Source organism: Peromyscus leucopus, chromosome 10 (genome assembly GCF_004664715.2).
Source record: "Peromyscus leucopus breed LL Stock chromosome 10, UCI_PerLeu_2.1, whole genome shotgun sequence".
Taxonomy (NCBI): Eukaryota; Metazoa; Chordata; class Mammalia; order Rodentia; family Cricetidae; genus Peromyscus; species Peromyscus leucopus.
In genome coordinates this window covers 22,372,647-22,486,253 of record NC_051071.1, presented here as the reverse complement: position 1 = coordinate 22,486,253, position 113,607 = coordinate 22,372,647, and the positions used below count along the sequence as shown (strand labels likewise).

The 113,607-nt window shown below is 44.3% G+C and overlaps 2 protein-coding genes and 1 pseudogene across 4 annotated transcripts; all 3 read right to left on the bottom strand.

Annotated features, from left to right (window-relative positions):
• Positions 1-9,415: 9,415 nt before the first annotated feature.
• On the bottom strand, positions 9,416-18,025 carry Fignl1 (fidgetin like 1). 2 transcript variants are annotated; one of them, XM_028882967.2, is made up of 4 exons: positions 17,664-18,025; positions 17,043-17,132; positions 14,851-14,970; positions 9,416-12,171 (listed from the first exon to the last, which is right to left on the bottom strand). In XM_028882967.2, exon 4 carries the CDS (start codon positions 12,159-12,161, stop codon positions 10,128-10,130), a length of 2,034 nt encoding a protein of 677 aa, XP_028738800.1. In that variant the 5' UTR covers positions 12,162-12,171; positions 14,851-14,970; positions 17,043-17,132; positions 17,664-18,025; the 3' UTR covers positions 9,416-10,127. The 2 variants fall into 2 exon arrangements, with proteins under 2 accessions (XP_028738800.1, XP_028738801.1); XM_028882968.2 differs by lacking the exons at positions 17,043-17,132; positions 17,664-18,025 and having other exon boundaries at positions 14,851-15,131.
• Positions 18,026-24,415: 6,390 nt separating this feature from the next.
• Ddc (dopa decarboxylase) lies at positions 24,416-111,687 on the bottom strand. Of its 2 annotated transcripts, none has more exons than XM_037208972.1 (15): positions 111,593-111,687; positions 91,367-91,575; positions 86,638-86,751; positions 83,435-83,554; positions 76,079-76,213; positions 74,832-74,975; positions 56,299-56,365; positions 48,950-49,044; positions 45,178-45,245; positions 38,965-39,041; positions 34,792-34,811; positions 31,896-31,994; positions 29,340-29,441; positions 25,626-25,843; positions 24,416-24,826 (listed from the first exon to the last, which is right to left on the bottom strand). In XM_037208972.1, exons 2-14 carry the CDS (start codon positions 91,565-91,567, stop codon positions 25,643-25,645), a joined length of 1,443 nt encoding a protein of 480 aa, XP_037064867.1. In that variant the 5' UTR covers positions 91,568-91,575; positions 111,593-111,687; the 3' UTR covers positions 24,416-24,826; positions 25,626-25,642. The 2 variants fall into 2 exon arrangements, with proteins under 2 accessions (XP_037064867.1, XP_028738798.1); XM_028882965.2 differs by lacking the exon at positions 111,593-111,687 and adding an exon at positions 102,086-102,240.
• Positions 107,469-108,274, bottom strand: LOC114702507 (annotated as a pseudogene).
• Positions 111,688-113,607: the final 1,920 nt, after the last annotated feature.

Here is a 113,607-nt window from a genome sequence, read left to right as displayed (position 1 = left end):
TGGAACTTAGCTCAGTCCTTCTCAGAGCTCATCACACTGCTGCCACTGGCAAGCTCCACCAACCCGTGAATGAGAATGACAGGAGATGACAAGATGTTAACAGATCTGGGCTCCAATTCCAAGCGAGCACATCTTAGCTCAGGTGAGCTGTCAGAGGACTCCATCGCTCCTCTGTGACGGCAGACTAGCCTCTCTAGTCTCCAGGGTGGCCTTAGGGGAAGGTGAAGTGCAATGGTGTAGGAAATCACAGCCTGGTGCACAGAATGCCTTCCGAAGAGGTAGCTCCCTTCCAGAAATCCTTCAAATGCATCCTCCCCGACACTCTCAGCACTGTTTAGAGTCTGCCAGACAGTTATGAAAATTAACTTCACCGTGCACAGACTCAGAGAGTTATGAGGAAGACAAACTTCCACTCGGAGTATCTGGTACAAACCCATCTGCTGTAAGCATTTCTTTGTGTCTCGATGAAACAAAGTGCTACCCCACGAGGAAGCTTCATTTATTCATGATGGCTCTTGTGCATTTTTGAACAGGCACCTAAATTTACACTAATTATTCAACTCTGTTCTTACCAGTTATGTTTGTAAGCTAGAAAACCCCAAACATCCATTAAAATAAAAATGGATTAAAAAAAAACTGTGATATACCCCTATCATGGATACTATTCATGAGAAAAATGAACAAACTACTATACATGCACCAACATAGTGAGTAATTACATTCCCTTCCCTTGATGAAATCAGTTAAGAGTAGCCAGGCAGTGGTGGTGCACACATTTAATCCCGGCACTGGGACACAGAGGCAGGCAGATCTCTGTGAGTTCAAGGCCAGCCTGGTCTACAATGTGAGCTCCAGGACAGCCAAAGCTACAGAGAATCCATGTCTTAAAAAATAAAATTTAAAAAAAGAGAGAGAGAGAGTGTAGTGTGAGACTCTATTTATGAGAATTTTAGCAGATGCAAACTAGTATTATGTTAAAAAGCAGTTCGGTAGTTACCTGGCGTTGCCTTGGGGTCGGGAGCAGTGGGTAGAAGGAATTACAAAAGAACACAAAGGCACATTCAGAGTTAAGATGCGTACTGTGGTGATGTAATTGTTAGCTTGACTAGATTGAGAATCATTGAGGAGATTAATGATTGCACCTCTTGGTGCATCTGTGAGGACATGTCAGGAATATAACAAAGAGGGGTCAGCCTTCCCTCAGTGGTGGATAGATAGGCTGGGCCAGGCTGGAATAAACGGGGGAAAGAGAAGTCCACTACTTCTCATTCTTTCTCTCTGCTTCCTGGCCATCACAGGACAACCTGCTCTTTCCACCGTGGCCTCATTCCCACAATAGACCTCTGAAACTTTTATCAAAATAAATCTTTCCTGCTCAGGTATCCGGTCACAGTGACAGATAATCTGATTATTATGTATGTGAATGAGAATTAAAAAAAAAAAAAAAAAAAAAAAACTGTGTCTGCAAAGGCTAGTGACTGGTTAACACATAAATGGTATGAAGACGTTGAACTGTTGCTGTTTAAAGAACCCAGTGACAATTTTCTCTAGGGGATCTTTAGCCTGCTAAATAGCCATTCCCTGCTCTCCTCTGTGTTGGACCAAACATCCTGACAGACTTTTTTTTTTTTTTGGTTTTTCGAGACAGGGTTTCTCTGTGTAGCTTTGCGCCTTTCCTGGGACTCACTTGGTAGCCCAGGCTGGCCTCGAACTCACAGAGATCCACCTGGCTCTGCCTCCCGAGTGCTGGGATTAAAGGCGTGTGCCACCACCGCCCAGCCAGACTTTTTTATTTTTTTTTTTTTATTTTATTTTATTTTATTTTTTTTTTTTTTTTTTTTTTTTTTTTTTTTTTTTTTGGTTTTTCGAGACAGGGTTTCTCTGTGTAGCTTTGCGCCTTTCCTGGAACTCACTTGGTAGTCCAGGCTGGCCTCAAACTCACAGAGATCCGCCGGGCTCTGCCTCCCGAGTGCTGGGATTAAAGGCATGCGCCACCACTGCCCGGCCAGACTTTTTTTATTTGTTTTTTTAGACTGTATTAACAGAACCATAGATTCCCAGCATTCAAATGGTTAAGAGTATTGTCAGTTAGTGTTCATGGTCTATAACAGAGTTCTCCCCACCTTACTATAAGCCCCCTACCTGATATACCCATTAACGTATTGAAAAGTGTTTTGATATGTGGCTTTCTTTGTTCCATTATTATAAAAAGTTCATGAAGTTGCTGCCTCGTTAGAAAATGGTATTTGGGGGATCTAACTCTTTGTTCTCAGGCCATGGTCACTCATATTTGCCTCCAGAATAAACCCTATCTTTTATTCATTTAAGGTAAGACTATTTCTTTCCTTGACTGTGTATACATCTATTAAAGGTAATTTAATTGTACATTCTATTTTATCTTAATAAAGCTGTTTTAAGAAGTCTGGGGTTAAATTATTTTGAAACTTTCATTTAGGAAGTAAGAATACTGGATTCCTTGGCAGCCATCATGAGTGATTCACACAATACCGTTGTGCTATGGCCTGAAGGACTCATACTTTAATTTTTCACAATTTATGTGGATGTATCTGTAAGAATTTATGCCATACACTGCAGGTGCCCAGAGACCACCCAACACAGGGGCTAGGAACCAAACCCAGATCCTTCCAAAGGGCAGCAAGCACACTTACCATGAAACCATCACTCCACCCTCTTGTTGGCTTTGTAAAGTGGTACAGTTTTCTCTATAGCCCTTATAAACTACATACAGTAAGGGACAGCATTCCATAAAAGAAGCATATCAGAGAAGTGCTATCTATGGCTAGATTACCAAACTTGGGAGAGTTCCAGCAAATCTTTGAGTAATATACTTTAACTTCGACCTCTTCTTAATCTATCTGCTGTACAGGTTGCAATAAGTACACATGTCTTAATATTACTGCTCAATAAACCACAAATCATCAAGTTGGCAAGTATCATGGCCTTGTAAGGGAATCTGGGTTAGGCTCATCACCATTGCTCTTTTGACTGGGCAACAATTTCAGACATATGTTTAGACTAACGTATTTTTTTTTAAATGAAATTACTGACTCTACTATGAAGAGACTCATTCATTCAAAAGAGAATTGTGAACTCCATCCAGTGGTGAGCACTGGATCGCCTAGGCAACGCCTGACAAGAATGGTGCAGAGGAGATTATGTGGTACAACTGAAGGAATACAACAGAGCCTTTGAAATCAATTATACACTAGGATTAAGTTTTTCCAAGGTACTAGCGTGGCTAGGAAAACAGTTTTCCATTTCTTTGTATACAGTGCTAGGGTAGACAGTGTGCATTTTTCCACTCTAATTTAGACAAGTTGAGAGGAATAAATAATGAAGCACTGGCATACTTTTTTTGCATCAACTATGCTTATCCATTAAAATAGATTTATCTGCATCATTTCCCTTAAATTGTAATAATGCCCTCGTTTTACAGCAATTTTTGATATTCTGTGAAATTATGTTCACAGATGCTTATCATGCATTGGGGGTTGTGTTTTTGCTCTGGGTCAGAAGCATGCACACAGCCAAGACATTTCTCACAGGCGTAAGAGCTCACAGAAATCTGTACCCAAACTTGGAGGAAATAGAATTTATCCACTTCTGTAGTCACAGATGTAATGTTATGCATATATGTTGCTTGCTCAAATATCCCTTTGTAAAATGGGTTTCTGAACATTCAATTTCTTAAAATGCAGATGAAATCCATATTTGCATCACAGCTACTTTTTAAAGCAGGTTTGATTGCTTTACTCAATTTGGAGTTGGATGAATGACTCTTTGCTATGGATTCTGATTCTGAGGTTTACTTGAAATACAATATTATCTATGTGCAAAACATGGAGACTTTTAACCTGTTTTTAAAAAAGATTCATCTTCAATTTGGTCAACCTTTTTCAGCCCTGTTTTCTAAGAGGAATTTCCAATAGGGACTCTCACTTCCAACCCCCACTTCTCCCTTAGGTATCAACATCCAGTGCCTCTAATTTTAAAAATTAATTATTCATGCCAGTAGTTTAAAAATAGCCGTGTGTTATTTTCTTTTTAAATTACATGAAGCACATTACCATCGTGAACAATAACTACACTGTGTGTAAACCCAACACTGCTTCCCTAGTGCTAGGATTCAAGGCCTGCAGCCAGCCCCACTCCTGCCGGCTGCCTCATGATCTTAGACTAGGATAAAATGCACCTAGGCTGCAGCACGCTGTTTAGTGGTGGCTGAGTTTTAAATGTCAGTGCCCAACTCTGTAGAAACTAGGATAACAAGACTGGTGTAAGGCTGCTCAGGAGAAGCCAGCCTGCTCCCATGAAGCTCTCAAGTCTACAGAGCAAATCCAAACTTGCACTTCAAAGGTCTACAAATGATTTCCTGGTTGAATGTAACAGGATAGGGTGATACAGATCCCCAAATTCACTTTCTTAGATAGACAAACAACTGGATGAATGAATGTCTGGTAAAGACAGGAGACTGAACACTGGAGAAAGCCAAAGCTTTTTCCCTTCCAGGAAGGTGGGGTTGTAAGACTGCAAGTTCTAATTCAGCAAACTTATTCTGGGTTGGGTGCTTTTTTTGGGGGGTGTTGTTTGGTTTTGTTTTTTTGTTGTTTGATTTTGTTTATGTTTTCTTACTTTTATTTATTTATTTATTTTAAGACAGGGTTTCTCTATGTTAACAGCCCTGGCCTCAAACTCAGAAATCTGCCTGCCTGCTGCCTCTGGAATTAAAAGTGTATACGACCATGTTCAGCTTGGTTGGATGTTTTATAGAACCCTTGGATCCTTCCCTTTCCCCTACTGGTCCTGTTTTGATCACCAATGCCAGCCCATGCCTTCCTACCATTTTTCCTTGCAGTGTCCTCTGGGAACAAGCAATGACCATCTCACTTTCTTTGTCAACCTATGTCCCTCAAACTCTTCCTCAAAAAGTTTGTCATGGTATAAATGGACCAAAAGGAAGACATTAGAAATAATGTTTTATTGTTGGGTTGGTTTTTTTTTTTTTTTTTTTGGGGGGGGGTATGTGTATGGGTATTTTGCCTTCATGTATGTTTGTATACCATTTGCCTGCCTAGTATCCTCAGAGGCCAGGAACCCTGTGGAATTGTAATTATAGATGGTTATTAGCTGTCATGTGGGTGCTGGAGATCAAACCTGAACCCTCTGAACTAGAAGCCAGTGCTCTTACCAACTGAGTCACCTCTCCAGCTCCTGCTGTTAAATTTTTGGCCAGCCCTGACCAATATAAAAATGAAGGAATGCTTGAAACAGGTGAGTTAGGACGAGGATGCTCTGGAAATGTAAACACATTGTGCTTCTAAAACTCAGATTTGAAAAATTGCATAAGTGGTTTTTATTCACTACCTGCTGAAATCATTGGCATATTAATTTTACCTTGTTCTTTTTACTTTTTAATATAGGTCCTACAAAATTTCAAATTACATATATATTTCTAACTGTGTATATTAAACAAATGTCTTCTCAATGGCCCTGGATCACTCATGAAATGAAAGGCAGTGAAGTGCTAACTACAAAGACAGTTTCCATGATCTGCTAACAGAGTTTGTGGGAAAGATGACCATTCTTGGTAGAACTCTCAATGGACATTCACAACAGGCACTTTATAAGCACCTCCGACCCTCCATTGAGTTTACTGTGTTCAGAGCTGGGGTCTGTTGGTTGTCATTTTCTTACAGTTGCAATGATTCTATTATTGTGGTTTATATTACTTTTTTGTTGCTGTGATAAAAAAGGATGACCAAGGCAAATGAAGGAAGAGCTTATTTTAGCTTACGGTTCCAAAGGGATAAGAGTGCATGATGGCAGAGTGGAAGCAAGGAAGATTATAGAGCAGTAAGCGGAAAACTCACATCTACAACTTACAAGCACAAACCAAAAAGAAATGAATACAATATGGAGTTGTTAAACTCCCAAGCCAACCTTTGAAGACAAAATTCCTTCAATTAGGCAGTATCTCCTAAACCTCCCCCAAACACCACCAACTGGGAACTAAGAGTTCAAACATCTGACCCTATGGGGGGCATTTTCATTCAAACCACTACACTGTTTTAACAAATTACCACAAGTCTAGTAGATCAGACAGTGCGATGTTCTCTCAATTCTGTAACGCCCAAGTCTGGTAGGCTCTACTGGCTTCTCTGCTACAAACCAGTCTACAGTCACTGGGGGTGGCTTGCAGGCTCCTTTAAGTTGCTAGAATTGCCTTATGCATCAAATTGTAGACCTGATTTTTTTTTTTAATTGTAGGAGCTGTGTTCTGTGGTAATATTTTATTTGTGCTCTAATAAATAAAGCTTACGTTGAGATCAGAGGAAAAAAAACAACCACTATATTAAACACAGAAGTCAGGTAGTAGTAGCACACACCCTTGATCCTAGCATTAGGGAGGCAGATTCATCCAAATCTCCGTGAGTTCAAAGCCACACTGGGAACAAAGCCAGGAGTGGCATATGCCTTTAATTCCCAGTACTAGTTAACCATAGAGGCCTGGAGCTCTGTACAGACACACAGGAAGTGATAGAGCTGGGCAGAAAGAGGAAAGTGACGTAGCTGGGCAGAGAAAAGAAGTAAGATACCAGGGACTGAAAGGATAGAGGTGTGGATATACAGGAAGCAGGTCTCTCTAGAGGCTGAGGAGTTAGTAAGGTGAGGTTGGCTGTGGCTTGTCTTCCTCTGATCTCTCAGTTTTCACCTCAATTTAAAAACCTGGGTTTTTTATTAATAAGACTGTTTAGCAATTTATCTTACAGTGGTCAACTTTGAAAGGCCTTCCTCAAGCCCTGCTTTACATCTTGGTGTGAGCTTAGAATCTGACTACTTCTTTTCCACCAGCCAGAAAACATTTTCTGCTTTAAGGATTCGTGCAATTAGGCTGGGTTTATAAAAATAATTCACAGTAAAGCAGAACTAAACTCTTTAAGTACCCTGAAACTCATTGCTTCAAGTACTATGTAAGGTGGCAGCATGAACCCACTTTTCAGGTCACAAGGCTCACAAAAGCCAGACTGCTGTAAATCACTCTGATGTAGAGAGCTCCACATCAGAGTGAGTCCTGGTAGGAAGCAAACTCTGCAAGACCAGTCTCCAATTCCTTCACAGAAAAACTGCTGCTGGCCCACAGCCTGCTTGGCTGCCTAAGCAACAGTTCAAGATTGGGTCTATGAAGACCAATCTCAGCTGGCCTTTCCACAGGACCACTACAAGTTCAGCCTGGGAACTCTAACCCAATACATAAGTACCCAAGATGTGCTATTTAGAAGGACCAATCTTCCTTCCCTTTTCCAGTAGTGCAACGACTTGCACTCATCTTTCCATTCTGTGGACTGCCAACTCAGTTTCCTCTACTGCACCAAAGCTTTTGTGTCACTGAATTCCATGTATTGGTTGTTAGTCTTAGTTCCTGTGCTACTGGAAATCTCATTTAAAAAATCCTTCCCTGTGCTTATAAATTGAAGCATATACCTATTTTTTCTTAGCAGTTTCAGGGTCTCAGGTCTTACATTGTCCTTGATCCATTTAGAGTTGTGTACAGAGTGAAAAAAAAAGGATCCTCTACACGTGGCTATCAGCTTACCTCACATCAGTTGTTGAAATGCTGTTTTTTTCTCCAGTGTATATTGTTGGCATCTTTGAATAATATTTTTCTCAGACACAAACTAAACTAAGCTCCACAGAGGGAAATGGCCTCTAGTTGGTGACTAATAGGAGTTAAAAGTCAGTATTGATAGGTGTTTTTAATGGGGAAGGAGAATAAAAAAATGACAAGATTAAGTCATGGAGTTAAATGCTATCAAAACATATCAATAAGCAGTTGGTAATAGTCTACAATACTATGGTTAATTTTTAAGATCCAAGAGTGTAGAAGTGATCTGCAAATAGAATTAATAAACTCTGGATAAGAAAAACTACATTTAACTCCTTGGTATTAATAACTAAGGATCCAAGGTTCGTGTCTTTACGTGGAAATCATAAAGGGCAGGCTGGAGAGGTGGCTCAGGGGTTAAGAGCCCTGGCTACTCTTCCAGAAGTCCTGAGTTCAATTCCTAACAACCACATAGTAGCTCAAAACCATCTGTAATAAGATTTGACTCCCTCTCCTGGCCTGCAAGCATACATGCAGACAGAACACTGTATACATAAATAAATAAATAGACAGATAAATAAAAAGAAATCCTAAAGGACTGAGTTATCTTTCACTGTAACCAATTCAGACAGACTCTCCAGAGAGGAAAGATTAATTTTGGTTGCTTCAGAAGGTTCTGTTCAAGGTGATTTGGCAGCAGAGCCGGTGACAAGGGAGTCTTCACAGAAAGAAACCAAGAGCCTGGCACAAGACTTAGCCCCTATGGATATAACCCCAATGACTTACTTCTTATAAATAAGGCTTACCTCTTGAAGTTTCTAGAACCTTCTGAAAGTACACCACTATATGGGAGCCAATGACTGGACATATGAGCCTGTGAGAGACATTTCATTCTCAAATCCTACCAACGATAAAGTACTGGATATTAGGAGACATTTTAAGGTGTTAGGAAATAAAAACTGCTGGGTGGTGGTAGCGCACGACTTTAATCCCAGCACTTAATAGGCAGAGGCAGGTAGACTGAGTTCAAGGCCAGCCTGGTCTACAAAGCTAGTTCCAGGACAACCAGGGTTACACAAAGAAACCCTCTCTCAAAAAAATAAAATTAAAAAAAAAAAGGAAAAGAAAATAAAAATTGAAAACAGTAACTTAAGTTCTAATGAGACAATCACACATTTCAAAGAGGAAATTTGCAAAAGTTTTTAAAGCAGCAATGTATAAATAGAAGGTAGATGAAAAATGATATATACTACTTCAAAGTACAAACTTTTTTTTTAATTTAGATTTTACATGTAAATAAAATTATTACATTTCTTTGCCTGCATGGTACCAGCTGAAGTCAAAAGAGGGCACTGTATCCCCCAGGAACTGGAGTGAGCCAGCATGAAGTACAAACTTTCTAAACTCACTCATTAAAAGTGTTTCAAATTCCATTTCAACTTGCCACATCCACAAGAGAAAAATATCAACTCCTGGGTTAACTAGTTGCCCATTTATACCACGACCTCCCAAACTGTGTAAAGGAAGATTACGTAGATATGTATAATAGCACTCAAAATGATGACATTCTTTAAGAAAAGGAACTGGCTAACTAGGCATGGTGGCACAGGCCTGTAATCACTGCAGTTGGAAGAATGAGGCAGGGGATGATTTCATGCCAACATGGCTGCATACCAGTTGGAGGGAAAAACCAAACAGACTACAAAAGAAGACTCATAGTAAACTCACAGCCCTGTATAAAACAAAATAATCTGAAAGAAGTTATAACAAAATAAGGTATGCTCCTCAAAGTGGTAATAAACTAACAATAATTTTTATTCTTTTTGCTTCTGTCTTCTGAAGTTTCAACAATAACCATGTTTTACAAGACAAAACAATACAACAATTTAAAAACATTTAGTTTTGAAAGAGGGTGAAATAATAGGCTTTGAAGTGGTATCAGATAAAATATTAATGGAAAACAGTCCAGACCCCTAGGGAAAAAAACACTTAACATCTTCTGTTTGGAGTGAGGGTGCTACATCCCTGATACCAGATTACATTTTGCTATTTCTAAACATGTTTTTATCAGTTAATTTTGATAGGGGAGAAAAAAAAAAAACACAAAACAGGTTACAAACCAGCACAGGTTAATGTGGCTTAGTTTTTGGTACCTTTGGTAAGATCTTAACTCTATCTAAGCCAAGTAAGCAATACTGTTTCAAATGAAACCAGACTACACTTAGCAAAGTTTATTATTACCAAACTCAAGTTCTAATCTGAACTCATTTAGAAATAAAGGTCATTCTATTTAAATAAGCTTATACATCACATAATAATTGGAAGGTAAACACAACATACTAATGTAAGATTTATCAATCAGTAGTTAAGCTGTTATCATTCTAATCTGAGGCATAAAATTCAGGATATACTCCACAAAACAAGTAGCACGCTCCAAGCTTCCTATGCTAAAGGCAAAAGGACTGAACTATTAGATGTCGGCTTCTCCTTTCAATTGCTGTGTTCACATTCCACAACCAAACATTCCATTCCAGTTTTCATAAAGCTCTAAGTCTTTTGGAGACACGCTAGGTCGCACAGTTCTAAAAGCATTTTCAAAATCAATATAAGCTATTGGTCGAACTTGATCTGGGCTTATGGTAGCAATGTCAGCAGCGTGCAAACTGCGAATAGGACCAAGAGAAGCCTCTCTGCAAAGCTGTGTCATATCTGCGCCAGAAAACCCATCAGACTGCTGCACCACCAGTTCAATTTCTTCATCACTGAGGTAACACTGCTCCTTGGACATGAGATTAACTACTATCTGTTTCCTGGCTGAAGGTTCTGGGAGGGGAATATAAAGTCTTTTCACCAACCTTCTCCGGGCAGCCTCATCAATCTCTTGGGGCCGATTTGTGGCTCCCACCACGAGAATACGGTCTTCAGAAGATGTGGTCGCTCCATCTAACTGAACTAAAAATTCTGTTTTTATCCTTCTAGAAGATTCATGTTCACCATCTCCTCTTTGAGACAATAAAGAATCAATTTCATCAATAAATATCACAGCTGGCTGCTGACACTGTGCAACAGCAAATAATGCACGGACCATTTTCTCCCCCTCACCCACCCACTTAGAAGTCAAAGACGAAGCAGAGATGCTGAAGAATGTTGCTCCAGACTGACTAGCTATGCACTTGCCAATCAGAGTTTTACCAGTCCCTGGAGGGCCAAAGAGTAGAATTCCTTTAGGAGGCCCTCGTAATCCAGTAAAGATATCTGGCCTCATCATAGGCCACACAACGATTTCCTTTATTGTGGCTTTGGCAAATTCTACTCCAGCAATATCGTCCCAATGTACTGGAGGCCCATGGTCCATAATTTCATTCATAATCAGTTCAATCATCTTTGGCTCCACGTTCTTCAGACGGTCATCAATGGGGTGTTCTAGTTCTGCAGACTCGGCTTTAGTAGGCTTGCACTTCACTCTTTCATTCTGCTCATCTTCATCTTGCTTAGATACAGGAGGAACGAACTTTGCAAATATTCCTCTCGATTTCCCTGTTCCCAAAGACTTTTTCACACTACCATATGAAGATTTTGATGCATGCTGGGATTGGTGGCACTTTTTTTTTTGATCTGCCCATAATTGTTCTTTTGCAGTTTTAAAGGTCGGCAAGCTATTATCTTCCCTTTGGTCACTGTCTTCTGTTTTACTAGAAGCCTTATTCGGTATTGAATCAGAAAGCATGTCAATGTTGCCAGAACCATAAAAAGCCTTCCTTTCTCGTGGATTTTCACAGCCAGAAGGAAAACAAGACAGACTGGATAAGAACATATTTGGTCCTGTGTTGGTTTTAGGAAAGCTGTGAGTTTCCTTTTTAGTACTTCCATATAATGGTGTAGTGTGAAATTTTGCAGTGGCTGACTCACCTGAAGGTGTTGAGGAGGTGGGACAAGTCTTAGTGCTATTAGCTGCCACAGGCAGCAGAGCACTCTGAAACCGCGAATGTCCCAGACTGCTGCCTGGGATAGCTTGGGTCCTATCTGTGTCATGAATTGAACTGGCTAAGAAGTCACCTTCTCCAGAACCTCCACAAACACTAAATTTAGAAAGCTCAAAGACAGTGGGCTCTTTACAGATGACTACTGATGCATCAGCAGGTTTCAGCATGGACTCTTTCCATTTCTTTCCAGCTTGCATCATCTCCTGTATATTATTCATTTTGAAAACATTATTTATTGACAATCTAGATTGCCACTTGTCACTGTCAGCCTGTTGAGATCCTGCCAAAGCTAAAACGCTCTCTGCATAGTTATTCAAGCTAGTTTCAACATTGTCAGAATCAATAACTGCAGAATATTTCTCTGTATACCTTTTGAACAGTTTGGTAGCACAGACCTGAGAGATCTCGGAGTTGGCCCATGCATATTGAATGCTTTGTATCTGTGCACGGTATGCATCTGCCTTCTGTCCTGGTGTACATGTGCTGGATGTAACTACAAAGTAATTCTTCTGCCATTCGCCCAGGTGCACAGACCTAGAGCTGGAAGTCTCCATGTCAGAAGTTCTATAACACAAAACAAAATAGAAGACAAATCAGTATGAAGAAAATAAGAGTATAAAACTCTCTGCTAAAAAAGATATACTAGATTTATTTATAAGGTTCATTTATACAGACATTTATTTGTAAAAGCAGTATCTAGTTAATCATATATTTCAAGTACTCATGACACAAAGATACATTAGTACAGTTTTCAAGATTAAGGACAACCAAATAATGACTTCTTAGATGCTAAACTGTCTTGTTTATAAGAAAATTTTCCTACAAAGAAAATATTCATGGATTTAAGCAAAAAGGATTTAAAGGTAACCAAAGAAAGGGGTGGGGAAATGTGACTCAGGTTGTAGAGTGCTTACTAATATGCCCGAATCCTTGTGTTTGATCCCCAGTACAAATATACTGGGTATAACTATGCATTCCTATACTCTTAGCATTTGAACGATGGGTTCAGCAGGATAAGTTCAAGGTCACCACCCTCAGCTACACAGTAAGTTTAAAGCCAATCTGGGATACATGAGACTCTGTCCCAAAAGTTTTTGTAAACAACTTAAAGAAAGGAAGGATTTATTAAGTGATGAGTGACAGAAGAAAATACCCAATATTGTCCTCTGGCCTACATAGACACATATGCATATACAAGAATATGCATAGAAAAACTTAAAATCAATCAATACCTCAATATCCCACTATCATGAGATAGGTCATCCAAAATCATCAAAGAAACTTCAGAGTTAATCTACACCAGAGATGAAATAGACTCAACAGATATTTACAGGCTGCATCCAAGAGGAAAAAAAAAGAAAAATCTTCTCAGCAGCCAATGAAATGTTCTTTAAAATAGATCACATTTTGGGATAAATATCAAGGCTTACTAAATACAAAGGAATCAAAATAATCTCTTGTGGGGCTGAAGAGACAGTTCCTCAAGCACTGTTCAATTTGTTTTTTGAGACAAGGTTTCTTACTGAATGGAAGCTCACCAAGTAGGTTACGGGCTGACTGGACAGTAAGCCCCAATGACCAGCCTGTCTCTGCCACCTGCCCACCAAGCCCAGCTTTCTTATGGAGGCTCTGGGGAATCAATCTTTAAGGTTGATGCTTATACAGAACATATTTCATTGAGACTGAGCTTTTACCCCAGACCAGAATTATAAGATTCCATGAAAACTTGAAGGAGGCTGGAGAGATGGCTCGGCAGTTAAGAGCACTTGCTGCTCTTGTAGAGGACCCTGCCCATATGGTGGCTGCTCACAACCACCTGCAACTCCAGCTCCAGGGGTTCTGACACCCTTTTCTGGCCACAACACATACATACGTACATACACACACACCCCTTCCTAATATATGAAGAACTGAAAAAAAACCCAATCTTAAACACACACACACACACACACACACACACACCCCTTCTGAATATAAAAAAACTGAAAAAAACTAACCCCCAATCTTCCAGTCAAACAAATGTGCTAATGAACTGAACAGTTCTCAAAAAGAAATACAAACAACCAATAAATACTTGCACAAGTGTTCAACATTCTTAGTCATCAGGGAAAAGCAAATTAAAACTGTCTTGAGATTCTATCTCCCAGTCAGAATAGTTGTCATCAACAAAACAAATGAAAACAAAAGCTGTCAAGGATGTAGGGAAAGAGAAACTCTTATTCCCTGGTGGTGGGAATGCTAATTTGTGCAGTCACTATAAAAATCAACACAAATGCTTCTCAAAAGAACTGAATACTATATTCTTGGGTATATACTCCAAGAATTCTAAGTCCACACACCACAGAGATGCCAGTGCACCCATGTTTATAGCTACACTACTTAGAGCAGCCAGGAAACTGAACAGCCTAGATGTCTACCAACATATGAATAGATGTATAAATACACAATGGAGTTTTATGCAGCCATAAAGAAAAATTAAATCCTAACCTTTGAAGGAAATTGGAATCAAAAATCATATGCTACACAAAATAAGCCAAACTTAGCAAATACCTCATTTTCTCTCATATGCACAATCTAGATTTAGAAATTGTATGTGCACATGTGTATTTGTAGATCAGAACTAGAAGGAGAGCATGAGAAGTTGTGATCTTTAGGGAGGTGAGAAATAGGGCAATGAAACATGGAATAGAAAGCAGAAAGAGTTAGAAATTGTGTATATATGTGTGCACAGAAGTGTGCATGCATTTTACATTTATGTTTGTAGACGATGGATTAGAAGATGATCATGAAAGGAGGTGGTGATCTTTAGGGAGGTGGAAAATGGGGCAATGGAACATGGAATAGGAAAGCAGAAAGGATCTAATGAGAAGGGAACCCGGGAAGGGTGGGTTGGGTAGGAGGTAGCACTGAGGGGAACAAATCAGAACAAAGTTTAATGATATATATATATATATATATATATATATATATATATAGTATGTATGTATGTATGTATGTATGTACGTACGTACGTACGTACGTACGTACGTACGTACCTCTTAAGACATCCTGAGGAAGTTTTAAATCTTAAGCATGTTTTCTAAGAAAAATACTAAGCAAATCATTTGCAATTTCTGGGTCTTCAGACTATATCTGAAGGAACCACTGTGAGAATCAAATCAGGTAAATATGAAAATAATTTGAAAACTGTTTCCCCAGCTGCACAAATGTAGATAGTGAGGTTGAAAGAGTTAAAGAACTTACTAGAAAGAACTCTGCTGATTAGGAGTAATGCCAGAAGTCAAGTTCAAAGTTCCACGTGAGATACTGTGTACTTCACCACGTACAGACTATGCTATCTTGATGCTATCAGTGCAGATGGAGCTGCATGAAACATAAATATGAATGACATATTTAATATTTTAATGGTTTATCATGTATATACATTTGAAACATGATGCCACAAATCTTCTAAACTTCCCCCATTTCTCACAGTGTTAAAATTTAAAACTTATGCTGGGTGGTGGTGGCACACAACTTTAATCCCGGCACTCAACAGGCAGAAGCAGGTGGATCTCTATGAGTTAGAGGCCAGCCTGGTCTACAGAGTGAGTTCTAGGACAGCCAGGGCAACAGAGAAACTGTCTTAAAAAATAATAATAATAATTAAAACTTGTGAAAGATTAACTGCAAGAACAAGCCAAATGATCTATAGTAAAGGAGTTTTATGTCAGATTTTCCTCAAGATATTCTCATAAACCTTTCATTTTATACAAGAATCTCAGGGAAATAAACAGATGGGCCAGAGAAATGGCTTAGCATAAGAAGGCACCTGCTCTCACGTCTGCCAACATAAGTTCTCGAGACCTACATGACTCCTGAAAGTAGTGCCCGCCATCCACATGCACAGCTTAGCACAAATGTGCCCCACTCACCACTAAATCATGTAAAAACTATTTTTATTTTTGTAAATTTTGCCTGCACACTAGCAAGGGAAAAGTTTAAGAAAAATTTTTGATTTCCTAAGAAGTATGACGATAAAGTAAAAAGATCGTCTACATTTTAATTAAATTTACTTCAAATTTATCTGGAAGTATAGCTTAATAACCAATACTTTTTATGTATGTGAGCTATATTTAATATAGCTTTCTGGGAGTGATGGGGGGCAGTTTGAGAAAGGGTTTCTCTGTGTAGCCCTGGCTGTCCTGGAACTCAAAGACTTGCCTATCTCTGTCTCCCAAGTGCTGAAACTAAAGGCACACACCTGCTACCACCACCTGGCTTAATATATATATATATATATATATATATATATATATATATATATATATATATATATATATATATTTATGTCCCACAATGCAGTAGAAAGAATTTACCACATTATAGGTAGGCGAACAGAAGTCTCTACTTACAATAATAGGAAATCTAACATCTAGTAAAGCTATAACTTAAATCTAAACTAGTATCAAACTAAATCAACAGTTCTGGGGCAAGCTGCCCTGCTTTCATCTGCTTTAACCATATTCTAATCTCCATTACACAACATCTGAGATAGGAAACTTAAGAGAGGTGACTTGAAGCCGGGCGGTGGTGGCGCACACCTTTAATCCCAGCACCCGGAAGGCAGAGGCAGGCGGATCTCTGTGAGTTCGAGGCCAGCCTGGTCTACCAAGTGAGTTCCAGGCGGATCTCTGTGAGTTCGAGGCCAGCCTGGTCTACCAAGTGAGTTCCAGGAAAGGCGCAAAGTTACACAAAGAAACCCTGTCTCGGAAAAAAAAAAAAAAAGAGAGGTGACTTGGAAAATATCGCTACTAAAATCACCAATTCTAGTCATTCTCAAAATTATCCCTCTTCCACCACCATCTTTTTAATCAATATTCGTCTCTTCCACTCAGTTGCGTCCTATAACCAGATATAGACAACCAAAAACTGTTTGTCACCACTGCTCAGCGACACAGATACTGAATTGTCTACCACTTCCAAGTTATTTCAACCTGTCTGGTCTTGATAAAACCTATAAATTATGGTTAATGAGTATGGACATCAGAGCTACATTTCAATCTTAATTCTGTTAATCTTCTGACTAGGCAAGTCACTTGTCATTCGAATTGGACAGTTGGCTTCTGCAAGCAAGAGCTATTTCTTATTGCATTTAGATTTTCTTCAGTACCTAGACTATGGTATCCACTAATATAAAAATGATTAAAGACTGGAGTGCCTACTATATACCAGACATCATTTTCGACCTTTACTACACTGTTAATTCCTTAGTGGGAAAGTAGCAGAGGAATTTGGAGCACAGGACCTGAAGCCAGATCCTGGACATAAAAGCTTTACTTTTTTTAATTAATTGTATCTACTGGGGAGGGATCGGGGTCTAGGTCTGAAGGCAGCTTGCAGGAATTGGGTTTTCTCTTTTCACCACATGGGTCCCCAAGCTCAAAAGCTTTTACCGGCTAAACCATTTCCCAGGCCTGGGATTGTGGATGATCTGTTCTTTCAGCAATGACTTGGAGTATATCTTTTAAGCTATGTGTTTCCACCTAAAAAGGAAAAAAAAAAAAAGCAGCGTGAAACTTCGGCTGAATTTTTTTTTTTTTTTTTTTTTTTTTTTTTGTAATTACTGGAAGCATTAAAAGTCCCCAGAACTTAGAAATATCGGGTAAGAGATCGTGAATTACATTATTCCTTCCCTTTGGAAGTTTCCCTCCGACCACAGTGACTGTGCACGGCCGGGAAACAGCTACCTAATCGCAACTGACAAAATATCCCCATCCCATAGGCTTGGGGTCAGAAGTGTGTCTGATTTCCAGATAATTAACGCATATATTAGGTAGGGGACGCCATCCTAAACACAAGACTCACATATACTTAATATATGCCTTAGCCACGTAACCAAAAGGCTAACTGTATATATTTTAAATAATAAATAATTCTGAGCAGGACCGAATGGAGTGGGGCGGGGGTGGGGGTGGGGGTGGGGGAACGGTTTCACGATGTGGATTTTTCCACTTGCGATGTCGGGCATCGATGTTGGGGGGCCTCTCGGATTTTCGGAGGAGGGGAAAATTAACCTGTGAGTACTGGTGAAGGCACGGTCCTGAAAGGGAGTCCCTGCAGGCGGCAGACCTGCTCCGGCCTTCCTTACAGTCGCGGCGGGGAGGGCGCCGCGGCCGGCCGAGCTGACCCCGAGCCCGTCCCGCCCACAGGCACGTCCCTCAACCCCAGGCGCCGCCGCCGCCGCCGCCGCCGGGAGCTAGGGCCTCGCCCTAGGCTTCCCAAGACCACCCTCTCTGACAACCCGGGCCAAAAAAAAAAAAAAAAAAAAAAAAACCGCCGACGTGGCGACCACAGCCTCGGCCCGCGGCCCTCACGGAAACCAGGCGCCTACCAAGGCGCCCGCCCCCTCCCCCAGCGATCCCTGCCGGGTCAGCAACCACCGAAAAGCGCGCCCTTCGCAGGGCGCCTGCGCGGCTGTGACGCGCTCGGCCAGCGCGGCGCCTGCGCGGAGGAAGGGCCGAGGGGCGCGCGCGCGGGCCGCGGGCGGAGGGCGGCGCGAGGGCGGGGCCGCAGAAGGCCTGGCGGGCGGCGCCCCGGCCCGAGCGCGGGAATTCGGACTTCCCGCCCACCGTCTATGTGGCCGTGGTCTTTGTTCCCGCGCCGTGGCCATAGTTTTTTTTTTTTTTTTTTCTTCCCCTAAGCACGCCATGGCCTTCCGATTCACTTCACCTCGGCTTGATGATGATGTCCTTTTTTTGCAGGGCTAAACGCTGCAAAATTAGAGAAGGGCGGTGAGAGAGGAAAGCAAAAGGCGCAGGACTGCAGAGAGCAGGACTCCCCTGGGACTGGAGGCGCCTCCGGGCCGCCAGACCTGAGCCTGCCCGCATCTGCGACTCTCCAACCCTGTCTAGTTCACCAGCAGCTATCAAATAAGTCTCGAATTCAGACAGCTTTGGTCAAGATTACAGCCTGCATTAGACTTAATACCAAAATTACCAAAGCAGTAGCTGGCGGGGTTCCAACATGAACTAAAACGGTTTATGTTTGTGACTAATCATAAAAAACACATATTGACAAGCTTGGCAGTCACTGATGGACCTTCCCCCCTCATAAACAGCTTTGGACCCCTCCTCCCATCTCCCTATTACGAGCTAAAACATCTTGCAATTTGGGTGAGGTCACAAAAGGTTAGGTTCTTAATTGATTGTTTAGGGCATAAGCCACCGGGTCAGGCTCCAAGAAGTCGGGAGCTGATTGTCAGAGTAGGGAGGGGGGGGGTGTGCTTTTTATTTATGTCTCTTTGTCTGCAACCCTCATCGCTAAGCCTGCCTGTTTTTCACTGAGAAAACTTATCTTTCTTTCATTCTACCTCCCTCATTAGAAACTGAACAAAATCCTAACCCTGCTCACCCCAAGGTTCTGGGCTTTTTCACTCACTCTGAAGACCCTCCCTTCCCCCCGCCGCTGTTCACCGAGCTGCATTGCTGAGCACGCCTGCTTTTCTGACCTTTAACTCCCAAAGCATGGCCTTCTCTTTTCCTCTTATCCTCTCCCTCCTCCCAGAGGCTGCTGAGATGTCTAGATTGCCTTGTTTTTCCCCTCAACTCAAAATTGCCTTCCAGTTTCCTGCTGAGTCTGTTTTTAAATTATTCTGTCTGTTAGACCAGGAACCTTGCAAAAGGCAACCTGATTCCCTGGTGCAATTCAAACCCTTATGCTATGTAAAGACTTCCATCTTTTAAAAATTAGCTTTGTTAGAATCACAACCCGATGCAGAGTGTGGACAAGTTTAAGGCTTAAGCTATGCAAGTAGTAAATTTGCTGTCTGAGAACACAAACTGCTTAGCAGACTCTCTCTCTCATGGGTGGAAGTTGCTGGGCAGACAGATCCAGTGCCCTTGGTGGTTCTTCTTGTGTATGTATCTGTGCGTTTGTAAACATAATCTCAGACAGTGCCTGTGTATAGTTCAGTTAGCTAAATTGTTTTGAGCAGAGAGAGAAAATGATCCCAAATAATATGCAACCTTTCTGCCAGGAAATGTGTGGTTGGGGGCTAGCAAAATGTCTCAGGTAAAAGTGCTTACTGTGCAAGCTGGGGGCTTTAGTTTGAGCGCCAGACCCCGTGAGAACATGGAAGGAGAAAACTGACTCCACACAGCTGTCCGTTGACCTCTGGGCACATGTGTCTTTTCAACCACATCATACACAAACACACAATAATAAATGTATTCTAAAATGTGTTTATAGAGGTGTGTGAAGTAGAATGTTGTAGGGATAGGAAAAAAGATGGGACAAAAGTTAAATCTGGCTCTTTCTTTGAGATTTCCTGAGTGTGGTTGGATTTCTGCCAATTGTCACATCTTTCTGCTCCCAGCCACTGTGGTGAAAGAGGCCCAAAGAAGACTGGAGATGTATCCAGCCATTCCTTGGACAGTCTATGGAACACACAGTTCTAATGAAGTTTTAATTAGATGCTGCTCTCCCCTACGACCAGAGGCAGAGTTTTAACAAGTCTAAGTTCTAATTATATTTAATTAGCCTTTATATTCATGAACGGGGCAACCTCCACTCTACAAAATGGAGTGAGAGCTTGTACTGGGCAAAAGCAGAAGGGTGGGTTTCGTAAAGCAGGGAGACAAAACTATTGGATAGGAGCTGGCAGTTCGACAGCAGCTTACTTCAGGTCACTTTTCTTATGAGGTTGAAGCAGGGGGACTTAGTCAAGCTCGGGCAGTTTGGGCTCTGGCTGCTGCGTATTTCCTGTGTTTAGGAGAAACTGGTCCATTTGTGGATCCCTTTGCTTCCTTAAGTATCCATGTGAGCTGGCTATGGGGTACATACCTGTAATCTTCCTGTCCATTGCATGTCTACTACTGGGAACCACGCAAGTTTCTTTAAAATGGTCTTTCCAAATATTCCCATTTTATGCAAGCAACTTACTCTCCTAGTATCCTCTTCATATTTTTCCCATTACTTATTACAAGGGTATGTTATGGCACACACACAGAGAGGTGCCCAGGAAACAGATTTTCAGACCAAGGTAGTGAAAACTGTTAGTAATTGGGAATTTATATGATTTGTATAAAACAATAAAGCTATCCTTAGGCCAAAATGCTATCACTCAAGTACCATGTTTTCTTAAATGTAGACTTTCTGGGTAAAATGCCAGTAAGACCATTTTCCAGTTCATACCATCTATTGGATTCCCTAGTTGAAAGTTCAATCCTGCCTTCCCTTGGGGTCTTGTCCTTTTTCCCTTTCCTGTGTTCCCTTTAAGATGATGAAATGCCACCTGTGACATCTCCCTACCCTTCTACCTTGGGCTTCTCTGCATGCTGACTGGTATGTGGTCAGCCTGACTTGGATCTCTGGTTCCAGGAAGGCTGCTCTTTGCTGCATTCTAGATAAGAGATGTTCCAGGATAAGTCTGCCGTCTGCTGTCTGCTGTGTCCAGATAATTCTAGGGCTTTCCCAACACCTGCAGGAAGTGCCTGTAATCAGCAAACACCTGAGGCCATACAGGCAGCATCTGGTACCAGTACCACCAGAGGTCATTGTGCTCTAATATGGTTCTGCATTGGGCACAGATTTAAATAAAGGTGCTACGTGCTGACCACGGACTAATCTCAATCCAGGCATACTGGATTCTTTTTTGTTGGTTTGTTTTTGTTTTTTTGTTTTTTTTTTTCCAAGACAAGAGTTTCTCTTTGCAGCTCTGAGTGGCTTGAACTCATAGATCCGACTACTTCTGCTTCCCAAGTGCTGGGATTAAAGGTGTATGCCACCATCCCGGGCTTTGTTGAACTTAATTCTATGTGGATAATGTATAGGTGGTGTCACGAAAAAGATTTACCCAGGCAGATAAAAATGGAGCTTGTCCTATAAGCACCAAATGTCGCCACTGCCACTTACCCTGAGAAAACTGTGTCCTAGTTTGCTTTCTGATGTCATTAAACACCGTGATCAGAAGCAGCTTGAGGAGGAGAGGGTTTATTTCTTCTTACAACTTACAGTCCATCCTGTAGGAAATTCTAGTTAGGAATTCAAATCAAAGACCTAGAAGCTGAAACTGAAGCAGAGGCCACAGAGGAACACTACTCACTGGCTTACTTTCATGGCTAACCCAGGCTGCTTTTTTATACAACCTAGGACCACCTGCATGGGCATGCTACCACCATAGCTGGCTGGACCCTCCAACATCTATTGTTAATCCAGAATATCCTGCATACCCTTGCCTAAAGGCAATCTGAGGGGGGCATTTTCTCAATCGAGGTTCCCTCCTCCCAGATGGCTCTAGATTGTGTCATCTTGACAAAAAAAAGAAGAAAAACTTAACCAACACAAGGTTAGTCCTGGGTTAGTCCATGGTGGGTTCTAGAGCCCGACTGCCTGGACAGCGTCCATTGCTCAGGTGCCAGTTACCTCTGTGACACTGAAACGTGTTGTCAAACCTCCCAGTGCCTCAGTTTTCTCCTCTGTAAAAGGGAGATAGTAGTACAGCTTACCTCGGGGATTTTTGTTTGTTTGCTTTTGATTTTTTGGAGACAGGATTACTCTGTGTAGCTTTGGAGCCTGTCCTGGAACTGGATCTATAGACCAGGCTGGACTCGAACTCATAGAGATCTGCCTACCTCTGCCACCACCACCTGGTCTGCAGGGAATTTAAAGATGAATATTAAATGGATAATTTCAAATATGGGCAACACCACCTGTCATAGAGTAAGTGCTGGTGTATAGTTATGTTAAGTGGAAGGAAACTCTTTTTGTTTCTAGGGCTGAGTGTTCTGGAGTCTGAGCACCAAGCTGAAGACATGCCTGGAGAGGCCAGTAGATGAGGGTGCCAGTATCAACTAGACACAAACTACTGTCATCTGGGAAGAGGAAACTTCAAAAGCCGGACATGGTGGCACACGCCTTTAATCCCAGCACTTGGGAGGCAGAGGCAGGTGGATCTCTATGAGTTCGAGACCAGCCTGGTCTACAGAGCAAGATCCAGGACAGCCAGGGCTGTTACACAGAGAAAACGTGTCTTGAAAAACCAAAAGAAAGAAAACACACTGAGCAAAGCCCTAAGCAACATTACTCCCTCTGCATCAATTCGTGCTTTGAGTTACTTCCTTCATTTCTTTCAATGGGCTGTGATGTGGAAGTGTAAGCCAAACCAACTCTTTCCTCCTTAAGGTGCTTCTGGTCACGGTGTTTCATCACAGCAATAGAAACTCTAACAGGACAGTGAATAAGCTAAACATGAGCCATAATTAGGCAAGATTGCATCCCTCCTGGGTCTGAACATAAACTGGGGTCTTAGACTATTCCCTCAAGATTCAGATAGTTCTAGAAAGAAATACCCCAGCCTTTCAGATAACCCCTGCCTCCCATTTGTGCCACGTGTCCTGTGCCACATGCCACTTAACCACTTGCCCAGACTGAGGTCTCAACCGTCTTGCTAGAGTTAAAGACCATGCTGAATGGAGCTCTTTCTGCAGCAGAAGAGGGGGATCATGTCAATGGCAGCAGTGGCTCTTCTTGGAGCCTTACAGCATACACAAGGGCACACTGAAAAGTGAAAACCAATCATGGTAACACATAGGCACGTCAACCTCAACTCAGTAATTTGAGTGTTTCATACTCTACTGGTCCTACCACAGATAGTTTTGGTGGCCTCAGTATACCATCCCTTGCCTCCACATCAGGACAAAAGCCAAATCTGGTTCATCTATAAATAATGTTCTGACCAAATAAGATAGAGAGCATGCATGATAAGCATCAAGATTTCTGAAGAACAGATCATATCATTCTCTTATGGTTACACAAATGGCAGAAGCATCCGAAATTCAAAATATACCTGCTGTCTTTCTTTTTCCTGTCACTGTGATAAAATACCCTGACAAAAAGCAACCTAAGGGAAAACACGTGTATTTGGCCTGAGAGTCTGAAGATGTAGTCCATCATGGAAGGGAAGTAAGCCCTCGTTACAGGAGTTGACCATGTTGCATCCAGTATGGAAGCAGAGTCCTATGAATACTGTGCTCAGCTAGCAGTCTCCTGTTTGTGCAGTCTGGGATTCAAGCTCAGGAAATGATGCCATCCACGTTGGAGGCAGGTCTTATCACCTCAAGTAACCTAATCAAAATAATCCCTCCCGGGCATGGCCTCAGGCAATCTAATCTAGAAATCCCCTCCCGGACATACACAGAGGCTTATCTTCCAGATGACTCTAGGTCCTACCAAGTGGACACTCAATATAAACCACCACAGCTGCTAATAACGCAAGGATGCTTTTTGAATGCCACTGGCATTTCTAAAGGCTCCAAAGGACAATCCTTAATCTTGGAATAAAAACACATAGGTTGGGATTGGAGAGAAAGCCAAGCAGCTAAGAGTGCACACTGCTCTTGGGGAAGACCCAAGTTTGATATCTAGTACCCACAATTAGGCAGGTCACAACTACGGTAACTCTAGCTCTAGAGGATTCAGTGGCCTCTTCTGACCTCCTTGAGCACTGCGCGCGCACACACACACACACACACACACACACACACACACACACACACTTATAAATCTAAAAAAAAAGTGTTTTCTAAAATCAGAGTGAGTCCATATAAAGATCAGAGATTATTTGAGTAAATACCTAGAAGTTGAACTCATTTCTAAGCAGACCTTGAGTGTTGTTAATGAATCTGAACAGTGACTGACATACACCAGGCTTTCATTAAACACATGATGACTAAATGAACATCAACAAGGGCGCCATGGTTGAAAGGGCAAGTGACATTTATGAGAATGAGTCTGAAACATTGTAAAACAAGATGCTTACTCAACACAGTTAGTATTGCACATCAATTGTTTATTAAGCATTGAGCCACATAGGACAAGCTAACTGCCATATAGTCGGAAGGTAAGAGCAAAGACTTTCCTGGAAAATGAAGTAAGCCTTTCCTGCCACCAAAGGCTTTATGAACACAAAGACATGTTATTATCAACAAAAATCACAGCCAAATAAAAAAACAAGGGCTAGAGCCACTGGCATCAGCTCTGCGCACAGAAAACATATCTCCCTGCATAATACAGAAACTACTTCTTTACTGACAAGTCACTAAAAAGTCAGTCACAGGTTTCTGGTTAGTTTTGGAGACAGACACGAAGCCACATACAACCGTGATTTCACGAAGACGGGGTGGTGATTAGTTTTCTCTCATTCCACTTTGCGGGTCTACTTCTTTTCAACTTTTGATCTCTACAGGAAAAAAAAAAGGCACAAACTTAGGGGCTAGCTTAGAAAACACAAAGAGTGGCAGTGTGGCCCAGTGGTGGTGCGCCTGTCTAGAAGGCACAAGATCCACAAATATGAAAATAAAATAATAAAAGTAAGAATTCTGTATACTTTTAAATTGAGTACAGAGAAGGATTATTCTATGTTTGCAGTTACAATACAATAAGTAGTTTTAACTGAAGAGTTTAGGCGAGGCGGCGGTGGCGCCGCATGCACGCCTTTGATCCCAGCACTCGGGAGGCAGAGGCAGGCGGGTCTCTGAGTTCGAGGCCAGCCTGGTCTACAAAGCGAGTTCCAAGACAGCTAAGGACACACAGAGAAACTGTGTCTCAAAAACCAAACAATGTGGTTATGTTGCCAATCTGATATTTCTAATGATAAGTATCACTGTAACTGTAAGCAGCCTGGAGGCTTTGCCCTTCTTTACCATCACAATTTTGATCGTCGCTGCCAAAGTAAATCAGTCACATGAAAGTCCCATTCATTGTTTTCTTGGTCAATGCTGCTTGGGGAAATCTGGAGGGGGACGTAGAGAGCAAGATCTCTACGTTATTATGTCTCATCTCACAGAAGTGAATACAAATTCACTCTGTAACATCATTACACGTAGCGTTCTTTCTGCTTCTCCCGAATGGACATGCTACGGTTTTCTCTGCCTCATGTTACAATGGAGCCCAGCCCCACAGCACTGAGTGGCCAAGCTGGGACGGAGCGGGACTCCTGAGGCCAGGAGGACAGCATGTTCCTGGCAGAGCCAGCTTACCTGAAGCAGCTCTGCTTTCACTCCTTCTCAGCTCTCAGCACGCTGCTTGCCAGCTCTCGGATGTGCTCCCAGGCCAGCTGCACGTGGATAGACTCCACAGTGCGGGAGCACACAGCAAAGCGGAGCACAAACTTGTCTCGGAGATGACAGGGAACCAAGTGGATTTTCTTGGCGCTGTTTATCCTTTGTAAAAGAGTTTCGTTCAGCTGGTTGGAGCCCTGGGGTAATTAGAAAGCGGATCCATCATGGAACACAAAGTCTGGGTATCACCCAGAAATGGTAGACAACCAAGAAATCATCTTTACTTTTCATTTTGTGTGTAAGATGTCAGAAAGCTTGATGAAATAACACAGGCTAACAGAACTTATGGGATTGCTTCTCCCTGTGACACTACTTCTCCATGATCTGTGCTATCAGGAGGTGACCTTCCCATCCTCCCACTTTGTTTAAGAACGATAAAGGTTGGTAGGGGCAATGTCAAAAAACAGGTGAGCATAAACAATGGAACTGGGTCTCTGGTGCACTAAAACAGCTTTAGGGACCTTGGGACCCACAGGAGATCTTAACAACATAGATAATGGAACACCACAGCCAGGCTGTTGTGAGAATCTGGAAAGGACATCTGTAAGTGCAGGAACAGGAGATCACGGATGATCTCTATACAGCCTCTCCAGAAAGAGAATAGTCAACCAGCTGGGGACAGAGAGGCCCAAGTCCTCCACTCCCAATGACTGACCAGAGATAAGAAGGCCTTATCAACCAACACACAGAAGCCTTCACTTTCTGTCTGGGCCCCCAAGTTCTTTGCCTATTTTTTCCTTCACTCTCTGTATAAGTTGTCATGAAGTGGCTCCCTGCCTGCCAAGCCTTTCAGTTTAGCAAAATATAGAAGAAGGTGGACACGGGCATCACTCCCTAGTCATAAGACCCTTGCAAGGTTGGACCACTTATTCTGGACTTCAAGGGTCGAGATGTAGGAAGATGCATGGGAAGGAAAGTGTCCTCTTGGTCTGGACAATGGTAGCTGAACACCCGCTGGATACAGAAAACTGCTCTTGGCCTTGGATAGATCCATGTGCCTCTAGACTTTGAGTGTAACTCCCAAGAAAATCTTAAGTGCACAGCAAGGAACTACAGGCTATTCAGAATGTTGGTGCCACGTCTGGATAATGAGGTCCTGTTCAAGGAAGATGGAGACATGAGACGATAACACAGACAACAAAAACCAAGGATTTAGGAAAAGTTGTTTGCCATTTTCAATTGCTTTGGATCAGACAGGATTTCCATAAAGTAGGAGCAGAAAGCCCACAGAAATGATTAGAACTACAACCATGAAAAAGGCAAAAGTAAGGCAAGTAAGATTAGAGGAGTCTGGCCAGGGAGAAAGGAACAACCATGCCATGGAATGTCACATACTTTAGGCCCAATAAAGGGCCACAGGGCCAGAAATACAGCTTAGTGGCAGAGCACTTGCCTAGCACACGTGAGACTTGGGTTTCAATTCCCAGTGACACAAAAATGAATTTTATGTGGCGAGTGCTGTTTTTAGCCAGCAGAGTGGTGTGCACGTGTAACCTCACCTCTTGAGAGCTGAAGATGAGAGAATCAGTTCAAGAGAGTCCTTGGCTACAGTCAGTTTGAGGGTAGGTAGCCTGGGCTATACAAGATCCTGTCTCAATAAGTCAGTACCATAATATGTGCTTGTTGAAACCATCAAGGATAGAGAAGACTGAAAACTCAGACTGGAGAAAACAAAGATAAGGGGGGAAATTATACTGTGTAGTTATATAGGCAGAAAAAGGAGGACTCGTGTTTAGTTAATGGCTGCCTTAAGAAAAAGGTGTAAGCTGGGCGGTAGTGGTGATTGATGGTGGTGGTGGTAGTGGTGGCGGCGGCGGCGGCGGCGGCACACACCTTTGATCCCAGCACTTGGGAGGCAGAGGCAGGCGGATCTCTGAGTTTGAGGGCAGCCTGGTCTACAGAGTGAGTTCCAGGACAGTCAGGGCTACACAGAGAAACTTTGTCTCAAAAAACCAAGAAAAGGAAAAGGTGTACTCATGGGAAGGAGACAGTAAAAGTTCACAGAAGAAAGGCTTTGGAGGGTTTTGCAAGTGAGGGCTGTACACACTACCAGGCATGTGAGAAGGAGGAGAAACTGAGGCAAAGTGTATTTGGCATAATCTTCAATTATGCAGATCCAGTAATAGTCTTAGCCCTGACAACACCAGGTCAAGAGTGAAGCAGACAATCACAAGGGCGTTATTATACAGAGGTCTTTGGGGAAAACAGACATTCTACATTATATTGAGGAGATGGCCTCCCAGCCCTGTAGCTATAACAAAAAAATCACTCAAATAGACAAGTTACAAGCCAAAGTGAATTACATCTCAATAAAAATCAAAATATAAGCAGCCTACAAAACTGAAAATATCCTGCAGCAACATCCTATGACAATAAAAACAAATACCTCCTTGGGGGACAAAGAAGTCAACACAATGCCAACACCAATGTTGGTAGACCTGCCACATCCCATGGTCCACACACCAGACTCCGGGGACATGGATACCTTGAGGCATCCTACACAGGCTGCATACGGCCTGCACGTCTTCCCAAACATCCCATTTTCTACTTGCAGAAAGCCTAGGGCTCCTCACAACACTAATGCTTACTGCTTTTAGGATTTCCTAGGTTTGGGTTTCATCTCAAACTCTTAAGAATCAAAATGTGGGAAGGAGAGAGAGTAGTGCATGGAGGTGCAGCATCATGAAATTGATGTAGCCCAGATTGCTCCTTCTCATGATTGCTGTCTAGACTCGGACAAAGAGGCCTCCTGGCAAGCCCTAGAACTGATTCAGAAACTTCCAGTCAACTGTCGTGGTATGCATCTGTAGACCCAGATACTTGGGAGGATTGCAAGTTTCAGGTCAGCCTGGGTAACATCATGAGGCCTTTGTCTCTCTCTCTCTCTCTTTTTTTTTTAAAAAAGAGGGGGGGAGGAGGAGAAAAAAGGAGGGAGGGTCTGTGACTGTAGTATAGTGTAGACTTGTCTAGCATGTGTGAAGTTCTGGGTCCCATCCCAGGACTGTAAAAAGAAGAAGAGGAAGGAGAGGAGCAAGAAAACAAAACGTAAAATTGTTGGCCTATTAAAAGCCGTCTCTGTAATGGCCAGAGCATCTGGTTTCATTTATAAGATGGTGATGAGCAGGGGCCTTTTGAGTAACATGGCTGTGTAAGTCTCTGCAAAGATAGCTTACTCCCTTGCCTGTCTGGGCAGGCTTCCCTCACGAAGTGAACACACAGCCCAGGTGCCCCCTTTGGGCAGGAATCTTGCCGAGGTATATATAGCTGGATGACTGGGACAGTGGAGTTTGTTTATCCAACCAGATCCCAGATGTGCTGATGCTGTGTGTCCACAGGTGACCTGGTTCCTGAGGCCACAGACAACTCAGCAGAGGAGTACAGTTCCAGAGGTATTGGATGGACTCTTGGCATGGGGTCAAGAGGAAGGCATCCAATCACATCTGAGGAAACTGGGCAGCAAGTCCATGGAAGAGAGTGTACGAGGCCAGTCAGCTAGCCAGCACCGCCTGCTAAGCACCACGGGTCATGTTCTGTAGCCCTTGGCAACTGGTACACAACTTTGCACGTGGATGTCACGAATAATATTTTATCTCATCAACGAAAACAAAGATGGCTGAAATTGGCATAGCATACCTTAAGCCGGAAGCAGACCAGCCCAAGAACGACTTCTGTGCAGATCTCAAAGCGAGGGTCCTGGCGTACCAGAGACTCAAACTCATGAGACAGTGCCACGTGCTAGAAACAAGAAGGGAAACTCCTGTCTTTCTCATCGCAACTTCAGCCTCCCCCTGGCCACCCCGCACCCTACAGGACTGTACTTCTGTTATATATTTCTATTATATATTCACATGCTCTGAGCAATGTCTGTCTCCCTCACTAGCATCTCCCACACAGGTGGAGAGGGCTCAACTGCCCTATACCACGAGGTATACCACAGTTTCCTCAGAAAAAACACTCATTTTCTTCTGTCCATGGATCTATGGTTTTGTTGTTGTTGTTGTTGTTTGTTTTTGTTTTTTGAGGTAGGGTTTTTCTGTGTTGTTTTAGTGCCTGTCCTGGATCTTGCTTTGTAGACCGGGCTGCTCTTGAACTCACAGAGATCTGCCTGCCCCGGCCTCCCAAGTGCTGGGAGTAAAGGCGTGCGCCACCGCCACCCGGCTGATCTATGTTTTAAACCCCCCTTTCTTTTATAATTTTATAATAAACCTCATAAGGAAGTTATTGAAGATTCTAGAAGAAACAAAGGCTATATCTAGCTGCTTTGCCCTCCTCATGACAGCTTAAAATATTGTGATACAGGGATGTTACTTTGCTAATTTGCAGAGAGTAAAATGAGGCTCAGGGGGAGAGAATAAGTGTCATAACCAAGGCCTTATGGTCATGCCTTGGCTCAGATGGGATTCACAGCAGCTGCCTAAGACTGGAACATCACTTTCTGATTGCAACAGATAGGTAGGAAGCACTCCAACCTGCTGTATTCAAGAACTTTGTGCTCTCTGGCATATTGGTGCATGCCTTTAATCCCAGCACCTAGGAAACTGAGGTAGGCAGACCTCTATGAGTCTGAGGCCAACCTGGTCTACATACTGAGCTGCAGACCAACCAAGGCTACACAGTGAGACCTTATCTCCAAAATAAGAAATAAAATAAAGTTTTGTGCTCATGTTGAACGCTTGAGCTTATTTGATCTCTAGATGTTTACAGAACTCAAAAGTTGATTAAAACCACATATGATCTGCAGAGAACACACTCAATCACTGTCCATGTACACACGTAGCTAATTGAAACCTGCTGGCACCCAGCACTGGCTGCCACAGGGTAGCCGCTTAAGAGGAGCCGAAGGACACAGGCTTGTTGGGACTGAAGCACCGTAGAAGCAATTGCCTCTAGTCAGCCCACCAGGGGGCACCAAAGATTCAGGATGAAAAACTCTCTTCGATGAGCTCAGGCCTAAGAACACGCGCTTTGACCGTTCCTACAGTCTTTTGTTAGGACAGGATTGAGGCCTTTCCAGAAAGAGGTGTGGTGTGTTTTTAACCTGGCACAGCCTAATCTCAGTGAGTTGTCCTGAACTGAAAGTCATCATCACCTTCGACTGATAAACCACTCTGGGATCTTTTCTTATTACACCAAGTTGACTCACCCTCATTTTTTTTTTTCCTTTTGCAATTGGATCAGGGACTATCCTAGAAATCTACACACACCCCTCGGTTTCTAGCTCTTTCTCCTGTGTAGCTTCTCACAATGCTTGATGTCTGCATACATGTCCTTACAACAGGTCTGTGATCAGGACAGATGCCAGCGTGCTGCGCGTGACACGTGACAGATACTCTGGAAACAAACGCTTTTGCTTTTCTGCATCCTTGTCACAGAAGAGGAGCCTGGAGACATTCAGGCCCTGCCTTTGGCTGCACATCTGGTGATGCAGTGGGTACTGGGACTTAAGGGGAAAGCTGTCACCACCACAGGCTGGAAACCACAGGCATGCTTGCCTCATCAAGATGGTGCTGTGGCTTAGAAAGGGCTCGGCTGAAGTCAGCGGGCCCTCGGCATCTGGCTAAATGGGTGGACAAGTCCTGGCTCATGGTCAGGCCTCAGCTTCCCTGGCTGTTGAAAAAAAAAGTAGGGTAGTAGGACTTGGAACCAATCAGTGGTTCCACAAAGTAGTTGAGTGCACATTGCAGTGATCTGCATGGCTTGTTGAAACAGAAGTTACATACAGCCCAGTAAGCCTCCTAGAGACAGAGGGGACTAAATGGTATCTATGCCAACCAACTCAAAGGTTCTCTTACTGTGGCTTTTTGTGTTTTTTGTTTGTTTGTTTTGTCTTTTTTTTTTGTTGTTGTTTTGTTTTGTTTTGGTGGGGCAGGGGGAGAAAAACCAATATGTTCTCACTATTGGTGTTGCTCACTACACCCTGATTCCAAAATTATGCTCAAGATGCTGTTACAGACAACAGCAGACCATATATTCCTCTATCCCCAAAGGCCTGTGCCTGCTAGGAAACTGTCTATCTCAGCTTGTATATAAAAATTCTGATGTCCTCGTGTTTATGGAAGGGCCTCATGATGTATTTCTCAGAACGTCCCCATTGTGAGGACGGTGTTTGCTCACTAAGACACTTGAATTCATTTCTGAGTCTGCTAAGACTATTACAGTTTTACTCAGATAAACAAAGAAGGCAGTCACCTTGCGGATGTACGCCTGCAGGCCCCTGACTCCATACATTCTGAAAACAAACCACATTTTCAAAGAGCGAAATCTCCGCCCCAGGGGAATCTGCCAGTGCTGAAAGAAAATATAAAGAATACGTCAGTGAGAAGCATGTTAACAGCCAGGCTCCTTCCTTTTCAACTTCTCAGCTGACCAGTTTCTTCTGGAAGCAGCCATTTTCCTACAGAACGCTTATTTTCCAGCCGGGGAGAGCAAAGAACTTGTGTGTGAGTTGGGGAGAGGAGAGCCAGAAGCTGTCTTCACATCCTGTGGAGAAGAGGACAGAAGAGGCACTGATTGGGAGGCACAGATGTTTATGAGTTTCCCAGGACAGGCTGAGCACACAGCACACAGAGGAGGGACTAGAGTAAGAAATAAGAAAAGATGTGGTCCTTCCCGAGGGAGCTTCCACGGGGCCAGGGGGTCATCCGGGCAGAGCGCGAGGGTGCTGAGCCCCTTGTGTGCCTGCCTTTCTCCGCCTGGATGCACTGAAAGTGTGCTCTGAAACAGTATCAGCTCCTTTGTCTCGCTGACCTCCGGGGTGACCCCCATACCCTTTCACCAAAGAAGCCTTCCCCTGCTTCTCCTCACTCTCCCAGACGGTCAGCTGACTAGCTGTTCACACTGGCTCCTCACATTCTTCTTGATGGTGATGGATGATGGTTGGAAAAGCAATAAAAGCACGTAGGACAGGACAGGGATGAGACGCAGGCCAGTCGGGAGGACTGGCCTTGCACTACTTCCTGGCTTTCTTTGAAATTCTCTACTTGAGCTTATAAAGGGCAGGCTGGGGGAGGGGAGCCCTTCGCTTCTTGTGGAGTCCCTGGGCTCCTTTCCTTCCCTGGGCATGAGACGGTGTTCCACAGTTGGGAAGAGCACCCTAAACTCCACTGCTGTCTGCCACCAGAGACAGAAATAATAAGAGTTAGCCTGAGTTAGTAAGAATTAGTTTCTCGGAAAATAAAGATTATTTTTTAAATGCAATTGTGCCTCCCTTAACCAGGAGGTGAGTAACAAAATCTCTCCCCTGTGGATGGATGAAATTTGGGACAACACCAAACTTAACATATGCCGTTTTTTTTTTCCTACACATGTATGCCTATGATATAATTCCTTTTGTTTGGTTTTTTTTTTTTTTTTTTTTTTTTTTTGACAGTTTCATGTAGCCCCAACTGGCATGAACTCACTTGGTAGGCTAAATTGGCCTCAAACTCACAGAGATCTTCTCACCCCTGCCTCCTCAGTGCTGGGATTAAAGTATGCACCCCCCTATCTGATTTTATTCTGTATTTTAATTTCTTACTATTGAATTTTTTTTCTTTCTTTTTTGGGTTTTCTCTTTGTTTTGTTTTTGTTTTTCCAGACCGGATTTCTCTGTGTAGCTTCTGACTGCCCTGGAACTCACTCTGTGGACCAGGCTGGCTGAGAGCTCACAGAGATCTGCCTGCTTCTGCCTCCCAAGTGCTGGGATGAAAGCGTGAAGCGCCACCGCTTCTCTACGAAGGCTTCTGGCTTTCCTGACTTGCTGTGCAGTAGGCATACAATTACCATGTGCATAAGATAAAAAACGGGACAATGAGGCCACAGGATGTGCGAAATTTGTGGGTTTTATTCTCCTTTAAATTTTGCCTCTGCACAGTGTAAGCATCATTTGTGGGGAAAGGGAGATCTGACCCCATGCCAAGGTCACTTATGTTAATGGAGGCCCTACTGACAATGGCTTACAGACAGACTCGCCAACCTCTGGTTAACGAAGATTGTGAACGCTTTCTCAAACATCTAGCATCGGACCACAATGAAGGCAATACAAATCCAAAGCTTACAGCAGCAATGTCAGGATGAGGAGACTGTGAGTGATCTTATCCTCAAGCTATTTTTTAATATTATTCTCACATGATCCCTGTAAGTGGTGCTTTCTAAAAGGTAAGTTGGATCCTAAATAGAAATGGTGTATACAAAGTTAAATGAGATGAGGAATTGTTCTCCTGGCTGTACCCATGTCTATACATGTCCTGGCTTTTCCCCGTGGTACAAGCTTCCCTGGAACTCTGCCCTGGGGGAGCTGTAATGAAGAGTCCCTGGTGACAGCCTGCAGCTGTCGCCAGAAACAGGAAGGGTACTCTATGTCTGAGAGGTAATCCTGCTACCTTATTATCAGCGGCTGACATACTGCCCCAAGAATTTAGACACACTACTTCGGACAAGACTCTTTGATAATGTCCTGGGCTCACCATGCACACCCGCCTCCTCCCCACCCAGCAAATGAGCCGGGTCATTTCTTGAGTCAAAGCGGCAGCAGATGCAGTGGGCCCCTTCATGTTCCCGGCCCGCTTGGCTTCTATTCTTGGAAGAAGCCTCCCAGCATTACTTGCGGTTCCAAATTCCTTTCCAGAGTAAAGCTGGGACAACCTGGTGTTTTCAAAATCCAGAAAACATTTGTGGCAAATAAAAAAAAAAGGAGAAAGAAGTAAAGCGAGTCGAGGAAAGGCTGCCAAGACGACAATCTCCTGTCCAAGAATCCAGCTCTTCTCTGCCTTTGCTCTAGCACTCCTTAGGATGCTGCCCTCAAAACCCCATAGAAGGCAAAAAGGAGGGACACAGGCCCTGGGGAGACAGACCCTTGCAGGAGCTGGTCTCAAATCTCCTTCCACCTGTCCTAGAAGGCAGCTGGGGCTGTGTCTTCTAAACTGGGACCTCTGAGGGACGTGGCAGGGCAGTTGTCTGCCAAGCCACCTAATATGTCTCCTAGAGCACATTCAGAATGTGCCTCTTGTGGACGCCTGCTCCGGAGGTGGGGGCAGCAGCTAGTCCAGTAGGAAGGCCCTGGTACTTTGTTCACTTAGGATTACAATGGACAAAACCACCTACTTACCCTGTAGTCAGTGATGAGTCCTGGAGAAAAAAAAAAAAAAACAGACAAAGAAAGGCCATTAGAGAGAGAGATGTTATAAATGATGTCTTCCGGGGCAGACATGAAACTACCCAAGGACTGGCTAGGGCTATGCTTTTTTTGTGGCTCATTCAAGGTAACAGATTCAAGGCAAGTCCCTGAGAGCAGGATGCCCAGGACACATTTGGAAGGCTGAATTATTAATGGCGCTGGTGATACCGAGAATGATTCAAATAATAAGCACTGTGTGTGTGTGTGTTTGTGCGCGCACGCGTGCACACACACGGGGTTGGGGGGGATTGGAGGGCGCAGTTTTCATCCCCATGTTCAAGGATGTTGGCTGGCATCTGGCACAGAACAGCGGCTCTATGAATACACTCTGAGTCAAGCTCCTCATCCTGGACTCAGTGTCCCCACAGTGGTTATGAAAAGGCTGTTTTGCATTCTGGTGCCTAGAGCCCTAGTTCCCAGGACAGTGTGAAGAAGAAGGCCAAGTGAGGAGTCACAAACCAGTTTCTAGAGTGTCCTGGACAAAGAGACTAGGGGAGAGTGCTGAGATGCTGTGCAGTTGGGCACAAACAGGGAGTCAGGCACCTTAGAAATCTCTTCCATGAACACAAGCCAGGCAAAGCATGCTACAGCTTGTAAGGATCCCTGAAGCAACAGCCACAGCAGCATGGTCATTTCTAATATACCCAACATGCACTGCCCAGGAGGGTACACATTCTATTTACAGGGCATCTAAAGTCGTTACTTGACTTCCATCTGGCCTCAGGAAAGTCTAGGTCTTTTTTCAACTAGGATCAAAGTGGCAGTGTTGGGGATATGCGTAACAGTCTCGGCCTATCTTTTGAATAACTCTGAGACAGAGCTTGCAGTTTATACAGGGTCCTCAACTCCCATCCCACACTCTGACCTTTTCTTTGGAACCCCTTGCCAGCAACGGAGCTCTTCAACAAACCCGATGGCAGTGGCGTGGTGTCAAAAATAACCTGATAGTGACTCACAAAGGCCCAAGGTACCTGGTAATAACTACATGACTCATAAGTGAAAATGAATGGATGACATTTCCTCCTTTGAGTGTGTATGTCTGAGCCATCTGATAGAGCAGCACCGGCTGCATTCAGCCACTTTAATAAGTTGTTGTGTGAAACCAGAGGAAATTGAAAAGGTAGTTCTGCCAGATGAGTCATCCATCAAGTGTCATCCACCCGCCGTGGGTTAGTGGCTGCCGTGTGGACTGCACAGAATTAGAACATTTCCCCCTTGCAGGAGACACGGCGAGAGGGTACAACCGGGGGCTTGGAGGAGAAGGATTTAGACATGGTCACTTCTGGAGCTAGAGGAGAACAGGAGTGGAAATCTGCCTCGTTGTGAGTCTGTTTCACTGGGGATGAGTGAGGACTGGCCTCAACACCTGAGCTCCTTGTACAGTCGCTTAGTGCTAGCAGAAGCAACGGCCCACTACGGCTGTATACACATTGTGGACTAATTAATGTGTCTTACATATCTACTACATCTTTAAACCCTCATAATTTAATTTGGTGTGGGCAGTTTTTAAATGGAACATTAAAGCAATAAAATTAGGCAATGCTTATAACTGTGAGAAATACAATATATTGACATTTGTAGTTTAAATGGCAAATGCCTCCCATGGGCTCATATATTTGAACACTTGGTCCCCATCTGGTGGTGGCGTTTGGAGGGATTATAGAACTTCTGGGCCACTGTGATGGCACACGCCTTTAATCCCAGTACTCGGGAGGCAGAGCCAGGTGGATCTCTGTGAGTTCAAGGCCAGCCTGGTCTATAGAGCAAGATCCAGGACAGGCACCAAAACTACACTGAGAAACCCTGTTTCAAAAAAAATCTTTGGAGGTAGAGCTTTCCTTGCTGGAGGGAGTAACATCACTGGGGGGTGGGCTTTGAGGGTTTATAGCTTTGCCCCACTTCCTGCTCTCACTCTCTCTGCTTCCTGTATGGATGAAAATGTGACCAGCTAGCTTCCAGTTTCTGTTGAGCCTTGCCTGTGATCATGCCTTTTTCTCACCATCATAGACTCTAATCCCACTGGAACTGTAAGCCAAAATTAAACCTTTTCTCTTCTAGTTTCTTTTGTCTGTGATATTTTATTTTATCACTAACAAAAAAGTGATTAATACAGACATATTTGCATTAGGAAGGTTGAGTTAGGAAATCTAGTTCAGCATCGGCTTTTTTCCACTTTGCAAAATAGGTCTTTATCAACACAGATTATATCTGAAAAGCCTTCTTCATTAGAGCCATCATCCCCACCCCACCCCCTTTTATCAGCAGAAGTAGGCATTTTCTGTTACATAAAAATCTCAGGCTACAGATACAGGCTCAGTTGGTAGAGCGTTTACCTAGCATGCAGGAAAGCCTGGATTTGATCCCCAAAATCATAAACTGGGTGTGGTGGCACATTTCTGTAATCCAAACTCTAGGGGGCGTAGAGGCAAGACAATCAGACATATGAGGTCATCGTCCATGGCAACACAGTCGAGTAGAACTACTTGTCAGGGAAATCTGGAATTCCACTCTCTTGGTGCCCCTCAGACCCAAGCCTACACTGACTCATGATTTTGTATCGGGTGCTGTGGCCTACAAAGGATAATAGGCACATAGAATGTAGTACTTTATGTTTTGTAAAAATTCAACTGCATATACCAGGGCTTGATGAAGCACTGGCAGAATCCACCACCCCACCACCACCACCCCCGTCCCTGCCCCCCATCTCTTTGTCCCAGAGAAAGCTCTGTCAGTACTATAGGCCCTGCTGTAATTCCAGTAGATCCTGGTCTGCAGTGGTGCCTTTGGGAGATAATTTGGAGCCTTAAGAGATGGGGCCTATTGGGATGCTCTTAGATCACTGGGGATGTGCATTCAAAATAAATTATGATGGCCCACCAGTTTTCTCTTCCCTTTCTCCCCCTCTCCTCCCCACCTCTGCCTTATGAATATGCCACAATGTGAGTACTTGTTTTACTATATGATGTGTTTATCTGATTACTCTTTAATAATAAAAACTCAAGAGTTAGATATTGGGGTAAGAAACTGAATAATCAGAGAAGCTGTGGAGAAGTGATCAGATCTCTCTCTCTCTCTCTCTCTCTCTCTCTCTCTCTCTCTCTCTCTCGTTCTTCCATCCAAAAGGCCCCAGGCTCTCTCTAAGCCCCACCGTACTACTTTCGGTGTCTCTCTTTCTGTCCTCAGTCCTCCAAAATCCATATGGTTAATTTTGGTCAGCTAGTTGCTAGCTCTGCCCTCTGATTCAAAGCAGATTTGATCGGGCAGTCTGGAGAGCGTCAGAATGTGATCAAAATATCACACAACAACTACGCGCTCCTGCCATGATCTGCTTCTCTCAACAAAGGCCCAAATCTATGGGGCTGCCCCACCTCGGATTGAGCCTCTAGAAATACGAGTTAAGTGCCTCAGGCATCTCATGGTCCTAACAGGAGGCTCACTTATACAGTCATCGTGGCTCAAACACCTCATTGTGTCTGCTTTCTGCCGTGGTCTCTGGAAAGGACGTGGATAAATTAGAGGCCACCCCTGGAACTGTGGGCTTCCTGCTATGGCTTCTGAGAGACGTCTGTGTGCAGGCTCACACTACGGGTCTCACTGCATACTTGTCCTCTTCCTCATCAGTCTGTGCAGACACTGAGTCTCCTTAACTATCATTCCATCAGCGCCAGGCACAGAACACAGATCGACCACCGAACGCAGAAGTGTGCATTAGTGCAGCAGCCCTACCTAAGTTTTTCTTTGTGTTTTCCTTCTCTACCCAGCTTTCTTTCTTCCTTTTTTTTTCCCTTCTTCATGGTATTGATGGACGTTGTGGAAACCCTTTTCAGAAAGACATCAGCAGGGTCAGTATTATAAGTGTTTTCAGTCTTGGAAAATGTGCCTGGACCTGTCCTGAGCTTCTGCCCTTGTTCCCACCTTGTGTAACTCAGGCTCTTGAAGCTTCGGGGGTAAAAAGGAGCCTCTGCTAGAGAAATCCAGCCACTGCCCTCCACTCAGCCAGCACAGCACAGGAGGGTAATTGGTAATTGGTAAAACTGCCGATGCAGCCCTCAAAAAAAAAAACAAAACCCTGGGCAAACAGCAGAAGTGGATAGGCCTGCTCACCTGAGTCCTGGTGACTGTGCTTCAGATAAACAGGGTCCATTTTAAAAGCTCCTGTTAAGTCGGTTCTTTTTTTCACCCTGATAGGAGAGAACAAAAGATAAGGCTTCTAAATCCCAGGGGGAATAAAGATAGCCTAAAGAGACATTTGCACCCTCCCTTTGGCTATCAGACTATTAAGAAAACCCGATTGGAATTTCCCCAGGAATCTCATGCTGGGGAAAAGGAAAAGGCTGGAAGCCAGGGCCAGCCAGAGGGTAACTTGTCTCCCAGAAACAGGTTTTACCCAGTTCTGAGGACTTGTCAGGCCACTTTTGCAGGAGACAGTGGAGCCAGGGTAATGATGGGCTAGACCACACATTGACCAGGACTGCTTAGTTATGCATATCCCTTGCTCTTTAGTTAAATCTGATTTCCATGTCCGCACCCAGTTTAAAATGTGGATGAAAGTGTCGCTCGCTGGGCCTCTTCATTTGTTTCCCTTCCCACTGTGGCCGCACTGAAGAAGTCTTCTTTCTTTTCTTTTTCTTTTTTTCTATTTATCATTATTATGCCTCTTAATTGGTACATTGAGAGGAGGTAGGCAAATCTAGCTTGTAAGAGCTGCCAGGGCTCAGACCCTGACAACTTAGGGAGCACACCTTGCTGGACAGTCAGCACTCACACTGGGCCCTACACTCTACGGGCTTCCGTGGTTTCACATTTTGTATGGAACCTTTGACTTCCAACCATCGGTAGCTTTTCACTGTGGCTTTCTGTGTGTTAATTTCAGCTCTTGGTTTTTTTTTTTTTTTTGTTGTTGTTGTTGTTTTTTTTGCATTTCTGCTACTGGTGATCCACTGCAGGGCCTCGTTCATTCTGAGCAAGAGCTCTAACACAGATCGCCACACTACTAGCTCATCACCGTGATCTTTATTTGCATTTGTGATAATTGATGGGGCTGGTTACTTTCTACTAAGAGGCCTTGTGCTGGACACACACACCAAATAAATAAATAAAATAAATAAATAAATAAGCGAAAAATAAATTAGTCTTTTAAAAAAAAAAAAAAAAAACAAAACTTAGAGCCGGGCATAGTGGCACATGACTTTGGTTTTGTCCTGCAGAAGTATTATATTTTACCTAATGTGTTTTCTGAACCTGATAGAAAAAACTCCGTTTCTCGTTTTTTTCTTGAACATGAAAAACGACATTTTTAAACCTTCTAGCGTTCTAACACACACATATCTGGAATACACACATTCTGGTCCACTAAACTATTTTGTTAAGCATCACTGTGTTTTACGGTGTCTGACGTAGAATTCAAACTTTTGAGTCTGTGGGGTTATCCTGTGTTTTTCTTTCTGGGCTTCTCACCTGTTTTTGGAATGAAGCTGAAACTAACTTGATGGCATAAGAGAAGCCTGCTGTTCCCTATGAACCACATTTGTGCTTGGACTGACACCTCCCCCGACAGACTGCAGAAGGAACGGATTTGACTGTTTTACAGACATAATGTACGAGTTTTCTATTTATATTTAAGTCCGTTTTGGGGGGAAAAAAGTTTTTGTGGGAGCGTATGTGGAGTTGAGGACGCTCTCGACATGACCTGATCATATTCCTCTCTCTCAGTTTTTAACATCTCTGAAGTATTTGCAACTATTTTACTGTCTACCACCACTGATCGGCAGGGCTTTCTTTACTTCCTCATTTATAGCGCTGGGGAATGAATCCAGGCCCTCCAGCAAACTGACGGGAGGAGCTGACACTGAGCTACGTTCCAGCCCTTCTTTAATTTTTATTCTTCTTTCCAAGATCCCTTCTCTAACGAGACAGAATAGTGACCAAATATCTGACTTTGCTGGTCCTCTCTGCAGCTGTGATCTGAAAGGGATGTTAAAGTCTGAACAGATCATCTCATACTTTCTTCCATATGAAGGAGTCAAAGTACCCAGTGAACTGGTAAAAAGCATACGAACAAAATAATGAATTCATTAAGAAACGTGTTTACTGTGCCTGTGATGAGGCCTCCATTTTCCTGTCCATTTCAATATTTAAAGACGTCAACCAGAGTGTTTATGTTACCTTCTGGGCAAGCTGTTGGCGAAATCTCATTAAACAAAAGAGAGACACTCCTGTTTTAAAGACTGCAAACAGAGCACAAAGAAGAAAAAAAAAACCCACCCCAAACTGAACTACATTTGTTTCTTGTTTTAGTCAAATCTTAAAACATATCTATAAAAAATGATTAACTTGGGACTGCTGACCTGTGTCACATTTTGCAGGGTCTGAGGGTCAGCCACCTCAGAACTCTGGTGTGTGTTTACAGGTCTCCTGACCGCCTGTGCTCTATTTTGACAGGGCAGATCACATTACTGCCATGATATTGGGGCTAGCAAAAGATTTCTTTCTATTTAGCAGATAGATGTTCAGGACAGTGCAAAAGACCATTGAAAAAGTTCTCGGATTTCATCATCCGAGTAGCTCTCTGTCACCACCTTACAAGGCGCCATCTTCCCCTGGAGCCCTCTGCAAACACTCAGAGGGACCCCCCACCCCCAGCATGCTCCACAGAACCCCTCGGTGAAGGCAGCTGGGCAGAGAAAGACAGGATGGGGATGTTATGTCTAGCTAGTGACCTTTTGCCTTTAGGCTGTACTTTCTGGGCTAAAACTCAGGGCCTTTTGTAGTGCCCGGAGAGAAAACACAGTCAATAACTGTTTGAACGAAAGTTGAAACAGAATGGATGCCTAAGTCTGGCCCCCCTTCACCAAAACACAGCCCCTTTCTTCAGCTTCTTCTGTGCACATGATGAATGGCCCCACTCGGCTCCCCGTGCACATCTCCGCCTGGGTCTGTGAAATACGTGCTGTTTCCTGTGTCTGCTCTTAGAGGGCATGCCACGAAGTGCAGGATTCTGCCTTACTCTTGACTGGGCCCTGCGTTTGAAGACACCAGTCCCCCCAGCCCTGATACAGATCACTATGTGCCCTTTCACAAGAGAAAAACAACCCCCTCCCCACCGCCCCCAGCTCTCGCTACCTATCTCTCTATCTCCCTTTCTGAAGGAATCTGGTTTGTTGCACAAGCTGGTTTCAAACTCCAGGCCTAAAGTAAATCTCTTATCTCAACTTCCTGAGGAGGAGCTGAGACCGTAGGTGCATGCCTCCACGTATTTCTGGATTAAGCCTTAAGCTCTGGCTTCCTTGCCTGTAAAACAGGGAGGCAATTCCTAACCCGCAGAGCTATTGAGAGGCCCACATAAGCTGTGAAGTGCTGCAGAAATAAGCTCCCATGCTCAGAAGGTAAAATTCTTATTCAAAGCACCCTTATTTGCAGTGAACGTCTGGCATGGGGGTGTTTGTGGCCAGCCCTTTGTCACTTGCCGCAAGGGCCAGAGAAGAGGAGAGAAATTCTGTCCGTGCAGCCTGAGAACGCAGATGTGTGCTGCTTCTCGGCAAAAATCTGTCGTCGGCACCTAACTTGTCACGGCCCTTCCTCGAGACAAGGTCTGCTGTGAGCAACTGTGAATCTTGCTTTTCTGGGAGCCTCATGCTTGACGGGGGTCGCTGGCTAGTAGGGCTGTGTGGAACCTGGAAGCTTGTGCCCTGCCCAGGGCACCTCAGCTCTCACCCACCCTAACTGTGAGAATGACATTTTGAAAAGAAACACATGTCGTCTATCCAACCACCCGTTTTTAAAAATGTAGTAGCTTATTTGAAACAAACGCAAAGCCATCTCCCCACAAGATAACCCAGCCAAATCTGAGCTAGGCATTGTGCGTCCTACCTCAGGGCCTTTGCACACACTCTTTCACTCTGCCTGTTCTTTCCCTATTCAGAGGTCTGGTCAAATGTCACTTCCCCAAAGGGCCTTCTCCTGACCTCCCTATCATAAATAATCTATCAGTGAATGAAAGAGCCAATTCATGGGGTCCTGGGCACTTTTTCCTGCTCTTGTCAGCTCCCAGGCCCTCTGGACACTCCCCACCCAAATGTCTTTCCCCAAGCATTTCCCTGACAGCCTCTTAATCACAGACACTGAAGCCGCCGCCATTACCCACATTTTATGTACGGTCACCGGCTACTTGATCTAGTTTTTTTTTTTTTTTAAACTTACACCAGTTATTATTTTATTTCCTGGCACTCCGTGGCTAAGAGCACTAGAGTATAAAATAATTTTGTTCTTGTTTTAATTTCATAATGCACAGATTAAAATGCAGCTGTATTTAAACTATGAATTTTCCTTTAGCGGCTATCTGAATGTTGAATCTGAATCTTGAGGTAATTAGGAGTCGTCAAGAGACTTCAAGGTTATTAGGTCACAGTGGTGTAATTTTAATTAATGGAATTACTGAATACCTCTTATAAAAGATCCTAGACAACTCTCTCACCCCTTCCATGTGGACATATTAAGAAGGAATCATTTGTGAGGAAATGCACCCTAATCTGACATACTGAGTCTACCACGGGTGGCCTTAATCTTAGACTTTCAACCTCCACAATTGTGCGGAATAAATTTCTGTTAGTAATCTAGTGAGCCTGAGGTATTTCATTAGAGCACACCTGTGATGGTTTGGATAAACGGACCTCCAAAGGCCCAGAAGAGCCTGGTCCCCAACCTGTGGCAATATTTGGAGTTGATAGAGCCTCCCAGAGAGGAGGCCTAGTTGGAAATCTTCCAATGTCAAGCTGTGCTCTTTAAAGAAATCATAGGAACCTGGTCCTTCCCATCTCTTGGGTGTCTTGGCTGGTTGTGGAGCAAGCAGTTTCTGCACCCATGTGTTTTCTCCATGATATGCTGTCTCACCACAAGCCACAAATACTGGAACCTGTTGACCATAGACTGAAATCTCTGAAACCGTAAACCCAAATGTTTGTCTTCTTTTTAAGTTGATTCTCTTCAGTATTTTGTTGTAGTGACAGAAAGCAGGATAGCTCAATGGGTAAAGGTGCTCCCATACAGGCCTGGCAACCTGAGTTCGACCCTCAGATCCCACAAGATGGCAGGAAATGGGCCAACTCCGAGTGTTGCCCTCTGACTTCTACACACATTCCAAGGCTTGTGCGTGCCTGTACACACACACACACACACACACATACACACACACACACACACACACTCACACACACACACACACACACACACACCCTATACACACACACCACACACACACACTCACACACACCCACACACACACACCACACACACACACCCTACACACACACACCACACACCACACCACACACACACACACACACACACACACACACCCCACAGAGACATACCATACACTAAAATTAATAAATAAAATTTGTAGAATATTATTAAAATTTTAGGTGAAGAGACTGTGACAAAATGAATTTAATTTTTATAGCAGTTAAAGGACTACAGATATGCTAGAAAGACGATTATTGCTAGATATGCTAGAAAAAACTGATTATTTGGTGAACTGGGGGAATCTGACACTACTTAAAAAAAGTGAGAGGTGTGTTCCTTCCTGTTTTAAGGAACTTTGCAAAGCAAGCATATTGAAAACATTAACCTTACCTACTACACAAAATTCAAACAAAGGCTTCCCTTTGGTTCTGAGTAATTAATCAATTTCTCACTCTGATTTAAAAAAAAAAAAAAAAAAAAAAACAAGTTTCTAGTGTCCCTGCGTCACCCCGAGACATTATTTCTTAAAACGTCATTATGTGCTATGATATTATTTGATTTTTAAACTTATTTTTCTTACTTAAATATAGCCAACGTGATTACTGCACTGTTACTAAGACTTTTCAGAGCGTTTTTAAAGACACAGTTCTTTTATTTGTTTTTAGCAAGTACTTTAAAGCATTTAGATTGTTTAAACTTAGAGTTAGTCTGAGAGACTGATGATAGAGCTAAGGATAAATACACAGAAGCAAAATAATTACATATAAGTGCTGAAGTCCCCTTAGATTTGTTGTCTGCTCAGGAGCGATAAGTCAAAAGGCAGGTCGGCTGTCTCCACTCTTCCCTCAAGCTAATCTGTTGCAACAATACATTCTAGATAAAAGTTTACAGCCGGAGTGCGATTGAGCAAGAATTCCAGCAGTGGTTCTGAAATGGAAGTGACTGATGAGCTGAGTGATTAGATTTGTTTTTTCTGCTCTCACCCGGGCCCTGGATGTGTTCTGGCAGGTAGGCCTCGATCTCTGCAGAGCAAGGGTCACCGCGGGCAGCTAGTATCTGAACAACAAAGAAACTTACCACATGGCAGAGCAGTCAAAATTCACCAAAAGCCACTTGTGGGGATTAAAGTTAAAGGAATCTGCAAACTGCAGAGGAATAAGAATAACAAAAAGAAAACAGTTTAGTCACAGCTCCTTAGGGATAAAGCAAGAGCCTGTGCATTCTAAAAGTTCACATTCTACATTACACACACTAATAGCACACAAGATTCCCCATGGGAGAGTTCGAAACACTGGAAATCCAGAATGTTTAATTTATAAGTACTATGTCCAGAAAATACAAACAGGGCCCGCAAATACTTTACGAACGTCGATCCTTCAACTTCCCCAACTAGCAAAGTTCTCAGAATATATGTAAAAATCATGAGGACAAGAAAGAGAAAAATCTCATAACTCATCGGCGGTGATTAGAAATTCCCTCTTTTATTTAACTGAAGGTTCTTTTGCCAGCATGGCAACAACATCGTACTTTCCATGTACCTAAGGGTTTTCTTTTTCAGTTTTAAAGATGATGTGTAAGTTCACTGAATTCCCGACAGTTACAGCTTTCTTGGCTGGAGGATCGGATAACAGCTGCAGCTTTACCAACCATGTTTTCGGGGAGAAAATAGGTTTCAACTACCCACAGCAGCTGAAGGCTCCTGGGTTTCAGCTCTGCACTCACAAATCCAAGAGCCTCACAAAGCCTGCTTTCTGCCTTTTTCCAAACGCAGGCCCTGGCTTCCCATGTGACTGATGAGTGGCAACGAGTCCGTCTGAATGTCAGGGATTTGGCCTCAGAGCTCAATTTAGATCGAAGCGAGACTCAGTCTAGCCCGATTTCCTAAAGGGACATTTTTCAAACTTCCCAAGGCTTTGGGGTTACTCCTCTTTATTTAATTCCAGGGACCCTCACTGAGGAGGGAGCAAAGAAAGCCCTAAGGGGCCTGATTGGTGTGAGTGATAGACATGGGGCCAGCCAAGCAGGCTTCCATATGGACCCAAGCTGGAGGTGCCGATTCATTTCCTCCCAGGTTTCAGAAAAAGTAATTTTGAGAAGGAGACAGGAAATTACAGCAAGTTTCATTTGTTGATAAAAGGAAACAAAAGGTTAAAGAGGAGCATTGTTTGCTGGGGATTTTATTAGTTCCCTCCGCTGGGGCTGATCTGTTTAAACTTCTTTCATTACGGTACAGTGATATTTTCCTCCCGCTGACAGAGAGGACGGCCCTTATCTGCAAGGGTCGGGCCACAGCAGGATATTGCGGCCGCTTATCTGACCACGGAGCAGCCAAGCCCTTAGCCAGGCAAGGAGAGAGCTGTACCACTAATGGAGGAAAAATTGCAGCGACTCCTTGTCCCTGTGAGTGCCGTGAATGCTGTCTGCTGTTGATAGGATCTGGCTGCGGTGCCCATCACTGTGGTAGTCTGTCTGTCCCGCACCTCTCTGTGAAAGGTGAAACTTTTGAGTTGTCAGTTCAGGCCAGAGAAGAGCACTGGTAGATGAGGAAACCCTAAACCGGATACCTGGACTCAGCAGCCTCCAGCCTAGGCCTGACTACGGTGGAAGGAGACCGTGGCCCTTCTTCCCTCCACTAGCTGAAGGACTAAGCTGGTGGAGAGTCCCTTGTCTAAAAACGTTTCTTTATGTTTAAAAGTATTTGCACACGCAGAGTGAAATAAATTAGCCGTTGGACCCAAATCTAAACATGAAATATAAATGTTCAAAGATTACAGCGTGGAGGTAATTTTACTCAGTGTTTTTTTTTTAAATTTCTATGTATGAAATAAAGCTTCATGATATGGAATTTGCCACTTTGGCATAATATAAGTGCTTGGAAAGTGGAAAGTTTCTGATTTTGGACGTTGGAGTTTGGATTAGAAATGTCCACACACCATTGAGATTGGTGTTCATTTCTGAGGCCCAAATACCCACAAAACTAGCTATGGAACATTAAGGGGTTTGGCATCAGAATCGTAGTATCAGAACTTTCCACATGTTAACGCAAACCCTCAGTACTCAGTAATTTTGACCTCTTTCTACTTCCTAGAATGGACCTAAGTTTAGCATGTAAGAAACACTCCATAAGGAATTACTGACTGCATAAGAGAGTGAATAAACGCAGCTGAGACAATAAGGAATTAGTGAGTGCATATGCAAATGAATAATGCCGCACAGATAGAAACCACAGGGCTATTTCGTTCATTAGCAAGAAGGGGAGATTGTTCTCTTCAAAGATGGGACAATTTGTATTCCATACCTTTGACATTCGCTTTTCTGTTACTACAGTCTTATGAGAATTCAAAATAGTAATTAGAAAATTGATTGGCGAGCCTGACATGCAAGCAGAAAGAGGTGGAGAGGGAGTTTCTTCAAGCGCTGGTGGAAAATAATGAAAGCATCTAATGCGTTCTCAGTCTCCTATGCAGCACACTCTTCTTAAATCCTTTAAGTGCGATTAACACAGCCACTCCTTAGGATCACCTCACAAAGGATTCATCTCAAGGAAAGCCATTTTATGATGTGAGGAGAGGATACCTGAACTGCCCAAGGGCACATGGTGAGTCCAATCTGGGAGTGTAATGCTAAAGCCTGCTGCCTGGTCCTGCTTCCCTTAGAAGGTAAGGTCTCAAGAAACCACTTTTTCCAAGAAGAAAGCAATTCTTTCCTGGTTAAGGCACTGACCCCCCTATTTTGGGATCTCCTTCCTTGGTCACACTTCTACAAAAGGCCTCTCTCGGGGCTCTTTAGTTCATTAATCTGCTAGTTGCCAGGTAGAATAGCTTCCTAGCCTATGGAATTCTGCATGAGTCTGGAAAGCTGTTGGTGAAATCTGCGTTAAGTCTGAGTTGACTTATGTTCCATAATTCTATGGAGAGAAGACTCCTGGCTAACTGTTTTGATAGCTACTTCTCAAGGAAGAGTTTCATTTGGCATGACAGGATACATTTTGCAGTTTTCAGAAGAGTCCATGGGACACGTAAATTCACTGGTTACTTTCTATGGGATACTGACTAATGTGACCAACTTGCTCAGGTATACGAAAAGAATGTGAACAACACATTAAACCAGATTGGAGGGAAATATGGGTTGACATTTTGAATTATTGTTTGACTGGGATGCATAGAAATTTCATTTTTGCTCAGAAATATTTTTCCATAGCTTTCTGTGAACACGTCTAACCTACGCTGCACAGCTCTGTCTAGGATTTGTAGGAACTGGGAACTAGCTGTCAGTTTCAGGAACGCTTCAAAAGACAGACTGCATGACTGGAGTCCTCAGCCCCTGTCCTAAGGAAGTGTCATGTTTTTTATTAAGCTAGTTTTCATTTAAAAAAAAATTATGTATGGGGGGCATGGGATGTATACATGTGAATGCAGGTGTGCAAGGCTAGAGTCATCAAATCTCCTAGAGTTGCAGTGATGGGAGTAAATACTGGAACTCAAACTCAAGGCCTCTGCAAGAACAGCACGTACTCGTAATCACTGATTCATTTCTCCAGCTCCCCGAGGAGATGTAATTTCTAATAACCATTGCAATTGGCTAGAAAGTAGTTTGCTGAAAGAAACCCAAGCAGTACGAGTTGGGGTGTCCAGTTCTTACAAAAGGAGACTTCACTGATAACACATTGGGTTTGGGTTGGGCTTGGTTTTTTTTTTTTTTTTTTTTTTTTTTTTTAATGTTCTTGGGGTAGCGCTGTTGCTCAGTGGCAGAGTACTTGCCAGATATACAGGAGGCCCCTGGGCTTGGTTCCCAGTGCAAAAAAAAAGTCAAAATAAAGGCCTTATTGAACAGCTTAAGGCATACTCACCTCCACACCATTCAGAAGATGCCTGAACTCAGGACAGATAAAGGCACTGCCAGCATATGCAGCGTCAATGTGTAGCCACACACCCTCCAGGTTGCCTAATGGTCAGAAGCAAATGGTGAGATCACACCTGGGCACACCCCCATCTCATGTGGAGCAAGAAGTGCCTGTCTAGAGTCTAGCATATGTTTCCTCGCTGAATCAGTCACTTTTCCTGTTGCTACGATAAAATACCATAACAAAAGCAATTTAAGGGAGAATGGGCTTCCGTGGTTCACAGTTCAAGGTAGGGTAGTTCATACAGCAGGTTTCTGAAGCAGGTAATCCCGCTGAATCCATAGTCAAGCAGCAGAAAATGACCAATACTTGTTCTCAGCTAGCTTTCTACTTTTTATGCAGTACAGGTCCCTAAACCCAGTGAATTGTGTTACCACTTTTAGGGTGGGTATTTCCACCTCCATCAACCTAATCCAGATAATCCTCCAAAGGTCTGGCCAGAGGCTAACCTAATCTAAATAAAGGTACAGGTGTGCCTGGAGGCTTGTCTCCTAGGGGATTCTAGGTCCCATCTAATTGACAGTCAACACTAACCTTCAGTCCAACCACACATAACTACCTTAAAGATAGCATTCTCACCTTACTTTGTTTGGGAATGAGAGAGCCTTCTCTGCAAGCACATTCCCTCAATATGTACGTATCCTGGCTCACTGCTCTGCTGATATCTGCCTGTATCCACCTGGCCTAAACTTCATTCTTTCATAGGAAAATGAAGCTTTAAGTGTACACTAGATAATACACCTACTTTGCCTATGCTATCACTTAGAAGTCAGTGAAAAAAAAAAAACATTCATTTTTGAGGCTAGGCATAGTACTGCACACCTTTAATCCAAACACTTAGGAGGCAGAGGCAGGTGGATCTCTGTGAGTTCGAGGCCAGCCTAGTCTACAAAGCAAGTTTCAGGACAGCCAGGGCTGTCACACAGAAAAACCAAAAGAAACAAACAGAATGGAAGAGAGAGAGAGAGAGAGAGAGAGAGGGAGAGAGAGGGAGAAGGAAGGAAAGAAAGGAAAAGATAAGAAAAGAAAAATTGATTTTCATTATTGTATAGCAATTTCATATAAATCGAAACATTCTGTCCCAGAGAGAGGCCTCTTAAGACTCAGGAAGTAAACAAATCTTACAGGTCTCAGGAAGTTCCTGAAACTTGGAAGATTTATAAGACCTCCTCCCCCAAGTTATACATATATATTCCATATTTTATATGTGTGTGTGTGTGTGTGTGTGTGTGTGTGTGTGTGTGTGTGTGTGTATGGACACTAGGGAAAGGAGACTGGCCAGCAGTGCTGCCTACAAGTTCTACAAGAAGTTCCAGGATGCAGATTCTTTGAGATATCACCCAGGCTCGTGTGGGCTTTTCAGTGATGTAACTGCCCTTGAGTCATTCCTGTGAGTAACCCCGCACCCAAACTCCTGTAAATAAAGTAAATGGTTCACTAAGTTGGACTTTTGTGGAATTGTTAATTTGGTCTTTCATTGGTTTCCTGTCTGAGATGAGTAATGCTTTGTATCTTTCTAGGAAAACTCATACAACATGAGAAATAGCCCAGTCACCAAATATAGTCATGAGGTGGCTAAGACTTAAAGGTTGAGGCTACAGAGAGGATAACAGGCACCCATCCCTGTACAGGCCAAGATACTGGTGTCTTCTTATATTTGTACAGAAGGGTGGATCCACCACGGATTTTTCATACATGATGGCCATTAATGTGTGTGCTGAGAGGAAAAATGAGTCATTCTGAACTCTGCTGATAAAAATGTAAAAGTCATTCCAAAGCTTTGTTTCAGTTTATTCTTCAAACCAAGATTCTTAGGAAATCAAGGTCAGATGAAACACAAGCTTGTGGATACCACTATGCCAGGATACCACGTTAAAAAACCAAAGTGCAAAGAGAAACTCAAGTCATCGGAAGCAAGAGTGAACATGTCAGTCTCAGCAGCTGCTCACATGACCCCAGTTGGATGAAGCAAGAGACAAAGCCTTATAATAACACAAGACTCTCCCCCAGGGAACAGCAGGATCATGATGGATGGCCATCCAGCCATCACTCGGATTAGCTGTGAGGCCAGAAGAACTCTATACTCCTTTGTAAGACAAGACAAGCTGTAATTTGAATGTTCATTAAATCAAGCTGAGATATTACCTTTGGGAAGTGACCAGATTATCATGGTAGCATTCAGTTAACACCCTTATAAAGGAGACACCAGAAAGACTACTTGTATCTTCTACCATGTGAGCACACATAGAAGGTGCCACCCATTAGCCAGGGTATAAGTTATCTCCAGGAATCAAATCTCCTAGTGCCTTGATCCTGCGTTCTCACACACAAGAAATGTAAATAATGAATTCCTGTTGTTTTATGAGCCTCTGGGGTCTGTGGTGTTTTGTGGAACACCCCAAATGGACTAAAACAAGATGATTCCATGTTTTCTATGGGTGCTGCTTGGGGTCTCACATAGACTTCTATCTATAGAATTTGCTTTTTTAGCTCAAGTCGTCTAACAGAGTTCCACAGATGCCGCTGTTCATGTTCAGTTCAGGATGTTGAATGAAGGAGTAAGACAAAACAAGATCGAAAGTCTGCATGGGCCCACAGTAAGAAACACTCATGCCATGGCTTGGGAAGGTAGGGTCTGGAAGGGCATGTAGGTGCTCTTTCTCTCTCATCCCTCTGTTGCTCCTCCCATATCTTCTACCCTAGGGAGAAAGGCATGCTGGGTAAGTCAATGAAACCTTGAAAAGAAAGTAGGCCATTCAGCTAGACCCCTGAGTATCTCAGAGCCTGTTTCGTAGCACCCAGGTGAGAGACAGTTCAGTCTGAGTCTCAACAGCTAAGTGGGGAACAGCTAAGGCCACTCTAGAATGCTTCAGGTACCTTCACCAACAAACCTGGTTCAGTAGGTAAGAAAAGACCCAATGGAGCACCAAATAATCTCTACTACAGAATCAAGTTTACCTGTAAAAAATCCAGCTTCTGCTCTGGTTCCTAAGAGATGACCTATGGACCTCTTTTTTTTTTTTTTTTTTTTTTTTTTTTTTTTTCTTTTTTTTGCCTGGGGCTTTGGCCCAGACATTCTGATCCTGTAATTTACGATGGAGCCGTTGGGCGATGACACAGCAGTTTTGACTTCTGGAGAAGTTGTTCTTTAAAGGTGGACTTCCAGGAGAGGTTGAGGAGAACTAAGTCCTCACAAAAACAGACAGTAAAGCATCAGAAGAGCTTGCCTGGTTGCACATCATAACTAGAGCAGTTCATACCCTCATGACTCCTCAGAGACCACCAGAAATCCTGTGGGCTCACACTTCATTATATGAGTCTCCTTGGCTGATTTTAATCCCTATCTTCAGCCATCCTTGTGAGCTTGTTCTCAGGAAGTTTTGAGTCTTCTAGCAGGTTATAATATCTAAAGGAGTTTGAGGAGTCCTGAAGCTATAGCAAGTGTCTGAAAAGAGGTTCTCCGATGCAAGAATGCCTTGTGGAGACTGTCTTCTTTGACTTGGATTAGCCCCAAACTCCAACAAAAGATAACTTACAATGCTCCTTAGGAGCTTCTATATGGGGGCTGTTGAGATGGCTCAGTGTTAAGAGCACTGACTGCTCTTCTAGAGGTCTTGAGTTTAATTCCCAGCAGCCCCATGGTGGCTAACAACCATCTGTAGTGGGATCTGATGCCCTCTTCAGGTGTGGAGGAGGAAGAGGAGGAGGAGGAGGAGAAAGAAAGAAAAGGAGGAGGAGGAGGAGAAGGAGGAGGAAGAGGAGGAGGAGGAGAAAGAAAGAAAAGGAGGAGGAGAAGGAGGAGGAGGAGGAGAAGGAGGAGGAGGAGAAGGAGGAGGAGGAGAAGAAGAAGAAGAGGAAGAAGAAGAAGGAGGAGGAGGAGGAGGAGAAGAAGAAGAGGAAGAAGAAGAAGAAGAAGGAGGAGGAGGAGGAGGAGGAGGAGAAGAAGAAGAAGAAGAAGGTTATTGTTGTCATCTCTCTATGGGCTCCTCTTGGACCTATGAGGAAGTGAGATGGGGTTGACACAGCCTGATGTTCTACATCTTCCATATTTAACTGATACCAGCCCCATCATCCATGTCCTCCAGCACATGTAGGAATTATGTGGATGCAGCATGAACACACAACAGTTAGATATAGGGAGTTACACATGCCAGGAACATTACCACTGAGACCACACCACCTTTGATTTCTGCAGCCCTTGGCCTCCTCCTCCTCCAAACAATTTTCTAAGAGACTACCTCAGTATGCAGAAACCAGGCCAGGCTGGCCATGGTGCACAGCCCCTCTGGCCCTCAGGATGAAGCTGTGGCAGGCTATAATACGTTCCTCCCCTCCCTATTCCCTGAGACTGCCTACCTTGCTCAGCCAGACCCCTTCCTCAGTGTCCCCATATGTGTACCCAGCACCTAAGGCTGCCACCTATCCATCTGCCATAACCCAACCTCTTCTTAATTGATGCCTCCTATGGCAATTGATTCATCCAGGTGGACTAATGTCCTCATCCTCTCTGGTGTGCCATTTTCAAAGGGACCAAAAAGAGCCTGAGTTTCTTGAAGCAGAAACTGGAAGAAAATCATCTTCTGAGAGATGGTGAGTGAAGACCTCTGTGTTGTTAGGACTAGGTTATTTTAATCAATAGGATAAGGCCAGCTCAGAACACAGTGCTTGGTGGTGAAGCATGCTAATTGATATAGCTAAATAAAGAGACAGTGGGTTACAAAGGTTTTGACTCTAAGAGGCTACCACTGGTTAGTAATATTGCCCTCAAGTATGAACATTGGCCATGCATGAAAGGGTTTGGTGTTGGCCTGTCAACACCCCCAACATCGTCCCAAGAGCAATCTCTGGGATTGAACCCAAACAGCAAAGCACGTCTCAGGCTCTACCCACAGCACCAGAACTCCCTGATAGAGGGAGCTGCAGGCCAGCAGGGCAGCCTGAGCTGTAATCATCCAGCACTGTGAGCATTAATGGCAGGGGCCACCTGCTGGCTGTCATCTTCCTGCTCCTGTGGGGAGCCAGATTGAGTTCAGGGATAGCAGCCGTGTAGGCTCAAGCTGGCAGAAGACTCCAGTGCTTTAAATCCGATAGCCCTGGGGAATGACATCAGCCGGCTGTTGGCCAGGACATTCAGTCCTTGGCCTGACATCTGAGTCAGAGGACTTCGACTTGCTTGGCTGAGCTTGCGAAGGTCTGCAGCTAACGAGGCCCACAGTACAGCCATAGTTGGGGATGGCCAGCTAGTTCGGTTCTCAGCCTGCTGTGTGTGCCTGTCTTTAGCCAGTAATAATCACAGCTGTGCCATCGCTCACAACAGGTGGGGCCAAATCCTGAGTGAATGGCAACGCTGTGTCCACCCCACTTCTCATGGTTGGTGATTAGCCTCACGGTCCTGGCAGTACAAGCATGTACTACACGTAGTCCATGTCTTTCCGACAGCCCAAATGTCTGCGTGAACTCCCCTGAGCTGCACTGTGAAGGAAATACTGTTTTCTCATTATGAGAGCCGTTTTTCTTTCCAATTTTTAGATAGGGGAAAATGAAGGTCAGATTTAAGACATGCAGCTGTAAGCTATAAGCTCCTCTGCTGCTGAGGACCCTGGCCAGCCCCCCACCACCGCCACGCCAGCACGCCTGAGCACCACCTCCACCGAGTCTCCTGCTAGCCAGGGAACAGTGACCCAGGGGAGAAGAGCTCATTCCCGAGCAGAGGCGGCGAGCAAACCCGGGGTTAGGAGAGGTGGGAAACGTGCTTGGCCCTCACAGATCGACAGCGAAGCCAAATGCCAAGCAGGTGTCGTGATGTCTGGCACAAGTCAAAGGACTGAGGTCAGAGAGCTTGCTAGGGACAGCTCCACCCGAGCCTTCACATCCCTGAGGGACGGGGAAGAGTGAGTTTCATGGGCTGATATATCCTTGGTGCCTTAGAAACAGTTCCAAGGCCTGCTGAGTTCCCAGTGCTCACATTAAAGGTGAAACTTTAGAAAACACAGGCATTTATTCATTTTGCAATGAACACAGAATTCTAGTCTCCATGAGGAAGACAAAAATGTCCTAATTGAGGGACCAAGGGAGAGAGCACAGGGCCTGGAAATGATCTGAAATGGAGCATTCTCTGCACAGGTTTAGCCTGAAAGTATTGATTTGCTAGATCAATACGAACAGCCGCGTGCTGCTTAATGAAGGGCAGTCTGAGAAATGTATCATTCTGTACGGCGGTCATTAGGAAAGCAAGGCAGAGTGTGCTTGTGCACACCCAGGATGTAGCATCGCCATCCTAACTGGTGTTTACCCTCACTGAAAATGTTACTACACTCCACAATCTTGTCTTTTATTTATTCATTTTATTTTATTTTATTTTATTTATTTATTTATTTGGTTTTTCAAGACAGAGTTCCTCTATGTCTCTCTGGCTGTCCTGGAACTCACTCTGTAGACCAGGCTGGCCTCAGACTCAGAGACCTGCCTGCCTCTGCCTTCTTAATGCTGGGATTAAAGGCTGGCGCCAACACCATCTGGTTTATAATACTTTATGTTCTTTAAAAAAAATAAAAATGTGTCAGACAGGGGTGGTACATGCCTTTAATCCCAGCACTCGGGAGGCAGAGGCAGGCGGATCTCTGTGTTCAAGGCCAGCCTGGTCTACAGAGTGAGTTCTAGGATAGTCAAGGCTACACAGAGAAACTCTGTCTTCAAAAATCAAAAACCAAAAAAAAAAAAAAGGTATGACAAAAGACTGGATTCAAACAACACAGGCCATGTGAATGTCATGCACACACAGGACCTTCATGTTGGGGTAATTGCCCCCAAATGTTGATGAGCTTAGTTTCCTTAACAGGGCTACCATATCCTAAATATTATATTCCCATGAAGTACTTGGACATTTTCTCCATTTCCAATAGTATGTTGGTATTATTAAGCTCATCTGTGTGTAATTAGCTCAAACTCTGAGCTTGTGGAATTTAAGTCAATGGGGCTACATTATTGTAAATATAAGACAAGGCGAGCAAATCATGATGATTAGAATTAATGATGAGGCGCAGGGCTCAAAGTGAAATGTTGGCTAAACCCACCCCTCCATGTAAAGAATACTTTTTTTAGGGGGGGTGGTTTCGAGACAGGGTTTCTCTGTGTAGTTTTGGTGCCTGTCCTAGATCTCGCGTTGTAGACCAGGCTGGCCTTGAACTCACAGAGATCCTCCTGGCTCTGCCTCCCAAGTGCTGAAATGAAAGGCATGTGCTACCACCGCCTGGCTAAGAATGCTTTTTAAAAAGAAAATTGAATCAGATACTTACAGATGGGTCCTACTTCTAGGAGATTGTCAAAGGAGCAGCAAGATGTGGTTCCCAGTGTAACAACCACCTAGGAAGTAAAAAATTAACCATTTTATCCCCCGTGCTGCCATTGTTGTAACCCGCCCCTCTTCCACAGCTACCGATAGTAGATAGCATTCACAATGCTAATAAACACGTACATGGAAATGGAAACCCATGAGTATGTGTTTAGTCTCTTGGTTAAAGTGTCGTAGCACATAAAGAGCACAAACCTACGAACAAAAGTCTCCACTGTGGGCTGGGGAGATGGCTCAGTGGGTAAGAATACTTTCTGTGAAAGCAAAAGGACCTGAGTTCAAATCCTTAGCTCCCACATAAAACCTAGGCATGGCCTCACATGCTTGTAACTCCAGCTTTGGGGGACAGACACTGGAGGATGCTGGGAACTTTCTGGTCAGTTGACTTAGCCAAAACAGCCGGCCTCAGGTTCAGTGAGAGACCCTGCCTAAAAGAATAATACAAGAGCTGGAGAGATGGCTCAGCAGTTAAGAGCATTTGCTGCTCTTAGAGACGACCCAGGTTTGGTTCCCAGAACCCACATGGCTGTTCACAATTGTCCATAACTCCAGTTTCAGGGGATCCAATGCTCCCTTCGGACCTCCATGGGCACCAGGCCATACAAGATGCACATACATATATGCAGACAAAACACTCATACTATATATATATATATATATATATATATATATATATATGTGTTGTGTGTGTGTGTTATATAATATATTATATATTTACTGTATTATATTATATATATTTGTTTTATACACACACACACACATACACTTTTATTTTTTGTTTTTTTGAGACAGGGTTTCTCTGTATAGCCCTTGCTGTCTTGGAACTCACTCTGTAGACCAGGCTGGCCTTGAACTCACAGAGATCCACCTGCCTCTTCCTCCCTGGTGCTTGGATTAAAGGTGTGCAACACCACTGCCTGGGGCATTTCCCCGATTTCTAAGAGCTCTCTGGGCAGCTGATATGTTGGAGGCTTTGGTGATACCTTTGAATCATTTCTGTTCCTATATGTAACTCAAATAAAATTAATTGATTCACTCTATTGGACTTTGATGACACTCTTGCTTTGGTCTGTTATGGGTTCCCAATCTGGGATGGGTAGATGTTTGTTCAAGTCTCCCCAGAAATATTTACACACACACATAACCATAAATATAAACAAATCTGAGTTCTGAACTGTGAGGCTAGGAAGTATTGGCTTTAGTGAATGATCACCCACATTTGACCTACAAAAAATTTTCAGGGAATGGAACTTTGAGTAGAAATGAGGGAATTCAATCATTCATATGAATTCCTATATGCTACTCCATCAGCTGAATCTGTTGGAGATAAGAACATAGTTCCCGTAGAATAAAGAATTTAGACATTTTTTCACCTAGTTTGGTGTGTGTGTGTGTGTGTGTGTGTGTGTGTGTGTGTGTACATCACAGAGCAAGCACATCAGAGATGACACACACTGAGGCCAGCTGCGATGTGCGGAGGTGCGAGTAGAGTGGTTCTTGTAGGGTCACAGCTATGATGCTCTCTACAGCTGACTCACTCTAGGGTCAGTTAAGCCACACCAGAATATTGTTCAAGGGTGTGCCTCAATGTCCTTACTCGGTGACTTTTCTTCTCCAGAATGCCATTGCTTCCAAAGATTTGCTTCAACCTTGAAAAGGTCGGTGAGAAAGTTCTGCTGGTGCTGGCAATGGTGCCAAAGGGTGTTCTGAGAAAACATGGAGTGCTGTGGGCCATGCAATGGGAAGTATGACCTAGAATCCATCCTCTTGGTGCCTTGGGATGCTGGTACTCATGTTGTTCATTCACATGACTGTCTCTTTCTCTAGACCCACAATGTTCTTGAATCCAGGTCTTTATGTTGGTGGGAATTTGTACTTTGCTGGGCATGGAATGGATACTAAAATATATTTACTGAACTGACATGCTCCAAATGATAAGAAAAAGTCTTGTTTATGAAAGCCAAGGGCTGATCAGATTCATAGAGGCCATGCTGTTGGGATAGTGGACTTTCTCTTCAGGCTTGATGAAGTTTCATGCACCCTTGTGTCCAATGCATGTCAAATGTCAAGGGTGCATGATTGTTCAAGCCTACCCAAAAATAGTGTCACACAGTGCTATTTGAACAAGGTTTGCACCTTGTGTCAAGTCCGTCGCTCCAATAATATTAAGTACACCACAGGACCCAAGTGTTAACTTGGGCAGGTCAGAAATTCAGACATAGTTATCTGTCAAGGCCTTTCTGGCTCCATTACACAGATGACCACCTATATTTGTCCTGAAAGCCAAACCCACCTCTCAACAAGATCCTATTCTCTTGCCAGGTAACATGACATTTGTGGGTCACTCACCTGGCTGCCTGGGCCCTGATGCTCACATAGAGGCCTGGGTTGGTGGAGGTACCTGGCATTATTTCTCACAGGTAATGCCTTTACCAGGGACCAGAGTTTTTCTGTACCCAGTTGTAGGAGATGGTGGCTATGCAGGTCCTGGCAGAGCTCTGACAGCTTCTTTGTAACACCCATCTATAGCCACAAAGGTCTGCCCCTAACAGGGCTGTCCTCAGTCAGCCTTAGCAAAGGCAAACACTTGAATACAGGCCTTGTGACTGTGGATGGATGGTGATCCAGCAGACCATGAAGTCATCCACTGAAGACTATTGTCCTATTCACAGGTCCCCAGGAGAGGACCATGTCATGCCATGGGGTGCACCATAGGGAACACATGCTGAAACTCTAGGACATGTCAGGTGTGGGGGTGAGAAAGACATGGCCTTTCTCTTGGTGCTCATGGGAAGTTACAGTCAAGGCGGGCAAAGAGGCTGCTTTGACTAATTTTAGAGGCTCAGGCTACCTGTAATGATTTGGTACCTGGCTATTTCAGGGGTATACAGGGAGACAGCACCCTAAAGAGAGAACCTCACTGAGGCTCTTCTTTGGTTAGTGTGCATATGAATATTGAATTTGCCACTCAGTCTTTCATTCAGAAGAGGTAGGCCCTTTAGGGACATCATTGCCAAAGACATCAGAGCATCAGAAAAAGCAATAAAAGCCATCCGCAGTGACACAGGCCTGCCATTGCAGCTTTCAGGAGTGGAGGCAGTAGGATCTCAAGTTTGAGGTCAGTTTGGACTATCTAGGAAGACCATGTCAGGGCAGGCAAGATGACTCATCAGGTAGAGGCTCTTGCCACTGAGCTTGATGGCCTAGGTTTGATTTCCAGAACCCATGTAGTGGAAGGAGAGAATTGTTTCCTACAAGTTGTCCTCTGGCCTCCACATCCACATCTGCTTTAAAAAAGAAGACCCTGTCCCCAAAGAACAAAAACCAAACAAGAGACAGAGAGAGAGAGAGAGAGAGAGAGAGAGAGAGAGAGAGAGAGAGAGAGAGAGAGAGAGAAAGCCCTAGGTGTGAGGCTCAGCTGCCTTGCATTGCTGGGCTGCTTGCCGGGCCCCATCTTTCTCACTCACAAGGTAACACAATGGACACAGGACTTGCCCAGTGTGAGGGTATCAGTGGACTTCCAGGCTCTCCTCTCGCTCTCAATGCAGTTTCTTCTTCCCTCCACACATTCAATCAATGTTCTCCAGACTTGCCTCATTCGTACAAGATGAGTCATGCCGTGGGCCTCGGGGTCACATGCGGTTTTTCTCTGGTGTCTGTAATTTCATCCTGATATTTAACTGAATATTAAAATGCTTTGCTTTAGGTACCTGGCTAACTGGGTCAGCTCATCATAGGACTCTTAAAATGCTTTGTCTGTGTTACTCAGGGTAAGACTGTGTAGTTTCAGTAGAAACAGATTGACTCAAGACGTTAATACTGCGTTATCGCCTCCATTTGTGTCTCTTAGAGATGACATGTTTGCAATGCAGCAGTTATTTCAGCTTCATCTCATTTTCTCATCTAAACACTAATTGGCCTAAGCACAATAATTTCTGCTGTTAAATTCATACATGTTAAACATTTGCTTGTTCAAATCAGCTTTTATCTATTACTGCGTGCACAAAGAGTATAGAGAATGATTCCTGCCAAATATGATTACTGCTTATCGCCTGAGATGAGCTTTTGGTCAACATAAACGCTCGTTCTTAGATTTGCACACAAGTATTGATTTACTTATAATGAGCTTGAGACAACTGAGCACAAACAATAATGTTCTGCCTTCTTCTGGAAGGAGCCTTGATGGGAGAATAAAAAAAAAAAAATGAGTGTCTGTTTTGAGGGTTTTGCTGGTGCAGTCTGGTTGCTCTGAGTGCTTCCTGGGTAGATCATCACAGTGACCTTAGATAGGCTCACCATCCCTGCTTCATGCTTGACTTAAAGAAGGTGCCAGAGTAGGTGCACATGGCCAGGGACAGCTCAATGGTGATACCACTAGCCACACCTTTGGAAGACAGCAGTCCCAAGTGCTCGCCACAGGCCCCAGTCCTTTCTAGCTGCAGAGGAGTTGTGAGCAGGCAGTAAGACCTAAGATGGTGAGGCAGAAGGGGGCTGCATGGACAGTGTCCTAATGACTTGCCCACGTGCCACCGAGCTACAAGTCAGCTTGTCCTAATTCTCAGAAGCCATATTAAAGCTAGCACCTGCTCTGCTCCAGGCTCTGATTACCCCGGCTCAGCATCGCTCAGTGACGCTAACCTGATTTCAGTGTGCTCTGCAGAGCCCTAATCACATTTGTGCAGCAGGAGGGGGCAGGAGCCACAACAAGCCTCTATCTTCAGAGCCTGCGGCCTTCCTGCTAGTGACAGAGCCTGTGTGACCTCCTCCCCTGCTGTCCCTACCCCACCAGCCCTTTCTCCTCACGTACGTGCCTTGCAGGCATTGCCCTTTGCTGATGTTATTAAGTTGGCTTTATTGGAGAAGCAAACTATCATGAAGAAAATCGAAAGAAAGAAGCTTTATTATGGGACTCAAGTCCATGGAAGGACAGAACCAGCTTTCTTGGTCAGACTCAGCCAAATATGCCTTTTATTCTCAGTAGTGGGTATCCAGCTAGAGGGGCCTGCAATTCTTGACATATCCCAGAAGGGTGCATGTGGCTGTTACACATGCATGCATGCAAATACTTATGACCACCAAAGAGCATTAGGGAACTAAGGAAAGGCCTAGCTACTACCCCTTCCCCATCCCAGTTGAATAGCCCCAAGCTGCACCTTCAAATAACAAACCATTTGCACTGTCTCACATATCCTGTGCTCTTTTACACTGATAAATGTTATCAATCCTCATTCCTTTAACAAAAAAATGCAATGCACCATGAATCCCTGCCTGTCCAACCTCAAGGATATAGTTGCTACAGTGTTGCTTAGCAACAGGCATTATTGATCCTCTCTAAAGCTGATTGCATCTTCTACTCTTGTCTGTATATGTAGCTATAAAATGGTGGAAAGACCAGGCATATCTGTATCTTTGGCATGAAAAACCTCTCCAAGAGGAAACAGTGGGTGGCTGGTCAGATATCCTCAGAGTTGGTCAAGGGACATTGAGATACAAGCGTTTGTCGAAAGTGTGAATGCATGAATGCACTGTGAGTGACACTTCCCTTTGTGCCAATGCAAAGGACTGGTGATATCTGTAGCTTCTGCCTGCAAAAGGGCCAGGACATCCTCTAATATTTTCTGAAGTTTGGTTTGTTAAAGCACAATTTAAAATAAATATTGTTTCTCTCTGCCCTTCTGCACGGAAACAAAATTCAGCTCTATTTCAGTGAAGTGTGAAGTCTTCACTTTGGCACTTGTGTTCCTCCTCTCTTGGTTTCTTCAGGTGAGCACATGAATACAGTTGACCCTCTGTATCTGAGGTTTGATTTGAGGTTGGGTTCTAACAACTTGCCACTGCGCAGGTGGCCAAGAGTCTGAGACTAAATAGGCCGAAGACCAAGGGGAAAACCAAATACTACTGTTTTGCTACACGAACATATCAATACAACGACTCATAATGACATTCTGCTATACTCATGGATCCCTGTGCTCAGTCATCATCAGAGGAGCTTCCTCCTGCAGTAGATTGGAATTAACACATAGACCCACCCACCATTGGACAGTGTGAAGAGAGTGAGAGAACTTGGAACACTCAGTTCTAAATGGGAGGTATTCATCAAATCCTTCCCCTTAAAGCTCAGGGAACCATACACAAGAGGAGGCAAAAAGATTGTAAGAGTCAGAGGGGATGAATGATGACCAAGAAACATGTCTTCCAGAAACAATAAGACTGACGTACACATGAACTCACAGAGACTGTCGCAACACATGCAGACGTGCACAGGTCCAAACCAGACAGGGTCCCAGCACTGAGACGGGGAAATAGACAGAAGCCCCCATGCCCAGCTAAGGATCTAGCTCCAGTGAACAACCACTTGCAAAGGAAAAAGTAGTTTCTCCAAGGGAGTCTCACTGGCTGTACAAACCACACTCCAAGGCAGGTCCCATGTGCAGCCGTGGTGGCCAACACAAAATGAACTCAAAAGCATTTTTGGAAGGTTTTTTTTTTTTTTTGTCTCATATTACTTTGTTTGTTTGTTTAAACTTACTGGTCTTTTGCTTGTAAATGACGGTTTCTGATTTTGTGTTTATATGGTGTGTGTGCACATGTGTAAGCATTTCTTGGGATCTTTCTTTGTTTCTCTTTTCCTTCTTTTCATTGTTAGTTTGTTCATTTTATTTTATTCTTGCTTGTTTTCCTTATTTGCCTGTTTGTTTTCTTAAGAGAGAGAAACAATGTGTGGAGTTGGAAGGGTACAGAGGTGGGGGGATCTGGTAGATGAGAGGGAAAGCCATGATTAGAATATATTGTATGAAAATAACTATTTTCAATTAAAAGTGAAATTTAAAAAATATTTGGAAAAAAAAATCCAGAAAGTTCTGAAAGGAACACTTGAATTTGCTGGGCATGAAGTACTATGTGCTAAATCCATGAATAAAAATATGTGTAGGCATTGCTTTAGACATCAGAAGCACTTAAAATATATAGAAAGGTTATATGCAAATACTGTGGGTTTCATAGAAGGCACTTGAGCATCCACAGGCTTCCTGGAAACAATATCCTGTGGATAGTGAGATACAACTCTATGCATAAACCTCTCATTTCTGTACATTTTCCACAAGCCCAATGTATATAGTGAATGTAAACATTTCATTACAAAAAAAATTAAACTGAACACAGTAATGCAGGAAATTTGAGAGTGTGCTGGTTAGTTTTTTGTCAACTTGACACAAGCTAGGGAATAGGGAACCTCAAATGAGAAAATGCTCCCATCAAATTAGCCTGTAAGCAAGTATGTGGGGGCATTTTCTTGATTAATGTGTGATGTGAGAGGGCCAAGCTCACTGTGGGAAATGCTACCTCTAAGCAGATGGTCTGGATTGTATTAGAAAACTGAGCAAGCCATGAGAACAAGCCAGTAAGCAGGATTGCTCCACGACCTCTGCTTTACTTCCTGCCCCCAGGTTTCTGACTTGAGTTCCTGCTCTGATTTCCCTTCAAATGGACTGTGATTGAGTTGTGTAAGTTAAATAAACACTCCCAGCCCCAAGCTGCATTTGGTTAGTGTTGATCACAGCATCAGAAAGCACACAAGGATGGGGGTATTATACACCATATAGAAAGAAACTGGAAAGTAGCAGAAGCTAGTCTTTTCATTTCAATCATCGTTAGGAAGAACAGAATGGCTGGGGAAATTGCTCAGTTGGTCAAGTGTCTGCCATGCAAGCATGAGGATTGGAATTTGATCCCCAGCATTCATGTACAAAGTTGGGGGAGGCAGTATGTGCCTGTAATCCCAGGGCTTGTGCAGGGAGTGAGAACAGGTGGATCCCTGGAGCTCACTCATCAACCAACCTAGTTCCGAGTTCAATGAGAGACCTTGTCTCAAAAATTCAGATGGAGAACAATTGAAGAAGATAACAAACATTGACAGCTGTTAGCCACATGTACACACACAAGGATACATGCACACATACTACTGCATGTACATATGTACACATGCATGCACATGAACATACATATACTACACCACACACAAACAAAGAAAGAAGAGAAACTCTGGTATATGTTACAATATGGAAGAATGCTGAAGACCTTACGCTAAGTGGAAAATACCTTTCATGAAAAGAGGTACCTTAAGGTACTTGGAACAATAAAATTCATAGGCACACAAAATACAAGAGTGATTTTTAGGGGCTTAGGGGAGTGGAAGTTATTATTTAATGGACACAAAATTTGAATCTTGTGAGAAGAAAAGACTTTTGTGCATTGACAAATGGTAATAACTACATATATACTAATCGTTTGAACATAGTTTAGTAAGTTATATATACAGGTGCAGAGTTGCAAAGAAAAGTTGTAACATTAGCTTTTGGAGTAAAACAATAGCAATGATTATTCTGAAAGCTCATATTTCATAACACACACCCAGATGGTCCCTGGCTTACAGTGGTGCAACTTCAGACTTTTCAAACTTATGACAGTGTGGCAGTGATACACAGCAGAAACTTCAGGCTTAATGTACTAAACAGCACTGAAAATCGCATTTGGAAGTGGTTAATGTATTTTATACTATGTGTATTTTCTCCAAATCAAAAACGAAAAAAAAAAAATCACAGAGTGGGGACAACATAGCAATAACAAAATAACTTTTCATGATGCTGAAGAGTCAGTTTGTTCCCTCAAGGAAACAGCAGCCCTTATTGGTATGCATCCCTCAACAAAATACATGAATTAAAAATTGATAGACCTGCAGAAAAAAACAGATGAGCCAACCCTCATAGTTAAAGACTCTTAATACTCTTCTACCAGGAATAGATAGATCCAAGAGACAGAAATTTGATAAAGATGTACTTGAATTGAGGAGTACCATCAATCATTTGATCTAATTAAATCTGTAAAATAGTTCACATAATGATCATAGAATATATCTTCTTTGCATGTTTACGTGGAACATTCACTAACACAAGCCACATCCTGGGCCATAAAACACATCTCAATAAATTTGAAAGAATAGATATTGTACAAGATACGTTTTTAAATTACAGTGGAATTTAAGGAGAAATCACTGACCAAAAGATAGCTAGATTATATCCCAAACTCTGAATAATCATAAAAACCCATTTCTAAATGTCAAAGGAAAATTCTCAAGAAATTCTAAAAAGTACTTTAGCTCTTAGAAAATGACACTACAATTCAAGATAATTTATCAAGATAGTGAAATTGCTTAGAGATTTATAGCATTGAATGCATCTACTAGAATAAAGTAAGTCTAAAATCTATAGCCCAAGTAATCACCTTAGAAAACTAGTAAAAGAAGAAAATTAAGTGCAAAGTGAACATAAGAAAATAAAAAGAAATACCAATAAATCAATGAAATAGGAAATAGTAAAAAGTTGATTCTTTGAAAAGATCAATAAACGTGATAGACTTTTAGCCAGATTAGCTAGGACAAAACAACAAAGACACAAATGATTAACATCAAAATTGAAACTGGAACCATCACTGCTGATCTGATTGGCATTGAAAAGATAATAAAGAATATTATGGGCTCTGATTTCATAGACATTAAAGGGGTAATAAGGAATATCATGGGCTTGGTGTCCACAAATTTAAAGACTCAAATCAAATGCATAAATTTCTTGAGAGATTTAACGTAAATCTTACATAAAGGTAAATAAATACTGTCAGTAGAGCTGTATGCATTGAAATTGTGTCTCTAGTCAGTAACTTGCAAAAAACGACAGCACACCATGCCCAACTGGGCTCCTCAGTTGCTCCACTGAAAATTTCAGAAAGAAACATGAAGAAACCATAGCTCACTCTATAATATTAACATTACCATAATACCCAAACTGTACACAACAACATCAGGAAAGGATGTGATAGTCAAGCATATGTCATAAATATAGATGTATGAATCTTCAATAAAATATTAGCAAAATGAACCCAACAGTAAGAAAAGAATTATATATACTACAACCAAGTGTGCTTTACTTCAGATGTAACGGCTGGTTGAATGTTTGAAAACAAATAAATATCATCTGGCTAAAGAAAAGAAATTATATCATTATATATGAACTGAAGCAATATCATCTTTTAGCATAGTAAGATGATACAAAACTTCCTCAACTTGGTAATATCCACGAGTCTCACAGTTGACACTAATAATTGAATCTAAAGTTTATAATCAAGAGTCAAAAGACTCAAAATGAAAACAGAGTTAATTTTAAATAATAGTATCAGAGTTCTGATCCCACTTTTGCCAACTTACTATAAACCTGCAATAACCAGGACAGTATGGTCTTAGAAAAAGGAAGAAAAAAGCCAGACCAATGGACCAGAAATGGGTCTACACATGTAAGCCAAGCGTTGACAAAGGAGGAAAGGCAGTTTAATGGAGGAAGTACAGTCTTTCAACAGATGACTCTGGAACAATGGCCCACCACAACACACACACACATACGCACACCCTCGAAGGACTCTAAACACATTTTAGACTCCTTTCACAAAAAATCAGCTGAAAACAGATGATAGACTTTTAAAGTAAGAAACTACAAAGCTCCTAGAATGTAACTCTGGAGAAAATCTATCTGGTCATGGTGTGGAATCACTTGGCTGGAGTCCCTTTGTTCTGTTTACACAGAAATAATGTGTAGCCAAGGAGACAACCTTCAAGTCCTGGGCGCCTTTGTTTCCCTTGGTGTTTTGCAGCAGTGAGTGATGGCCGTAAGCAGGTGGGAGCAGCAGCTGGTGGTACCTTCTAGTGTTACAGTCTTCATGCATGCCTCGGATATCAGGACTCTAAGCCCTGTACGTGCTGCAGCTCTTGTGTAAGCCTAGAAAGCTGGGATTTTTCAGCCCTTGGTTGTAATTAGGGTTGAAGTTTGTGGGCAGCAGGAGTATAAGGATTTCTCAGTTCTTGACAGCAACCAGTGTCACAGATCTTGTGTAGGCCAAGGAAGTTGGGATTCCTTAACACACACACCCCTCCCAACCCCGTCCTCCAGTGTTACGTGCTAGCCCTGGGGCATCCGAGACCCTTGGTCCTAAAGATCTGACAGTTCTCTGGAATTCCTCTGGCAAGCAGGGCCTGCAGTTTTTCTTTTCTGACACCCGAGAGTCTTTTATCCTCCTTCAGTCTCAGCTGTCCACCCTCTCTTGTCGCCCCTCTCCTTCGGCCCCTCCTCGGCCCACCCTAGCTGCTCTCAGACTGGTCATCGGATTCTTCTTCAGCTGCCCAGCAGCTGCCTTGCCTCTTTCACAGCCCAGCCTGCCAACTGCTCAGCTGTCCCTGCCCCTGCCCCTCGGCAGCTTTCGCCATCACTGCGCCTCTGCCCTCTCTGTTGCTCAGCCACGCTAACTGAAGGGAAAGAGTGCCGGAGAGAATCCTTTTATTAGGCCTAATGTGGCAACGCCAGAGAAGGCAACACAAGAGACTATAATCCGAGTTGACACACTTAGTGAACCTGGGAAGCCTGGGAGTAGAGCCTGAGAGGAGGCATTTAGGCAGAAACTGCCATTTGTTTTGGACCAACACAGCCCTGTCTCTTAGCACCAATCACACCATTGAGACTTCTGCGGGGATCAGTTACCACCAGTCACAGCGGTTCCTTTGCTAGGCCAGCAGAGCCGTGGTTTCCTTTTGGCCTGGGTGGAAATGGTTGCACGGTTAAAGAGAGCTCATGGAAGCTTGTGATAACAAAGAGGCTGGCACAAATGGTTTCAATCAGTCCTTGCTGAAGCAGTAGTCGGGGCGATCAACTAAGGCTGGCTTGTCGTTTTCCTAGGGTGCCTGTGAAATGTTCGCAATGGCTGGCGCTGGCACAAGGGCAGTTGACTATCTGACTGACAGTTCTGCTGCGGCTGGGGCAGCCAGGGAGCGTCTAATGCTGCTAGTTAGGGAGTCAAATCATGCCATGTGTCTGCATGTTTCATTACTTATGAGAAAATGAACATCACAAGGAGTACTTAAAGACTTTGTCATTTAACACTAACAGTGTTTTGTTGTTACTGTTTTGTGTTTGTTTTTTATAAACAGTATTTAACACTACTCCAGGGAGGAAAAGGGCCCTCTCACCATTTTATGTATAATACCAAAGGCCTGATGGATAAAGGAAAGAATGGATAAATTGCACTTTACTGAAATTAGATATCTGTCTCACCAAAGACAAAAGACACAATTCAGAGTGTAGAATAACAAGCTACAGACTGGGAGCAGACATTTGGAAAACATGCAAGTCGGTATGGAAACTTTCTGTTCTATTTTTCTTCTGGGAAGCTGGGCTATGGCTTGAATGTGGAATGTCCCTCATAGGCTTATGTGTTTCAACACTTGCACAGATGGTGGTACAGCTTTAGAATGCTGTAGAACATTCCGGACATGGGGCCTCGCTATGGGAAGTGGGTCATGGTGGGGCAGGCCTTATGAGTTCTTGGCCAGCTCCCTTCTAGCCTGAGCTCTCTGCTTTTTGATGCTGATATGATTGAACAGCTGTCTCGCATTCCAACAGCCCTGCAAGCGGCTCCTGCTGCCACCTGATAGGCTGTGTTCCCTAAACCTTGAGCCAAAATAATCCCTTCCTTCTTAAATTATTTCTGTTAGGTATTCTGGCAGAGCAGCAACCTAAAACTGCTCTATCAAAATCAATCTGTTACTTAAAAAGAAAAAAAAAAAAAATCAACCCAGGCTTGACATTGGTGGGTTCTCAGGGAGAAAGGATCAGTTTTCTTGAAGGGTGCAGCTTCTGGTATCCCAACTGTGTTCCAGTGGGTGGCCCACACCCATAAATATCTGGGCAACACAAAGTAGACTTGGTGGGTTATTTAAAAAGAAAAAAAAAAGACCTAAGTTTGGGGGTACACAGGGAGATGTGGGTAGTTCAGAAAAGAATTAGGGAGAGAATTGGGGGTTAATATGACCAAAGTGCATTGTACAAAATTCTCAAAGAATTCATCTAAAAATTTATTTAAAAAAGAAAAAATTAAAAATCACCGTAAGGGCTGGAAAGATGGCTCAGCAGCTAAGAGCACATACTGTTTTTGCAGAAGATCCAATTTCAGTTACCCATTATGGGGCAGCTCACAGCTACTTGTAACTAACTGTAGCTCCAAAGGAATCCAACACCTTCTTCTGGATTCTGGGGATACGTGCATATACCCCCCACACATACATATACACATACATATAGCTATACATACCCACATACACATACACATATTTCCACACACAGACACAGACACACACACACACACACACACACACACACACACACACACACACTTAAAGAAATAAATCTTTAAAAATACATCAACTATTTAGAACATGGGCAAAAGAAATGACTTTACATTTTACAAAAAAAAAAAAAAAATGTATGGACGGTGCCTATCCACATGAAGAGATATTTAACACTGTTAGTCACCCGAGAAATGGTTGTTGTGTCCTTAGGAGATATTGCTACACTCCTATCGACAGAACTAAAATAAAAAATAATGACAACACCAAATGCCTGTGAGGAAGCAAAGGAACCTAAACTTTTCAAGCTACATAGTGGATATGTAAAACAAAATAGTCAGTCTAGAGAACATTTTATTGGTTTCTTTAAAAATGTATCCCAAAGAAATGAAAACATTTCTCTATCCAAATATCTGTGCATAACTGTTCACAGATGTTTTATTTGCAGTAGTTGGAAAATGAGAGCAATCAAAGTACTTCTCAGTAGGTGATGGACGAACACAGTTGGATACCAAGTCTGGGGTACAGCAGTAAGAAGGAACACGCGAGAGACACCTGGGTGGATCGCAAAGGCACACGATTGAGTGAAAAGATACTAATCTCAACTTTTCACTTACTTTATGATCCCATTTCTACAACATCCTCAACATCACCGAAATCTAGAACACCAAACAGATTGTGAGGATAATGGGAGACAAGAAAGTGAGAGCAAAGAAAAGAACCACAGGGAATAGATCCTTTTAGAAACAAAACATTTCAGGATTTTAGCTAACAGAATAGTTAGGGGGCTCTATAGCTGTAATGATAGAACTAACACAGTAAACTGTTGTCAATTTCTTGGTTCTAATATTATCTTTTAATTATAGGAATTGTAATACTTGGGGGCAAAAGTGATAGGCATAGAATTGCTTTGTTTTAATTTTTTAAAATTTCTTTTATTATTTTAAATTATGTGTTTGTGTCTGTGTCTAGGTATGCGTATATGAGTGCAAGCACCCACAGAGGCCAATGCCATTCGGTCTTCCTGGAGTTGGAGTTGTAAGCAGTTATGAACCACCTGACATAGATGTTGGGAACCAAAGATGAGACACACAGAAAGGAGCGGAGCCAACATTCAGGGGGGAAAATGTAAGTACATGTAATCATAGTCCAAGAATGAAAAGAGGGAGAAATTGAGAAGAAGTAAACTATGAGAAGACAATGATATCAGAACCCACCTTAGACTCAAGAAATCCCATGAAATGGAAATAGAGTAAGTATCGTGTAAAACTGCCCAACAGTATAGATGAAAAACAAATATTATAAGCCACTGGGAATGCCACTCTCCCCTTTTTCTCAATGCAAACAACAATAATACTGACAAGTGACGTCTCCCCAGACATCACAGAAGGAAGTCAATGAACAGAGACATGCTTTCTCCTTAGCATCCTATGCTCAGCTGAGATGGTTAGTATTGATCCTCACCTTGACAGGATCTAGAGTCACCTGAGAGATAGGCCTCTGGGAAAGCCTGTGGGGGATTACCTTGATTGTGCTAACTGAAATGGGAAGACCTGTCTTAATTGTAGGCAGGACCATTCCCTGGGTGGGAGATCCGGACTGTCAAAAGCGGAAAAAACAATCTGAACACGAGTGTGCTCGCATGCATTGCTTTTGATGTACTGCCCTTGAACTATGAGCTGGAAATACAGAACATGCAGAGGCTCTCGGGAGATGGCTAGGCTGTTTAAGAACACTGGCTACTCTTCCAGGGGACTGTCGTTTGATCCCCAGCACCCACACGGGGGCTCACAACTATCTGTAACTCCAGTTTCAGGGGATCTGATGCCCTTGACCTCCAGGGACACTAGACACAGAGTACATCCACGTGAAACACAAAATAAAATGAAAATCTTAAAAATGGAAACAAAAGCTCCCCCTGTCCTTAGGTTGTTTTTTGTCTGTGTATTTTATCAGTAAAAATATCTTTCAAAAGTAAATGGAAAATAAAGATGTTCTCATGGAAATAAAAGCAGTAGGCCACACTGTCAACTCACTAGAATAAATTCTAAATGTTTTCCACACAGAAGAAAATAAGAAATATAAAATAAATGAATGTTAATGAGACCGATATAGTAGGTTTATCTAACTTTATGTTGCTCTTGTAAAATTGCAGTATCTAGTAGAGTTTAAAAACATGTAGATTTAAATGTATACTAATAATCACACAAAAGGTGATAGGGAGATATAACAAGATAATATATAACCAACAAGATTAAAGTGAAGAGAATGGAACAATATAAAAACACTCAATTTTTTAAAAGTAAAAAAAAAAGTAGAGAAAAAAGTGTAAGAAGTGAACCAAACAGAAAACAAACACCCAGATGGTCCGTAACATCTAAATCCATCAGTAATTAATTTCGGTGTAAATGGAGAAATTGGTGATAGCTGTTATAGAGGAAGAGAGTACTTCCTAACAGCAAGCCGTTCTTCATCAAGAAATGAGACTTCCAGTGTGTTTCCAGCACCATTTGTTGAAGATGCTGTGCCTTTTCTCCAGGTGGGTTTTGTCTTTTTTTTTTTTTTTTTAAAGATGTATTTATTATGTATACAGTCTGTCTATATACCAGAAGAGGGCACCAGATCTCATTACAGATGGCTGTGAGGCACCATGTGGTTGCTGGGAATTGAACTCAGGACCTCTGGAATAGCAGTCAGTGCTCTTAACCTCTGAGCCATCTCTCCAGCCCTAATGGGGTTTATGTCTTTTGAATGTTTGCCAAAAATCAGGTGGCTGTAGGTGCCATGTTACCTAGAAATTTAATCCTTATTTCACACCCTGCAAAAAGATCAATTCTAAATGCACCAAAGACCTTAATGCTGTACCCAAAATATCTAGAGGGGACAATAAGAAACACAGGTCAGGCTATAGACTCAGGTGTGGATTTCTGTACGGGACCCCAGCTGTCCAGGAAATAAGGCCAACTATCAAAAAGCTGGATAGCATGCAATTAAAAAGATTCTACGCTTAACTGGACATTGAGTGAAGGAGCAACATAGAGAAGGACAGAAACCCTTTGCCAGCTGTGCATCTGACAAAGGATCGGTGTCTAGGATGTAGGATAAGGTGCTAAAAACCCTAAACATCAAGAAAACAAACAACTCAATTAAAAATGGGCTAAACACGGAACAGAGAGTTCTCCAATGAAGAAACATTCTTAGCCATCAGGGAAATGCAAATTAAAACTGCTTTGGTATTTCATCTTGCCCCATTCACCAAGGCCAAAATAAATAAATGAGAGCAGATACTTCGGAGAATGTGAGAAAAGGGAAGCACTACTCACTGTCGGTGGGAGTGCAAGCTGCCACAGCCACAGTGGAAATCAGCAAGAGATCTGGACTGTCAAAAGTGAAAAATGGAGCCGTAGAACTGCCTTGTGACCCGGCTATTATCATTCCAGGGCATACGCCCAAAGGACTCTCTCTATCCTACTACAGAGATAATCGCTCGTCCATTTTCATTGCTGCTGTATTCACAACTGCTAGGAAATGTCTCCCATATTTGGGGCCTAGCAGCAACCTTCAGATACGTGTGTTTACCGTGGAGTATTTAGAGAAGAAGCCAGGAAAGTAGACACTGACTGCTGAGGGGGAGAGGGAGAAATAGAGAGCTTAAGGATAAGAGGATAGTAGAATATGGTGGTATGAAGGTGGGTAGGAGAATAATGAGGCAGGAAGAATTACATGGGGAGAGAGATGGGAGTGTAGTGTGAAGCAGGGGCGTGGGGAGGGATAATTTGACACTGAGAGCAGCTTAAAAATTCCACACGGGTGCCGGGCCATGGTGGTGCACGCCTTTGATCCCAGCGCTTGGGAGGCAGAGCCAGGCGGATCTCTGTGAGTTCAAGGCCAGCCTGGTGTACAGAGCAAGATCCAGGACAGACACCAAAACTACACAGAGAAACCCTGTCTCAAAAAACAAAAACAAAACAAAACAAAAAAATCCACTTAGAAGGCTACTATCTCATAAACTTACTAAAAGTAATAATAATAGAAGAGTTTGGGTATAGGCACCCTATGCAAGGGGTTAAGGCTACTCCAAGAAACCCTGGGTTCCATCCCCAGCACCAAAAAATAAAAAGGAAAAAAGGGATTCTCAACAACTTTCTCAAACCCAGATGCACACTAGAATCTTGCTATTAAATATGACCTATTCCTGATTCTACCCATAGACATGCTTCCAAAATTATCCTGGAGTCAACATTCCTAAAGCTCCCTTGATAAAACTGTGTAGCCAGACAGAATACCCATAGAGCCACAGTAATGACACTCCAATTGCTTCAAACATGACATATTAGTCCCAGGCAGAACATACTGCTGTGGCTACGTCAGAAACATGACAAGTCTCAAACTCCAGGTGCATCCCCCATTAGAATGCATATCTAGGCATAAAAGAATCAGCATGCCATTTGGCTAGTTAGTTTTACATGGGAGGGATAATTCATTGTTTGCTCACAACAAAAGAACCTTCTTAGTATCTGCTGAGAGCAACAAACCCAGGCAGTAAAGCCTACAGTGGTTATTTTTTAAATATAATTTCATTAATTTTATTCTTTGCGACTATCACACATGTATATAATACATTCTGTTTACTTTCACACCCCCATTCTCTCCGATCTCCTTTCTTCCCCTGACATTCCCCCTTAGAAGTCTCTTCTTTACATTCGATGTTGTTTTGTTTTGTCTTGTGACCCACACTGATTTTGATGGTGGCTGACTGTGTGACTACAAGCTTTGGAGCATCCTTTGGAGTGTGAGGAGCTCACCTGTGGGTATATGTGTAACTTAGTTTCTTTCTGTTGCTGTAATAGAACACCATGACTAAGGCAGAGAAGGAAGAGTTTATCTGAGCTTACTGTTGCAGAAGCTTAGTGTCCAAAATGGCAGCGTGACAGCATGCAACAGACATAGTAGCAGTGGCAGGAATGTAAGAATTCACATCTTGAGCCTCAAGCATGAGGCAGAGAGAGTGAACTGGAAATACCTAAGACTTTTCTTTTTCTCAAAGCTCACTCCTAGTGAAAGGCACCACCAAAACTCTGTGTCACCAAGTGTTCAAATGCCTGGAGTGAGGAGGTAATTTCTCCTTCAAGTCTACAACAAGTGAAGACAATGACTACCTCTTCCCAGAACATGCACGCACGCACGCACGCACGCATGCCTCAAACTCTACCTAGACCCACATAGAACCCATTGCCATCTCCAACAAGCATTGAACTTACAAAGAATGGAATCAGGCCAGCTGCTTTGTCTTGCTCCAGGGCCTTCTGAAGAGCAGAAGCTCTCATGGAGTAGTTGCCATCTGAAGGGATTGTTTTTAACTTTACTCCACCAATTAATCCTGCTCTTTCCACAGAGGAGTGTGCCTGCAAGGAAAACAGGTAGGGCTGAGTCTGTGAGGGTGTGTTCCCATGGCTCCTGAGGCACTGGCTCTGCAGAGCTCCGGGCCTGGGCTCTTGATGCCCCGTGAAGGGGACAGAGTTGATTTCTTCTCCTCCTTCTTTATGAAGTCACCTCTTTCCTGGACTTGTTTCCATCCGGGAAATTTGCTTTTCAATCTAAGGAATCAAACACTCCCAGAGTGAGGTGTTGGCTCTCTATTGATTAAGGTTTTTATTCGTTTGTGTGACTTTAAATACATATGGAGTTAAATATATGGCAATATGTACACCAAAGGTGACAGGGTTGTATAATAAAAGAATATGTTGGGTAGTGGTGGCCGATGCATTTAATCCCAGCACTTGGGAAGCCGAGTTTGGGTCCAGCTTGAACTATAGAGCGAGTTCCCAGCACTTGGGAAGCTGAGTTTGAGTTGAGACTAAACTACAGAGGGAGTTCCAAAACAGCCAGGGCTGCACAAAGAAACTCTGCTTTGAAAAAGAAAACAAACAACAAAAAAGAATATACAACTAACAGGATTAAAATGAAGAAAAAGGAACAATATAAAATAGTTAATCACAAAGTCAAGTAAATAAAATAAGTGAGCTAAAACTACTCAATTTCTATTTGCAGGGTTTTATGAGCAGTATAATGAACTCCAAGTCAGTCCTTTCAAGCCACAAGCTGGACTGAGTGGTCACAGCAAGCATGGTGCTTTTATCCCTTTTGCTAATAGAAAAAAAAATAGGCTTTGAGAATGTACATGATTTACAAAGCTGGGATTTGGCACCAGGTTGGAGCCTCACTTCCAATTTTTCCACAGTGGAGCTTTAAAGGCAAGCCACAGGGGCACAGTGCAATTCCACACTACAGAAATGGGAAGCAGCCAGTTGTGGGGGCTCTCAGCATGTGTATTTCATTTCTGACTAGATCTCCCAAGCTCCCAGGATAGAATAAGAAGTTTTCCCCCCTCACGATCCCTGGGGAACTGCTTTTGGATTTGAAATGATGCTAACTGTTCTTGGATTCAGCTCTGGGGTGGGTCGGGGGTAAGGGCGTGTTGGGCCGATGCCCACCCCAGCACACTAACCTGATCGGATGTGTAAGCGACCAGCTTTTCCATGATGGCAGCTTGTGTCAACTCTGGGGAGGCTGCCTGCAGCTGGCGGGTCACTTTAGTCCGAGCAGCCAGTAGGGCCACCAAGGTAGCTTCGCTGGCACTCCCCTGAATCCAAGAGAAAAAGGCCAAAGGAAATTTGAAATGCTGCAAAGGAATCCCTGCCCAAACTGTTGGAAGACATAGTAGTGTGTCCATAGTTTCCTTTAAAAGTGGAGCCAGAAGTTGCAAAATTCACTCGTTTTTTTGCAGCTAACATCTGCAGGGGCTGGTTTAGCTCTTGTAATTAGTTTGACATTGCTTTATCCATATTATGTCCCAGTGAGCTAACATTCTGATCCTCTAGCATATACAAGACTCTGCAGGTGTTCTCTCATGGGTTCTTTAGGCCTGGTCTGGGACACACTGTCTCCACTTCCATCAGAGGAAGAGACTGATCCAGGGCACCCTGCCCAATCCCTGTTCTGTGTTCCTATGCATGTGGACAGAACAATTTGTATTTGCTTATAACATAGGAATGCATTTTCCTTGACACACGGAGGTGGACTTGGACGGTTTCGCCCAATCCTTAATGTAACAGGGCTGAATTGTGCTCGCTCGCTCGCTCGCTTCCTGCACTCGACATATTGAAGTCCTAGGCCCCAGCATCTCAGAATGTACTATATTTAGAGAAATAAGACCTTTAAAGCCAGTCATGGTGTACACTACATCATGCGCACACATGTAGTCTTAACACTAAGGAGGTTGAGGCCTGGGGATAACTGTGAGTTCAAGGCTAACCCGGGTCTCTAACAAGTACCAATCCAGCTAGGTCTACAGTGTGAGATTGTCTCAAAATACCTGTAAGGAAAGGGAGGAAGCAAGGAAGGGATAGAGGGGATCTTTAAAGTAATAATTAAATCTTTAGGGTAGACCGTAATCCAGTCTGACTGCTGTCCCGAGAATCAGCAACTGGCCAGCAGACATGACATACACAAAGTTGAGACCAGGAGAATACAGAAGGGAGAAGATAGTACGGAAAAACTCCGAGCTAAACTTCAGAGAAAACCAATCCTGCTGACACCTCAGAGGCAATGAGTGTGCTGTTTCTGCCATCTTTGCCCTGGGCTTTGTTGTGGCAGGCCTAGTGAGCCAGTGCAAGAAATCTCACCCATTTATTTCAGCAAAGTAAAAAGGAATTGTGTGCAATTCATCGTTCGAACTTGAGAGTGAGAGAAATAGCTTTCAGCGCCCACCGTGTTATCCCATTTAATTTGTAAAATAATCCTGTGTTTAAAGTTTTTCATCTTCAGGTGGGCTGCTGTAGCATTCCCTGGATCTGCAGTATGAGTTAGGCATGGTTAAAAGTGAAGCCCCCTTCAGTCTTTACCTCCTGGCATTGGTGCTCAGCTTCCCTGGTAGACAAAACCCAGGAGAAACCCATCAGATTTTGGGCTGATTCTGAAAGTTTATAAAGTGCATGCAATCTTTCAGAGAAATGTACAGTACACTGAATTGTGTAGAATGCAAATTTTTCTTATTGCTACTTTTATCTCCTGCATCAATCCTGATATCCCACTTTGATCTCCCACCCGCTGTTTTTAACCTATTCTTTTGAATCGACTCCTACTCCCTGAGGAATGGGGTGAGCTTTTCAGCTAGACGAGTGTGTTCCTATTCCTGTAGCTGTACTGTATGAGTTCAAATAAACAGACAGACCACGGCCTTCACCCAGCGTCGGAGTGACTCACACATCTCCTTTCAGGCCACACTTTCACAGCCGTTGTTTTGAACAGTTTCAGACCATGTCAAGGAAGCCTGGCTGACCAGACTAGCCGCTATTTCAGGACATTCAAGCCTCTGAGGGCAGACACGGCATCCCGTTTCTCCCGTGCATCCCATTATTTTTTTTCCCCTCCTGGCTTGCTTCTTTCAGTCCTTCTGGCCACATTTTGTTTTTCAGGATCTATTAAAAAGTGGGTAGAAAAACTGGACGTAGTGGTGTACGGCTTGAATCCCAGCGCTTGGGAGGCAGAGGCAGCCGGATCTCTGTGCATTTGAGGCCAAGCTGGTCTACATAGTGAGTTCCAGGACAGCCAGAGCTACATAGAGAGACCCTGTCTCGAAAAAACAAAAAACAAAAATCGGCTAGAAAAAAGTTCCACCCTCTCTTCAGAGACCTGAATTCACTATGAGTTTGGTGGACACTGTCCATATTCTGAGAGAAAATTCTTTACTTTTATCAACAAAAAAATAATTTAAGAAATAGCAAAAAAGTCCAGAGCAAAAAAAAAAAAAAAATCACCATTAAAGCTCTGAGCCTCAGCATGCCATTACAGATCCGGTTTGGGCACACTTGAACATCAAGGTGAGTGGCTCTCTGTCTCTTTCTAGAAGTGGAGTTTGCCGAGGGGAGAAAGAGAGCAATTGTTCTTTGTTAAGAGAGCAAGGACAGAGTGCAAGCTGGCCACTGTGCTTCGTGGCCGACAAGTGGGGAATTGAACAGATCGCGCTGCACCCAGCTAAGCCCACACACTTGCTGCTTCCTTTACCTGGACCCAGTCACCCCCTGCCCACCCCTACCCCCCCACGTCTTTGTGTGGCTCGCCCATGCCTTTGCTTCAGGCAGACAAAGGTTGCCATGGCGAGCCTGCTCTGAGGTGGGAGGGACCTTTGGGGAGAGTCGATGCTCAAGGCTGCTGATGCCCTGAGCCGAAAGGTCCTTTCATCTTCTAGGTTTTACAAATGTCACCTCACACAGGGTAAGAAATTGGCAGCTTTTCTTCCACAAGAGCTTTCAAACCCAATTAAGAGACCCATTTTGCAGGTCTCATTTGTCCGGCCTCACAATGATGGTGTGCCGCCGTTCGGCTCAGACACCCACTGCTGCGCCGATGCTAAGCTGTGATTACAGCTCTGAGGGGATCGATAAGGCAGGCTGCCTCACGGGCTGTCACTGGGCTCTGGGCTCTTTAAGGCCCCACAAATTACAGACAATCAGCCTCCTGAGCTGAAAAGGGCCAGCTCCCTGCAGCAAACACGTGAATGTCTGCTTTCCACCAACCCAAACTAAGTGGGTTGAACTCACAAGGGCTTTGTTGAAGAGTGGTCTGGGAGATGTCAGAATTAGTCCTAACCTAAGGCTGGGACTTCTGAAAAGGAGGTTGTCTTTAAAGATGGTTTAACCCCTGGTAGCATTCAAACCTCCACACACCATCACAAGCAAAGAGCCGGGACAAAGCTGGTGCTAACAGCACCATCTTTTACACACTGCCTTTAAATAGTTTCTACCACGGACTTGTATGAGCCTCAGTTTCTTTGTTATGAAAACTATGGTTGATAATGTGACGAATCCTCATTAGGATTTTGAGGCTGAAAATTGATTATATAAAGCACAATAAATAGGCTAAAACACAGTTTCGTAGTCGTCATTCAATAAACTTCTTTGACAAGTACCAAACTAGAAGATTCAGCTTTGGATACTAAAGACTCAAAAATGAAATTGTTTTCACTGTATGACAAGTGACCCAGAAATGCTCTCCTCTGTGGTTCTACTATGGTCTTGGTGGAGTACAGATGTGTCACCCGGAGGAAGCTGATGGTCTTCGAAGACTGTTGCTTCTTATCCTGAAAGCTGTCCTCTGAAATCTTACAAGACTGAAAAAATGTAATATGACCTGAATATCTTAGGTGTTGTTTGCATAAATTGTGTCATATCATAAAAAAATTGTACGGTAATAATATTCTCAAAGAATATTTGGACAAGAAGGGGACCAGTATGAGAGGAACAGGATAGGTGCTGGGGGAATAGGGTGGATAAAAATAAAGTCTAATAAGATGTGTATGGAAGTGCCATAATGAAGCCTCTTGCTTTATTTTCTAACTTAAAATGTAAATTAAGAAGTTTTAGTGGGGCGGTAGTGATACACGCCTTTAATCCCAGCACTAGGGAAGCAGAGGCAGGCAAATCTCTGAGTTTGAGGCCAGTCTGGTCTACAGAGTGAGTTCCAGGATGGCCAGGGCTACACAGAGAAACCCTGTCTTGAAAACCAAAAAAAAAGGAAGAAATAGTTTTAAATGTTTGAAGGCCAGTGAGATGACTAGGTGACATGTTGCCCTACAAGTCTGGTGACCCACATGAAGACAGAAGGAAAAACTGACGTCAAAAGTTGTCCTCTGACCTCCCCATGAGAGTCATGGCTGAGTATCCACACACACCCAACACACACACACAATAATAGCAGTATTAGAAATAACAACAATAATAGTATTAATATTAATAATAAACTAAATATTTAAATAGTGAAAATATAAGAAAATAAAACATGATGCATAAAATGTGTATGGATTGTATCATCTCAATTTACGTAACCCACAAATATAGAGATACTGGATAAGGCCTCGAGAGAATTATACTCTAAAATAGTTGCTGTATTTTCCCATTTCTACAGTGAGTGCCCATTATCCATAAATACAGAGGGCACAATAATTTTTAAAAGTGAAAAAGTGTAATCAAAACTGACATTGAAGATAGTAAATTGGCAATGTGGAAAATTACAGTGATGCACAGAAAACCATGAGCAATTATTGAAAATACAGAGGAGAAAATGACCAAAAAAGCGAGGAGGGGGGGGAAGAGGGACTATTCAAAGAGAGAGAGAAATTATGGAAAAAGTACTGAGTCTATGGAAATTTAAGCACCAGAGAAGTGTGTGGAAGTGGCCTACTCACTAACAGGGCAGAGAAAATGCCCCAAGGTAGACAGAAAGCTGGGTCATGAGGAGGGCTTACCAAATGCTAAGATCTCAGCAAAGAGTATGGAGTTACAGTGAAAGCTTGCTCTAGGGTCAGGCCTACTGTGAAGAGTGAGACACTTGCCCAGAAATAAATCGACCAGAATTCCAGGCCATGCCTCTGCAGACAGCTTTGCTGGCCTCTCAAGCCCGGACGGGCTGTCTCTTCTCTGGAAACTCTCACTTGATTGTCCTTGTCAAGGACGGCAAGAGTGTCCCTGGGAAACCAGGATTTCAGCATCAGAGCCTGGTAAAGCCACCAGGGATTCACCCCGCAAAAATGGCTCTGACTTCATGTTGGGGACTAGTGTGTGGCAGCCCCTTCTCAAGCTGGAACGACACCTATACAATGCCTTTTAGCCAAGGAGGTTTGGCTCTGCTGCAAAACCTCTGAAAAGAAGAAAATGGTCCTGTAAAATTATACTGGGACTTCCCTAGAACATTCCTGCTGCCATTTTTAGAAATCTGGTTCACAGTACCCTTTTATGCTTCTGTTACAGTACAGTATAGATGTACACTTACTAGAATATATATTTTTAGATAGGGTCTCATGTGGACCAAGCTGGTGTGAATTCCCCGAGCATGAGTATGAACTCCTGATTCTCCTGCCTGCATCTCTACACTGTTGGTATTACAGGCAGTCCCAGCCCACTCAACTCTACCAGTTCATTTTTTATCAGCTGCCTACTTAGTGACTTAGATAGGACCAAGTGAGCCAACCAAAGAATGTAAAGCATAGTTTGATCACAGTACTGCTGGCCTGCCCACAGATCTCTGCATCAGAATGAACAAGAATTGACATTTCCCGGCCCATCGGAGCCTTGCTGAGTTTGACTTTCCACAGGCCGAGGCTAGGAACCAGCAAGTCCTTTTTCAGGGCTCTCCTGCAGACAGCATACAACACAGACCTCATCTCCCACCGCCAAGATGCCAGGCCCCTTTCCCAGACACCGAGATTGTTTACCTTTCAGGAGAAAAGGGACTCTGCTGATGTGATTAACATTAAGAGCCCTGACTTGGAAAGATTATCTTGGATTATCAGAGTGGACCCAATCCTATCATGCGGGTCCTTAAAAGTGGAGACCCGATTCCACATCTGCAGTCAGAACATGACAGTGAGAGAAAGGTCAGTGAGATGGAACACAGCTGCTTCTGGAGATGGAGATGGGAGTTGCAGGCCAAGGAATTCCAGAGGGCTTTAGAAAACTTGAGGAGGTGGGGAAATGGATTTTCCCCTTGGGCTTCTAAGATGACAATCTCGATTTTAGCTCATTAAAACCTAAGTCAGACTTGCAGAACCATAGGAAAATAAATGTGTTTGAAGCCACTAAACTATGCGTAGCATCCTTAAGAAAAAAGGTCATACATTGGAGGCGAAAACACACAGTCTTATTGAATAGTCTCAGGACTAGAAATTGAGGGCCTTGCTTCCTAGTTTAGTTTGGCCACACCAGACATGTGGTCTTCCACCAAGGCATTCTCCTGTCAGCCCCAGCATTCTCACCCATAAAATATGTGGAACCTTCACTGCTTTACCTTATACTCGGAGATTCCGAGAAAACAATATGTATATTGAAATCCTTCTTTCTAAAGTTAACAGGCCTTTCTCAGTATTGCAACCCTGAATCTGACATGAGAACAATACATAAGGAGGGCTGATGAGTTAATGTAGTTCATTGTTCGTGCTACTAAATGTTTTTTAAAGGCTCACATTTGCTGGGACATGGTGGTACATTCTTTTAATACCGGCCCTTGGGATGGAAAAGCAGGTGGAGCTCTGAGCTCAAGACCAGCCTGCTGTACATAGTGAGATTCAGGCCAGGGCTACACAGTCAGACCCTGTCTCAAAAAAAAAAAGAGGGGGGGACATAAATTCCAATCATTCACTCTGAAGATCCTGGTGGAATGGAAAATTCACCACGGCTGTCATTTGCATCTGTTGGATACCCTCATGTAAGCCCTGCAGTTGTTCAAGTGAATACAGAGAATGAATTAAATGTATGCACGGACATAGCAGAAGCCTTAGGTAAGTTGTTGGCTCACCGACAAATAGCACATACAGCCAAGTAGCCCATACAGACGTTGAAGCATGGCCACAGCTGTCACTTGGGGTAAAAACAGGATCCTAGGGTGGTAGCAAAATCTTAGGTTCTGGAATACGCAGATGCACGGTCTATAACTTCCCAGCTAGAAGCTGGGAGGAAAGTTACCAGTTGTTTTCTCCCCCAGTTTCTTCAGTGCTGTGAGGAGTAAATACGTCTGGAGAGTGCTTAGGCACGGTGGCCAGCAATGGATACCCCAACAAAAATATTCGCTGCCCTCTGTGGTAGCCACTGATCTATCTAGCAGAAGGGCCTGTGGTGATAAATGCTTGCCCACAGCTCATGGGAAACAGCACCAGGATCTAAATCCAGATCCCGTCAACTCCAAGACCAGAGTTTCCCAGCTTTCCTGTTCTCTGGAAGAAATCTTTGGGCACTGCTCTCTGTTTGCAGCTGTGGTTCTTTGTGGGGCCCACACTCCCAGAAGACTGCCTTCCCCGCTTCCCCCACCTTACCTGGATCACTCCTCCCCCTTCCCCAGCTCTTCCAGCCAAAAAGGCCTCTGGCAGCTCCAGCATCTTCCCCAGCCAATCCATCATCACTGTCTCCAGCTCTGTGCACGCTGGGCTTGCAGCCTGCAGTGGGGGTGGGGTGGGGGAGGGAGAGTGAGGCACTTAAAGCCACGGGGCAGCTGGCCTCAGCACAAAAGGGTGACATGGGAAAGCATTGTTTCTTTGGTGACTTTTATTTGATCAATTTAACAAAAAGTTCACATTTTTTTTTTGTCCCCCAAATCCACTCTTGGCAGGGAATTAATCCCTTGCTCGCTGTGTCTGGAGCATGTCTTCCCACATTCCTATGTTGAAACCTGAACCCACTAGGAGAGTATTGAGAGGTGGGGGCACATTACGGGTCAACCCGCCTGCGTGGCTCCTTTGGTCATGAACTGACGGGAAAATGGGTCGTCTCAGGAGTGGGCTAGATTGAAATGAGGAAGCTCACCCCAATTCTTGTCTGTTTTATGTATGCCTGCTGCCTGCTGCAATCACACAGCACGCCTCGCTGCCAGATGCCAGTAGCGTGTTCTTCACACCCTCAAGTAGACTTCTAATGTTTATAAAGGATTCAGTCGATGGTATTTTCTTCTCCCCCAGCAAACCGATTGAGACAATGCTGTGTTCTCATTTCCCAGAGATCGGGAGGAGCCTTGGGGGTTAGCTCTGCCAAGAGGTCTGGAAGCAGGGCCTGGGCCTGGCAGCACTGATAGAACTTTACAAGGAGGACGTTTCTCTGCTCTTCCTCAACTCCTTCCAGATAGGACACAGGAAGCCGTGCCGGGCAGATCTCTATGAGCCCCTTCGGACTTACCTCACCATCGACATCTTCTCTCCACGACAGAAAGTCTCAGGGTGTAAGCTGAAAACAGTCCCTGCACACATCAACCTCCCCAGCCCCACCACACACACAGTCATGATTCTCTAGGAACTAATGCTGAAGCAAGGACTCAGATACTGAGGAGTTTGGGGTCAACTCTGACTGAATCTCAGATTAAAATCTCCCAATCGCAGATGGGCCTCAAATGCTTGAACTCAGTCTCAGACTTAAGCTTCTTTCATCCAGATTAGGACAAGGAGACCCAGCATCGGCCTCTGTGAACCTTACTCCACCAAGCCTGCCTGCTTCATGCACTGTGTACTTGAACAATACAGAAAGGTCTACTGGTAGATCCTCTTCTATGGCTGTGAGTGAATTTTAGAGTGCAGAGTTGAGTCAAGGAAATGGGAATTGGCTACTTTCATCCCCTAGGCAACACCAGACAAGCTACTCATCTTTTTGTTGTGTTGTTGTTGTTGTTGTTGTTTGCTTGTTTGTTTTTCTCTGTGTAGTTTTGGTGCCTGTCCTGGATCTCGCTCTGTAGACCAGGCTGGCCTCGAGCTCACAGAGATCCGCCTGCCTCTGCCTCCCGAGTGCTGGGATTAAAGGCATGCGCCACCACTGCCTGGCCAAGCTACTCATCTTACGAAGTCTTTTAATTGCCCAGTGACTTGGCGTCTGGCCTCCCTTCTCTCATTGCACGCAGAAGGAGGCTGTGTATTCTTAGGTCCAGGCAAAGGTGATTTGAGTTTCCAGCACAACCTGGTGTCCAGAGTGCTCTTGTAGATACCCGTGCATTCTGGCATCATGACACATTGATGGCCAGAGGAAGTGAGGACTCTCTCCCTGCTGGTCTGATGGTCATCCTCATCCTGATGGGTTCTACTGCAGTCAGGCTAATCCTAACTCCAGGCACAGGAACCAGCATTCCTGTTATGAACCGCAGCTATCAAGTAATACAACCTCTGAAACAGGAAGGCCAACATTTCCTTATTCAAAACATGAAAGACCATTCCAGACGAGCAGATAAATCAGAGGTTGATGCTGGGTCTCCAGACAGACATGCAGGAGCAGCAGAACTATACCAGTGAAACTGTCCACTACAACATCTAATGAAAGAAAAGGGTACACTCAGCCTAGGCCAGGTCTGTTCCCAGGAGGAGGAGGTCCCAGTTGCCTGACAGAAGAGCAATGTCAACAGCAACAGTAGGGAGGTGTCCTTAGCTCTTCCCATGAGCTGTGACTCCCATGTGCTTCAGCTCCTGAGGATCCCAGCTTGAAGACAAGCAGGTGTCACGTGGTGAAGCAGCCAGCTCAGCTGGTCTCTGCTGGCTCCTGACAATTCCCAAGTTGCCCTCCCTTTCTATAGCCCAGGTCCTCACTCAACACTATTCAACCCGAGTGGGCTCCAAGGTACAGATAAGGGAGACATTCTGCATCTAGAAAGTCAAAGACAGCTCTAGACTTTGAGTAACTCTTCATAGTGTGGGTAGCCCCAGAACCTGAGAGTCAATGGCACCTGCTTAAAATCCCTCCTGAAACACACAGCTAGGACACAGAGAGGAGAGACCTAGGCCCATTGACTTCAGAGTAGGGAACTTTCTAAGTCTTTATTCCATGTAGGAAGAGACCTCACACAGGGAGGGATGGACTGCCTGGAGGCAGCCTTAAGCCTATTTCCAGACACTTCTGCTCCGCATACTTGCCCATCAGATAGGCTGGGCAGTAGCCTCGTGGGGGGCAGATGGAATGAGACAGGGTGGCAACATTCTCAGACTTCAGAGTGCATAGCAATCTTCTGGTCTTAGGGGAATGCAGGATCCAGCTTTGGGCTGTAGAAGCCTCACTGCCTTAGACTGGGATTTTGATTCAAATCAAGTGCTTATAAAAACAAAACAAAACAAAACAAAAGCCCTATGCAAGACCTCTTCTCTTCTCTTCTCTTCTCTTCTCTTCTTCTCTTCTCTTCTCTTCTCTTCTCTTCTCTTCTCTTCTCTTCTCTTCTCTCCTCTCCTCTCCTCTCCTCTCCTCTCCTCTCCTCTCCTCTCCTCTCCTCTCCTCTCCTCTCCTCTCTTCTCCTCCCCTCCCTTTCCCTCTGCCCCCTTCCTTCCCCTTCCTTCTTCCCCTCTCTTTTCCTCCCTTTCTCCTTCTTCCTTCCTTCTCCCACTTTCCATTCAGAATTTCTCTCCCCTTAGAAACTCCCTCCCTGGAGCCCAGACTCTACTCTCTGCAAAGCGGCCCTGCTACCTACAGGTGACAGAGTCACCTGTTTCTGTCCAGTGTGTAAAGGGATCACCTCCCCATGCAGGAACAGACTCCACCACAGGGTCTTGGAGATACTCACCCAGGAGAAGCCAATGCAGCCGATAGCCCCACACAGCATGTCTGCAAGCATGGCTGGGTATGAGCTGGCCGTGGGAAAGTAAGCGAAGAAATAGGGACTGTGCCAGTGTGTTACCTGTAGGAAGGTGGAACAGTTACTCTGGGGCAAGGGAGTCTGGCTATACCTGAACAAGGCCATGAGTTCCTCTAGGATGCATGCAGAAGTCAACTTGGACCAAGTTTCTCAAATTTAATCATCCTACACTTTCTGATTTTTACCTCATTGTCACTACAGTGAACAGACTGTCTGTTTTGTGCTTGAAGGTTTTTGCTAGCCAAGAAGGAAATGCTGTTTTCATAAGAGAATATGGAAAATTATCATAATTTGTCATAACACATGAAGTCTAGGTAGGAATGATATAGCAATATTGCTTCAGGGTCTTACTAAGTGCCCTGGACAGAGAAAGGGCTGTACCAGACATCTGAAATCCTAGAGTAAAAAGCTTGGCTTTCCCAAAATTGCTCTAGCAAATTCAGTTACTTTTGTATATTTATTTATTTATTTTTGTTTTGTTTTGAATGCCCATTTTTTAAAAAAAAGAATTTCTTTAAAATGGTACCTTCCCACTGGCTTGCACAAACTGCTCCCCCACAAAAAATCAGCACCTTTAAGAGGAGCTGCTACCTCTGTCTCCCACAGTGGCCACTGTCCCCCTGCCTCCTCCAGCCCAGAGGGAGCAAACACTTGCTCCAGGCCAACCCTGGATTAGGTGCAGAAGAAAAGCTCAGGTTGGCCAGGAAGAGAAGCACCTAGGTGGTGTTCTTGGGAATCCCGGGGATGATGGATTCACAGACCCTCACCGTGGTGAGGACACACAGATCTATATTGATTCAGTGGGCCGCATCTTCCCTATCCTCAGCCCCAAACAGCAGTATTAGGAAGCAGAGCCTTGGTGAGGTACTTAGGTCATGAGAGTGGGGCCTTTGTGATGGGATTTGGGATCTTCTAAAAAGAGATCAGACTGACTATACACTAACAATTCCAGAATCTATGGAGAGCTGTGACACTGTATCTATTTGGAAAGTTTGAACCCCCCGCCCCACACACACCCCAAACTTAAACAAAAATTTCTGCTTTTGAAACATTGAAAGTCAATGATCTGTGTGGTGATTTGTAGCAGGCTAAGGAAATATTTTTTCTTTCCAAAGTTCAAAAGGCAGGGCTGGAGAGATGGCTCAGGGGTTAAAAGCACTGGCTGCCCTTCCAAAGGACCCAGGTTCAATTCCCAGCACCCACATGGCAGTTCACAACTGTAACTCCAGTTCCAGGGGCTCTGACACCCTCATACAGACATGCATGCAGGCAAAACCCCAAGGTACATTAAATAAATAAATAAATCTTAAAAAAAATAAAGTTCAAAAGGCTTATATGGTTCTGATCAAAAGATTCTGGAAAAAGGGTCTACTCCTGATACCCCAAATCCAGGGACTGGGTTTCTTTCTGCATTGCTAGGCAATGAGACCATCTCTAACTTTCTTCTCCAGATTCTAGTCAAATAAATTCTTCTTTTTCATTGATTATAAGACAAAACTCTGTTGTGTTTTAGGATCTCCGAAATCAAGATGTACCCTCCACTGTAAGAAGCAGTCCCATGGAATCTACCCTGTCATCCCCAGACTTCTGAGATGAGGCCACTATGTACAGTCTTCAGCTGATATTCTTTAAAATAATAGTTTTGCTTTTTTTTAAAAAAAAAAGATGGTGCCTGTCCTGGGGAAGAGATTGCACAAAGTGAACTGAGGGCAGAGACATAAAACAAGCACTCATTCTTCATCAGTGTGTAAGGAAAGATGATCCCCGAGAGCGGGAGGGGCCTAGAGCCTGACCTTAGAGAAGCTGGGAGCTCAAATCACTCCATGTAAACATTGAAGTCAAGATGAAAGTAAGGGCCTGCAGGATGTGTGGAGCATTGGATGTCAGGCACCGAAGGAGCTATTAGAGGGAAGAGAGAGGCTAAGTGTGGTGGTGGGGGAGGAGGAGAAGGAGGAGGAGGAGGGGGTGGGGAGGAGGAGGAGGGGGTGAGGAGGAGGAGAAGGAGGAGGGGTGAGGAGGAGGGGGTGGGAGGAGGAGAAGGAGGAGGAGGGGTAGGGAGAGGAGGAGGAGAAGGAGGGGGTGAGGAGGAGGAGGAGGGGGTGAGGAGGAGGAGGAGGGGTGAGGAGGAGGAAGAGGAGGGGGTAAGGAGAAGGAGGAGGGAGTGAGGAGGAGGAGAAGGAGGAGGGGTGAGGAGGAGGAGAAGGAGGAGGGGGTGGGGAGGAGGAGAAGGAGGAGGGGGTGGGGAGGAGGAGAAGGAGGAGGAGGGGATGGGGAGGAGGAGGAGAAGACCAGAGCTCTCTATTGCTGGAGGGTACAGAGCTGCTTGCTGTAGGAATCCCTCATCTGAGTCCAACCTCCAGAAATGTGAGAGATGTTGAAGTCACCTCGTCTGTGTCCTTGTTATGATGCAGCTCTTATGACTCCCCAAAGCTGCGTGTGTTAGAGGCTCAGTCTCCAAGGCGGTACTATCAGGAGGGAGCGAGAGGCTTTAGGCCTTGTGATGTGCCCTCATAGAAAAGTGTAAGATCGAGCGGTCCCCTCCTCTTTCTCTGCATCACTTTCCACTCACACGAGGTGAGTAGATTTCCTCTGTCCTATCCTGCCACGATACACTGGCTCACCACAGGCTAAAAGCAAAAGGACCAGTGAGTCCTGGTTGAACCTCCAACACTATAGACCAAAATGAACCTTGTTTCTATGTGTTTGTTATTTCAGCCATCTGTTACAGGGTCAGAAAGCCGACTAACACAGAAAGCCGACATTGCCATTCTTCATAGTCTTTGCAAAGATGCAAACGTGTCTTTTCTCAGTAAAACCACATATTAGACATTTACTGGCCAGTACGTGCTACAAGGAACCCCCGATTATGATTACAAAGATAACCAACTAGGATAGCTCATTAAAAACTGGAAGATTCCAGCAAGGCTCATTGCATGGCTGTCTCCAGGCCTGGGAGTGGGACAGAGCCAACGGAAAAAAAAAAGTGAGAGTGAAAGAAAATCAGGGTTAGCAAGAACAGGAAGGGGGGAGGGAGGGAGGGAGGCTGACAGTGAGTCTCAGAGGCTCTGGAGAACTTCACAGGCTGAGTGATGTGTTCAGCAGAGCAGGAGTGGAGCCCATGAGGCTTTAGAAAGAAAAAAAAAAAGAAAAAGAAAAAATGTTCAGATAAAAACCAAAACATCTGCAGTGGTAACTCGTTTGTCTTTGCGGAAATGCCTTTATACAGTGTAACTTGCAAAGGCCAATGGAGGAGGAGGCCAAAGACTATATAAATGCCCAGGGCCAGAGGTCACAGCTGGAGCCCAGGGTCTCCATTTCTTTAGGTACTTGGAGGCTCCACGCTGCCTGCCGCTCCCTCTCCTCGCTATCCATGTCTTGGAAAGGCCAGGTGATTCTTGACTGGAAAGGACACTCCTTCTGCCTTTCTCTCTGTGAACAGCCACAGAGCATGTGGACTTGATAGTCCCACACGGGCTCTGCACGGCACAGAATTTTCACGTAGCTTCGGGTCAACCACAGGGCGAGCACCAGGCTGGCTGGAACTGTCACCCAGGGAGCTAACCCCAGAGCCTCTGCGTTTCTCAGTTCTGCTCGACCCAGTAAATACTGCTATGGAGTGTAGACTCCTGCAGGAAGACTGCACATTTTCCCAGCACCCCTGTATTCCTCTGTGGCCTGACATTTGACTGTACCTCCCCGCACCGGCTTTGTGCTGACTGGCTTAGCTTATTTGTTCAACTTGTAGGCCAGAGCCAGAATTTTGAGTTTTACTCAAAGAACAAATACCAGGGGAAATCTCCTAAAGATGAAACTTGACAAGGGCTGTGAGAGGTGTTCTGGAACTGAGGCGCTGACTATGGAGCCTGTGACTTTGGCTGCCTCCCCAGAGCCTCTGTGTTCTCTCTGAAAACAAGAGTGAGTACCCACCATCCCAGCTCCCCGCTGCCCTGCATACCGCATGCTTGTTCCTCATTCACCTTTAGTGCTGGGGGAGGGGGCGGATGCCCAGCTCAGACTTTACACATGATTTGGTGGTCAGGGTAAGGCCTACTTGTTCAGAATCATGTTAATGGACAGGCTTTTAGGTAAATTGCTTGATGGGTAAAGTAGTACTGTGGAGACATACCTCTAAGGTTCACTGTGACCCTTTGATCCATCCGACTATTAGGGAGGTCACTGGTATTCTGTGCCCTTGGGCAGAAGCAGTATACACTGCCCATGCCCAAACAAAATGAAGAAAACTCATCCCCTCAGGACATGAAAGCTACCTTTTGACAGATACAAGAATGCTACAAGTGCCTTTATTTGGGATAGTTAATTAAACTACTTGCAACCAACCACCAGGAGCTTATTTTTTCTTGCCATCATAGGGTAGTTAGGAACTGAGCTTGGTGAAGCAAGTACTGGGTCCTGGGGGCCTTGGTAGAAAACCTTTACCTTTGGAGGCCATGTTATTTGGATCTATCATTTCCCATCCCATCCGAGCTCCATGGACCACCTAATTCCCCTAATCTTAAATTGTCTCAGCCCAAACTGAAACAATGGCAGGAATTTCTCTTTAACCTCTCTGATTCGGTGACCCGGTGACGCTGTAGCTTCCAGTAGGTGCTTTATTAGCATAAATCCTGCTGTCCTCTGACCTCATATGCATACTCACCCCCGGCATGATTATCTTCTCAATGTCTCTGATAATGTCTTCATATGCTTCTGGTTCCTGGGGGGCAGTGGCGGGGATCAGGGGCCGAAGGTAGCCAGGCTCCACATCAGGGTACACTGGACGTCCCTCAATGCCTTCCAGATAGTCAGCTATATAATCCACCATCTCCTTCCCTCTCCTCCGGAATTCACTCGAATCCATGTTCGAAACTGCCCATGGAAAGAATAGAAATCAACCAACAAAACATTTCACCTCTGAACTGGAGGGGCAAACCCAGGGGGCAGTGACTGCATCCTAGAGACTACTCAGTTCCCAGTTCAGCATCCCTTGCTTTCCTCTACATCTGGATGAGACAGACCTGCCACTGGATCCACACAGTGTAGCACAATGCCCATTCCACACCTCACAAGACACTCAGGGAAGGCCCCGCAGCACCTTCGTCTTCTTATTTTTTATTTTTTATTTTTTTTTATTTCGGCAAAATGCAAAAAAAGCACACATTCAGGGATCCTTACAACTTTAAAAACAAACACCGGTCCACATTCTGCCTGTACCCTTTGTTAGCCATTTGAAAGAGAGCCTTGCACTTTGAGCCCCACCCGGCAGCTGAGAAGAAGATAATAACGCCAGGCCCGGAGGAGTGGGTGAGGGAACGATCACTCTGTGAGCTCAGCCCAGAGCCCAGGACAGCACAGCCCTGGCCAAAGTCAGAGAGATGTCTTTTCCTGGGATCCCATCTCCTTCCTGGTGACCTGCACCTTTGCCTACGATCTGCTTGTCAGAATGATGCTTTCTTCATATCACCCATGTCACACACACAGAGGCAGCTATCAGAGTTCATGTCTGTTGTCTTTATAAACATTACCACAACCTGAGTGATGCTGAATAATACAATTATTTTCTCCACAGGGCTGACTGCTGCTTGCTGGGGCTGAAGATCGAGAGACAACAACTTTTGCAGTACATTTTGAGGGTCATTTTTAAACAGTAAAATCACTAAGAAAAACAGTAACAACATAAAGGATAAGGTCAGAACAGATTAGAAAAAAAAGAGGATTCTTATTTACATCACAAGAGCTCAAACATAAGGCAGAGTATCGCCTTGTTCAACCTCAGAGGGATTGTGTGCCTCTGATGACTCACACAGTTCCCCAGCTCTGCACTTGGTCACGAAGGCACAATGAGCCTTAATTGAGGATTCAGATACAAGTTAGCATGCAGGAGATCCTGAATGCCTGGAATTTATGTATAGGAAAAAAAAAAATCGAACGTATTTGCAAAACAAGAAAGATGGACAACCCCCTAGAATCCTATCATCCCCAATTGTAACATGTGTCTTTCCTGAATAGTTCCTAAATTTGTGAGAGACAATTGAAAGCTAAACAAAGGATACATTTCTAAATCCCTCCCTTAGTCCAGAGCTTTGTAATTGAAGATGGATTTTCCATCAGAATAAGTGCTGGGGATGAGTCAAATCCATTGTGATTAGCAATGGGGCTGACCTCCATGTCATGTTCCCAGCACTTCCCCATGCTCCCCATTGTCTGGGGTGGGAGGGGGGGTTGGACAGATTTTGTGATGTTAAATGCGTTAGGAATGATTCATCAGACACTTTTTTAAAATGGGAAGACAGACTTTTTATTCAGGAGTATTGCATGGGGGGAAAGAGTTTGACCTCAACTTTGAAACACCAGGGACAGATGGGGAATGTAGCCAAAGGGGATTACTCAGGGCTCTCCAGAGGAGTGAAACCCACCATATACATATACTTCTAACTACAAAAGGGAGTTTATTGGATTGACTCACATGCTCCGAGGCTGTTTATTTCCACAATGGCTGTCAGCAAGCTGGAGGACTTAGAGAAACCAGTTGCCACTTAAACCCAGGAAGCCTCTGGACAGGAGAGACCAACGATGCAGCCGCAGCCAGAGGTCAAGGCCCTGAAGGTGCCTCAGGGAGTCACTGGGTGCTGGGACTTACTTAGTGAGAGGCTGGAGAAGCTGGAATCTGATGTCCACAGGTCACAGCCGCTGCAAAAGTGTATGTCTGCTGGGGCAGAGCCGTGGGGCTTCCTTCTGCCTTTCCGTTCATCTGACCCAGCCTATGGGTGCTGCTCAGAGTCAAGACCAGGCTCCATCTCAGTTCACTGACCTCTAAGGGTTTCTGGTAACGACTTCCCAGAAGCATCAAGAAATGCGCCTTACCAATTTCCTAGGTGTCTCTAACTCCAACCAAATAACAACCAAGGACAACCATGACAGCAGCTAGTAAGACCAGTGGGCAAGAAAAATTACTGAGAGCATGGGAGTTAGTCTTGGGGTTGGGAGGTAGCAAGCTGGATCAGATACCAAGGGTGGAAGGAGATGAATCTGATTAGATACTCGTAATATCCGCCCAGTAGGCTCAGCAGAGCTTCTTTGTCAAACTAGGCTTAAGCTGACTTAAGGCTGGGTTAGGTGATAGCTGGTATCCAGGAACAACCTGCCTGATCAGGGTTTTCCTTCCTCCAGTGTTCTCTGCTGAAGGGACAACACACAGGCACAATTTATAGTGGGCCCAGCCCCCACTTCAGAGTTACCATTTGGGCGCACAGTTCAGCCCTGAGTGCTTGGGAGATGATGGCACAAAAGATAAGATTTAAATTCTAGCAACAGCAAGTGCTAAACTAGCAACAGGAGGGAAATCATACTGATAAATGCACTTCTGTTGTGTGCCTTCTCGTGAAGGCATTACTACACACTGTGACTGGGCCACAGTCAGACGTTGTACCTCTGTTGAGGAATATTACCATCATTACCTGTTTCCCGTTCTGTTAATGGAAAGGAGTGTGTGTGTGTGTGTGTGTGTGTGTGTGTGTGTGTGTGTAGTGGTAGTGGTGGTGGTGGTGGTGAATTTCAGGGCTGATGCTCAGGGTTAAGAGCTGACCTACTCAGACTCAGATCCTGACTTGGCTATATACTAACACACTACATGAATTGCTACCAAACTAACCCTTGTTTTCCTTAACAGAAAAACAATGGTGCACGCCTTTAATCCCAGCACTCGGGAGGCAGAAGCAGGCAGATCTCTGTGAGTTCGAGGCCAGCCTGGACTACAGAGTGAGTTCCAGGAAAGGCATAAAGCTACACAGAGAAACCCTGTCTCGAAAAACAAAACAAAACAAAAACAAAACAAACAAAAACAAAAAAGAGAGAGAGAAGAAAAAGGAAAAAAAAGAAAACAAAGATCAAGATAATGATAGCACCGCCATATGAATTTAATTGTGAATTTTGAGTAAATGCATAGGAAGAGCTTTGAACAGTGGTACTAAACAACCACTCAAGAACTGTCAGCTATCGTAGCTGCCCATCGTTTGCAGTTTCATTTTCTGGGGTTTCAGTTACTTGCCATCAACTACAATCCAAAAACATTAAATGAAAAATATGTGCAATTTTTAAATGGTGCATAATTCTGAATAACATGATGACATCTGTGCCTTCCTGTTCCATGTCACCCCGTACCTGAATCATTCCTTAGTACAGTGTTTTTCCACTGTAAATACTACCTGCCTGTTAGTCCCTTGGTAGCTATCACAACATACCAGTTCTTTCGTTCAAGTAAGCTTTGTACTAATGCAGTAACTGCTTTGTTACATTTTAGGTATCGTTAACTTCTTTCTGTGTCTCATTTATTAAATGAGCTTCATCACCGGTATGTATGCTTAGGATACATTTCTGTGGTTAGTTCCCGGTAGGTAGCCTCTGGAGGTCTTGAACTGTATTACTCTGTAAATGACAGGCAATTACTGTAGCAGCTTTTCCTTACAACTGCAAATTGTACCTCTTATCTGTTCCTGCACGTTTTTTTCATTTGTTTGTTTGTTTTAGATTTTAAAAAAAATCCTAAAAGTGGAAAGCATTTTTTAAAATGTTTTTTTTAGTACTTTTCTAGAGATATATGGCTTTAGTGTTTTTAAATTATACTGCCAAGTTTCCCTGAGCACACTATTTTATCAAGTTACTCTTCTAATGGGGAGTGCTGTGCAGTTCCTGAGGTTAATTTTAAACTTTAACCGTCTCAGAATCATGAATGGCTCTCTTTTAACGCTGACTATTGAAATCAAATAGTGTTCTGATGCTTCTTTGACGTTTGGATTTCTTCATTTATGAATTGCTTATTCATTATATTTTTTCCACTTGGATATTAGCTATTTTTTTTAATTTAATTGCAAGGATCCTAACATATTAAAACTTCTACGCCTGTATCTGTGATATGTTTTATGACATTTTCCTCCTTTAGGCCTGACCTAATTTGGGATGATTTTATTCTGATTTATAAGAGTCAGAATAAAGAGGTCTTATAAGAGCTTTAATTTTTATATGGCAAAAATCTCACAAATTCCCCCTTATGATTTGGACCTGGTATGTGATTTTTTTATAGTCGCCTAAAAGGAACCATTTTTGCAGACTGTTCGTCCTGCCGAGGAGAGTACAAGCGTTGCAGAAAGCTGAGGTCTTGAGAAGGGAAGCCTTACAAAGCTGAGAGACCCACAGCCTCTCTGAAGCGCCAGTGGGGTCTTTCTACTGGGAATGAGACAGTTTTACGGACAAAGCAGGATATGCCAAGGAAAAAACAAACAAGCACGCCCCAACTCACTATGAAAGGAAATATTCCTAGGCAAACTGTAATATAATACCTGGTTATTCTTTTCAAACCATCCTGTCATTTATTTGAAGATTATTTCCCATTGAAACCTTTGCAGAAGGTACTTAGAGCACAGCCTCGAGAGACTCTCACACTCACTTGAGAGCTGTCTGATATTCATGGCTCCGAGCTGGGCAAATATTAGCTGGAAGATGTAGACTGTGATAAGGGCAACGGTCTCTACTTCTCCAGACCCCTGAAAGGGTTTCTGTTGACACAACCTGATCTGTCTCGGCAGCAGCTGCCCTGCATGGCTTTCGCATGCAGCCCCCCACCATCGTTGGTGCATGTGTGGTGAGCCAGGCACACCCCCCCCCCCCCCGTGGATGTTTTATTATATCAGTGACAGTCAACACAACTCCATACCCATGGGCTTCAGGAAAATATGAACTCCCCTTGAACTCTCTCAGGATTCCCAATCAACCCTCTGTTAAGAAGTTATTATTATTGTTGTAATTTACCATCCGACTGCTGTCCTTTGGTAACTGAGAATGAATGGATGAATAAATAAGTGAATGAGTCAGTTTGGCCTTCTAAACATTTGATTTCTGCTCTGTTCTATATTGGACCCTGCCCTGCTTTTGCGACAACTTAAACACCAGGTCATTCACACCTCTGGGAGAGTCATAGCTGCTGGAGTGAGGCCGGCAACCACAGCCTCATCTGGCCTCCGATCTGGATCATTTTCACCATGTCCAGGCTACAGCTTTTCCTCTCTGCAATTTCATTTCTTGGACTCCTCTGCCATAGCCATTTTCCCAGAGCCCAGTCCAGGCCCCTACTGACATTCTTACAAGTTGTCGGAGGTAGTAGTATAGGAATCCTGCTTCCATGGGACCTTGGTGAAGAATTTTGGCCGCAAACCTGAAGCTCACGTCCTACCATGGTGTGTTCCGGGGAGGGAGCTCCTGCGAGCTGGGGGAAGGGCGGCAAGGTTCCCAGCACCCATTCGCAGTCTTGCCTAGCATTTCACATTTTCCACGCTTCCATCCAAGACCATAACAAGGTTTCTAGCCATGAGAAATCTCTAATAATTTGAAGAATGACTATCTGATGCTTTACCTCACAACAGCAACAAAACCCCAAGTCCCCTGAGTCTTTTTAAACTCCTAAGCTGCTGGCTAAGTGGCGTGTTTTTAAATGAACTTTTGGTGAACATTTTTGCTGGTGACCGTGAAGCACAGGAACAGTCCAAATTGGCTTAAGAGCAGCCTTGGTATGTGCCAGTGTCAGGCGACCCAAGGTCAAGGGTACTTCTTTAGTTACCATGGAGCCTTCAACCTTCAACCTTTCTAAGGTTTCCTGTCAGCTCCTGCAAAGGCAAACAGGCATGAAAGTACCCCCAGGAGTGCCATCGGCAGGATGAAAAGAGGCCACATGCTGAGGGCCTGCAGCAGAGTCCACACTCAGTAAAAACTTTTATTAGTAATCGGGGAAGCATTGTGTAGGGGAAGCAGGGAGAAATGTGGGAATGCTCTCCTCTCCTCTCCCCTGCCCGCCCCTCCCCTCCTCTGTACCTTCTGCCTCTCAGGCTAGATTGGGACTCACTACGTAGCTCAGGCTGGCCTTGCCCTTCTGATCTTTCTGCCCCCACTTCCCCAGTTTACAAACCACAGCCTGTTCTACGACTACACTAGAAGCGAAGTTGTGTGTTCTAGTGTTTCAAGTGAAAGGAAAATTCACTGGGCAGAAGTATCTCGTTTTCTGGCTTTCGAGGCCACCCTTTCACATTATCTGGCTTGCATTTCTGCCCTACGACTCACAAACTTCCCTTTACAGAGTGGAAAGTCCGCTGTTCTAGAGCCACCGTTTCCTTTCCAGTCTTGAGAAGAGGGCTGCACTAACCACAGAAGCTCTAAAACTCAGAGAAGGGGAATACGGAGCCAGAGCATAGAGCTCAAGTCTACGCTCATGTCTGATGTGGGCCTATCTGTGGGTGACTTGTATTTCTGGCCACTTCATGTCGTCCCACAATCTCCTTTGCAGGGATGATCCCAGTGACCCGAGGACCTCCCACAAGAGCTCCTGTCCCCTGCCAATAACTCCATTCTGGAGTCCAGGACAACATATGGGTGCTTGGTGGACACTCCGCTGTCGCTGAGAACCTTGTCAGGATTCTTAACAAATAAGAAGGGTGAAGCACTGAGGGGCTGACTCCTAGCAAGGTCACGTTTCAGCCGAACTCAGGCAGTCTGACTCCTACTATCACTGGACTCAAACACAGGTTCTTAGCATCCTAACAGTTGTTGCAAATGCCCATTGCTTGACAGTCTCTAGAAAAGTGGCCTAAAGCAGCATCAGAACGTGAAGCCCAACCATTTCCCGGGCTTCAGACACAGTCGTGATTCCCAAATGCCTCCCAAGGCACAATAGCACAGCAGCTACGAAGGCACCTTAGTTGGTGAGAGGCCATGCTCATCACAAAGGGAAGCAAAATGTGAGTGGGCCTGGGTAGCACTTGTGGAAATGTAACCATGGTCAGGCCCTCACACTTCAGTCCATTTGTGCTGTTGCAGAAGATGTGGTAAACCAGATGGCTTACATTCCACACACAGTGGCTTTGCAAAGTTGCAGAAATCATGTTTGCTTTCTGGTGAGGTGCCTCTCCCAGGCTCACACTGCTGACTTCTTGCAGTGTCTTTGGAGAAAGGAACAGGGCCTCACCTTAGGACTTCTCAGGGGTGCTGTGGCCATCTTCCCAGACTGTATCCTTTTGACCAAAGCGCCTCATAAGGCATCGCTTCCTAAGACTACCGTGTCCTGTGGTGAAACTTCAGCACAGGAGCTTAGAGGCCATAAGCCACAGCCCTTTGAACTCTATTTCCAATCTGTGAGAGAGCCACAATCCCAGCTCCACACAGAACTGTAATGATGCCACAAGATGCTCAAAGCCTGCCAGGGTGCCCTACCCTTACCCTTCTGCAGACATGAAAAGAGCCGCTGTTTCTTTCTCATTTCCTGTTTCATAACCACCGTGATGCATCTAAGCATTTTCCTGGCTGACAATGCATGGAGTTTAAATAATGATTTTCAGCTATGTTCTCCCGGGGAAATACTATTTCTAACCATATCTCTGTCACCGCACTGTGTGACCGAAGTTAGAGAAACCTGGACAAATTCATAACATTTGTGACTTTCAAAGGAAAAAGAATATTTGGCACAAAGACTTTTTTTTTGCACTTGACTTTCTCTACATGTCTATGTGCAAAAACAGAACACAACCAAAACTGAGACCTCAAAGTTACTTTACTGTCATCCATCCTACCCTGGCCAGCAGGCACCTGATGTTAGGACTGGTACGGCCAAGGGTCAGATGGAGGAACTGAAGCATCACAGGGCAGGTGACATCATCAAGGATGTCCCTATAGGCTATGAATTCTCCCAGTGCACAAAACAGGTGTGAGTTGTACAATTCTTTTTTCCATATTGCTTAATTCTTCCCAGAAAAGTTACAATGCTGTAGAAAGCTTAGCTCTACATACAGACAATATAAACATGCATCTGAGCTAGCCTTTCTCATCCACTCAAATTTCAAATGTAAAAACATTGAAATCTTCCTGTTTTTATTCATGTTTGCTACTTTTATTTTGTTTAGTTTGTTTGTTTTTCGAGACAGGGATATTTGCTACTTTTTAAGGTTTACCAAAGAAGTGTCAGGTGATTTTCATTTGAAACTTCCTCCTTTGCTCCTATTTTATTTGACATCACCCCCAAGAGTTTTTCGCAAAAGGAATGCTTTTCCCCTACTCTATGTCTTCCCCTCAATGCATCCTCTTTTTGCTTTTGCCCTGTGGCAAAAGAGCACAGGCCACTTGCCTTTCCTATAGGCCCGAGACTCCTCAGGTTTGTTCCAGTGGCTGCCTCTTGGTAATAGTCTCATATTGGTTTATTGTCTTTGCAAACACAGACACCTGGCATTGTGAGTCTATTTGGTGCCCTTTGGTACCCGCTTCTGGTAGTCTCAATTTTCTCTCACGAATGAGGTCAGTGGTAAACATTGGCTTCTCAATTCCTCATTATCCCTTGGACTGCGCGTTGGCTGGCCTGTCACTGTGTTGCTAGGAACCCTGTATTTCAGGCTCTTCCACATTCACTTCTGAGAATACACTGACATTTGGTTGTCACATTCTATTGTCCGAGAAACCAAACAAATCAGTATTTCCTAACCTTCCGCTAAGCACATGGTATTCACAGTATCTTATTTAATACCCAGTAACCCTGTAAGGTGAGGATTATTACTACCGCTATACCAAAGTCACACAGTCAGCAAGTCCTCTTTCCTTCCAAAACCAGCCTCTTCCCATTCAGCCCTTGGCCTGAACATCCTACCCTCTCTCTGTAGCCTGAGAGGCACAGATGGACTCCAACAAGGTCTCCTGCCGGGACTGATGGAGATGTTGCCTACAGCCCCAAGTGCAGCTGCAGGGGTTCTGCCTATGCCACCAGGGTTCTGATTGGAGACCAGAAGAGTAGCTTCAGCAAGAGGACTGAGCAGCCATGCTGCCCGGGTACCCTCCTGGGTGCATCTCCATGGGAACAGGCTGGACTAACTCTGCTGTCCTCCATTCCCTCCATTTGCACATCAGCTCTGTAGAGCAGTGCAATTACCTGCCCTTCCGAAGTAAGCGAGTGGGTGGGGGACAGCAGTTGGCTTGCCTACACCTGCACAGATCCACAGCAGCTCGTACACGTGGGCCTCTCAGCAGAAAGGGGCAAGCCCGCCCCTTCTCGCCTCTTGTCACTCAGTCTGTGGGATTTTAACCTTCCCTAGGAACCTGGTCTACTTGCTTTCGAGGTACATCTGTGCCCCGAGGGTCTTCCTGCCAAAATGCCTATGAATGGGAAGAGAACGTTAGGATTGTTTTAAAATACCTGGGAGCATTGCCTCCCTGGCACTTCCTCAAACTTAACACCAGACATAAGATGAGTTTGCAAAAGTTCAAGGTAAAGCCTTCATGATAATTAATAGCTCCAAGAGCAGGGGGGAAAAAACGGAACTAGATCTCTGGACATTTCTTGTATGTGTGGAGGTTTAAAGGAGAATTTAATTTTCTTTATCTTATTAGCACAATCCCTGTGTGGAGGCCCACAGACCATGTGCCCAGGAAAGAGGAAAGGATGCTGTCACAGATGACAATGTCTTGTCTCTCTGCAGACATCCAGATACCCTTCCCTGGCTAGTTCTTCGTTGTCCTAGGATGTCCTGATCCAGGACTCTGCAGACTGTGGCTGAGCTTGGGGTGACCCTGAACGAAGTCTGCTTCCCTCTGGCACCCCTGAAAGTTCCAAAGGAGGCCAGCTTTCCTGAGATTGTCACTTTTACTTTGATCCTGTTTTGGAGGGGAAACATGGTGTTTCCAAATAAGCAATTGTGTATAAGGAGCAGAACTGGAAGCCTTTGAAGAAAAAAAAAAAAAAAAAGCAAATAAAAGGAAAACCCAGGTAACTTGACTGAAGTTGCCTTGGAAACTGGAGCCAAGAGGATGCGGAGGGCGGAGTAGGGTCACCTTCCCACTGTGGCTGCCTTGCTCATCTACAACAGAGCTCTCAGGTATTGTGAGTCTATCGTGTGCCCAACCCTTTAAGAATAGGGCTACTACAACTTGTGGGAGACTGTTGTTAGTTCTCCTTCACCTGCAAACCACACCCAGGTCTGTGGCCCCAAAGTCACCTTCTCACTTTCTATCCCACAGGTAGAGGAGTCTCCTGAAAGCCAGCCCACCCACTTACTGCAATAGTTCAAATAACAAGGGCTTAAAAGCCCCCAGAAGTCCCGATTCTCTGCTGGGCTCATATAGAAATGATTCAAAATAGGCAGGCAGAGGCTGGTACCAAATTTCTCAGGAAGTTCCCTTAGCAGCTCTGCCACCTGTGATGTTGGACACCTAGCCTTCTCAACCAGCAGCATCTCTATCCCTAGAAAGACACCATGACCAAAACCAGCCACAGACTCCCATTCCAGCCCCGGGTCGTTGTCGGCCAGAAGTGGGTGCTGGGGTCTGACCCTGAGCCATGTAGACAAAGAGCTGTACTCACAGGCAGCTGGAGTCGCCTCCTCTCTATTCGCTCTCTTGCTCTCTCTCTCTCTCTCTCTCCTTGGTGACAGTTAAAAGGCACAGAGGATGCGATTGCCATTTATGTAGACAAAGTGTCCGCCTCCCGAAGCCAATCAGCAGCTTTCTCTGTCTTATTTACCCAGAGCCTCTCCTGCTCCTCTCCCTGTATGCCTCCTGCTCCACAGGATGGAGCCCAGCGGGGCAGAGAGGGAACAATGAGGCACAGAGAGAGGCCCAGGAGAGGTGGGTCCTGGGTTCCTTGTCACTGTGTGGGACCTAGACTAGGGGTCAGTGCTACTGGAGACTCCTAGCAACTCAAACCTCAGGCTCCATTCTAAGGGAGAAGTCCGGCTCAGGCCCTGCCTCATCCCTGGGGACCACTGGGATGCTGCCTGACGCAGGGGCTGTCAGGGACTAAGAGGGCCAAACCTAAAGCTCACTCGACTCCTTCCAAAAACAGTCCCGGGCCCTTTGGCCAACCACCAGCCAAACTGCGTTGGGCTCTGTACACTTCTGTCCAGTGGGTAGGCGTGAGTGAGAAGAGGCAGACCATACATCCTGCTAACCAGTGTGACTTTGTCAGGGGAACACATCACCATATGAATCTAGAACGGGAGCCTGGGCCATGCAGATAAGGAAGGGTGGAAGAAGAGCCCGTTCTGAACAGCAGCACCATGCAGAAGCTTCTATCAGAACCACAGACACACATGTGCAGAGAACACACACACAGAGAACACACAAGTGCAAAGACCATACGCGCATACGTGCATACAGAGTATACACACATGCAGAGACAGCAAAGATATGTACAAAGAACATACACACATCAAGAGAGGGCACACACATATGCATAAAGGGCACCCACACGTTTACAGAGGGCACACCTAGTGCACACACCCATTAATAGAGTATACACACATGCAAAGAGAGCAGACACATGCACAGAGAACATATACACACACAAATAGCACACACATATGCATAAAGGGTACCCACATTGTCCAGGTGTATAGAGGGCACACATATGCATAGAGTGGACACAAACATTAACAGAGAACACATCCACACGCACAGAGACACATACATGCATAGACAATACACACACGTAGAGAGAGCACACACATGTATAGATGGTACCCACCCATGCACAAAGGGCACACACATATGGACAGAGAACACATACACACATGCACAGAGAGCACACACACAGAGGCACACACAAAAATGTGCATGCATGTGTACACACACACCAATACAAATGTATGCATGCAATCACTATGCTCACGCATGTGTACACATAAAATGTACACATATGCAGGCATATACATACACTGACATATACACACATATACAGTTGCATATCCAACACACACGCACCATGTCAGGGTCTGTATACAGTCTAGAGTCAGGAATTCTCCAAGGAGAACTGACCATTTGTGACGTGGCCCCAGCACGATCTCTTCACAGACACCTTTGGGACAGAGGCAGTGGCTTCCAGAGCAGCAGAATATACAAGACGTGGTGTGGCCAGGGGAGCCAGCACATGGTTGCTGGCCATGGGTGAGGGACCTTGGCCCCAGCACAGGCAACTCCCCTTACTACCGGTGCAGACAGCAGCCATACCCGCAATGGAGGATGTAAGGAGATTAGGTCTATCTGCACAGATGGAGCTCCCTAGCACCTGGTGCCATCATCAGCAGAGCCTAGCTGAATGGGCAGGAGGCTGGCAATTCCACCCACCCCCAGGTTTCCTAGACTACCGGAGAAAGCCACAGTGAGGTGGGAAAGGCCGTCAACAAACAACCTGGATAGATAGCCTGAGACTGATGCCTCCCCAGCTCAACCTCACTGTTGCCCATAGTCTTATGAAGAAGAGGAGTCCCTGATCAGGGAGGACTGGCCAGGAGCACGGGGACAGGAAAGATGGCTATACACACTGAATTCTAGGAAGATCAGGCCCGTGAGAAGACACAGAGCTCTACCCAGAGCAGGGTCGGGGGGGGGGGGGGGGGGGGCGGGGGGAAACTGGCTGCATACAAGAAGCCAAGGCACCCAGGCAGAAGCCTCTGGAGACGAGGTCCGTGGACAAAGTGAAACCCTGAGACTTGCCCTGATAGCATGTGGCATTCAGGCACTCAAAGCTTCTCTTCTAGCCTTTTCCCATGGGTTCCCGGAGCCTCACAACCCCTTTCTCCCCAGCACCAACTTACAGATGGGGAGACCACCTCAGGGAGGTCAGGGAACTTACTGAAAACCACACAGCTGCAGACAGACATTTGAGGATATAGGCATGTTTAACCTAATTTAAGTACTATACAATGCATACATGTATGGAAACATTACCCCAACATCATCATCATCATCATCATCATCATCATCATCATCATCATCAGTATCAGTATTAGTATTGGAGGAGTTCAAGTCAGGTTTTCTCTGTGTAGCCCTGGCTGTTCTGGAACTCACTCTGTAGATCAGGCTGGCCTCGAACTCACAGAGAGAGTGCTCCACCTGCTTCTGCCTCCGAAGTGCTGTAATTAAAGGCATGTGCCATCCCCGCCCAGCTTACCCCAATGGTATATAAACTGTTTCTATTCTTAAAAATTAGTCAACAAAGTACACACCTTTGATTGCAGCACTCAGGAGGCAGAGGCAGGCGGATCTCTGTGAGTTTGAGGCCAGCCTGGGCTACAGAGTGAGTTCTAGGACAGTCAAGGCTACACAGAGAAGCCCTGTCTCGAAAAACTAGCCCCCCCAAAAAAAAATCAGTCAACAAAATAAGATAAGTGATGGCATCGCTTGGGATGAGGCCGGGACGTCCGGACAGCACAGGGACCATGTTTGTGTGTTCCAAGGACATGTGGGCTCTCTGAGGTTTGAAGGAGAACGTGAATGTGTCTTAGGTTCATGCATAGAAGAAACTCACCAGCATATCTCAGGGAGAAAATGGGAGGCTGAACGGGTAAGAATGAGAGAATCCAAATACCTACGATTTATTTAAGAGTAGAAAGGATAAGATTCGGGGTGGCATGGGAAGGCACTGAGGTATAGGGTCCAGCCAGCAGGTCCCAGGTCCTGGTCCTGTCCTGGAATCTGCTCTCACCACCTGGGAGGGGGAACTGCACTTTTTGCACCTCAGTGAAAGCAGAGAGGTCAGCATTTACAACTGAAGCAAACCAAGAGGAACCGAGCTAACAAAAGCCGGCAAAAGCTCTGGGGGGTTATGGAGAGCCACACAGGAAGGTGAGCCTAAATGGAAACAAACCAGTGCTGAATAGGAACAGCCAAGGTTATAAATACTTGAATTCTTCTCTAACAGGCGACCAGACTCGGTGCCACTGTAATAAAAATCCAGCACATGTCTCGGACTCTGAAATAGAAATGGAAAAGCGGAAGTCTAAGAAAGGCCAGTGGAGTTCTGAGAAGGAAGATCATGGTGGCAGCGAGGTGGGGGTTGGAGGGTGGAGAGAGGGGGGAGCAACATGCTCCCCGGTCACAAACACAATGGTACTGTGTGCAGTGTGTGGGGTGAGGTCTGCTGGGTGCAAATAGACTCATGGGTAGTTAAATAGAACAGAAATTCCAGGAGGAGGAAAACAGAGCCCTGAGAGTGGAAAATTGACAGGTGCACATTGCAGACCAAAATGGAAAGGGTGGGGTCCTAGACACTGCAACAACTGTGCTCCACTTGGAAGGACATGAGCTGGGCTGGATGCTTTCCTCTCTCCATCCTGACCAGTAGGGGCGAGCTTCTAAAAGAAACGGAGGTGCATGTCTTTCATGATAGTGGAGCAAAAAAGGATTTCTTAAATGGTTTACTTTTTCAGCTAACCATGAAAGATACAGTTTGATTGTTGGTTTTTTTTTTTTTTTTTTTTTTTTTCCTTACTGGTACTTCAAACTACAAAAGCCAGAAACTAGAGGGAGGCTTTAGAGGCATCTTCCTACTTATGGGTAAGCAGCTATGAACAAGAAAATAAGAAAAGGCCAGGCAGTGGTGGCACACGCCTTTAATCCCAGCACTCAGGAGGCAGAGGCAGGTGGATATCTGAGTTTGAAGCCAGCCTGGTCTACAGAGTGAGTTCCAGGACAGCCAGGGATACACAGAGAAACCCTATCTTAAACAAACAAACAAACAAACAAACAAACAAAAAAGAGTGGGGGGGAGAAAAGAAAAGGAAAAAGAACGAAAGAAAGAAAGAAAAAAATTTAGAAAAGCAAGTATTTGTGAGACATAGAATCCAGGGTTCTCATGAGTATGTGAGTACAACTTTGTGGTTGGTCACCAGAGTACAACTGTTTATTAGAAACAGACAGGGTTGAGACAGTTTTATAGGGAAACCTGGGTCTTGACCACTTATCTACGCTCTCTTTAAAATTTTAGTATCTTGCTTATTAATTCTGGTGGATTTCCAGGTCAACAGTCATACCTTCTGTGAGTGTAAGGATCTCACTTCTTCCTGGCCTTTCCTTTCCTTGTTTTCTGGCCTGCATTTGCTGCATGCTAGGGCAGGCCCAGCTACATCTGGAGCTCTCAGAGTGCAGCCAACCCTTTGGAAGAGACGAGTGCTCGATCTAGTTTAAAAGTTCGAATAGATTGTTTACACACTGAAGCAGTGTGGCTATTGCCCCCATTAAACACAAGGCTAGTGTAAAACGCTAATTGAATTGTATTAAAAAGATCTGTTTTCACTCCATTGTGGTAGTGATACACTTTTTACCCTTTAAGACGTGGCAACCAGAATACTTTCAACCGGCAATTACTCATGTGCCTGGCCCTGAAAACCCTTACTCCTAAACAATATTGGTTAGAAGCACTTAGCAAGCAGCCTGGTCCCACTGACTTTGAAAGGAATGCTTCTAATTTTTTTTTTTTGCTATTAATTATAACTGGAAATTCAATATTGGATTTTCTTCTGTTCTTATTCTTTTTTTTAAAAAAATTGTATTTACTTAGAAGCATTCAGAATGTCAACAAAACAGCTGCATTTTTTTTTTCAATTAAAGAGTGGTATCAGTTGACAGAACAACAAATATCTTCATATAAGCTGCGGCAGAGACGACTGAAGATGAAAAAAACAAAGCAAAAAACAAAACAAAACAAAACAAAACAAAACAAAGCCTACCGTCCCCATATAACTAATATGTGCTATGCACCAACAAGAACTGCTTCAAATTTCCATGCCAATTTACAACCCCCAGACTGTACCAGACAAGGTTAGTGACTATTGAAAACACCACCAGCACAGGGCTATCTAAAGACACATTCGGTAGTGTGTTAACTACACACACACACACACACACACACACACACACACACACACACACAAGACACTGTGCAGTTTAAAAACAAATCTGACACAGCCTTACATTTCAATTTTTTTCTTTAAAAGGAGTGAGTTGTGTACAGGGGGGTTAAATGCTTTATAGACAAGAAAAAAAAACTGTGCTAGAACCAACTCATTCATCATCATCTTCCTCTTCCTCCTCCTCTTCCTTCTTTTTCATGCTCTTTTCAGCCTTGACCACCCCCTTCTTCGCCACATCGGGTTTTCCTTTAGCTCTGTGGACAGCGATATCCTTTTGGTATTTTCCTTCAGCTCGGCTGCCTTCTCTTCACAGGAATGCCTGTCGTCAGCAGCGGTGTTTTTCCACACCTCTCCCAGCTTCTTTGCAACATCACCGATGGATAACCCAGGGCATTCTTTGATTTGGGGCGATACTCAGAAGAGAACAAGAAGGCCGACCGAAGAAGGCCTCTTGGGTGCCTTGGGGTCCTTGAACTTCTTTTGGTCTCCCCTTTGCGGAGAATTGTAGGTTTTCATTTCTCTTTCATCACGAGCCTTGTCGGCCTTTGCCATGTCTACAAATTTCCCGTTTTCTTTAGCAGACGTGGTCTTCCACCCTTCTGAGAGCTTCTTCGAGAACTCTTGAGAGGTTGACAGAAGCATCCGGATGCTTCTTCTTCGGTTCCTCCCTGCAAGTTTGCACAAAGATTGCGTGTGAGGACATTTTGCCTCCTGGCTTCTTAGGATCTACTTCGCTCATGTTTGATTTTCCTCCGCGAGGCACAGAGTCGCCCGGTGCCCGTCCGGCTCTCGCTTGCCCCGGCGCTGTCTCTATGGAGCTCAATGTACTGCAATGACTGTCTGTTCTTGTTCTTCTAATAAATGCTTTAGTTAATCAGCTTTTGTATCGAGACAGGAAGCCATATAACACTCCTTATCCAAACTGTTGGTGTGATGAGCGACAGGTAGTTCGAATCTGGAGTGTCCCCCAGAGATCATCGGCTGAGCCCCAGCCATCCCTCCCCTACATCCTGCACCATCAATGGTGCTGTTTGGAGGTGGTGGAAGCTTAAGGCTTTGACCTACTGGAAACTGGATCACTGGGAACATGCCCTTGAAGGGGATACTGAGGCTTCAGCCTCTTGGGCTTCCTCTCATTTGTACTTGGCTGTGAGGTGAGGGGATTTGATTTCAGGGACACTTGAGAGAACTGTATTTTCAATTTATTGGATGCAAGGTTCCATACGTGTCCAATAAACTAGTGGGTTCCTCAGCTGTGGCTTTGACTATCTAAGGGTCAGAAATGTATTTTAAAATTACATCTGCACTGAACATGTACATGTTTTTTTCTTGTCATAGTCCCTGTACAATAGAGTATTAACAAATGTTCACCTGCTATTAGGTATTGCATGTAACCTAGGGAGGATTCACAGGTATGGGGGGGAGGTAGTACTTGTAGGTTGGAAGCTAAATAGGCCAGTTTTAAAAAGGCACTTGAAAATTCATGGGTAAAGGTTACGGTAGTGTACACCTTTAATTCCAGGCACACTGATTTCTGAGTTTGAGGCCAACCTGGTCTACAGAGTGAGTTCCTGGACAACCAGGGCTACACAAAGAAACCCTGTCTTGGGGGGAAAAAAGAGAGAAGAAAAGAAACAAAGAGAGAAAGAGAGAGAGAGGGAGGAAGAAAGAAAGGAAGGGAGGGAGGGAGGGAGGAGGGAGGGAGGGAGGGAGGGAGGAGAGAGAGAGAGAGAGAGAGAGAGAGAGAGAGAGAGAGAGAGAAGAGAAGGAGAGAAAGAAAGAAAGAGAGAAAGAAAGAAACAAAGAAAGAAAGAAAGAAAGAAAGAAAGAAAGAAAGAAAGAAAGAAAGAAAGAAAGAAAGAAAAAGAAAAATCTTGGGAGCTGGCATCCTCAGGGTTCCAGGATCCATCCCTCATGGGTACAGAAACAATTATAAGTAATAGACATGCTGGAATTTTCCATTCTGGTTGCCTATTTATAATTTCTCCCTATAATTGTACTAAGATTTCTTGTATGTATTTGAACTTCTATGTGTTTAGAACTGTATTATACTCTTCCCCCCAACATAATATTTTTATGAATTATTTGGGAATTTCATACATGCGCCTCAATCACACTCACTTCTCATTCTTCCCAGGTCCACTCTCACAGCCTTGTGCTCTCCACCCAAAAAACAAACAAAACAACAACAACAACAACAAAAAGCCATGAAGTCCAATTTGTATTACCCATATACTCATTGGAATATGTCAAACTCCCAGTGACCAGCCCCTTAAAGAAAATTGAGTTCCACCCCCAGCCCCCACCCCTCACCCCCCACCCCCCACCCCCACCCCGCCACGGAAGCTGTCAACTGTGAAGAGCTACACTTCAGCATCTTTATCACAGTTTTTAAGGACTCTCTTCAAGAGCTTCCTGTCTCTCTGGACTCTTTCTTTCTGTATTATAGTCTCGATGGAGTAGAATGTTTTGTCGTTTAATTTACCAATATACTACAATTATTGAGTTGATTACTCAAATAACTTTATTCAAATCTGAAAAACCTCCTTTTCTTCCTCAGCCCTCCAAGGGAGTGTCCTCCAGGCAGAGTCCCTTCTGAGGTAGCTCAGAGTTCTGTGAGGGGATTGTTTCAGATCTGGGAGCATGAGCCCTCCCTGGCTTAGGGGGAGACCTGCCTGAGGATGATGTTTAGCCCGGGTTGCTTTGATGGCATTGGTCCCATGCTGCATGCTGTCTTGAAAGCCCAGCACTGTTCACCTCAAATCTGGTCCTGCCCTCCTTCTGGCTTTCTGGCTGTACTTCCCACTCTCTCTATCCCCATCTCATTCTCCTACCCACAGTCCCACCTTTTCTGTCCAGCTCTCTGCATTCAACAGCTTGATTTTTTAAAAAAACGTATATTGCTTCCTTCTTAAGCTTCTGTGACATTTTTTCCTAAAGCTTTTATGAAGTTGAAGTATAGTAAAATTATAGTGATTAGTTAGAAGAGCTGGCATTGAAAAAATAAAGAATAAATGCAAAATATAGTTGGTCATCGATTCGATACAGAAGATAGCAAGATTTCATCCCTGAAGAACACTAACCAGTAGGGCTTTGAAATACCTTTTGAATGTTGATGCTTTCCTTTAATGCTGATGCAAGTTTAATATTTAAGGGACTCTTAGGAACCTTCATATGAAGCCAGTATAGTGCCTGGGCCCCAAAAAGTACTTCAAAATGCATCTTTCCCCAAACGACAGTGCAGAACATGCCAGGCTGTGAAGTGAAAGTATTTGCAGTTCCGATCTCATCTCCATTTACCGTGAGAAAGCAGCATATCTTCCCCTCCTTTTCCTCCTTAGACAGTGCGCTGGCCAAGCGGAGCTTAACATTCATTCTGTTTTTGATGGAGGCTGGTACCAGCCAAACACACAGAAGTTGTTTTTACTCACACAGATGCACAATGATTTCTTCTCATGGATTCTCTCTCTCTCTCTCTCTCTCTCTCTCTCTCTCTCTCTCTCTCTCTCTCTCTCGGCCAAGGTGGCCTGGAGCTCACAGAGATCTGCCTGAATCTGCCTCCTGAGTTCTGGAATTAAAAGCGTGTGCCACCACCGCCTGGGGGAGTCTACTTTTCAATGAGAATTGTAACTAGTAATGTAAATTAAACTGTCTGGGCAGCTGAAAGGAGAGAGCCCTTGACAGAACCACACACTATTCAGGGAAGGAAGACTTCATACAGATGGATCATCTCCTTGTATGTGATGCACTTGTTCAGAATAGAGAGTTTAATCTTCACAGGAACCTGGCAAGGTAGATTCCACTAAAAAACCCATTTCACAGATGAGGGGGCCTAGGGGAGTGAAGTGCCCGATTCCCCCTTGTTGTGCATGATATCTCGAAGGAGACGCCTTGTCGCCTTCGTCTGCTGCTGAACGGCAAGCCTGCCATCATCGCGTGCCCACTGTGTGCGAGTTCCAGCAGAGCCTGTATGTCTACACACATGTGTAACAGTTCTGCAGTCACAATAGAACAGAGAGGTTTGCCAAGACTTCAGCAAAAGAGCAAGCATTTTGTCATCCACGGTCCCCATTCTCAGGAGCGCCTCGCCTTCAGCACACATTCGGTAAAGCAGAGCCCGAGAGTTCTGACAGAAACAGTGCCTTTCCAGCAACTGTGATCTGACAAAGTGTAACACTTACTTGCTGGGAATCTGGAGTCTTCACAGCTCCTCTCTGCCGTTTGAGGCTGTCCAGCTTTGCCAACCGAGGAGGAGGAGGAGGAGGAGGAGGAGGAGGAGGGGGAGGAGGAGGAGGAGGAGGAGGGGGAGGAGGAGGAGGAGGCAGCTCAGCTGTGAACTTGGTGCCTGGGCAGTTACTATCTCTGAAGCTTGGCACCGACGCATTGCTACGTCCTTGCATTTTAGCCTCATATTCTGGTTAAACTTTAATTTCTGATGGTATAAAGGTCAAGGAAGTCTAGAGAAAGCACACGTGCTTGGGGGTTGGGGTGCAGCTCTCCTTTGGGCTCCCAAGAAAGCTCCTCTGGTTGAGCCTGATTTCCAATAAGCCCTGACAGCATGGGTCTTTCTTACTGCATAATCCTACCATCTACGCTTCTTCACATAGCCTCAAATTCATGTTGTTAGCCCCGCTAGGTAATTCCACAACTCCAAGCCTTGTGTCAGGAAAAGGCTGTCCTACAGAAGGCCCTTCTCTCTGCCCAGAGCCTTCAAACTGCCAGCATATTCCTGGAGTCTCTAGAGCTAGACCATGGGCTGAACCCATCTGCTTGCCTTCCTTCCCAGCCCCTTGACACTTGTGATACAGGCGACAGTATAAGGAATGAGATTTTGATTAATTTCAGGAAATCCAAGCTGACAGAGTTTCATGGGTGCATAAAGGAGAGCCAAGGAAGTGTCATTGAGAAGAAGGCACATGGGGACAGCCCACAGAGCAGCACTAAGCGCTGGCCTTCCAGGCAGGTGACCAACTTGGGCCATCGGGAACAAAGAACAGATTGAGTGTGAGATTGTGTATGGGCAACCGGGGGAGGACTGGCGTCCAGGCCTAGTTTCTGGCCTAATAAAGATATGAAATGGCTGGAGTCACCAGCGCTATTTTGTGGCTGACTACAGAGTCAGATTTCTATCTTTGTGATTAGTGTATTTTTTTTTTTTAGTGCTGTCTGTTTCTACCAATTTTTTAGGTAGTTGCCACAGGTTGGGTAGAGCTGTCTGCACTCCACAGTAGGGGCAGGAATGGGGGTTGGGAGTGGGCTTGGACCCAAGGATTCATACAGTCAGAACCGAGACTTGGGAGAGAATCTGGGTGACACTGAGGATATTTCAGATTCCCCCAAGAATTATTGAGGAAAGATGGGGGGAAAAGCATGCCAAGATAGTTAGTTGCACAGGGACCTGTTGTAAGGTGCCCCACACTTCAAGTCTCCACTGAGGCCTGAGAAGTGGTAGTTCTCAGCAAGGGAAGAGTCAAGCGGAGGGCCCTGGTGGGAATCAGCGGAGCCCCAAGCCCTTCCAGGCCGCAAAGAAAGCCAACTCCAAAGACCACCCACGATGCGCCTTGCAAGCCACACTGCATACATACTGTGCACCCCTCAACAGCAATGGAAGACATTGGAGTACTCTAGAAAGCGGTTCCCTTGGCTTACTTATGTTTAACCTCACTGTGGCTCATGTGTGGAATCCAGAGGCAAGAGAGGGTAGAGTGGCAGTCTCTCTGCTTTCCTGAGAGAAGGAAAGCTCAGAAATCTAGGAGAAACAGACTATAGGCTGGCCTGGAGAGGGAAGAATGTTGAGATAAGAAAGGCAGACAAGTCTGAGATATACACATGCATATGTATGCACGCGAGTCCATGTACACACATCGGGAAGTCTCTGGGGAAGAAGGAAGCGCAGAGATGCATTCTTGGGCATGAAACCCAAGGGCAGTAGACTGTAGTTATGGACTAACAGAACACAGCAGATGAGACCAGCTTTGGCTCAGGAGAGATGGAGGACACAGAGCATTCAGTTTGGGAATTAAATTTCCGATACCTTCTTATCTAAGAGTAAATATCCGGTAGACCTTTCAGTATCTGAGCTTAAAATTCAGAAGAGGTGCCTGGACAGGAAATCAAGTTATGAGTGGAAAGGATTTGGCAGGAAGCAATAAGAAGCACACGACTTTGAAGCAATAAAAACTGAAGCAATAAGAAC

Coding starts and splice junctions, on each gene's coding strand:
- Ddc (XM_037208972.1), bottom strand. CDS start 91,567: ATGGATTCGAGTGAATTCCGGAGGAGAGGGAAGGAGATGGTGGATTAT. Junction 74,976..76,078: donor TCGCTTACACATCCGATCAG/GTTAGTGTGCTG, acceptor TTTTCCTTGCAG/GCACACTCCTCTGTGGAAAG. Junction 34,812..38,964: donor GCACAGTCACCAGGACTCAG/GTGAGCAGGCCT, acceptor TTTTTTCTCCAG/GACTCATCACTGACTACAGG.
- Fignl1 (XM_028882967.2), bottom strand. CDS start 12,161: ATGGAGACTTCCAGCTCTAGGTCTGTGCACCTGGGCGAATGGCAGAAG.